General features: G+C 35.7%; 1 long non-coding RNA gene and 2 pseudogenes across 3 annotated transcripts; 2 read left to right on the top strand and 1 right to left on the bottom strand.

The window, feature by feature from the left end:
• Positions 1-7,427: 7,427 nt before the first annotated feature.
• Positions 7,428-8,629, bottom strand: LOC309657907 (mortality factor 4-like protein 1 pseudogene; annotated as a pseudogene). Its single transcript has one exon. The product of its transcript is annotated as a mortality factor 4-like protein 1 pseudogene (transcript).
• A 32,637-nt stretch (positions 8,630-41,266) lies between these two features.
• Positions 41,267-47,564, top strand: LOC309657910 (zinc finger CCHC domain-containing protein 17 pseudogene; annotated as a pseudogene). The gene has a single exon. The product of its transcript is annotated as a zinc finger CCHC domain-containing protein 17 pseudogene (transcript).
• An 18,144-nt stretch (positions 47,565-65,708) lies between these two features.
• Positions 65,709-119,550, top strand: LOC309657944. Its single transcript, XR_014261982.1, has 2 exons — positions 65,709-98,603; positions 98,647-119,550. It is a non-coding gene; the product is annotated as an uncharacterized lncRNA (long non-coding RNA).
• Positions 119,551-144,179: the final 24,629 nt, after the last annotated feature.

Here is a 144,179-nt window from a genome sequence, read left to right as displayed (position 1 = left end):
AGAGCATAATTGATTTTAGAAAACAGATTGTTAGTGATTTCCGTTATAAGTCTTTTATTTGGGTTAAGTTGCACAAACGGAAAAAAAGTGTCTTAATAAGGATGTCTTTCATGGTTGTCTGCAACACTTACAGCTTACTACTTCTGTTGAGGGCAAGTGGCTGAGACTAGCCAGCTGCCTAAGAGAGAGATTTAACCAAAGATAGACAAGAGAGGGTGTGCAGCTTCATTTGTAACTTCATCCACTCCTGCTACTGTCCTAGAGGTTTTCAGAAATTGTTTAAGGGTTTATATTTCCCTGGAGGGGAGGAATTTACTTTTCATCAAAGTTCGTTTAGTAATTCATATTTCCTTTATGATCTACCTACAATGTCAGTTATAGCTTTTACTCAGTGTATCCTTTTTAAGATGGAAATTTAATTAGGTGTGCATTTGTGATGAGATGTTTAAATGACTTAGGAATATGTATTACCACATGCACCTGATATTTAATCAAAAGTATAAAAGAAGTAGAATTTAGAAACAGTAGTCTTAGCGCTAAGACTGAACATTACTTGTTTTTAGTTGAGCAAAGAATATTAAACTACTTATACTATGCTGTTATTTTGCCCTGGTGATTTAATCCTAAAAATATTTTACAAAAAATATAAATAGAAGCATATGTTAAGTGTGGGCAATTGGAACCATGTCACATCCTCTAAATAACCATGCATTGATGAATAATAAATCTTTTATGTTTATAATCTCTAAAAATGTAATTATATTTTGTTTAAACCAAGAAACAACTCTTTTGGCAATAGAATTTCTCTTTATTGAATCAAATGAGTTCATGTGCATAAAAGTGTGTTAAAAGCTATAAATTGCTAGACAAATGTTAGTTGTCACCATTACAAATGTTTAATAAGAATTTCCAGGGCTTCCCTGGTGGCGCAGTGGTTGAGAATCTGCCTGCTAATGCAGGGGAAACGGGCTCGAGCCCTGGTCTGGGAAGATCCCACATGCCGCGGAGCAACTGGGCCCGTGAGCCACAGTTACTGAGCCTGCGCGTCTGGAGGCTGTGCTCTGCAATAAGAGAGGCCGCGATAGTGAGAGGCCCGCGCACCGCGATGAAGAGTGGTCCCCGCTTGCCACAACTAGGGAAAGCCCTCACACAGAAATGAAGACCCAACACAGCCATAAATAAATAAGTAAGTAAGTAAGAATTTCCAAAGAGGGAATGAGTGTGACTCAGCAAAACAAATCCAGGGAGGAGTAGATTCAGAAGCTGGAGGGATTCTCTTGATATAGGATTTTAAGTACCATACTAGATTAGGGAAAAGAGAGTTTTTCATGGTGAATAATTACAAAACCTTGTTAAAAGGTTGAGCTAATAAATGACAAAAATTTTATGCAAACAAAAATCATTTTATGCTTGTGTGCCCCTTTATTAAACAAATAATTATTGAGCTTTTCTGTGTTGGACACTGTCCTAGGTAATAAGAAGAAAGATTTCTGCCATTGTTGTACTTGCATTCTGGTGAGGACAGAAGAACATGAACAATAAACATGATTAATAAGTCAGTTGTAATGCATATTAGAAAGTAAATGCTATGGACAGAATTGAAATTAGAAAAGCTAGAGAGGATTCGGAGCCTATGTGGGGGAAGGGGAGACATTTTCAGTATTAAATAGGCCCTGTTGAGAAGGTAAGTTTTGAGCAAAGACTCAAGAGGTGAGTTAGTAAGAGTCATCTGTGGCAAGAATATTGTAAGCAGAAGGAATAGCTAGAGAGAAGCCTACTGTGGGAGCATGTTAGAAACAGCCTATAATGAAGTGATCAGAGAACAGTGGAGAAGCAGGTAATTCAGAGAGCCAATGGAGGAGGGGAACAAATCACATAGGGTCTTATCAGCTACCACAACGACTTTGGATTTTATTCTGAGTGAGATTGGGTACCAGTGCAGAGTTTTGAGCAGAGGAGTGACTTGAGCTGAGCTGCATTCTAGCTTCTGTGTTGAGATTACACTGTAGGGGATAAGGTTAAAAATCCAGGCAATAAATGATAGAGGCTTGGATCGTGGTGAATGTGGTCAATAGTGGCCAGATTCTGAATATGTTCTGTAGAACCAACAAGATTTGCCAGCTTGTAGCATAGGGTGGGTGAGGAGTGTTTTCAGGTTGCTAGACAGTTCTTTGGAACCTATGCTGCTAATTTTGTTCTTGTTGTTGAGGCCTCCTGGCATCCTCTTTGGTTTGATGAGTCTTTGCGCCTGGTCATCCTGAGTTTCAAAGACTCATACTTGTCTGCTTGGTACCGATGCACCTTCCTTATGTACTGCTTTCCAGATTTCGGATGTCCAGATCCATTATTTGAATCCTTACATAGATCCAGCCCTCCATCATGCCCATTATTTGCCCTGATTCCTGTTCATCTTTCAGCCATTTTGGCCCGAGATCCTTATCCTGGAATCTGTTATTAGCTGCTACCTATGGTACAAGTGCTAACTATAGTTGCAATTATTACTAATTTATCAATTAAGCCACAATGAAGGGTTATTCAGGCTTTTTAAAAAAGGGAGTTTAGATCTTATGAATCCCTAGCCAAACAAGACCCTATGTTGGCATCACTTTAAACTGAATAAATTGTCCTTGCAGAATATATATACATTCAAGAAGGTTTTCAATATTTATGACATCTTTTCTCTTATATAGGACTAAAATGTCCACTTGGCTATGAAAATGATAATGAGTTAAAAACCTTAAATCAAAAGCATTTTGAAATTCAATTGTTTTGTAATTTAGTGGATAATTGAGATATATAACAGTTACAAGTGAAATAAAATTAGTAAGCTATTTATGAAAAATAGCTTTTGTGTAACAATGTCTTGTTACCATGAGGCAGAAGTTTTGGGTTTGCTCCGTTCACACAATTTACTGGTACAGTCTCATCTGAACTCCATTTGACCTCATCTTACTTGAAATGGACTGTATAGGAAAGCAGCAAAATACTTGCAAATAAACATCTCCTAAAATGCATTTTAACCTTGGATCTGGAAATCGATAAAAGAATACTTTTTTTCAGTACATTGATAACATGGAGAGAATTCCTTACAGCTGAAAATTATGGTATTTAAAGGTTTCAAGATGTCTTTCCAGGTTTTGAGTTGGCAGTGAGCCAGTGACTGAATGGCTATATTTTAAAAGCCCATCTTGCCTCCATTTCTCTGGGTTTTCTAATTTTTCACAGCTTCCTCCCAGAAAATATTTAATACGTTCTTTAAACTTCGTTCACTTTTCTGTTTCTCTAGATTTAAACTTTCCCTCAAAAAAAAAATCTTCAAGAAATAAGTAAAAGATATAACAAAATCCCTGCAAATCCTAGAGAACCTGACCATCCTTAAATGTATAAGCACAAACGTTTCGGCTTACTTCCTTATAAAACTTAAATAAATGTTTACGTAAGAATCTTAGTGTGGTATCATTATTTTCAGATCAGCTTCTAAACTGGTTTGTAACAAACATATTTTTGTGTGTGTGTGTGGCTTGCTAAGCAACCTTAGTGGTTTAAAGCGTCTGAGTTACATGTAATTTAAATACCTTTGAATTCTCCTTCCATAAACCATTGATTGACCACATAATGGGGGACTTCCAAACCCCATTCTTTTGGCCAGTACTCCATATCCTATTGTATGAACTGAAATGTGGCATATCCTCTCCAGTAGAGGGTTTCACTGGGTAACCACAGGAAAGACTCAATGTAAAACTTTGAGAATTTTATCAAGGATTTGTAACATTTCACAAAATTGCTCTTTTCATTGTTTGAATAATGCTCTTCCAGAATCAATGATTTTTTAAAATTTTACTGTCAGCCCTTGGAAAAGAAAAAAAAAAATACTTGATCTTTTGTTTCTTAGACTGCCCACGAATTTTAATGACTGTGGAAGAACTTGCCTCCTATGATCATTGGCAAATGAAATCTGTTTTAGAGGATATGTGTATGAACCTGCCTGTGGACCATTTATATGAAAGTTAATGAAGTCTATTAACTGGTCTTACGGCCTTAAACAAACAGAATCAAAAGTAACTGAAGAAGATTTAAAAGTGAGGAAAAGTGGAATAGTAAGAAGAACCAATAAAATCAGGTGCTTTGGAAATAGAGATCACCCTAATATACAGGAAATTTTAGATACAAAATAAAGAGAATGTAAATCCAAGAAACCTAGTACTTGTGTGTTGTGTTGGATTTAGTTTATATTTACAGATAGTTATCACACTCCTATCACACTCATTAGGTTAACGACCTAAGGGCTGGACTTGATGTCTTCTTGTTTTCACATGATTTCTTCCTTTGCTTATGAAAGCCCTCTCTCCTCATATATGCTAATTCATGCCCTCTTTTAATTTTGGCTTAAGTTTTTCCTTTTGACAAAATCTCCGCAAGCTATTAACTTCTGTAACAGCACATGCTTTATTAATGTGGCATAGCCCTGCATTTGTTGACCTATCCTCTTTAGTTATTGCATGTGTGTATAATTTAGCTGGTAGATCAAGTTCACTGGGGGCAGAAAGTATTTTTTCTTCCTATTCCTTTTATATAACCCAGTTCAATAACCTCCCCATAGTAGGAATATTCACCTGTGGTGCTTTGTTAGATAATTCAACCAGGCATATTATTTCTCAGTGGAATACTGTTGGCACTTTGGATATGATAGATCTTTGTTTTGTGGGACTTTGAGCCCTGTACTGCCATATTGCAAGATTTGTAACATCCTTGGCTTTAATACTCAATGCCAATAATCCCTGAAGTCATTTGACAATCCCTGATGCCACCTAGGGAGTTGTTACTGCCCCAGTAGAGATTCAGTTCCTTCTGATATATTTAGAACAGTTTGGAATTGTTTATTGATTGCTTTATTTGTCCATCTCCCACACTAAAATGAAAGTTCAAGAGCACAAGTACTGGTTCTTTCTGGGTCATCCATTGTATCCCCAGTGTTCACAAGCACACTGCCTGGCACGTTGTAAGGTGCTCAATAATTTATAGAATAAATGTGTGCCCAAGCCATGCCATTCCTATGAATCTTTGTGAACTATATTTTTGGCAGCAGATAATTGTAGCAACAATTTAATAAATAGTCTATTGATAGGCTGAGTTAAAACAGGATCCCCTAGTTCCAGATAGAGATTAGTTTACGTATTGACAGAATGTGGCTTTCATTAAATTTTACCACTAAACTTACTAGGAAAACTTGGAAAAGTCAGGTTCTTTTTATACCTGGTTTCCCTTACTATGTAATAAGATAATTAGTAACACTTGCCTTTTACTTGTGATAGTGACTGTTAGGCCAACAGTAATAATTTTTATCAAGACACCAGAAAGAGAAGCATTGTGTATGTAATAAAGAAAATCTTAGATAGTCAGTACCATTTAACAATGTTCACTTTTGCCATCTTTTGCTTTTGGAACAATGGAGACATCCATGTCACCTTCAATGATTCACCCAATTGAGTTCCCAGCTAGTTAAGGCCGGAGCTTACAGAGGAAAGATTATAAGCAGAATGTCTTATGATCACCAACCAAGTATAGTTGATGGTTATCAATCTTGCACATGTTACAGTTGGCCCTGATTTTTTTCTTTGTAATCAGTTTCTCCAATACCTAGAATCTATGCTGAGGAGTTAAATCAACATTATCCTTTGTCTTTATCACTTCTGTCACTTTGAAGCATAAGAAAGGTTTGTCCTATGGGTACTTTTCAAAGATTTATTCAAATATAAATCTTTCTTTTGATATTTTTCTGAAGCAGGACTCAAAAACTTGCCCAAGGTCAGAATTCATTCAAGATGCTTTGGTCTCTTTTCAAGCATTAGTTTAATTTCCACCAGTTGTGCAGATTCTAGGAGTAGTAGCTGTTTGAGTTTCCTGGTGGCTTGGCAGTGTTATTTGCAGTGTTTTATTGGGCATACTATTTTGCTGAAGGCTTAACAGGCTCATTTTCAGATTCTTAATCAAGAACAAGTTTAATGATTGAAGGTAAATATCTCCCAGATTAGAGGGCTTTAAAAAATTTATCAGCATTCCAAAATTTAACAAAAGGCTCTCTGATAATCTAATTAAAATCCTACTCTTTTTTTTTTTTAACATCTTTGTTGGAGTATAATTGCTTTACAATGGTGTGTTAGTTTCTGCTGGATAACAAAGTGAATCAGCTATACATATATCCCCATATCCCCTCCCTCTTGCGTCTCCCTCCCACCTTCCCTATCCTACCCCTCTAGGTGATCACAAAGCACTGAGCTGATCTCCCTGTGCTTGCGACTGCTTCCCATTAGCTAGCTATCTTACGTTTGGTAGTGTATATGTGTCCATGCTACTCTCCCACTTCGTCCCAGCTTACCCTTCCCCCTCCCCGTGTTCTCAAGTCCATTCTCTATGTCTGCGTCTTTATTCCTGTCCTGCCCATAGGTTCTTCAGAACCTTTTTTTTTTTTTTTTTTTAGATTCCATATATATGTGTTAGCATACGGTATTTGTTTTCCTCTTTCTGACTTACTTCACTCTGTATGACAGACTCTAGGTCCATCCACCTCACTACAAATAACTCAATTTTGTTTCTTTTTATGGCTGAGTAATATTCCATTGTATATATGTGCCACATCTTCTTTATCCATTCATCTGTCGACAGACACTTAGGTTGCTTCCATGTCCTGGCTATTGTAAGTAGAGCTACGATGAACATTGTGGTACATGACTCTTTTTGAATTATGGTTTTCTCAGGGTATATGCCCAGTAGTGGGATTGCTGGGTCATATGGTAGTTCTATTTTTAGTTTTTTAAGGGACCTCCATACTGTTCTCCATAGTGGCTTTATCAACTTACATTCCCACCAACAGTGCAAGAAGGTTCCCTTTTCTCCACACGCTCTCCAGCATTTATTGTTTGTAGATTTTGTTTTTGAAATTTAAAGAAAAAATTATTTGAAGATCTGAAAAACAATTTCTAAAAGATTGACTTTTCCAGAAAACCGTAGCTACACAATGCATTGCGTCTATCATGTTAAAACGTGCGTTAGACACAAATACAAAAACCATGAAACAAGCCACCATTCTTTGACAATCTGAGCAAAGATAAAATGCCTAAGGAACAACATGGATGACTTGCAAAGGATGGGCTCTTTACTGTAAGCACCATAAAAAAAAGGGGGGGAGCACAAAGGGACGAGTGTGTTCAGTTATACACACTGAATTGAACATTTGGCACTAAGAATCAGAGCATTTTGTCATATAGCATTAACACATATTATAAAAGTGCGTAGTGTCAAAGGAATAGAACCAGCAGCATTCAAAAGCAGCTTTGTCAACTAAGCAATAAAACTCTACAGTACGTCTCTCTGTTGTCCATCATTGAATACACTGGTAGCAACTTTGAAATGAAGAAAAAAAAAAAAAGAAAGAAAAAAGGAGCTGTAACCCCTTTTATTTTCTGTTTAAAATCAAACAGAAAACAAACATCACTTCTGTTATACACTAACATTTCCAAAGTACATCATTTGTACAAGAGAAGGACTAGGAAACAATGTGTTTACAGAGATCCAAACAAGAGTGAGTATAAGCGCCTCACACAGCTTTCCGATGGTACTCAGGAGGAGCCACTTCATAATCGTTGGCACTAAACAAAGTTGCAGAGTTCTTTGCCAGGTATTTTAGGAAATCATGAAGATAATTCAGTAATAAAGCAAGGCTCTTCTCATCCAGAGGTGTATAGGCCAACATTGCTCCAATACGTACAAATAATCTCAGTAGATGTGGCGCTCCATACACCTGAGACATGGGCGCATCAGGGTGATCTGCGAGGATTTCAGCATACTGTGGTCTCTCAAATTTGTAGAGAAGCTGAGTGCCCAACATTACATTGAAGTATTCCTTGATCCCTGCCACAACTTCATTAACAGCATACTCCTTATTATCTGTGTTTCCTCGAGATTTCTTGTAATTTGCATAATCCTCTAGAATGGAATCCACATTCTTCTTGGCAGGAAGATAAAAGAGCTGTTTTTGCCGGGTAATTAAGTCCCAGTCATCAGCAAGCCATGGTTTTAGTTCTTCAGGAATCTTTACCTTCAACTCTGTTCATGAATGTTTCCTCATTTTCAACAGTAGGATCTATGCGGGCCCTTTTCTTGCGAGGAGGCTGAGGTGTCTCACTGGTACTGCCACCATCTCCATTTCCAGGTGTTTTCTGTTTGTTCTTTTTTGTTTTCACTTCAACATTTTTCTGTTGCAGACCAGAAGTCTTCTTTCCAGGGGCAGCCCCTCTCATCTTCCCCTCTGCACACTGCTCCTGATTGGCCTTTTGAAGTTCTCGTTGTTGCTGCAAATTGGTGTCCACGTATTTGAGTACTCTGCTTTCTGGAACCCATTCATCCCAATTTTTATTCCAACCCCTGTAATGTATAAAGTATTTCACTTGTTTATCCTTTATGGCAACGTTTACACACTTTGCTTCATAAAGAAGAGGCCCATGGAAGCACAGCACTCTCTCACCCTCCTGGAATTTAGGCTTCGGGTCCTGCTTCGGTGCCATTTATAAGTGATTCGCCGCCGCCACTGCCTCCTCCTTCTCCCACCACCCCCAACTACCGCCCCCTACTCTCTGTTTGTAGATTTTTTTGATGATGGCCATTCTGACTGGTGTGAGGTGATATACCTCCTTGTAGTTTTGATTTGCATTTCTCTAATGATTAGAGATGTTGAGCAGCCTTTCATATGTTTGTTGGCCATCTGTATATCTTCTCTGGAGAAATGTCTATTTAGATCTTCTGCCCATTTTTGGATTGGGTTGTTTGTTTTTTTGATATTGAGCTGCATGATAAAATCCTACTTTTGATGCCAGACTATTTCAAGCCAGATACATGTTCAACCTCTTGTATCAAACCCTTATCCATTTAAGCTGTTTTTGACAATGCAGAAACAGAAGTTGGCCTGTATTAATAATATTCATGTTGTTCCCTGGACGAGGATGATCTACAGTGATCAGGTCTGCCTTCTTATTGATTTTTTTTTTAACATCTTTATTAGAGTATAATTGCTTTATAACGGTGTGTTAGTTTCTGCTTTATAACAAAGTGAATCAGCTATACATATACATATATCCCCATATCTCCTTGCTCTTGTGTCTCCCTCCCACCCTCCCTATCCCACCCCTCTAGGTGGTCACAAAGCACCAAGCTGATCTCCCTGTGCTATGTGGCTGCTTCCCACTAGCTATCTATTTTACATTTGGTAGTGTATATATGTCCATACCACTCTCTCACTTCATCCCAGCTTACCTTTCTCCCTCCCCGTGTCCTCAAGTCCATTCTTCATGTCCGTGTCTTTACTCCTGTCCTGCCCCTAGGTTCCTCAGAACAACTTTTTTTGTTTTTTTGTTTTTTTACATTCCATATATATGTGTTAGCATTTGGTATTTGTTTTTCTCTTTCTGACTTACTTCACTCTGTATGACAGACTGTAGGTCCATCCACCTCACTTCAAATAACTCAATTTCCTTTCTTTTTATGGCTGAGTAATATTCCATTGTATATATGTGCCACATCTTCTGTATCCATTCATCTGTCGACGGACACTTAGGTTGCTTCCATGTACTGGCTATTGTAAATAGAGCTGCAATGAACATTGTGGTACATGACTCTTTTTGAATTATGGTTTTCTCAGGGTATATGCCCAGTAGTGGGATTGCTGGGTCGTATGGTAGTTCTATTTTTAGTTTTTTAAGGAACCTTCATACTGGTCTCCATAGTGGCTGTATCCATTTACATTCTCACCAACAGTGCAAGAAGGTTCCCTTTTCTCCACACCCTCTCCAGCATTTATTGTTTGTAGATTTTTTGATGATGGCCTTTCTGACTGGTGTGAGGTGATACCTCATTGTAGTTTTGATTTGCATTTCTCTAATGATTAGTGATGTTGAGCATTCTTTCATGTGTTTGTTGGCAATCTGTGTATCTTCTTTGGAGAAATTATTTAGGTTTTCTGCCTATTTTTTGATTGGGCTGTTTGTTTTTTTGATATTGAGTTGCATGAGCTGCTTATAAATTTTGGAGGTTAATCCTTTGTCAGTTGCTTCATTTGCAAATATTTTCTCCCATTCTGAGGGTTGTCTCTTCATCTTGTTTATGGTTTCCTTTGCTGTGCAAAAGCTTTTAAGTTTCATTAGGTCCCATTTGTGTTTTTTTTGTTCTTATTTCCATTTCTCTAGGAGGTGGGTCAAAAAGGGTCTTGCTGTGGTTTATGTCATAGAGTGTTCTACCTATGTTTTCCTCTAAGAGTTTTATAGTGTCTGGCCTTACATTTAGCTCTTTAATCCATTTTGAGTTTATTCTTGTGTATGGTGTTAAGCAGTGTTCTAATTTCATTCTTTTACATGTAGCTGTCCAGTTTTCCCAGCACCACTTACTGAAGAGATTGTCTTTTCTCCATTGTATATTCTTGCCTCTTTTATCAAAAATAAGGTGTCCATATGTGCGTGGGTTTATCTCTGGGCTTTCTATCCTGTTCCGTTGATCTATATTTCTGTTTTTGTGCCAGTGCCATACTGTCTTGATTACTGTAGCTTTGTAGTATAGTCTGAAGCCTGGGAACCTGATTCCTCCAGCTCCATTCTTCTTTCTCAAGATTGCTTTGGCTATTCGGGGTCTTTTGGGTTTTCATACAAATTGTGAAATTTTTTATTCTAGTTCTGTGAAAAATGCCAGTGGTAGTTTGATAGGGATTGCATTGAATCTGTTGATTGCTTTGGGTAGTAGAGTCATTTTCACAATGTTGATTCTTTCAATCCAAGAACATCATATGTACCTCTCCATCTGTTTGTATCATCTTTAATTTCTTTCATCAGTGTCTTATAGTTTTCTGCATATAGGTCTTTTGTCTCCTTAGGTAGGTTTATTCCTAGGTATTTTATTCTTTTTGTTGCAATGGTAAATGGGAGTGTTTCCTTGATTTTCAGATTTTTCATCATTAGTGTATAGGAATGCAAGAGATTTCTGTGCATTAATTTTGTATCCTGCTACTTTACGAAATTCATTGATTAGCTCTAATTGTTTTCTGGTAACATCTTTAGGATTCTCTATATATAGTATCATGTCATCTGCAAACAGTGACAGCTTTACTTCTTCTTTTCCGATTTGGATTGCTTTTATTTCTTTTTCTTCTCTGATTGCTGTGGCTAAAACTTCCAAAACTATGTTGAATAATAGTGGTGAGCATGGACAACCTTGTCTTGTTCCTGATCTTAGAGGAAAGGGTTTCAGTTTTTAATCATTGAGAATGATGTTGGCTGTGGGTTTGTCATATATGGCCTTTGTTATGTTAAGGTAAGTTCCCTCTATTCTTATTGATTTTTAAAGGGAGATTATATTAGTATTTTCTAGTCATTAAGGGGCTATTTCTGTCATTCTGAAGTAGAGAGTCCATTGGCTGTGTAATATACCTATGTGTGCGGAAGAGACAAAATCGTTTTCATCAGCAAATCAGAATCAGCTACTTTACATCATAGTAAAGGCCTTTCAATTTCTGTTAGATTTGCACCTAAAATGGTAATTAAGTTTAGGAACCCATATTGTAAAGGAATTTGGTTTAGCTTAGAACTATGGAATATTGGTGGATAATTAAACACATACAGAAAACCCCACACTGTTCATGGGAGTTTTTATATAAACTGGGGGCAAAATCATTTTTTCTTAGTTCTGAAAATAATTTGGACTTCTTAAGTGAGCCTTGTTTACCCAAATGTGTACCTTAACCTGTTAGTAACTAACTGTTGTTTCAGAACTGACCTAAATATTGAATTCTAACAATGAGATTTTTATGACATCAACCAACAAGACATATCTCAATGATGGTTAAATGCAGACTCCAGAAGTACAATTTGTTAGGCAATCCATGTTATTTATTTTCATTTCTATTGCTCCCCAGAAAGTTTTGTTAGTGTTTTCTTGCCCTTCATACCTTTCCAGGGTACTTGGTGGCAGCATTGAAAGTGGGTTTGGCTGTGAGACGTCAGCGTAAGTTGTGGCAGGAATTTCGGACCTTGTCTGTGTAGATTTATGTGCTTCCAATTATCAATGTGTGGGAGTTTTGTCAAAAAACCTGGGCTTGTGGTTCCTTTTGTTCTTCACTGTCTGTTGTGGTTTAACTTTAAATGGGATGCAAATGTGACTTATAGTGCATGGCATGGTGCAATTAGAGAAGATTGGACTTTACAAGGCAATGCAAACTTGAGCAGGGAAGGACTGCACGTGAGTAACATGCTCTTGTGGGTGACGAAGGAACAATCCAGCACGGCTTATGGTGAGACTGGAGAGTAAATACGTGAAAGTTTGCGCTGCATAAAGAAGGTGGCATCCTTCCCTGTGGTCTGGGGGAGCAGAACTAATGCCATCTCTTAAACATTTTAAAGGAGCTGTTAAGTGTAGCATACCCATGCTGTTAAGAAAAAACATACCCAATAACAATTTTGCCCATTGGGCAGAACCGTATGCCCTGAGTCTATCAGAGACCTAAAGAAGTTCATTTATCACCATTCCAGATAGTCACATGATTGCAATATTTGTGCTAGCACTTTTTGATGTCATGTTCTGAAGGACTTTTAAAGTTCTGAGCAGAAGTCCATGTTGTATGATTAACAAATTTTGCAGGCGGAGCATCCTTAAAGAAGAGATTCCAGTAGATTCAAGTTTGCCAATTCAAAGTTCCTACAGGTACTTAATGACATGAAATCAAATTATTGAAGCATAATTCATTCAGTCACCCATCAAAACTGTCTTGAACACTTTCCATAAGCCAGAAAATAAGTATACATTAATGGCAAAAAATGAAAACAATTAGCATATTTTTAATTTATAAAGCGACATAGACCTGAAAAGAACTGGGTTTTAGTCTTTGCTCTTATACTTTTGTAAGCCTTGTTTTGACAATGCAGATATGTTGTAACTTCCAGTATTTGAAAACACATTCAGCACATTTTAAATAGCTGTTTATTTGAACACTTTTAAAAAATACGTTTAGGGTAACAATTTTTAAACTGTAAAGTGAGGAAATTGGATTAGTATTGGCTATTGGGGAAATAGTTGGGTTTCACATCCCACTACTGCCACTTAATCTTTGTGGGAGTCTTAAAAAATTTCTCTAATTTTCTTTGTCCATCTTCAAAGTAGCACTACTTTGTAGGGCTGTTGTATTGATATTAATGCATGGGAACTGCTTAGAAAAGTGACTGCCACAAAGATGAACCTTATGCCATTGCCCCTCCCCACTGCTAAGTTAGTCTGGTGCTGGATCCCCAGTGACTAAATGTTGCAGTTCCCAACATTCGAGGTCTGGATCTGGAGATTCTAAGACTATTCAAACTGAGAGAGGGCCTTGATCATTTCTCAAGAATGAGAAGGGAGCATTTAATTTTTGGTTCATTGTTAGTGTAAGGACATGGGTCCTGCTCCATTGGATTCAGCATGCAGCAAGCCAACACCTATCTGGAGGCTTTCTGTCATTTAGAAACAGCAGGAGCAGACCTAAGGGAAGAGGGAACAAGAATAAGGGAATTGAGGAACAGCAGGGGAAAAACAATTTTCAGAAAAGCGCAAAATCTAACATAGGTAAATCGTTTTTGTAGGCACCAAGCACTAAAGGGTCAAGATATCTGACAGTTGTCCAGGGAGAAGTGAGGCGAGAGTGGAACAAATCACTCTGCCATAGTGGCAGGGATGGAGACCATGGGAGTGTGGTGGGGAGGGCATGTCCCTGAGTGAGGAAGAGGAAGTGCCAAAAGAAAACTTCATCTATTTTCACACTTTGTCTCTGGTCCCATCCTTCCTAGAGATTTTTCTCAGTTTTGTTGTTTTTTCCTTTCCCTTGTTTGGAGAAATGAGGCAGGGGAGGGGCAGCCTTAGTGAGCTGATTCTCTGAGGCAAAGAAGGGGCCAGGTTGGGGACTCGGTTGAGTTTTAGGTTACCTGTGCTAGCACCTGTGCTTAGTTCACTGGGCACCCCAGAGATGGATTGGCAGGCAGAGGAGTTGAATGCAAGTGTTCCCTGTCCATCTGGCTTCTGCCTCTGAGTCTGCCGCTTTACCTTGGTGCAAAAGGCAGCCATTTATCCAACTTCATTAAAATCCTCTCATACCAAGTCCTGGTTGGTTTCAGGAGACTTTTACTAAAGTTTCATATTTGACGGTAGGAGTGTGGGGTGCATTGTTGAGGTGAGCAGTGTGCATATTTGGGGGGTAGTTCACAAGAAGATATCACAGAGAATTACATGTGATCTCATTGTATTAGTGAGGGTTCTCCAGGGAAAAGAACCAATAGGATGGAGATATATGTATAAAAGGAGATTTAGAATGAGGAATTGGCTCATGCAGTTATGGAGGCTGAGAAGTATTATGATCAGCCCTCTGGAAACTGGAAAGCTGGTGGTATACTTCAGTCTGAGTCTGAAGGCTTGAGAACCAGGGGAGTCAATGATGTAAATCCCAATCCAAGGGCAAGTGAAATGAGGTGAGATGTCCTAGCCCAATCCATGAGGCAGGGAAAGGAACAAATTATTCCTTCCTCTACATTTCATTCTATTCCGGCCCTCAGTGGATTGGATGACTCCCAACCACACTGGGGAGGGCAGTCTACCAAGACCACTGTTCCAAATGCTAATTTCATCCAGAAACACCCAGAAACAAGGTTTAATCTGGGCACATGTGGCTCACTTAAATCGATGTATAAAATGAATCACACTCATCTTAATTGGTTCTTTTTTCATGTATTTTTCTCTCATTCTTCTCCTCTCGCACTTAGAATGTACATTAAACTCCTAGTATTATTGCATGGTCATTTACCCACCATCTTTTGATATTTTATTGAATTACATCTACCAAGTAAATACTGAATTTATTGGTTAGTTATTGAATTGTTTCTACCATATAAATATTTAGTTCTTGAAAAAGTATTTTTTTAGTATCCTTATTGGAGTATAATTGCTTTAGAATGTTGTGTTAGTTTCTGTTGTACAACAAAGTGAATCAGCTATAAGTATACATATATCCCCATATCCCCTCCCTCTTGAGCCTCCCTCCCATCCTCCCTGTCCCACCCCTCTAGGTCGTCACAAAGCATCGAGCTGAACTTGTGCTATACAGCAGCTTCCCACTAGCCATCGATTTTACATTTGGTAGTGTATCTAAGTCAGTGCTACTCTCTCATTTCGTCCCAGCTTCCCCTTCCCACCCCCCTGCCTCCATGTCCTCAAGTCCATTCTCTACATCTGCATCTTTATTCCTGCCTTGCCTCTAGGTTCATCAGTACCGTTTTTTCAGATTCCATATATGTGCGTTAGCATACGGTATTTGTTTTTCTCTTTCTTACTTCACTCTGTATGACAGACTCTAGGTCCATCCACCTCACTACAAATAACTCAGTTTCATTTCTTTTTATGGCTGAGTAATATTCCATTGTATATATGTGCCACATCTTCTTTATCCATTCATCTGTCGATGGACACTTATGTTGCTTCCATGTCCTGGCTATTGTAAATAGAGCTGCAATGAACACTGTGGTACATGACTCTTTTTGAATTATGGTTTTCTCAGGGTATATGCCCAGTAGTGGGATTGCTGGGTCATATGGTAGTTCTATTTTTAGTTTTTTAAGGAACATCCATACTGTTCTCCATAGTGGCTGTATCCATTTACATTCCCACCAACAGTGCAGAAGGGTTCCCTTTTTTCCACACCCTCTCCAGCATTTATTGTTTGTAGATTTTTTGATGATGGCCATTCTGACAGGTGTGAGGTGATACCTCATTGTGGTTTTGATTTGCATTTCTCTAATGATTAGTGATGCTGAGCATCTTTTCATGTGTTTGTTGGCCATCTGTATGTCTTCTTTGGAGAAATGTCTATTTAGGTCTTCTGCCCACTTTCAGATTGGGTTTTTTTTTTTTTGTGATATTGAGCTGCATGAGCTGCTTGTATATTTTGGAGATTAATCCTTTGTTAATTGTTTCATTTGCAAATATTTTCTCCGATTCTGAGGGTTGTCTTTTCGTCTTGTTTATGGTTTCCTTTGCTGGCTAAAGTTCTTTTAAGTAAAAATTTTTCTAGCCACTTACCTTTACAAAAAGATGGTGTATCTTTTAACATACATATCACACAGAACGTATTTCAGATTAGTGACTATTTGGCCGTAATCATAAGTTAAATTCAACTCCTATAAAATCTACACTGAGTATAGGATGAATGATAAAAATGATTTAATAGTTGATTTCCTGATGGTGTTTTCTTAAATATTCTGTGATTAAATGCTAGTATAAAATGATAGAAATGTTAGTTTGTTTAAAAAGAAGATAATAAGTTGGTCTTTTACTGGCTATTATAATGAGATTTTATTTATTGGGGTAACATTGGTTTATAACTTTATACAAGTTTCATGTGTACAACATCATAATTCCACTTCTGTATGTACTACTAAAAGTCTAGTTTCCATTTGTTACCATACAGTTGACCTCTTTTACCCATTTTGCCTTCCCCCTTCCCTCCCTCCTTCCCCTCTGATAACCATTGATGTTTTCTGTATCTGTGTTTTTGCTCTTGTTTCTTCATTTACTTCTTTTATATTCCACATGTGAGTGAAATCATACAGTATTTGTTTTTCTCTGTCTGACTTGTTTCACTTAGCGTAGTACCCTTAAAATCCATCCATGTTGTAGCAAATGGCAATATTTCATCTTATGGTTGAGTAATATTCCAGTGTTTGTGTGTATATGTGTATACCACATCTTTATCCATTCATCCATCAATGGCCACTGAGGTTATTTCCATATCTTGGCTATTGTAAATAATGCTGTAATCAATATGGAGATGCTTTTTGAATTAGTGTTGTATTCTTTGGATACCCAGAAGTGGAATAGCTGGATCATTTGAAAGTTTCATTCTTAATTTTTTGAGGCATCTTCACATTGTTTTCCATAGTGGCTCCACTAATTTACATTCTCACCAAGCGTGTACAAGTGTTCCCTTTTCTCCACATCCTCTTCCACAAGTGTTATTTCTTATCTTTTTTGATAAGAGCAATTCTAACAGGTGTGAGGTGATAGCTCATCATGGTTTTGATTTGTATTTCCACGATGATTAGTGATGTTGAGCACCTTTCCATGTACCTGTTAGCCATCTGTAAGTCTTTGGAAAATTATCTATTCAGTTCCTCTGACCATTTTTAATCAGGTTTCTTTTTTGTTGTTGTTGTATGAATTCTTTATATATTTTGGATATTAACCCCTTATTGGATATGATTTGCAAATATCTTCTCCCATCCAGTAGGTTGTCTTTTTGTTTTGAGTTTCATTTGATGTGCAGAAGAGTTTTAGTTTGACATCGTTCCATTTGTTTATTTTGCATGTGGCTATCCAGTTTTCCCAATGCCTTTTACTGAAGGGACTTTTCATTCTCATTATATTGTTCTTGGCTTTTTTGTTGTAAATTAGTTTTCCATATATGAGTAGGTTTATTTCTGGACTCTCAATTCTGTTATACTGCTACGTGTATGTTTTCTGCCAATACCATGCTATTTTCGTTACTATAGCTCTGTACTATAATTCAAAATCAGAGACTGTGATACCTCCAGCTTTGTTTTTCTCAGGATTGTTTTGGCTATTTGGCGTCTTTTGTGGTTCCATATAAATTTTAGCATTTTTGTTCTATTTCTGTGAAAAATATTGTTGGGATTTTGGTACAAGATTGCATTGAATCTGTAGATTGCTTTAGGTAATGTGGATATTTTAAAAATATTAGTTCTTCCAATCCGTGAACACAGAATATCTTTCCGTTTCTTTGTGTCTTTAATTTCTTTCAGCAGTGTCTTACAGTTTTTAGTGTACATGTTTTTCACCTCCTTTGTTAGATTTATTTCCAGGTATTCTTTTTGTTGCAGTTGTAAATGGGATCGTTTTTCTTAGTTTCTCTTTCTTATAGGCCATTGTTAGTGTATAGAAACACAACAGATTTTTGCATATTTATTTTGTGCCCTGCAACTTTACTGTATATATTAGTTCCAATAGTTTTTTTGGTGGAGTCTTTAGAGTTCTTTCTATTTAAAATCATGTTATCTGCAAGAACGGACAGTTTTTCTTTGTTTTCAATTTGAATGCTTTTTCTTTTTCTTACCTAATTTCTCTGGCTAGGACTTCAATGCAATGTTTAATAAGAGTGGTGACAGTGGGCATCCTTATTTTGTTCCTCATCTTAGAACGATAGCTTTCAGTTTTTCGCCATTGAGTATGATGTTAGCTGAGGGTTTTTTCATATGTGGTCTTTTTTATGTTCAAGTATGTCCCTTCTATACCCATTTTTTTGAGAGTTTTTATCATAAATGGACGTGGAATATTGTCAAATGCTTTGTCCGCATTTATTGAGATGATCATATAATTTTTATCCTTTGTTAATGTGGTATATCACATTGATTTAGGGGTGTTGAACCATCTTTGCATCCTTGGAATGAATCTCGCTTGATCATGGTGTATAATCCTTTTAAAGTATTGTTGAATTCAGTTTGCTGATATTTTGTTGAGGATTTTTGCATTTATGTTCATCAGAGATACTGGCCTATAATTCCTTTTTTTGTTGTTGTTTTGTCCTTGCCTGGTTTTGGTGTTAGGATATATTATGGCATTCTAAAATGAGTTCAGAAGAGTTCCCTCATCTTCATTTTTTAGGAAGAATTTGAGAATAGGTATCAAATCTTCTTTGAATATTTGGTAGACCTTACCAGTGAAGCTGTCTGATCCTGGACTGTTGTTTTTTTGACAGGTTTCTATTAGAAACATCATTCTATTGATGTTTCAATCTCCTTACTAGTGATCAGTCTATTCAGATTTTCTGTTTATGATTCAGTCTTGGAAGGTTGTATGATTCTAAGAATTTATCCATTTCTTCTAGATTGTCCAATTTGTTGGTGTATAGCTGTTAATAGTCTCTTATAATCCTTTGCATTTCTGTTATATCTGTTACTTCTCCTCTTTCATTTTTGATTGTTTTATTTGTGTCTTCTCTCTCTTTTTCTTAGTCTAGGTAAAGGCTTGTCAATTTTGTTAAAATTTTCAAAGAACCAGTTCTTAGTTTCACTTATCTTTTCTGTTGTCTTTTTAGGCTCTTTCATTTATTTCTGCTCTGATTTTTATTATTTCCTTCCTTCCTTCTAACTTTGGGCTTTATTCTTCTTTTTCTTGTTCCTTTAGTTGTAAGGTTAGACTGAGGTTTTTCTTGTTTCTTGAGTTGGCCTGTGTAGCTATAAACTTCACTCTTGGTACTGCTTTTGCTGCATTCCGTAGGTTTTAGTATGTCATATTTTCATTTTCTTTTGTCTTCAGGTATTTTTGGATTTCTCCTTTGATTGCTTTTTACCCAATAGTTGTTCAGTAGCATGTTATTTAGTCTTCACATGTTTGTAATTTTTCCAGCTTTCTTGTAGTTGGTTTCTAGTTTTATACCCTTGTGATTAGAAAAGATGCTTGATATGATTTTGGTCTTAAACTTGAGACTTGTTTTGTGTCCCAAAATATGGTCTATCCTTGAGAATGTTCCATGTACACTTGAAGAATATGTATTCTACTGCTTTTGGATGGAATGTTCTTTAGATATCTATTGAGACTATCTGATCTAATGTTTCATTTAAGGCTCATTTTTGTTGTTGTTGACTTTGTCTGATCTATCCATTGATATAAGTGGGGTGTTAAAATCCCCTGCTATTATTGTCTTGCTGATGATTTCTCACTTTAGGTCTGTTAACAATTCCTTTATATATTTTGGTGTTCCCATGTTAGGTGCATATATATTAATAAATGTTATGTTGTCTTATTAATGGATTGTTCCCCTTATCATTAAATAATGCCCATCTTTGTCTCTTGTTACCTTTTTGGGGTTTGAAATCTGTTTTGTCTAGTAAGTATGGCTACACCCAATTTCTTTTGGCTGCCATTTGCCTGGAGTATCATCTTCCATCCCTTCACTTTGAGCCTGTGTTTTCTTTAGAGCTGAGATGAATCTCCTGGTGACAGCGTATAGTTGGGTCCTGTTTTTAATCCATCCAGCCACTCTGTCTTTTGATTGGTGAAATCAGTACACTTACATTTAGGGTGACTATTGATGTTTGAGGACTTAATGCTGCCGTTTTATATTTTGTTTTCTGATTGCTATATCATTTCTTTTTCCTTGTGTTTCTGTCTACCATTTTAGTTTTGTGGTTTTCTATGATTTTTTTCTCAGCTTCCTCTTTTGTGTTGCTGCTTTAGATTTTTGTTATTATCATGGGCTTTGTATGAAATGTCTCATAGATAAAATAGTCCTTTTTCTGCTGATAGCATCTTTTCTTCATTTGCCTTTACAGGTTCTCTTCTTTTCCCCTTCCCCCCCTCTATGTTTTTTTTTGTCACAATGTCTGTTTTTATGTTGTGAGTTTGTTATCGAATTAAAGTAGCTATAGTTATTCATAATGCTCCCCCACCATTTAAGTTATAATTGTTTGACAATCTATTCTGATACGGAGTTGGAATTTTCTGATTCTGTGTACTTATCGCCCTAGTCAAAGTTTTGTGTACTTTTGTTTTTTCATTTCAGGTAGAAGTGCTCCTTTGAACATTTCTTGTAAGGCAGGTCTAGTGGTGGTAATCTCCTTCAGCTTTGGTTTTCTGAGAAAGCCTTTATTTCTCCTTTATATCTAATGGATAACTTTGCTGGGTAGAACATTCTTGGCTGACAGCTTTTAACCTTTCAATATTATGAGTATGTCATTCACTCTCTCCTGGCCTATCAAGTTGATGCTGAGAAATCTGCTGATAGCCTAGTGGGGCTACCTTTGTAGGTTACTGTCTTTTTTCCCTAGCTGCCTTTAAAATTCTTTATCACTGAGTTTTGACAGTTTTAAAATAATGTGTCTTGGAGAAGGTTTTTTTGCTTTGGGATTATTAGGTGTTCTATTAGCTTTGTGGACTTGAATATCCAGTTCTTCCCTAGGTTAGAGAAGTTCTCAGCTATTATTTCTTTAAATAAGCTCTCTGTGTTTCCTTCTACCTCTCTTCTCCTCTGGGATACTTGTTATCCTTATGTTGCCTTATCTAATGGAGTCATATAGTTTTCATAGAGTTTCTTTATTTTTAAAACATCATAGTTCTCTCTCCTACTTGAATATTTTCTAGATTTCTATCTTTGAGCTTGGTAATTTTCTCTTCCATATATATAGTCTGCTCTATTTCCAGTGCTTTCTAATGCATCCTTCATTTATTGAGTTCTTAAGCTCCAGAATTCCATTTTGATTCTTTTTTAGAGTTTCAGTCTCTTTGGTGAAGTATTAGTTTTGTCCATTAATTTTATTCCTGAGCTCATTGAACTGCCTTTTTGAGTTTTCTTGTAGCTCATTGAGTTTCTTCGTGACAGTTATTTTGAATTCTCTATCAGCTATGTCACAATTTTCTGTGATTTTAAGTTTGATTTCTAGAGAACTGTCACTTTCTCTTTGTGATACCATATTACCGTAGCTTTTCATGGTGCTTGATGGGTTGTTTCTCTGCTAGGGCGTTTGAAGTAGTGAAAACCTTTCTTACTTAGGTAAAGCTTTGTTTACTTTGCTTCTCATAATTCAGCAGGTTGGTAATTAGAGGAATTTGTTTTATCAGTAGGTAGCACTACAGCATAATTTTCTGATTTCTCTTGTCTGAGCTGCCTCTGGCTATATTTGAGAATTGGCACTTTCCACCCTCCACCGCCTCTGCCAGAGGTGTTCCCAGTGTCTTCAGACTTGCTGGTGCTTTGCTGCTGCCAGTGTTGCTGTTGTAGAAGTGAGGAGGGAGAAGTTAGGGGAGGGTTGTGTGTGCCTCAGCTTCTGCTGCCCTGTTTCCTGTGGCTGTGGGTGCTGCTGAAGCCAGGAGACCAGAATCATGGCTGCTCTCTCCTCTATGTGTTCCAATTCACCTGCCTTCAGATGTACAGATGTGTGAATCACTCTGGTATCCTGGTATGCTGGGCAGAGGAACCTTTGAGTTCTGCATGTTTAACTAGGTGTGGATTGAAGAGGAGAGACAACGGGAGTGTTTCACACTGCCATTGTACTGACCTCACTCCCATAATGAAACTTTCAAAGGGTGACTTCCAACTTATGTGTTACTGACTGGGTGCTTTCCAATTATTAAAAAGTGATAGGCATTAGGAAAGGACACCAAAACTACAGAAATGAGCTATGATGAAACCAGAGTCACTGGAATGCAACCAAAAAGAAAAGATATGAACAAAAGTTTCATAAAAAAGCATTCCCAGAGATGATACTGTCCAACTGTTTTTTACAGGGAAAGCTGATAATTGAAGGTCGCACATAAAGAATACAACTAATTTTTCCTAATTTTTCTTCAGCTGGTTTTACTGTTTTTCTGATTTATATCTATTTTTCTTATTATAAAACAGGATGATCTTCTGATTATAAAAGAAGCTCATACTGATTTTACTGCATTTAGAAAACTTGGAAGGCTTTAAAGGAAACTATCAAAGTCTATAGTCATCTTACTGTGTCTGTTAGTTTTTGCTTTGTGAAAAAACAAATCCAAAATTTAATGGCTTAAAAAATCCCCATTTATTTAATTCATAATTCTGTGGGATGGCTGGTTATATTTCTGTTCTGGGCTGAAGTGGTCAGCTGGAAGTTTGGCGTGTGATGGCTGACCTTGGGTAACCTCATTCATATGTCTGGCAGTTGGCTGGCTGGTTGGTTTAGGGGGCCTTAGCTGGGATGGCTTGTCTCTGTTTCATGTGGCCTCCCACTTTCCTGCCACTATCCCAGGCTTCTTTACATGGCAGTCTCAGTGTTCCAGAAAGTAGCATGAGGGCAAAGTCCCACATGTGAGCACTTATTAAGCCTCTGCTTGTTTCACATTAGCCAATGCCTAATTGGCTAAAGGAAGTCTTGTGGCCAGGTTGGGAGTCAGATGAGATGATATTACTGAAGAGTAGTCAATTGGAAAGGCACTTACTGTGGCCAGTTTTACAAATAACATAAAAAGACATTTGGGTCATAATTTATATTCAGCATTGTGTCTTACAGTTTCCACTTAGGTAAGTTTTCATACTGTAATTTTTCTATTAAATATTCTTCAGAAATATTCTTAATGGTTGCATAATATTAAAATATGTGGTTGTACTATAATTTATGTACTTCCCTACTAAAAATGCTAGGTGACTTTTAATATTTCTCTATTCTAAAAAGAAAAAAACTCAATCTTTGATTTTTGGTGCATATTACTGGATTGATTTATATAAATAATCTTGAAGCTCTTGATAAAGATTGCCTATCTACTCGCCAGAAAAATTGAAGCAATTATATTATCGGGAGCAGTGTCTGAGAATATCAAATTTACTACCATTTCATGGACCCAGGCTTATATACAATTTGGAAATCTTTGTCAATTTGATAGGTAAAAAGGTATATATTCAAATTTATAATTTTTATTGTCTCAAACATTAAACATTTAAAAAATAAGGTAGCATTTTCTCTTGTAAGCCATTAGCTATTTTTTAGAAATGTTTAAATCGAAATAAAAATTTATATAAAAGATAAACTTGAGGTGGAAGATGTTTTAAATATGGTTTTATTTTTATAATAGAAAAACCACATACGTTGCCTTCAGTCTTTGCATCCTGTAATAGTAAGTGCAACTGTCAGAAATTTAAAAACGTTTATGCTCAAAAAACATATATTTTAAAAAAATAGAGATTGAAACTAGATGCCAAGATACTATGGTAACATAAAAATCTGAATCTTTAAAAATTTGTTTTAGAGGTCATCTAGAAGGAGAAAAGGTTCTTTTAGGTGTCAGACTCAAAATACCCACCTTTAAGCAAATACTTAGGAGAATATCAGAGTGACACAAAATTTATGTTTTGTGTGTGTGTGTTGGGGAAAAAAGCAGTAAATGTAATATTAACTTATTAACACTGCAAATCCTAGAATTTTGATTTTAATTGATTTTGTTACTTCATCGTGATCAAGTTTTAATAGAAGCATTAGATGTCATAGAATGTCATAAAAACAACTCCCCATATGCTGGATTCATATATTTTCCATCATAGGTTAGGTGATTAAAATTTCAAGCTTAATCTATACAATCTATGCAGTGTGAGAGTTTTGGTTGTTGTGAAGACCTTAACTTTTGCACTTCCTGACTTCTAAATAATTGCATAAAGTAGCTTTTCAAAATGTTTTTGAAGCGGAGCTTGAGAAGATGTTTTGAGGACAGGCATATAACAAAAGCAAAACAGAGGAGAGAAGCTATTGGAAGCACTACTGGATGCGCTTCTTGTTGGGGCTGATGATGTGGGGGAACAATTTAAACTCAAGTGACTTTGACTAATTTTTAGACCTAAAATGCCTAGATAGATGCTTATCCCTCATTAGCAGTTGGTAATTTTATAACACGTGACTTTTAATAGAAAAGGGCAGAAAGAAGACAAAGAAGATTTTGAATTGAATGAAGGAGAGGAGGTAATTTCATCAAGCTGTTGAAATACACTGATTGTGACTCTTGCAGTGAGAAAGGATGTATATTGTAGAAAATAAACCACTTGTGAGAATTTAGCAAGGAACAAAAAACCAATGGCAAAAGACTCACCTCCCACATCTAATATTTCTGCTATGGTCCCATAAAGGAAAACTAAAAGGACTTCAGCCTTAGGGTACATATGGCTTTACAGTGTATATTATATTTTCATTCCATGGTGTCTTTTACTTACTCAAAATTGTTTGCAAACATTTAATTCATGTGCTATAATTCAGGCCGTATGCCCCTGGAGATCATATGCTTTTCCCCACCTTCTGTTCTATAAATGTTACAGGTATTGTATTTTCTGGATATAACAATGTCACATTATTTCATTTTTTACTTTGAGGACCCAAAGTTGTTTAAGATGTGAATGTCACGTTTGGACAAGGAGAATCCAACTGGAATCTTTGGTCACACAATAGTGACTAAAATTGTGATCACTGCATTCTGAATATGTTCTTGTAAAGAAAATGATATAACTCCTTCAAATTATTTTTTTGAGTAAAATAATTCTGTTAGGAAACTTCAGTTTTACATTACTTTTTAACCTGATAAGGTTGGTTACTCAAATGTTCCTCAAACAAAGCAGCAAGTAACTCCCTCCCCACAACAATAACAAACAAGGAAAATGAGATATTCTCAATGCAAAAATATTTTTGAACATTTTTTTTCCCCATTAATATCTTATTTGTGTAATGGTGCTGAAAAGTATATATAGTAATAATGCTCTGAAGAGTGAGAATTATCCTTTCAAGGCAACTTAAGATAAAATTGGTGCTTCAGTAATCTTGACAACATACCACACAACTAAGGTCTAGAAAATATTACAGATTATAATGTGAACTTTGTTAAACTCTTAAAACATTATAGTGGCTTGGTGGAATCTTTGTTAATATTATTGCCCCCTCCCACTCCATGATCATTTAATGAAAAGAATTTAACTCGATTGTATCAGATACAATTAAGTTCTGCATTTAAGAGTAACCTCAAAGTGACTTGATCAAGCTAGAGAATTAGTTCTCTCTCAAGTAACAGAAAGCTGCGGATAGTTTAGAATTGGCATGACAGCTTATCAGAGTCTAAAGTCTCCTCCTATCTTTCTATCCGCCTTATTTAACATGTGAATTCCATTCCTGAGTTTGCTATAGTTTTAAGGAAGTCCATCTTTCACATAAGCTTTCTAGCTAGCCAACAGGAAGAAAGGTGGCTGGGCAAAAGTGGGATGTACCAGTTGTCAGTTGTCCTTTAAAGATGCTTCCCTAGAAAACCAAGGTAAACTTCTACTTACATATAATGGGCCAGAACTTAGTCACAAAGCCATCCTTCATTGCAAGTGAGGCTTAGAATATTACCACCCTGAATATACTTCATTTCTGTTAGTAATGAAAAAGTGAAGGGTAGATATTAGATAGGCAATGAGGCATCACTGCCTGATACATCTATTTTAAACTCATGGAAGAGAAGAACGTTTAGGTACAAACACATGACACATACTGTATTCTCTATATATTTGTTCCATGACAGATTGCAAAGATCATGCTAACACCAGCTTGAGTGTCTGCTTCTTTGTCTACCCACTCCTACCACTTACCTCTTTGCAAAACTTTCTCTTCCTAACTTCTATCACGCGATGGACACTGCTTACCTGAGCTCATGGGAGGACTATTCAGGAGCTCTTGGAAGTAAAGAAATGAAAGAGTTTGAGAATCTAGAATCTTTCCAATGTAAAATTTGACTTAACTGGATAAATGGAATATATACCAGGAAAGAAAAGTGGTAATGAGTACATCTTCCATGAGAACAACAGAGTAGGAGATGTGAGTAATATGGGAACACAAGGAAAGTGCTTCTCTGTGAATACCACTGAAGAACCTTGAAGATGAAAATGGAGAGTTTTAAAGAAACAAAAATTGGGGTGGAGGTAGAAGGGACTTTTTTTGAATTACAGTTACACGTGATATATTTTTATTTAAATCCATAACATATGCAGCTACCAAAATCATCAGCTTCAAGCAATACTTCTATCCAAACCTATTGAGATTCTCTGTTACCTATTGAGTTTCATCTATACCTAATAATATTTAAGTTCTTCCACCAAATATCTCCTCTCCATTTGAACTATATCCTTATTGCTTCAGAATATACTCCTGGACTTCAGTTGTCTTGAGCGTGTGTTGTTACCTCAAGGGTGCATGTTTTTTGTTTCTGATATATAAATGCTCTATTTAATGATCTACCTGGCAGAGGTTTTTTGTTTGTTTGTTTGTTTTTCTCTTTAAACAAAAGCACTTATGTGACTCTCTTAAATGTGCTCCAGCTAGGACTTCCTGCCATGCAGCAATGACAATGCAAATCTATATCTACTTTGACCCTTACCCATTCAGAGGGAGTTTTGCAGAACTCATGAAGGTCACAAAGTCACAGCCTTAATTTAAATCTTTTATCTACAATTCAAGTCCCTTATTATCTATTATACCCTTTGCAAGATGCTAAAGCAATCTCAATAGCCCTCTGCCACTCCAAGCAGGAATTAACCAGCCTTGTGCTAATCCTCTTCTGATTACTATTAACCTAGTTGCATAGAAAGTTCTGAATATAATATTAACACAAGAAACGGACATTGTACCTAGGTGACTGGGGATGGTGCAAGTGTAGGACAGTCTTTATCCTATTTTTACTTCATAGACTCTCAATTGAGTTCTTGGTTCATGTCACTTACATTTTTTAAGAAAATAGGTATTATTTAGTCTCCTTATTACCATATCTCTTTTCCTGCATTGTCTGGCTGATCTTTGAGTTTCTCTGAATTCTTTCACTTGACATATTCTGCTTCTAATAATCAACTCTGATAATATTCCACCGCCAGTGCATGGCTTCCCAGCTAGACTTTTTGTTTCCCTTATAGCTTGGTATAGCTGATTAGGTTCTGGTCCTTGGAATATGATTAGGAGTGAGGTTCTCTTAAAAGAAAGCAATTGACAGCACCTCCTTTTTTTTTCTTTCTTCCTGATGGCTGGGAAATGGAGACAACTGGAGTATTGAACCGAGAGTTGGAAGTTTGGTTTTGAGGATGCAATCCATCCTGCTAGCCCTGAACCATACATCTCTGGATTACTACATGAGAAACAGATTTGACCTTCTTTAGGTTACTTGTTTTGTTTGGGGAGTAGAAGGAAGAAAAGAGAAGTGACTCTCTTTGTCTTAGCAGCATTACCATATGCTAACTGATACACTGGTTTAATTTAAGTTCTAGTTGATCTGATTTCCCTTGGGCAAGTTACTTATTCTGTAAATTTGTTCAATTATAAAATAAGAATAACATGTCTTCAAGGGTAGTTGTGGGAATCAAATGCAATAATACATGAAGTTTAATAATTTTGGGAGAAAAAATTTAAACTCGTGGAATAAGTATAACACAAGCTAGATCTTCCTTCTTGTTCCTAAGAGCTGGATTTTTGAGTAACAAACCACAAATACTTCATTGTTTTCAGAATAAATGCTAAATAGACTTAAAAACATATAGAACTCACTATATAGTGCCGTAATAATGTTTTCAAGAAAGCATGATTAATATAAGTTGCTTGAAAACATGGTCTGGGTGGCCTAAATTTCAAAATGAGACTCTCAGACATAAGGCTTGGCAGTTTAGAGACCTGATTTCTGTATTTGATTTAGGGATAAATTTATCTTTTCCTGTCTTGATTTTCTCTTTAAGGTAGAATATCTCACAATATTTGTAGCTCAGTGAATAATAAACTGATAATTATGAGGGGCTTTAACTACACAAAGTTATTATCTATAATAACTCAAAAATTAGAATGCGTGTAAAACATCTTAGGATATTTTCTGTTCTCAAGATAATCATATTATAGATAGCCTCATCGTATAAGGAAAATTCATAGGGCAAATCATCTTTTTTTTTTAGTTCAGAGACCATCTCATTGACTATTGGGAGACACAATTTCACTTAGTGACATTTTTACTTGTGTGGTCTCTTTTCCTCAATGTTCTTCATTCCCATGTATTTTATTAATACTACCAAGTATGAAAGATTTTTTTTCCTACTTGAGTTTGTACAACTATTTTCATTATGCAAAGACGTTGTTCATGAAACAGAAAACAAGGAATTAGTTTAATCACATAAAATTATTTTCCCTTTGTATTCAAGACCTTTTATTTTTGCCTGTCCCCACCCCAATTATGCAATCTTAGTTCTCTATACTTCCCAGTACAAACCTCTTACTAAGATGATTTTAAAAATGTGGTTTTTTAAAGAGGCACCAAGTGTTACTGAGATATTATTTGAGTCAATTAATACACATACATATACAGCATATTAGAAGCACCACACAATCATATACCAAATCATCTACAAAGTTTTGACATTTTGGTGAATATTAATGCATATATTATACTGTGTCTCCTGCAGACCTTGGAATAAAACTTGTATTGCCATCTCTGTGCATATGTTTGAAGATTTTATAAATGTGTAATTTATTAGAGAAATCTTAGCCTTGGGTCTTTGCTTTTCTTTCAGACTTTTCTATTGTTATGGGTTAAATTGTGTCTCCTCAAACTCATATGTTGAAGTCCTAACCTCCAGTCAGAAAGTGACTTTATTTAGAGATAAGATCTTTACAGAGGTAATTCAAGTTAAAATGAGGTCATTGGGGTGGGCCCTAATCCAATATGACTGATGTTCTTAGAGAAAGGGAAAATTTGGACACAGACACTCAGAAAGATAATTGAAGAGACATAAGGAGAAGACGACTATCTATAAGCCAAAGAGAAAGGCCTGGAACATTACCTTTTCTCATAGCTCTTAGCAGGAACTAATCCTGCTGACACCTTGATTTTATACTTCTTGCCTCCAGAACTGAGACAATAAATTTCTGGTGTTTACGTTACCCATTCTAGTACTTTGTTACTGAAACCCTAGCAAAGTAATATATGAATGATCACAAAACACAGTCCTTATTTTATAAAGAAACATACATAAGATATTTCAGTCAATGACACCACCTTTCATTTAGTTGGCCAAGAAAAAACCTGGGAGCCATTCTTGATTTTTTTTTTTTTTTTTTTTACTCTTATCCAAACTATTACCAAATATTTCTCGAATGCCATTGTTTCTCTTCATTACTACTACTGGTAGGAAGTCTAAGCCACTACAATATATTATCTGGAATATTGAACTAGTCTACTAACTGATCTACTTGCTCCCATTCTTATCTACAATCCATTCCTTATTAACAGTTATATTTAACTAAATAGAACATGTAGATAATTTCATGTCTCTTCTCTACCTGGAACCCTTCTGTAGCTCATAGTGAAATCCAGACTTCTTAGCTGGTTCACCAGGCCCTGCATGGATGGTTTATGTCCTGTATTCCTTTTAAAACACGATTCTGCTTTGGGCCTAAGGGAGTACCCAACAATGCCCTTGTCTTCATGACTAGAAAACTAGACAGAATCTTTAACTGTTTTTAAGATACTGGGCAATATGCAGTGAGGGACTGAAATCTCTGAGAAGGGAAACAAATGAGCTGAGCACTATGATCATCTGGTTTTCTGTCTGGAGGGTCTTCCTGGGAATGGGGCTGAAACAGAGCATGGTACTGTTACCAAGAGATATCAGAGTTCCAGGCTACAGAGGCATTTAGAATTTGCAGAGTAGGGTACTGGGAATAAAGGAGCTTTGCTAAGAGGAAGCTCCAGAATTCTGTGTCGGGCAATCTGTGGGGGCTTTGGCTGAGGACTTACCTGTGCATGTACAGACTGAGACCCTGTGAAGCCAGGCAAAATGCCAACTGTTGGGAGGAAACAACCACGAGGGAGTAGTAAAAACAATGTATGGAGCTCACACAAGGCTGGATGATCAAGTTCAGACCAGACTTCACTCTGACTGAAGAGTAATCATTGAAAGCTCTCAGCATTTAGTAGCATCTTCAGAAAAACCATACATAAAGAGTAGAGCTAACATATCTCTAAAGTAAAATCTATACTAGACTCTCACTAACCAAGTTAAAATGCAAGCCTTGAAAGGATCAAACTGATGTGCAAGTAAATTGATAACCTCTTGGAACAAAACTCAGTACTTTGTTAAGGAACACAAAATATCCAGACACTCAACAATGTAGCATCCACGACATGAAATGACTACTAAAAATTCACTAGACATACGCAGAAAATTATGACTCCTGATCAGGATTAAAACCATTCAATAAAGATTGATTCAGTTGTAATGAGAGAGAATGAGAAGAAAAGATAAGGCTTTAGAAAAGTTATTATAAATTTCTTCAAGGATTTAAGGAAAAATATGAAAATGACAGAACAAATAGGAAATCTCAATAGAGAATTGGAATAAATATATATACACATATATACATATACGTATATATATAAAATACCAACTGATAATTATAGAACTTAAAACACAATATCTGAATTGAAATTTTCACTAGATTAAACATTGCAGAAGAAAACATTTAATGTGCAGGTGGGCAATAGAAACTGTTCAAAATGAGTGACAGGAAAAGTCTGAAAACAAATCTTAATGCCTCAGTGACCCACGGACAATATCAGTACATCTATCATATGTGTAATTGCAGCAACAGAAAATGAGGAGATAAATTGAAAAATTTTCAAGAAATAATAAACGTTTTCCATGTTTGGTGAAAACTATAAACTCACTAATCCAAGAAGCTCAGCAAGCCCCAAGTAGCATTGACACAAAGTGAAATACAAGAAACATCATAATCAAATTGCTGGAAATCAGTGACATAATCTTAAAAGCAGGCAGGGAAATAAGATGCACTGCACATAGTAGAACAACAATTAAAGATAACCACTGACATCTCATCAGGAACTATGCAAGCCAAAAGACAACAATGACTTTTCAAAGTCCTAACAGAAAAAACGTCAACCTAGAATTCTATATTCTGTAAAAATATTTTTCAAAAACAAGAGTGAAATAAGGACATAGTCACACACACAAAACCTCCAAGGATTTGTTTCTTGTAGGCCTGTGCTAAAAGAAATGTTAAAGGAAGTTCTTCTGGCAGAAGAAAAAATGATACCAGATGAAAATTTGTATTAGAAGAAGGAATAAAGGGTTCCAGAAATAGGTAATATGCAGACAATGAAATATTTTTTTCTAGTTACTAATTTATTTAAGAGACAATTGACTTTAATGCAAAACAATAACAATGTATTATAAGATTTACCATATGTGGAAAAAAATTATAAAAACATCACTACAAAGCATTGGGGGTTATAAATAGAAATATAAAGTTTACATATAGAATGATATAATTATGAAAATTTAAGATGCATATTGTGCATTTCAGCACAACCACTAAAAAAAACAAAACAGGACAGGTTAAAAGCCAATAGAGAACATAAAATGAAATGTAAAAATTATTCAATTTATCTAAAGGTAGGAAAGAAGGAAAAGGAATAAAGAGTAGATGGAACAATAAAAATCAAATTGCAAGATGGTATTACTTAATATAAATTACTACATTAAATGTTAATAATCTAGCCACTACTACTAAAAGACATTTTCAGTTTGGGAAAAAAACAAAACCTAATTATTTGCTATTTATAAGAGAAACACATTATGCATAAAACTTGGGTTAAAAGTAAAGGATAGAAAAACACATACCATGAAAACACTAATCATAAAAATGTGGGACTGGCTGTATTAATTCATCCAGAAGATATAACAACCCTAGATGTATATTTCCTTAATAACAGGGCTTCAAAATACACAAAGGGAAGACAAAACTGAAGGAATAAATAGAAAAGTTACAGTTGGATATTTCAACATTCTTCTTTAAGTAATTGATGGAGAAGTAGAAAGAATATAATTATAAAAACTTGAATAATACCATTAATATACTCAAACCAATCACCATAGAACACTATGGCCCCACAACTGCAGAATATACATTTTTTTCATGTATGCAAAACATTACCAATGAGTCTAAATTTGAAAGGATTGAAATTATATATAGTATGTTCTCTGACCACAATTATGTTGTTGAAAATTAATAACAAAAGATGTAGAGAATCCCTAAATATTTGGAAATTAAGCAGCATACTTCTAAATAACCCACTGATCAAAGAATAAATCATTAGGGAGCTCCTATCTAGACTGATCTAGATAAAAATAAAGGAAATAGAAATTACTATATCAGGAATAAGAGACATCACTCTAGAATCTACTAGCATAGTAGGTTAATAAGAAACATAATGAACAATTTTATATAAATACATTTGCTAACTTGGATGAAATGAATAAATTCCTTAAAAGATACAATAACCAAAACTGACATAATAAGAAACATCTGAATAGCCCTATATTTTAAAAGAAATTAACCTTAAGATTAAAAACCTTCCCACAAAGAAAACTCCAAACCCAAGATAGCTTCACTTATGAAGTCTATCAAACATTTAAGGGATAGTTAGCACAAAATTTTAAATATTTTTTCCCAAAAAAATGCTTTCACAATCTCCTACACTCAGTACATCACAGAACTTATTATTCTTCTATGTTGTTACTGTCTGTTTTCACATCTCTCATCTACTACCCTGAAGCTAACCTTTTAACTATGTATCATCAATAACCAGGATGATGTTTGGTACAGAATTTGTGCTAAATAAATATATGTTGATTTTTTTTTCAAGTAAACATGGGTTAAAATTAACTTTATACTCCCACCAGTAATATACAAAGATTCTGATGATTCCACAGCCTAACCAGCACTTTATGGTATCAGTCTTTTTGATTGTAGCTATTTCTGAGGGTGTGTAGTGGTATTTCATCATGGTTTTAACTTGCATTTCTTTCTGGCTAATAATGTTGAGCATTTTCATATGACCATATTGGCCAATTGTATATCTTCCCTTGTGAGATTCCTATTTAAGTCTTTTGCTCATTCTTTGACTTTAATGTGTGTGTGTGTGTGTGTGTGTGTGTGCATGTTATATTTTATCTGCTTTTTAAAATGCATGTTATATTTTATTTAAGGAGAGACAAAATACTCTAAAACCTGTAGACAAATGATTAAAAACAGGAATTTTGAAAATTTAGAATTGGATGTGATGAGATTGAATAGCTCAAGATAAACTGATTCTTCAGTTAGTGTGGACCAAACTAACAGCAATGGTAGGAATGAAATCACTATGCCAAAACAAGACAAAAGCAATACATAACAACTCCAAACCAATCAACAACCAACCAAGCCACCATTCCTTCCATTAAAAATAAGTATCATGCAAAAGTCAAAGGTAAGAAATTACAATGGTAGGTGACTTTCATTTCTGTGGCGTTCATTTTGTTGATTAAAAAAAATTCCTCACTATATTTTATGCAGCAAAATTTTGCAAAATAATTCTGAGGTCACTCGCTCTAAAACTGCAATTTTGATTGGACACAAAACAAAGTACAAAAATAGGTTTCCTACCTTCTTTGTAAATGGAACAGCTTACTAATATCAAGAATTTCTGGGCTTCCCTGGTGGCGCAGTGGTTGAGAATCTGCCTGCTAATGCAGGGGACACGGGTTCGAGCCCTGGTCCAGGAGGATCCCACATGCTGCGGAGCAACTAGGCCCGTGAGCCACAACTACTGAGACTGCGCGTCTGGAGCCTGTTGCTCCGCAACAGGAGAGGCCATGATAGTGAGAGGCCCGCGCACCACGATGAAGAGTGGCCCCCGCTTGCCACAACTAGAGAAAGCCCTCGCACAGAAACGAAGACCCAACACAGCCATAAATAAATAAATAATTAAATAATTAAAAAAAAATTCTGTAAAATATTTAAATATGGCAATGAAATATTTTAAAAACATTTTAAAAAATATTATAATTAATTTTATATTTATTTTAAATTATATTATAAAAATAATATTTTTTTAAAATAATTAAAAATAAGTCATATGTGGAAGAAGGACAGGCTATGAGGAGAGATCAACCTGTTAAACCCAAAGCTGACTTTGCCACGGGTATTTTAAATGTATAAACTTCTACATAAGTGTAATCATTACCATTGCATAATACATAGGATAATATAGTCAAAGAATCCAAAAATACACATCTATATTTGATGTATTGAAGAATGAAATTATCTGAAATATTAATGTCTGGCTACTGTCTTTCAAATTTGCATGGTATGAAATTTCCACAGAAACGAATGTGAAGACAATAAAATTCTTAGTGTTTAAGTTAAAAACATTCTTTACTGATGGTACAAAAGCAGTGACAAGGAGAACCACAGATATTGTGGGTTATAGAGAAATTGATTCCAAGTTTCATTTATGTTATGACAATATGAGCAGTTCATAGACTTACTCAAAAATTATTAAAAAACCTCAACCAATTAAAGTCTCTGGAAATGGTCCTATGGACATACAGCAAATGAAGTAACTTTATTCAAGAAAATCTACTAAAACTCAGAATACCGAATTTCTGGCATTTGAACCACAACCCATTTCCTCTGAATCTAGTGAGAGGAAACTCCACTCCAAGTGGGTGTGGCCAAGAACACAAGGCTCCCTTTTCCTCAGGCTCTCAGTTGAGGGCTACAGTGTATTCCTGGGAAGGGCAAGGCAAGGCAGGGCATCAGCATTTCTTAACCCATTCTCCAACCTGCTCTAGAGGCTAAGTTCATAGATAGCGCCACGAAGAGGTATGGTCTTTCTTCTTCCACATAGCCCCCACTCATGTGATAGAGGCAGAAGGTTGGGCACTGTAAAAAAAATTTGTATTAAAGCATAGTTGATTTACAATATTATATTAGTTTCAGGTATATGGCATAGTGATTCAGTATTTTTACAGACTATACTCCATTAAAGGTTATTACAAAATAATGACTATAATTTCCTGTGCTGTACAATATATCCTTGTTTCTTATCTATTTTATACATAGTATTGATAATGTGTACCTCTTAATCCCATACCCCTATCATGCCCCTCCCCCCTTCCCTCTCCCCTGTGATAACCACTAGTTTGTTTTCTATATCTGAGTCTGTTTCTGTTTTGCTATATACATTTGTTTGTTTTATTTTTTAGATTACACATATAAGTGATATTATACAGAATTTGTCTCTCTCTGACTTATTTCACTTAGCATAATAACCCTCCAAATCCATCCATGTTGTCGCAAATAGCAAAATTTTATTCTTTTTTTTATGGCTCAGTAATATTCCTCTGTGTGTGTGTGTGTGTGTGTGTGTGTGTTTATACACACACACGCACACCACATCTTCTGTATCCATTCATCTGTTGATGGACCCTTAGTCTGCTTTCATATCTTGGCTATTGTAAATAGTGCTGCTATGAACATTGGGGTACATATATCTTTTAGAATATAGTGTGTTTTTATATATATTTGGATCTGATTTGCTAATATTTTGTTGAGAATTTTTGAATCTATATTAATCAAAGATACTGGCCTGTAATTTTCTTTCTTTGTATTATCTTTGTCTGATTTTGGTATCAGGATAATGGTGGTTTTGTAGAATGAATTTGGGAGTATTTCATCCTCTTCAAATTTTTTGCAATAGTTTTAGAAGAATAGGTGTTAGCTCTCCTTTATATGTTTGGTAGAATTCTCCTGTGAAGCTGTTTGGTCCTGGACTTTTGTTTGCTGGGAGTTTTTAAAAAAATTATTATTACAAATTCAATTTTTCTATTAGTAATTGGTCTGTTCAGATTGTCTGTTTCTTCTTGATTCAGTCTTGGCAGGTTGTATGTTTCTAGAAATTTGTCCATTTCTTATAGGTTGTCCAGTTTGTTTGTACATAACTTTTTGTAGCATTCTCTAATGATTTTTTTTTGTATGTCTGTGGTAGTAGTTTTTATTTCTACTCTTTTTATTTCTTACTTTGTTTTTTGGGTCCTCTCTCTTTTCTCCTTGGTAAGCCTGGCTAAATATTTATCAATTTTATTTTCAAAAATGCAGCTCTTAGTTTCATTGATATTTTCTATTGTTATTTTTGCCTCTGTTTATTTCTTCTCTGATCTTTATTTTTTCCTTCCTTCTGCTGGGGCTTTGTTCTTCTTTTTTGAATTCCTTTAGATGGTAGATTAGGTTGTTTATGTGAGATTATTCTTGTTTTTTGAGAAAGACCTGTACTGCTATAAACTTCCCTCTTATAACTGTTTTTGCTGTATCCCATCAATTTTTGAAAATTGTGTTTCCATTTTCATTTGTGTCAAGTTTTTTTTGGATTTCCTCTTTGATTTTTTTCATTGACACATTGGTTCCTTAGTATCATGTTTGGTCTCCATATGTTTGTTCTTTTTCCATTTTTATTTCTGTAATTGATTTCTAGTTTCATACTCTTGTGGATGGAAAAAATGCTTAATATAATTTCTATCTTCTTAAATTTGTTGAGACTTGTTTTGTGGCCTAGCATGTGATCTGTCCTAGAGAATATTTCATGTGCACTTGAAAAGAATGTGTATTCTGCTGTTTTTAGATGGAATGTCCTGTAGATATCCATTAAGTCCAACTGGTCTATTGTGTCATTTAAAACCACTGTTGCCTTATTGATTTTCTGTCTGGATGTTTTGTCCATTGATGTAAGTGGAGTGCTAAAGTCCTTTACTATTATTGTATGATTTTCAATTTCTCCCTTCATGTCTGTTAATATTTGTTTTATATATTTAGGTGTTCTTGTATTGTGTGTATTTGTTAATGAGTATCATATCCTCCTCTTGTATTGATTCCTTTATTATTAAATAATGCCCTTCTTTTCTTTTGTTATAACCTTTGTTTCAAAGTCTACTTTGTCTGATATGAGTATTGCTATGCTCACTTTCTTGTCATTTCCTTTTGGATGAAATGTCTTTTTCCATCCCCTCACTTTGTCTCTGTGTCTCTTTAGCTCTGAAATGAGTCTCTTGTAAGCAGCATATAGATGGGTCTTGTATTTTATCCAATCAGCCAACCTATGTCTTTTGATTGGTGCATTTAGTCCATTGATGTTTAAAGTAATTACTGATAGGTATGTACTTACTGCCATGTTATTACTTGTTTTCCAGTTGTTCTTGAAGTTCTTCTCTGTTCATTTCTGTTTCTTCCCTTGTGGTTTGATGATTTTCTTTGGTCGTATGCTTATGTTTTTCTTTTTAGTTTTTTTTTTTTTTGTATCTATTGTAGGTTTTTGATTTGTGGTTACCATAGTGTTCATATATGTTGACCTATATCTTTTTGTTTTAAATTGGTTGTCATTTAAGTTCAGAGACATTCTAAAAGATTAACATTTTTTACCCTGCTCCCCACATTTTGTGTTTTTTATGTCATATTTTACACTTTCATGTTTATTTCTTAACTGTTTGTTGTAGTTATAGTTGCTTTGACAATTTTTTTTGACTTTTTATCTTTCTACTAACTTATTTAAATGGTTGATCCTCTGTTCTTACTATATATTTGCCTCTTCCAGTGAGGTTTTTCCTTTCCTGTAGATTCTTTCTTCTTTTTCACTTCAAGAAGCTCCTTTAACATTTCTTTTAGGGTAGGTTTATTATTGATGAACTCTTTCAGTTTTTGCTTGTCTGAGAAGTGCCTTTATCTCTCCTTCAATTCTAAGTGAATATCTTGCTGGGTAGAGCATCCTAGGTTTCAGGTTTTTCCCTTTCAGCCCTTTAAATATATCATGCTACTCTCTTCTGGCCTGCAAAGTTTCTGCAGAAAAGATAGCTTTAGGGGGTTCCCTTTTATATGACTTTTTCTCTTGTTGCCTTTAGAATTCTCTTTATTTTTTAATGTTTGCTATTTTAATTAAATGCCTTGGGTTCATCTTGTTTGGGACCATCTGCGCTTCCTGTAGCCGGATATCTGTTTCCTTCTTCAGGTTTGGAGAGTTTTCAGCCACAATTTCATAAAATACATTTTTGATGCTCTTCTCTCTTTTCTCCTTCTGGGACCCTGGCTAATGTAAATGTTGATATGCTTAATGTTATTCCAGATATGTCTAAAAGAAAAACTCACTTTGGATTAGAACAAATCTCAAATACTGAAATCAAAAACCATTCTTGCAAGGACAGTTTAATTAAATTGAGATCCAACTATATGCTATCTACAGGAGAAACACTTTAGCTTCAAAGATACAAACAGATTAAAAGTAAAAGGAAGGGAAAAAGATTTATCATGCAAACTGCAACCATAAGAAAAGTGCGCTGGCTACCTTAATATCAGACAAAATAGGCTTTAGTGTTAAAAATGTTCTAAAGTTGTGGTGGCAGTTCTACACATCTTGAATATACTAAAAAACATTGTACAGTTTATAAATGTATGGATTGTATTTTTACTAGTCGTATATGATCCCTCTAAATGCATTAGGATTATATTGAAAATATTCACCCAAAGCAAAATAATTTAAATACCACCATGAAGCTAAAAAGATGGCAACTGTCATCCACAGTCTAAAAGTTTTATATTCATCAAAACAACCCTATTATTTTACTCTTCTTTCTTCAGATGAAGAAACTAAGTGATTTTCCTGAGATCAGTTGATAATGAGAGACTTAGGACTAGCATCTTAGAATTTGGACTTGGTTTATTTATATACTTAATTTTGACTTGACTGTCTACTATATGTAAAAAAACTCTACTTGGAATTGAGGATTCAGTGGAAAATAAAAACAGAAATGGATCCTGTCTTCTTGGGTATTACAGTCCAGTGGGAATAAGGACAGTATTCTAATAACCAAACTGTGGTGAGTGTTATAAAGAGTGGACTGGCAGTGCTGTGATAGAGTGAAAGTAATTTGACAGCAGAGGGGAGTCATAGAAGGCTTTCTTGTGACAGTGGCAAGTGATCTGAGTTCTGATGGAAGACCAGGCACAGGTAGGGAGGGGTGGAGAGAGTATCTCATGGAGTAGAATAGCAGCAGATCTGTGGTTGAAGAGAGCAGAGTACACTTGACAAATAAAAAAGAGGCTTGTTTTGCTGGCCCATTGAGCTACCCAATAACTCAGAATGTAAGATTGTTTTTAAAATGCAAAATTTGGTTTCCTTGGATATGAATTTGTTATTATAATTTGTTATTTCTTTGTAAGTATTGCTTTTGGGTTTAAAGCTTTTGAAATAAATAATACTTGAATGATATCGTATCTTCTTTGAAATCCCACAGATTTAGTGTGGAATAGTTTTTATGAAAATCTTAGACAATATTTCCATTTGTTATGGGAGATTACTATATTATATAAAAAGCATCAATACAAAATCAGATATCCAAATTGTGAGAAAATTCTAGAGTTAGGCATTTTTATACTGCAAAATGGAGCAGCCCAAATTTTCATTCAGTCTTTGATGTTCTTACCAGCATCTTATTTTTTAATATACTTTATCTTTAGCTAGCAAATGTAGAGCAGCTAAAATACAACATTAAAGACTCAGTGGTGCATATCTGATTGAATAACCAATAAACAAAATACAGTGTTTCATTTTCCCTGAAACTGCAGGCCTTATTTTTGCAAAGACAGATCATGAAGGCAAAAAATAGGTCTATCCTGAGAATTTGACTGTTTAATTTCTTTTTCCTGAATTTCTCTACTATCCTGTATGTTTCCGTCATTTTCTCTACCAAAAGTAGGGTGAGTCTAATGAACAAATTGTGAAAGGACCTCTTCTGCATATTCTATCAATATGGAACTGATTTGAAATGAGGGAAAATATAGAAAGTTTGTAAATGGATTGCCTTATGTAGTCCATAAGCAGAAAAAACTAGACCTTTGTCTTTTGACATCTAACATGTAGACCAAGGTAGGAATATCCATGGCAGCATTGATCTATAGACCTATTTGTTGAGTCCACGACATGATTTAGAAGTTTTTAAATTAGTTAATCAACATTTGAAACTTAGGTGTTACTAATATAAAAGGTTTGTCTTCTTATAAAAATATCAGACAATTTGGTAGCACTGGGTCCACAGTAATTAATTGGAATGGCAATTGTGCCTTTTAAAAAGCAGTGAACTCTCTAGTTTGTCACCATCTCCATCTGGCCTTCTTCATTTATTTACATTATTTGCTAAGCATCTTTAGGCATTTGATTATTTTACCACCTGTATTACTGTTCTTTGTGTGCAAGAAAGTAGAACTGAACATGTTAAGAACTCTTAAGAAGATGATATTTTTACTCAACTTGCAAGCTAGCAAGTTAGACTTGCTGCAGTTTTACGAATGCTGGCAGAAGACACGAGACTCTTGGGTCAAAGACAGAGGACTTTATTAATAGCAGTAGCTACAGTATCAGCATTTTCTTTACCAATTCTGTGAACCCAAATTCCTACAGGGTGATTTGTGTATGATATTGAATAAAATTTGACCTACATACAGATTCTGTTTTCATGCATTCCAGATCAGGAACAAATCTTTATGGCTGAGAGAAATTTTAGAATTTTGAGTGGTTAGAATGTTGAGGACTAATTGAATGTAGATTTGTTATTAGATTAGTATTTTATTAGGTATATATATATCTATGTGAAATTTATATGTATATTTTTATCAAATTAAGGTGATTTTAAATTTTTAAATTTTGAGATAATTTTAGATTAATGGAAGAATTGCAAAAGTAATAGAGTTTCTGAAACTTTTCACCCAGCTTCACCTTATGTTAACATCTTATATAATCACAAGACTCTATCAAAGATAAGAAATAAACCATGGGGCTTCCCTGGTGGCGCAGTGGTTGAGAATCTGCCTGCCAATGCAGGGGACACGGGTTCGAGCCCTGGTCTGGGAAGATCCCACATGCCACGGAGCAACTAGGCTCGTGAGCCACAATTACTGAGCCTGCGCATCTGGAGCCTGTGCTCCGCAACAAGGGAGGCCGCGACAGTGAGAGGCCCACGCACCGCGATGAAGAGTGGCCCCCGCTTGCCACAACTAGAGAAAGCCCTCGCACAGAAACGAAGACCCAACACAGCCAAAAATAAATAAATAAAAATAAATAAATTTATAAAAAAAAAAAGAAATAAACCATGGTACGGTATTATTAGATAAACTACAAAATTTATTCAGATTTCACCAGATATTTCATTTATTTCTGTTTTTCTGGTTCAGGATCCAACCCAGTATCTCATATTGCAAATAGTTATCATGTTTCCCTAGTCTCCTCCAATGTGTAAGAGTTTCTCAGTCTTTCTTTGTATTTTATGGTCTTGACCCTTGTGAAGAGGATTGGTCACTATATTATAGAACATCTTTTCTTTTTTTCCTCCCCCTCCTCCCTCCCTCCCTCCCTTTCTTCCTTCCTTTCTTCCTTCTCTTTTTCTGCTTCTGGTATCAGGGTGATGCTGGCCTTGTAGAATAAGTTTGGGCTTATTTGGCTTTTTCCTCTGCAGTTTTTTGGAATAGTTTGAGAAAAAGTATTTAAATAAGTCATCACATAAATATAAATGAAAGGAAGAAACCCCTTGTGATCCAATGACAGATGCTGAAAATGCATTTAATAATCTTTAAGTTAACTAAATTTATTTAATTCCTAATTAAAACTCTTATTAACCTGGAAATAAACTCTTGATGAAACCCTAGATTCTCAACATTACATATTTTACTCAATAGTTACTTGCAGATGAATTAATGTTAGTTACAAGTTATTAAATATAAAAATTTAAATCACAAAAGTACCAGAAATATGTAGTGAGATATTTGTATAATTTGGGAAACATGATGTCAAAATTAATAACAAAAAAGTTTAAATGATTTTGACTATATGATAATTTAATTCTTTACCACCAAATATAAAGAAACAAAATACAGGTATTATCAAAGTAAGTTAACCACTACACCGAAAAAAAATGCTTGCAACATATATGGTAAGAATGTCCATTAATATAAAATGATTTCTTACAAACTAATGAACAAAAGATGAATTCAACAGCTGACTAGTAGAAATTCGTGAAAACATGTTTAACAGGAATGTAAAAGTGTCCAAATAAGTATGGAAATATGTTCAAATTAATAGAATTAATCTTCAAATTAGAGCCACATTTTTGTCCATCAGGGCATATAAGAAAACATTAATTTCAATGTATAGATTTAGTAACAGTGTAGGGAAGCCACTTTTATGCACTGAAGTGGGAATATTATTTGGTCTGACATTGAGTATATTTTGACAACTATCAAAACCTCTGAAACAACCTAACAAGTTCATTTCTAATTTCCCCCCAAGCAAACAATTGTACAAGTTTACCAAATTATATAAACAAGTACCTTTATTATAATGTCTTATTTATAATAACAAAAAGGGTGTGTGTATTGCTCTGTGAAACCACTTAAATACATATAGTATGAAGATTAGTAAAATAAACTATGTAAAATACCAGGTAACCATTAAACTATTTACTGATAGAAAGATACACAAGAAGTTAAGTGAAAATATCAGCTTATATCACTATATGCATATGTATGTGTATGTGTGTGTGTGTATATATGTATATGTATGTATATGTACATATATATATATATATATATATATATATATATAAACTCTTCTCTAAATTTAAACATCAAAACGTTAGCAGTAGTTTTCTCTGATGGTAGCATTATGAAAACTTTTCCATTTATTTTAAAGTTATTTAAAACAAGAGTTTATTTTTTAAAGTTAATTTTCTTAATTTTTACTGGTATGGTTGATTTACAATGTTGTGTTAGTTTCAGGTGTGCAGCAAAGTGAATCAGTTATACATATGCAAATATCCACTCTTTTTTTTTTTAAGATTCTTTTCCCATGTAGGCCATTACAGAGTATTGAATAGAGTTCCCTGTGCTATACAGCAGGTTATTATTAGTTATCTATTTATATATAGTAGTGTGTATATGTCAGTCCCAGTCTCCCAATTTATCCCTCCCTCCCCCCAATCCCCTCATAATCGTGTTTGTTTTCTACATCCATCACTCTACTTCTGTTTTGTAAATAAGTTCATTTGTATCCCCCCCTTTTTTTAGATTCCACATATAAGTGATATCATGTGATATTTGTCTTTCTGTGTCTAACTTACTTCACTCAGGATGACAATCTCTAGGTCTATCCATGTTGCTGCAAATGGCATTATTTTGTTCTTTTTTATGTCTGAGTAATATTCCATTGTATATATGTACTACATCTTCTTTGTCTAGTTCTCTGTTGATGGACATTTAGGTTGTTTCCATGACCTGGCTATTGTAAATAGTGCTGCAATGAACGTTGAGGTGCATGTATCTTTTTTTGAATTGTGGTTTTCTCTGGATATATGCCCAGGAGTGGGATTTCTGGGTCATATGGTACTTCTATTTTTAGTTTTTTAAGGAACGTCCATACTGTTCTCCACAGTGGCCATACCAGTTTACATTCCCACCAACAGTGTAGGAAGGTTCCCTTTTCTCCACAGCCTCTCCAGCATTTATTGTTTGTAGATTTTTGATGGTGGCCTTTCTGACCAGTGTGAGGTGATACCTCATTGTAGTTTTAATTTGTATTTCTCTAATAATTAGTGATGTTGAGAATCTTTTCACGTGCTTTGTGGCCATCTGTATGTCTTCTTTGGAGAAATGTCTATTTAGATCTTTCTCCAATTTTTGATTGGGTTATTTGTTGTTTTTGTTTTTTGATATTGAACTGCATGAGTGTTTGTATATTCTAGAGATTAATCCCTTGTTGGTTGCTTTGTTTGCAAATATTTTCTCCCATTTTGAGTGTTGTCTTTTTGTTTTGTTTATGGTTTCCTTTGCTGTACAAAAGCTTTTAAGTTTAATTACTTCCCATTTGTTTATTTTTGTTTTTATTTTCATTACTCTAGGAGGTGGATAAAAAAGCTCTTGCTGCGATTTATGTCAAAGAGTGTTCTGCCTAAGTTTTTCTCTAAGAGTTTTATAGTGTCTGGCCTTACATTTATGTCTTTAATCCACTTTGAGTTTATTTTTGTGTGTGGTGTTAGGGAGTGTTCTAATTTCATTCTTTTACATGTAGCTGTCCAGTTTTCCCAGCACCACTTCCTGATGAGACTGTCTTTTCTCCGTTGTATATTCTTGCCTCCTTTGTCATAGATTAGGTGACCATAGGTGTGTGGGTTTATCTCTGGGCTTTCTATCCTGTACCCGTGGTCTATATTTCTGTTTTTGTGCCAGTGCCATACCGTCTTGATTACTGTAGCTTTGTAGTATAGTCTGAAGTCAGGGAGCCTGATTCCTCCAGGTCCATTCTTCTTTCTCAAGATTGCTTTGGCTATTCAGGGTCTTTTGTGCTTCCATATAAAAATTGTAAATTTTTTTTTCTAATTCTGTGAAAAATGCTATTGGTAATTTGATAGGGATTGCATTGATTCTGTAGATTGCTTTGGGTAGTATAGTCATTTTCACAATATTGATTCTTCCAATCCAAGAACATGGTATATCTCTCCATCTGTTTGTGTCATCTTTGATTTCTTTCATCAGTATCTTATAGTTTTCTGGGTACAGGTGTTTTGCCTCCTTAGGTAGGTTTATTCCTAGGTATTTTATTCTTTTTGTTGAGATGGTAAATGAGATTGTTTCCTTAATTTCTCTTTCTGATCTTTTGTTGTTTATCTCCGTTTTAAATATTTTTTACTGTGGGCATAATTTTATTATACAATAAAATAACTATTTAAAAATAATTTTAATTTCTATCAACAGTTGACTAAGCCTTCTAAGCATGAGAATAATTTTTACACTATTGTTATTTTTATTGTAATGGATATATTTACAGTTGATCTCATTATTTGCTGTAGTCATATTTTATAAAAAGTGTTTGCAAACACTGAATTAATGAATACTCAGTCATTGCTCCTAGAAGAAATATGGGAGTAAGTTCCTGTGAGCTTCTGCTTGCAACATTTTCATCAAATAATCAATACATATCATTGTTTTATGTATGTTTCTATATAAAAATACCTAATTTTTTTAAACCATCTTTATTGGAGTATAATTGCTTTACAAAGGTATGTTAGTTTCTGCTTTATAACAAAGTGAGACAGCTATACATATACATATATCCCCATATCTCCTCCCTCTTGCATCTCCCTCCCACCCTCCCTATCCCACCCCTGTACGTGCTCACAAAGTACCAAGCAGATCTCCCTGTGCTATGCGGCTGCTTCCCACTAGCTATCTATTTTACATTTGGTAGTATATATTAGTCCATGCCACTCTCTCACTTCATCCCACCTTACCTTTCCCCCTCCCTGTGTCCTCAAGTCCATTCTCTACATCTGCATCTTTATCCCTGTCCTGTCCCTAATTTAATATATATTGTTATTTCATTAACATTGAACTCACTGGCTATAGAACTATAACTCATGTCTTTATGAAGCTTATTTAACACACTTATTTTCTCTGTAAGGCATATAACAGCCTTCTTGTGCTTAGGAGCACCAGACGACACTTCAGCACATGCTTGGAAGGCATTTTAAGAAGCAATATCAGGGTGTTTTGAGCAGTGCTGCAGCTGGGAGACCTGACGCTGACACCAAGACGCTTGAGTTAGCTTTAGCAGAAGAGAAATGGAGGAACCACAGAACATTAAGGATGAATTCAGGAAGACCCAAGACCATGGAGAACTTGCCTTCTCCCTACGCTATTTTCCAAGGAGAGGTTGCTATGGTGACAGACTATGGAGACTATCAAAATCCCAGGCTGTTGGGAGCAAGGTCTGGTCCATGGAGCTCACATGTCATCCTGTCACATGAATAAGCCCTCTGAGATAGTAGATGTTGGAGACAAAGTGTGGGTGAAGCTTAGTGGCTGAGAGATGAAAAATGATAGGATAAAAGTATTCTTCTCCATGAAAGTTGTCAACCAAGGGACTGGGAAGGACCTTGACCCCAACAGTGTTATCACTGAGCAAGAAGAGAGGTAGCCTTCCAGGATTACACTGGGCAGAAGATCACCCTTGAGGCTGTCCTGAACACTACCTGCAAGAAGTGTGGCTGTAAAGGCCACTTTGCAAAGGATTATTTCATGCAACCAGGTGGGACCAAGTACTCTCTGATACCTGATGAGGAAGAGGAGAAGGAAGAGGCAAAGTTAGCAGAGTTTGAAAAGCCTGACCCCATGAGAAATTCTTCTAGAAAAAGAAAGAAAAGAAAAAAAAAGAAACATATAGACAGGAAGTCATCTGACTCTGACAGCTCAGACTCTGAGAATGATACAGGCAAGAGGGCAAGGCATGCGTCAAAAGACAGCAAGGCAGCAAAGAAGAAGAAAAAGAAGACGAAGCACAAGAAGAAGTACAATGAGGGAGAGTGGAAAGAATAGAGGGGTTGGTTGAGAGAAGGAACCAGGAGGCTTGTGCCTTGAAGCCCTGGCTTCTGGAAAGACTCAGTAGTGAGAATATGGCCTCCCACACCATTGACTTCTCTCCCATGGGAGATGGCTTCCCTTCGTGACACAGACAGGTTTGGGAGATAGATATCAAAAGCATCTGCCTGAACGAGTTGTTTCCTTATCACTCCTGGTCCCTTTGCAAGTGACCCCTGCAGCTCACCCATTCATTCATCCAACTTCCTTCATTCAGCAGGAGTCCTATTACCCTCTCTAGCTGCCACTGCCAGAGCCAGATTCCTGTACAGGAGTCCAGGCTAGAGCCACAGGTACTGCTTTGGAGGTGAGTCTGGCTGTAGTTGCAGAACAGAGTGATTAGCCCTTCCCTGTTGGCCTGCCCTGGGCTGATTGGTGGGTGATCTCTGCTGCATCCAACACAGGGACAGAGGGAGACTGGCAGTAGGAGGGAGAACATGGGAAGAAGTGTTGCTCACTTTTTCCATTCCCCTTAACATGATTCTACTATGTTAGAAGTGACAGCCAGAAAACCATTGATTGCAGTGACTGAGCTTGTGTGTGACGTTCCTCCAGACCACTGAACCAGACAGCTCAAGCCAAGATCATTGCTTTATTTTCTTTTTACTACAGTGTTAGTCAGTTGGTTCCATTTTAGGTCTCTGCTTAAATTCCTGGCACACACACACAAAAAAAGTAATATCACCAACAAAAAGGACAAAAATGCAAAAAAGTTGTACTAAATAGACAATGAAAGAGATATTTGTTTACATTGCACCTAAAACGAGAAGGCAGAGTATTGTCTTGTTGACCTCAGCTGAGAATGTGATGTAGGATGCCTCAAATTTTTCACAGCTCTGTGTATGTCCACAAAGTACTACAAAAGCATCACAGGTATTGGTGTTGGGGTTTATAAGTACATTTTAGTGAGTAGGTGAATGTGCAGATATGGAATACCCAAATAATGAGAATAAGCTATACTATGAAAACTCCATGATACATCCTGTTATTCAGGTTCTTCTGGGGGCCTCAACAGCTAGCAAATTATAATCAGTGCAGTTGTTATCATATTAGTCTTACTTGTTCTAAGAGTCATAATAAGCTATCTTGTTTTTGGTATCCTTCTACTGCCCCAATCACTTTCCTAGGATTCATCATCTCTATCCTGTTACTAACACCTGGCTTTGTAGAGAATCTTATAATTTCTGGAAAAAAAATTCAAGTCTTTGCGATTGAAGCCTGGAAGTTATACTAAGCTTTCTTGTACACATGCGTACAATTGGAAGACAGTGTTAAGAATGCTTTTGAACCTCGCTTAAATTCTGAAGTGACACAGATTTTCCTTCCACTGCCCACAGCCTTCAGGATGGGGAAAAGACAAACAAAACAGTCCTTAAAGAAATTTGCTTTGAATGAGTTCCTGCTTTAGTAAGGTTTTTAGACGTGTTTTTTGAATAAAGCAATGTATATTTGCAAAAGCCTCTAATAGTTGGAAGTAGCCAAGAAAAGTTCCATGTAACACAAAGGGAATAGAACTAGGATGTACTTAAAACAGTTCATCTTCCTAAGGTGGCTCTCAGTTATAATTCCATATTGTGATATATGAAATGGAAATATTTTATTTGGTGAGAATTCATTCTTCTTTGAGGTTAATTATGAGAAGACCCCCAAATATCTTCTTTTCAAAATAATTTTTATTGTTCAGTGACTGCACTTAAGTGTAAATTAATTTGAAATACATCCTGCTTCAAGAACCATCAGATTTACTTGGCACATTTTGATCTAGTTTTGTGCCTCTCCATCATTTCTGCATCACAGCATTGAAATATCATCAGGTGTTTGTCTTAAGTTTTTCCATTCTCCTATTCTTTCTCATACGTTTGGAGTCATTTTTTTTTTTTTTTGGAGTCATTTTTATTAGTGGGATGTTAGGGTATACTCCAGAAAATGAAAGCTATTTTCACTACAAAACAAATGAATAGACAAACAGCCCTTGCAGAAAATGATATATGTATTATTTATTACACTTAGGATGCCTCCAGGATGAATATATGTGATTAGCAGAAAAATATGAAATCCAGTTCTTTGACCTTTATGAAATCGCTTTTGGATTTGCTTTAAAAATGTTCTTTATTCTTTAGTCATTAACCATGAAAGCCTTAGGAATGAGAAGGTCCTGTTATTCCTTGGACTAGAAGGGATCTGGGAGATGAGTGATAAATTATGTAGACTACCCAGGGACAGTCAATTTTTGAAATGTACTAAATAATGCCCTTGAGGAATGAATAAATTTGTGTCTTATCTGCTGAACTCGGTGTAGTTTTGTATTGGTTTCATATAGCTTTGGGAGGTGGGCAAGCTATCCCTTTTCCAATCTATAGAAGACATTAGTATCTGGTAAATGAGAAGAATAATCAGCATCTTATATAGTCATTCAAGATACTCAAACCTATTATTACTATTGGAAATTAAATGGCTAACCTAAAAAAAAGGAGTTTTATTTAATGGTATTGTAACTTTTTTAAGCCCACAGGAATACTTTTATTTAGAACATTGGTTGCTTGTTCCTTCTTGAGTGCTTGCTCAGATGAGTTGAAAAGGTTTTCCAAAGGACTGGGAACAGATCTTAATATCAGCTTCCAAGTCTTTTCTCGAATCTCTTAACAGGGTTACATACAAAGAATTAGGTATCCCTGGATCTCATTCATAGCCTTGCTTTACTTTACCAGCATTTGGGACGGGATCATATGAGATGCTGTCAACACTAGCATGACCAATATATCATTGTGGAATAGGCTTATGACCTTGGTAAGCTTTTCTTGGCAGCCCAACATTTTGAAATATCTGCCAGATTTCAGGTCTGCTGATGCTGCCAAATGTTTTCATTAGGTCACCATAGAACTCTGGTGCTGTTCTTTGTATTAAGAAGCAGAACTCACATTTGGAGTTATATACAGAAAGTTAGAGCTGGAAGTAGCCTTAGAAATTACCTAGTCTGGTCCTTATATTACCGATGAGGAAGCAGAGGTCCAGAGGAAGTGACTTGCCCAAGATCACGAAACATGTTAGTGGCAAAGCCAGCACTTAATAATCTGTTCCCTTGGGCTTCAGTTCCCTCTTACTAATGTCTGTTCCACTGTGTAAAGGTTGTTCAAGTTTGCCGAATAGATGGAAGCAAAAGTGGTGAGCAGGTGGAAATAGGCCAAGTAGTGAGGTATAACTATTCATTATTCTCATTTAGATCATGGATTTTAAATCTTTTTTTTGTTTGTTTGTTTTAGTATTTTTTTACAAGCCTTGGTTTACTTAAAGATCACTCTTCAGTAGTTTTTTCTGATTTTGTTGTTATTGAGGGACAGTGTAAATACAGCAAAATGCACAGATCTTAAGTATATATCTGAAATTTGTATAAATATATACATCCATGCATTCATCAGCCAAATCAAGATATGGAACACCCATCGCCACAGAAGGTTTCCTTGTGCCTCTTTGCAGTCAATCCACATCTTTTCCCCCACCAGAGGCCATCACTATTCTGATTTCTATCATCATAGATGTTTTTGCTTGTTTCCAGAATTCACATAAATGAAATCATACAGTATGTACTCTTTTGTTGCTGCTTTTGCTTGACAAAATATTTTGAGATTTTTCAAGTAGCAGTTGTATCAGTAGTTTTTTCCTTTTATTTTCTCCATAATATCCTTTGTGTAAATTACACCACCATTTGTTTATCCATTCTCCTGCTGATAAACATCTGTATTGTTTTCATTTTGGGCTTATTATGAATAAAGTTGCTGTGAATATTTTTGTATAGGGCTTATGACTGACATATACATTTATTGATCTTGGGAATATACCTAGGAATGGAATTGCTGAGTCATAACATAGGTGATGCTTAACTTTCTTAGACACTGCCACACAGTTTTCCAAAGTGGTTGTACCTTTTTAAACTCCCACCAACAATATATGAATGCTTCCATTGCTCCACATTTTTGCCCTAACTTGATATTGTTAGTCTTAATTTTGGAACTTCTGGTTGGTATGTAGCGAGATCTCACTGTGGTTTTGATTTGCATTTCCCTCATGACTAATGATGTTGGGTACCTTTTTATATGCTGATTGGCCATTCATTCATTTAGGTTTTTCTGTGAATGTCTATTCAAGGTTTTGCCCATTTTGAAAAATTGGGTTTGCCTTTTTTTTTTCTTTCCTACTTACAGAAGGGTGAGATTTACTGAGTGTGGGTTTGTCTTTTTGTTATTAATTTATAAGAGCTCTTTGACAAGTGTATCTATTATAAATATTTTCATCAGTGTCTAGTTTACCATTTCATTTTATTAATGATAATTTTTGATGAATAGTTTCAAGCTTGGATAAAATTAAATGTATCCTTTGTTCTTTCATGGTTACTATTACTTGTGTTCTAATGTATTTTTCTCTAAGATTTTTATATTTTTTATCTCCTATGTTTTTAAAATAAATTTTACAATATTAGCTCTTACATTAATTGCTTGACTCACTATCTGAATAGAATTCAATATTGCCACTTTCTTCTGAGCCCATGACCAGTAGAGAGAACAAAATGAAAAATTTTAGGTACAACTTCATGAATGTATAATGCATTGTAATATATTTGTTCTCTGATATATTGTATATACATCTATGCAGAAAGTCCTCTTTTCCTTACACTTCTTTCAAATAACTAAGTAACCAGTGAGAAAGGCCTATTATCCTCAGAGGTATGATTTGCTCCTCCCCATATCATGTAATGAAAGTGGCAGTCCTTATTCCTGAAGTTCTTAGAGGTCTATAATTTGATATTAAAGCTCATGTGGCCTTTCCTCTGTTCATTTCAAACTTATATTTGAATATGCTACTCTAGCTCATTTATGAAGTCTAATGGCTAGTATTTATTTTTGATAGCCGTACGTGGTGTTTCTCATTCCACATTTGCAAATGTGAATTTAATCTATTATAATTAGGCAAATTTCCCTGCTCTGTATTCAGGAGGGCACAGCAGCAAGAATGGCCTTGTGCTACTGCACAGTTTATCATCACTTCCATCTCTTTTCTGATGTCATCTAACACCTTTCTATTGACTTTATAAAGTGCAAATCAAATTGCACTATTATTTTCTGTGTCCATAATTGAACAACCAAATCTATTCCACTTGGATTACTCTCAAGTCTATGTATGAACTCACTGTGCCCAGACTACATTCTTAGACCTGCCGTCTAACCACAATAAGTATCCCATGATGCATTCTTCCAAACAACAAGCAAGCAAACCAATTACTCTTCCTTCTTACATTCCAGAGCCTCTCAACAGGATGATCTATTGTAACATCTATAACACATCTTTCTCGACTGACATATGCCTTTAGATATGCCTTAGATTTCATTGAAGTCTTTTAAAAGAAGACATGTATGGCTCCAGTCAACCTTTCCCTTTAATTTCTACTCAGTTCACTGTATATTGACAGTCATTAATAACATAATTTTCAAATGATGAAAATAAATGCTCATTATATACAACTTAGAATATAAAAAAGAAAATTTAAAATAAACATAATCCTACCCACCATTTGGAGACACCCACTGTGACTGTTTGATTGCAATTTGTTTAAATCTTTATTCTATAGGGTATTTACATTTACCTGAGAAAATTAGGAATTGGGTAAAATGAGGAAGAATTCCAGAATGAGGAAATAGAATAAAGCATACAAGAAGAAAAGCTTAGGATGTAAACAAAACAATGCCTTTTCAAATTTACTTGGAAATTAGAATGTATAAATGAAAGCTGTAGGTGATAAATTTTGCCATGTTGTTTGAGGACAGACTAAAGAGGGGTTTGAACAGCAAACAAGTCACTTCAGCCTCTACATGTTAGGGTTTAGGGAACAAAGCCAGTGGAGGGGATCAGCTGGAAGATGAGATAGTCATAGAATGGATTGAAGACATGCAGAGACTGGGGTCAATGAGACAGGAAACAGAACAATTTCAATTTCCAAGCACAGAGGTAATAAGGATTTTTGAAGTGGGAGAACGATGGAGGAGGAAAGATACAAGAGTTATTTCAGTTTACTGTTAGGGGAAGGAAGTGACGCCAAGAATTTGAATGTAGTTGTCTAGGTAGCAGAAAAAGGAAGTTAGGGAAAAAGAACATTTAAGGGGAGAATATTTAGTTTAGAAATGTGCTAGGGGAAGTGTTTGGGCTTGGTAGATGTGGCTGCAGTTCCAGCTTCATCACTTAAGAGCTGTATTGAGTACATTGGATAACCTCACCAAGTGTTTCTAAATTCACTCATCATATGTTAAAATGATGTTAATAGTACTTGTCTCAAAGAATTGTTCTGAGGATTATGACTTAGAATATATAAAAGTACTTAGTACTTTTGGGTATGAGGTGCAGTGGAATATTAGATAGTCGAGTAGATAGTTTTCTCTGTATTATTGGCATTTTACAAGAGGTCAGAACTGAGGTACAGGCAGTTCAATGAGCTGTTATTGTCCTATGCTTACATTATTTCACTCTGTTGGGCATTGAATTTCTCCCAACTTTAGCTATTGCAGATAAATTAAAGTGAATATCTTTGTATACATAGTATTTTCCTTCTCTTAATTTAACTTCTCATTTTCCTCAGTACTTACTAGAGGGAAAAAAACCCAAATGGCAGAGTATCTGGTCAAATTTATGGGGTTTCATTTCCTGAAAAATTAACATTTGATTTTCTTACACATTCCAGAATTGTGCGTAGGCTCTCACTATACTAGTTAGATGAAAAGCTGAAATCCTAAATGTTCATCTTCCAACTTTTTCCAGCCTGTGGTTTGTCTTTGGATCAGCAATAATTGCTGGGACAGCTATAATGGCTTCATTAATTTTTGTTTGTGTTCTGTGTTCTTTATGCAGTGATGGAAGAAACGCATCTCCTGTGTCAAAATCTAAATGTGCTTGTCTGAACTGAACAACTGCATTTGATATAAACATTCCTGATCGAAAAAGCAAAATGCACTAATGCATTTCCGCATAATCATCAGGGCAACAAAACTGACATTTAGCCGAAACCATTATACCAGTTTCAAAATCAGGAATATTTATATTTAAATTTATTTTTTAAGCTGCATTGTCAACAATTTTTGTATTATCAGATGTCAAAAATTTGCATTTTTCAATACTACATACATATTCACAACTGATAGCTAATCCAAAGAGCCAGTTAATTGTGCTTTATTAAATTGTAATTTCTAAAGGATAGTTAACATCTTAGAGATACTTTTTGAAGAATTTGTTCAGTCACTGTTGTATATGTATTTCAAATTACCTCTGCTTTCAACCTTATGTCCCATATTCCGGTTTTAAGACAACATTTCTAGTTTATGTCTTCACAGTTAAATCTGTCAGGGTTCTGGCATATATAAAATGCTTCATGAAGTTTGGTGGCATCTTTAGGCTAAGCCATGCCAGTCTACTCTATATTGTTCCACTTTAATAAATGTGCTGCCAGAGCTTGCTGAGTTGATTTTTAAAACATTTCGATGGCATGAACCAAATCTCCTCCTTCTAACTTTCTGCATCTTGTGCTCTGCATGGAGTGGGTTTCAGTTGAGGATGATAATGATGATAGTGGTGAATAATTTCACATTTATTAAAGTAGTATTTTATAAAGCACTCTATGAAAGTACTTTATTAATCTTATCTCCATAAGAACCTTAAGATGTTAGTACTATCATCTCTGCATTAGAGTTGAGAAAACAGAATTAAAGGAGTTAAAGAGCTTCCTCAACATCACCTATTTAGTAAGTGGTAGAGCTCAGACTAGAGCAAGGTCTGTGGTTCCAAACCCCTCTGAATAAACAACTTACTTTATTGTTTATCATAATATACTATATTATACCTATACTCAATTAACTGAATAGACATCATAAATATTCATGTATCATAAACATCATAAATATAATATACATACTATATGTATCATAAATATATTAACCGAAAACTAAGCTGTCCTCCAACAATCTACAAAAGATTAAAGCTTCCTGTAGAGTTCTGTTGCTTCTAGAAAACATTTTCATGCTCAGAGGCTAAGCAATAACATAACTTTGAGGACTTTTATAACATTCATTGTCAATTTCTTAGTCCATTATAATTGCTTTATATTTGAACAGTGGGTTAATTAAACACACACATTTATGTATACATGCCTCACAATGTCTTTTAACCTTGTCTTTGTAAAATTGAGTACATTTTAATTTGAAATTACAATTAACCCTTGAACAACATGGGTTTGAATTGCATGGGTTCACTTATACATAGATTTTTTTCAGTAAGTACCTACTACTGTACTACACAATCTGCACTTGGTTGAATCCATGGATGCACAGTCATGAATATGGAGGGCTGACTGTAGAGTTATTGGCAGATTTTCAGCTGTTGGGTGGATGGGCACACCTAACCCCTGCATTATTCAAGGATCAACTGTACATATTGTCCAGAATTTTATTAAAATATACAATAGTTATCAAAAATGTGATATTGTTAAAAAAATAAGTATTTGGTGTTATTTTCTCAGTGTTTATCAATTGTTTATTTTCAGACTTACAATAAAACTCTGTTCAAAATATATCCCTTGGGAACCTTCTAACTGCCTTATTATGTACTCCTTAAACTTAGAGCTTTCCTCTAGGTCTGTTAATATTTTCATTGTTCACAGCCTTACAAAATTTTAACTAGGATGTAACTGCTTTGCATATGGCCTAATCATTACAGTGTTCCCACCATAGACTACGGGAATTTAGGATCTGTTAAAGGGTTATTGAATGAGCCCCTCCTGTTAGAGTATTTATGACCCCAGCAGGTTAAACTGTGTCCCATTTCTGAGACATCAAAGAAGATTACAGAAATTAATTTTGTTATAAATCTATGAGAGTTTGCAGATGTGCTCTTCAATATCTATTTTCTGAATTGAATGACATGTTACTTAGTTATTTTTAAAGATTAACCTTAAGATTAGCAATTAGATATCAAAATTATTCTAGAAGTATACGTAAAACATATTGTACCTATACATCAGGATTTGACTATACTCACTTTTAAAGTCAACAAGCACTGCCTCTTGGACATATATACACTACCAAACATAAAATAGGTAGCTAGTGGGAAGCAGCCGCATAGCACAGGGAGATCAGCTCAGTACTTTGTGACCACCTGGAGGGATGGGAGGGAGGGAGACACAAGAGGGAAGAGATATGGGGACATATGTATATGTATAACTGATTCACTTTGTTATAAAGCAGAAACTAACACACCATTGTAAAGCAATTATACTCCAATAAAGATGTTAAAAAAACAAACAAACAAAAAAACACTGCCTCAGTAGACTAACCCAGTTTATATCTGTTTGGGTAAAAATTATGTATTTAAGTTTGGCAAATTTCTCTAAAATTATTCTGCATAAGTCATATGTTTATATGGACTTAAGCAGATTTTTATTTAAAGTATTTAATATTCCCCAACTCAAAGAGAAAACCGCAAGCCCATTAATATTTTTCAATGCAACTTTTGGGTCTTTTATTTGATCTCTATTTTGTATCATTGGAATGAATTGTATCAAGTGTTTCTTCCTTCTCCAGTCATCTTAGATTTATATAAAAAGGTGCTAGAAGACTTAAATTACAAATTGCAAATGTTTTCATGAACAACTCTTAGTTTTGTGGAGGTGGGTATATAATGGTAGTCTGAAAATTTTAGAGTAAGTTTTAGCTACTTCCCTACCACTCCCTCCCTGGTTTAAATAAAGTAAGTTTTAGACAAAAATCTGCAACATATACAGAAATTTATTAAGCTCACAGTTATTAGTAAGCAAGCAAAAAATAGTTTATACACCTTATTCCACAAGTTTGATGAAATCCTTGATTTCTGTCCTTTTGGAGCTCTGCCTACCATCTTGCATGACAGATTATTTGAGGGAGACACAATTGAGTTCTGACACTGAGAGCAAAAGTGCCCTGATACTGGTATGCTGAGAATAAAAGTTTAAAGGTGATGGCTTTCTCTATAAATAATGCACTAACCATATTTCACATTGGAACAAAGATTCACAAAATTTCATTTTTGTAAAAATATAATCAAATTTAAAACTTCATGTAGAATTTGGAGAAAGGAATTTTTAACACATAACCCCAATAATTTTCTTTACTTCCTCCTAATCCAAGCTTTTGTGATGTCTGTAAATTACACATAAATGTCTCATCATAGTATGGTGAGATATATATATATATATATATATATATATATATATATATATATATATGAAACTGTACATGAATATATATTAAATACCATATATTAACTAGTTTAAACTTTAAGCATGAGGCTAAACTTAGAAGAGAGAGGTCGGTGCTATATCACGTGGTATAGTGAGGCCTTGTGAGCAGGAAAAGCAAATCTATTGTAATAGGTGTTTATTCCATGATCATGAACCACCAAATGTCATCAAGTGGTAGGACACTTCTAGGAATAGTGCCATACCAAGGGTTCACATTGGTCTCTGTTGCTGGCAAGTTAGATCAACCTTGGTAAGTGGGAGTCATGGTCACTGGGCACATGTATAGCCTTCAGCTCTACCACTGAATAGCTGGTTCATGTGCTAATTGTATTAGCACTGGGTGGTTGTAGACAAAGGCTGGCCAACATCAAATGGTCAAGACATTTTGTCTACTAGTATACAGAGTGTATAGTGCCTCTTCCATGGTGAGTAGTTTCTGGTTGGCATTAATGTGTAATACAAAGATCTTTTCCCTTTGTGCCCATTTTTCAGATGTCGGTCCACATGCCTCTACGCCAGACCTTCTTACCTCTAATCTTCCAGGCTTTTTGCTTCTAGGTCCCTGACTTGCTGGCCAGGTCACTTGCTGCTGCCCACATGTCTATGTTTATTCTAACCCTACACTGTCTGATAGGGTAGCCACTAGTCCACATATCTAATTGCTGTTGAGCTCTTGAAATGTGACTGTCCAAACTGAGATGTACTGTAAGTGCAGAATACAGACCAGATGTAGAAAACTTATTATGAAAATAAACTATCTCACTAATTTAAAAATATTGATTATATGTTAAACAATAACATTTTAGATACATTGGGTTAAAGAAATCTTTTTTACATGTGGGTATAGAAAATTGAAAACTACATTTGTGGCTCACGTTAAATTTTTATTGGACAACACTGTTTTATGCATATAAAGGAGATGACCAGGTCCACCACCCAAATCTCTGTGTATTAGGATTTTTCCCTTGCCACTGTCCTTCAAAACCACTCCTGAGGGACTTCCCTGGTGGTGCATTGGTTAAGAATCTGCCTGCCAATGCAGAGGACACGGGTTTGAGACCTCGTCTGAAAAGATCCCACATGCTGCGAATCACCTAAGCCCGTGCGCCACAACTACTGAGCCTGCACTCTAGAGCCTGTGAGTAACAACTACTGAGCCCACGTGCCACAACTGCTGAAGCCCACACGCCTAGAGCCCGTGCTCTGCTACAAGAGAAGCCACCGCAATGAGAAACCCACGCACCGCAACAATGAGTAGCCCCCGCTCACGGCACCGAGAGAAAGCCCGCGCACAGCCATGAAGACCCAACACAGCCAAAAATAAATAAAAATTAAAAAACAAAAAACACCACTCCTGAGTGGGACTGTGATGCAGATTCTAATAATTTCTGGTTTTCACCTACTTACCAGACATATCTACCCGTAATCCAAGTTTAGTTTTCCTCATGCTCCTTAGGGTGATTTCATAGTAGTCCCCCTTAATCTGTCACTGTGAACTGAGACAAAGGCGTTGATGCAACTGTGATGGGTGACATGGGGTCTGAACTACCCTACTCTTGCAGGGTCCTGCTCATGCTTGGTCCTGGATGTACCATTTCTGTATTATGATGGAATATGCTTGGCCTGCCTGACTTTACGACTTGGTCCATAGGACAGTTCCAGATGCATGGTCACTTCTGTCTAAGTGTTCTAGCATTCCATTATTACCAGCGTCCAGTAGCATGCCAGAGGCTATTTTTCTAATAGTGTGTAACTCTCCACTGCAGATGTCACGGACCTCCTCCAAAACCCCAGGAGCTTACTTTGTCATTCTCTCACTGGGGCTTGCCATAAAATCCACACTAAATTTTTTTTCCATCACTGCTGCCTCCAGCACCATAGTGTCTGCTGGATAGTATTGGTCCAAGTGGCAGGGCTGCTTTCATTGTAGTCGGACTTTGTGCAGAGCTCCTTTCTGCTACAGACCCCACTCAAAGCTAGTAGTCCTCTATGATACCCGTATATGGGCTAGAGCAATATTTCTAAGTGTGGACTGTGCTGCCTCCAGGTCTTGTGCTTCCTTCTTCATGATAGGGAATGGAAGGTGAAGCAATTTTGTCTCTTACTTTGGAGGGGATATCATGGCATCCTTACACAGTGGAGCCCTAAAATATATTGAAATTACAGAGGCCTAAATCTCCACAGAATTTGTCCCTACTATCTGGAATACGTGTATCTCATTAAGGCCTCCAACATGCTAACAACCTCACTGATATAATGGATCAATATAATCTGTGGGATTGACATGCTGATGGATGTCTGTCTATAGGCTCCATATCTCTTTGGATAAAATTATGACAGAGGACAGTATAGGCCAAACTGTAAATAAATAGTCTTGTTAATTACCTACATATGGAAACTATTTCTAATCCCCCTTTTTTTAAAAATAAATTCATTTATTTATTTATTTGTTTCTTTATTTTTTGGCTGCATTGGGTTTTCGATATTGGGTCTTCATGGCTGCGCACAAGCTTTCTCTAGTTGCAGTGAGCAGGGGCTACTCCTCGTTGCGGTGCGCGGGCTTCTCATTGCAGTGGCTTCTCTTGTTGCAGAGCTCGGGCTCTAGGCACGCAGGCTTCAGTAGTTGTGGCACGTGGCCTCAGTAGTTGTGGCTCATGGGCTCCAGAGCGCAGGCTCAGTAGTTGTGGCACACGGGCTTAGCTGCTCCGCGACATGTGGGATCCTCCCGGACCAGGGCTCGAACCCGTGTGCCCTGCATTGGCAGGCGGATTCTCAACCACTGCGCCACCAGGGAAGTCCCATAATCCCCTTTCTTGATTTAGATAGAAAGAATGCATTCCTGATATCAGTGGCCACATACCATGTGTTGGGACCATATTAATTTGCCCTAGCAACAATACCATGTCTGCTTGGCAGCTGCAATCAGAACTAACTTCTACTTGGTTGAGCTTGCAGTAGCACAAAATCATTCTCCAGGATCTATCTTGTTTCTGCAGGGTCCAGACTGGTGAATTAAATGTGAATATTAAATGACAATTACTCTGCATCCTTTAGATATTTAAAGGTGGCATAAATCTTCACCATCTTCCCAGGTTGTGATACTGCTTTTGATTTACTCTTTAAGCTCAAGTATGTGCATGGGCACATTCAAAATCTTCTACTTGGCCTTATGCATAGTAATGACTCTCATCCCATAAGCTCAGGACCCAGTGTATTCTTGTACCTCAATCTCAAGTACATATTTGGGGTTTGGAGAAATACCCCTGGGTGGGTCTGTGAACCCCAGTAGACCCACTGAATATCAGACTTTGGCCAGGATCCTATTTATTTCCTAGCTCCCCAAAGCCCTCACTCTACCAGATGCAAAATAGTGACATTTTGGGTCTCCAGGTTTCAATGCCACCTTGGACCCTGTGCCAAATGTCTTCTAAATGTCAGGGTATTACCTTTTTCAGTGTACAATTGCACAGATAAATGGCTCTAGGTCCCCTTGAAGAAGAACTGGAAAAATCCATTAATGTTCACTTGTCATGGTGTTCTATGACCCTTTCTTTTGGGGATCTGGGGATTGGATCTTTTATCAGCGAATCCTGGGTTTGAAAACTAACTCAGGTCCAGAAATGGGGTAAGGAATTAAGAACTTTTATTGGGACAACTGCTCATTGGCTCTTGGGTTCTTTGGATTATATATACTTAGTTCCTTTGTTAATTACCCATCTAGTTTGCCCCTAGAATGCTGTATTCTATTAACTCTATTATTCTCTACAGGTAAGGCCCTCTTGGCTGCCACTCAGAGTTGTTGGTCCTTACCATAATTACAACCCACTGGCGGCTGGTAGTTAAGCCCACTTTACTTGACTGCTGTTGCTTTGGGGTGCTGGTTGCTTCATGGCTATCAGTGAGCCCAGTTCTGTGACAGCCTTCCCTACCATTAGCCCTGGCCTACAGAGAAGAGCCACCACTCAGTTTCTTAGTGATGTTGGTGCATTTCTCACCAGTGCATTCATGTGGCCTTACTGAATGGTGTGACCTCAGATTTATGGTTCCTCCTGTGGAATGTAATCCTTTGGTGAGTCTTTGGCCTTAAGAAACATGTCCACTCTAGCATGCTAATGTCGTTGATTCTTTTAATCCTGTTTACTGTCTGCCACAGTAATTCTGGCATTTCAACTTTTCCAGCATGGGCCATTGATTTTTTTCAGACTAGGAGACATCCTAGCAGAACATTTGTACCATCCCCTGAGGTTCTTACTATGGTGTTAAATCTTTTAATTGAGGAAACTACCACCATACCAATAAAATGTTCCTTATATAGTCTAATGTTCTGGCCCCCTTAATTTGGCAGGTCACCAGAAAAAATTCTCTGGCTTTCATAGTTGATTCTCAATTGTCTGTTTATTCCTCTCAGCTTTTCAAGATCAAGCCTTTAACTTAGTAACAATCATCTTAGTATTCTTGGATTTATCATTTCTTCCATGTATTTCTAACTCCTTCATTTCAGCAACTTGCCACTGAATTCCCCTCCGTAGGCAGGTCAACAATTGGATGGCCACCTCATGCAAGGGGTCAACAGACCATAATTTACTCTTGGGGCTGGAGTTCTCATATTAAGCAGATACTGAGTGAACTAGTCCACAAATTCCATTTTACCACCTGCTTTTCTGGATTACCTCTGGTGTGAACTGTCACAGTTTTGAGTTCTCCTGGAAGCAGACTCTGAGATGGAGTTAGGAATGGAAAAAGTTCCATTAAAATGCAAACTTAAATGATATTTAAAAATAACTTTGGCCAGTTTTGGTTGTTTTACTAGGGAGAGGGTCAAAAGAGCTCCTCACACCATCATTATCAAAGTGGATCTTCCCTAGAATTTATTTGCTGTAATCCCTTTACAAGTACAGCTTATATTTTCCATCTTTCATTGTTCATATATGGTTTATAGTTTTTAAAAAAGTGAGAATGAGAAAAAATATTTATCTTTGAACTCAAAAGTTAATGTTCTATATTGACTAAATATCATGACTTAGTATTTGCTCTATGGTACAAATAACTTATCATTTTTAAAATGTGAAAATGTTGAAAGTATTGCATGACTTGGTCCAAAACTTTTCCTTTTAGTGTAGTGGACATGCCTTTGGTGTTGAGAGGCATCAGACAAATAATTTTTTTTCTAGATATTTTCTAAGTTGAGTAAGACTAGTTCTGACCTATATTTCAAAATAAACATTCTGCTTTTGACAAAATCCAATTACCACCTTATTTTCTGAAGAGTTATTCCATAAATTATTAAATGTATTTAGTAATAAATATGGTAAAGCTTTCAGATATCTAAGAGAATTTTGTTATTTAATATTTTTCTTGCATAACTCATTTTTAATTTTTACCAGAAACAAAGTTTTGGAAAATAGCAGGAAGAAAATGCCAGTTTTCCTGAAACTGACCCTAGCCCTAAGCATTTACATACATAAAAGTGCCACAGTTTATGAAAATAGAAAATTCAGTCAATTTGCTTGGATTTCATCAAAACACTTTCTCCCCATTGATGCATTTGAATATTGAAGACACTAATTTTCACTTAAAATGTATTGAATGTACTTTGACTACAACTCACTGGAAAGCCAAAATTTAAACCATATGTTAATGAATAGGAATACAGATCACAGAAAGGATATTGCTCATAAGCCAAAATTCAGTGGCCATTCTTACTGCTCCTTTCTGTTTGCTAAATAGGTCTCCTGACTCCAAATATGTTGTAATTGCTTAATATATTTTGCCAGATGAAATGATCCAAATGAAAAATAACATATTATGTTTTGAAGACGAAGTGATGATGGTAGTCCTGTAATCCTCATTGTTTCATAGTTGCTTTGATTGTGTCTTGTCGGAAAATCTTATTTTTTTTAAGAGTAAGAACTATAGAATTACATAATTCTAATTAGCAATGTGAACTGATCATTTACTGGTCATACAACTTTGAACAAGATGCTTAAATTCTCTGAGCTTCAGTTTCCTCATCTATAAAATTGTGAAAATTCTATGTATTTGGCATAATTAAATGTAAGAAAATATATGAAACCTGGCACAATATCTGGCAATTTGTATGAACTCAAAGTTCATGTCTTCTCTCCTTCCAGTTAAGCATGGCAAAATAATCTTGTTTAAAATATCATTCGTTTTTTCCACATTAAAACTTCAGTAGTTTAGCAGTTGAATGTTAATTTTGGCAGATGCAATTATATGTGTGTGTGTGTGTTTCTGATTTAATAGCATAATGTGTTATGTTTTTCTAGAGAGTTATGGCAGGTAAGTGAACAAGAAAATCATATGAATGTGTACATTCTGTAAATAAAGGAAGAGTTTGAAAAATGTTCTGAGCAGTTGGCATCACCGGAATCTGTTGAGATGGAGACTTTCCTTCAGTTTTAATTTCTTCAACAAATATTAATTGCATACCTAGTGAATAGTAAGTCAAAGACCCAGTGGTGAAGAAACCAAACATGGTCCTTGCTCTAACGGAACTTACTGTAATAGTGAGAGAGATATTAACCAAATAGTCATAAAATTAAATATAAAATTGCAATTGTGAGAAGCACCATTAATGACAGATGACTGGTGCTTTGAGTGCATATAATAGAAGGTTTTGACATAGTTAGGAAGGTGAGGAAAGTGAGGAGCTGATGATTGAGCTGATAAATGACAACTCAGTAGGAGCTATTTACATAAATAGAGGTGGAAATGGAATCCTAATAGAACAACACGCACCAAGTCCTCAATGTGAGAGTCCATGCAACACATAAATGAGACCTAAAAGATACTAGTGTGGCCAAAGTATAGAGAGGAAGGAAAAGATGATGAAACTTTAGAAATAGTCATCCTCCTAGACTATGCAAAGAATGTTTATCCTTATTATAAGTGCAATAGGAAACAATTAAAATAATTGAAGCAAGGGAGCGGGTCAAGCATGAAGTAGATGACAATCAAATTACCATATTTTACAGATCACTCTGGATGGGTAAGAGTAGATTTATGTAAACCACTCAGCTCTCTCTCAGCAGAGCAGGAGTGGAGATGTCAGGGAAGATGAACTAGGTAGATGGCAATGGAGGGAGTGGGTGGAATAGAGAAAGTGATGGCAAGGAGAGAGATTTAGAAGGTAAAATCATCAGGCCTTTGTGATATGTAGGGTGAGAAAAAGGAATCAAGGATCACTTTTAGGTTTTTGAATGGGATAACATTTCATTTAATGTAGAATTTGTCATCTTTAAGGCTAATATGATATCTTGAATCATGACTTACTCTGTGGAGAAATTAATCATTGTTAGATCACGAGATTTCTGTATTAGTGATACATTTGATGTTTTTTTTTAGATAAGTATATTAGTATATTTTTCATTCTAAATTACTCTTTTCTAGTTCTGTCAGTATTAACCTGTTTAAATTTGGTAGTATTAGATAATTACTAAAGCTATTTTATTTCTTATAGTCTGTGAAATTATGGCTGTTTGGAAATGTGCTCAGCAAAACTGAAAGTTGTGTACCTGCACTATGTTGTTCATTAAAAAATTAAACATAATTTAAAAAGCAAAATCTTCATTGATGGCATCTCCTTCTCTGCCTTAATCCTAGAAAATTCAGCTTTCTAAAAAAAGGTGCATCTATTGCAAAAAAGTTCATATTTCTATGTATGGTGGTAATTTTATGATTTTGAGAGATTTTTCAGAACCCAGTCCAAGAGCATTTGCTATGGTCTCTGTTAAGTCAGTACTATTAGAAGAAAACCTAGAAGGTGGTCTGGTGATGGAATTAAGCAGCAGCATATGCTCTTCTAGAAAGAAAACACTGATAGGAAGAGTTAAAACTTTAATGCAAAGATCTGATTGTTGCAAATTCAGCTAATCAGAATGGCTAGGGAATTGGATATCTTGATACTGGCATTTTTTGATTAATTGAGGAAAAATGTTTTTTTAACTATTTGATGCTGTAAATCTTAATAAGATATAAAAATCTATTTTTTTGTCTTAATAAACAGAACACAATGACCTTGGATTGAAATTTCCTTGATCCTACAGGATCCAGGGTCATTTCTATAAACTTCAGTTATCATTGCATATCTTGATATTATTGTGGATGTGGAAGTCATAAAGACTTGATTCAAACCTACATTGACTTCAGAATATACACTGAAAGTTACATTAAAAAAAATAAAAAACAGACATAAGCTTGTTTTCTTGTCTCTCTGATTTGAATGGGGAAAGCAAAAAATGTGGCTAATTGAAGATTCTGTTTAGTTAAGTGAGACTTCTTTCTTATTTTCCCAGTTTTATTGAAATATAATGGATATATAACATTGTGTAAGTTTGAGGTGTACAACATGATGATTTGATACATGTAGATGTGCTGTATGCCTAATATTGGAAATGAGAAATCTCAATACAGAGATCCAGAAATTCCAATAACTAAATCATTTCTAATCATGTATGAGTGATTATTCATTATGCGAATAGCATCAGAAATGTTGATTCCATACTTTCATTCTTAGATTGGGATTGATCTATATGGTATAATAAAAATTTATTCAGTGAGCACAAGTTCAGGGCCCACTTCTAAGAACTGTGAAAGATTTGTGATTTTTTTTAAATTGATGCTACACCCAGCTTAGCTACTTCAAATCTAGTCAAATCACACTTAAAAAAAAAAAAATTTCTATTTTGAATGTCTGTTCCCACAGTCCTTTAAAATTAAAAGGAATCTCCCATGTTTGCTGTAACATATGGGTAGTCCCTCCATATTGTTTAACAATGGCTCACAGGCAGTAATAGTTTTATCTTTTAGATATCTTCCGATAGCTATTTGACATCAAAGGCTTACTTTTTCATAGATATGAATTAATTCATGAATTTGAAGTTTCTTAGCTACACATTCAACAAATATTTATTGGATGCCTGTTATATACCAAACATTGTTCTAGGTTAGTTGTGATCTATCATGCTTAAATATATTCTAATGTTAAATATTTGTTTAGTATGATATGTTATTGATATATATTTAGTAAATATTTAATATAATATTTAATACCTGGTATTTCTTTATATTTATACATATCCAGTATAAATAATATGTTAAGTATATATAAATGAAATGTAGATTTAAATCTATATATATGGTACATAGATACATTTCTGTAGCAGTAGGAAAATGGACTTTTGGCTGTTCAACTCAGGACTCATGAATTCCCTTGGTACTGTAAAGTATTTTGTTCTTATCCTCTCAAATAAAATCATGTCAACATTTGAGGTACAGACTGAAGAATTTGGAAGGTGGGGGCTAGTAAAGAGAAGGAGAAGATTATAAGAATTAGGGCTGTAAATTCTGGGGAAAACTATTTCTGTTTCAGGGGCTTTTTAGCCTCAAGGTTCAATGTATGAAACAACTCAAGGCAAGTTTCCTTTACATAGTACATGGGGGTTTAAAGGTAATTATGGATAATTCTATCAAATATGAACCAAGTATTTCACTACTTGGACATACTGCCGTTCTTGCAATATGCTACAGGATTAATAAGGCTAAATTCTAAGTGAATTTAGAACACCTGCCTGTAAAACATTAGTAGTTACTCTAGAATTAATTACAAATTAGCCTATAAATTTTTCACATATTATTACATTTTGTTTCCCTTGTACCAGCAATACATCTCATATTCAATTATTCTAAAAGAGTAACTAGTTTTCTCTAACTAAAATACTATTGATAGCCCATTTATACTATTTCATTCTTTAAGGAAATCTGATTTTTTCACAGGCAATTTATGTTCAGAAAATAGATAAACAATAAGAAAACAAAAATCTTGTATTGCTGGAGGCCAATGTTTTGTTTGCAGAAGTTCTTTTAATGTATGTAAGTGTTGGAATCATTTAAAATATTGTGTGACATGTATATACTATTTAATAACTTATTGAACATTTACTTCATTATTCTTTAAGATTAAATATATTAACTTCCTTTAACATTAACATGAAATTTTCTAAATTCACAATTTCTTCCAGAGTTTTAAAAGATATTAGCCTTCAAAATTCACAAAATTTTAAAATACATTCTACCCATATGCAACTAAGAAATTGCCAAACCAATATGTATATTTTTAACCATGTGGTGAGAAAACGTTGCCTTTGGCTGAAACTATTCTTGCCAGTTTTGAGGCCACAGAGTAAAGCTTTATGCTTACTAGCTGATAAAAATCAATTGAACTCGGGAGACTTAACAGGCCCTAAGCAATCCCTGGTGTTCCAGATCCACACCATAAAGATTATGAGGACTGCTACTTCTCCATGGTTTTACCATGTGTCATCTTAAGCAAGATGAAGAATTTGGTTCTTGTTTTCTTGTGGTTGTAAGAAACTATATGATGAGTTTCTTCCAACATAGTTAGTATTTGGGTGCTGTGATGGCTACCCAAGGTGAATGATTATAGGTAGCCTTGCCTGAGTCTCTTACACTGGCCTAGCCTGTGTGTTTTTCTCTCCCATCGCATGTGGCTATTCATCATGAATAGAATAAAGTCAGCACTAATTGTTTTGTTTGTGATGGTGAATTCTACCAAACCTTCCTTCTTTCTCTTCTGCCACATCTTTCTCACCATTGCACAAACTATACACACTATGTATATCCATTCAGACAAGCTATATAGATTACTCTGTAGTAACAAACACCCACATCTCGCAGCTTTAAACAACAAAAGTTATTCTTGCTCATGTTACGTGTCCATCATGGATGGACTGGAGATGCTGATCTGTGTTATTCTCACTCGGATCCTAGACCGAGAGAGTAAATCTCTGGAAGCTGGCCAGTTGGTGTGGCACAGCAAAGCAAGAGCATGGTGAATCATGTACTAGTTCATATATACACCCAGACTGCCATTTGCCACATTTCATTTGCTGAGGTAAGTCATATGGCCACACACAGCTGTAAGGAAGCAGACAATTGCAATCCTCCATGTTTCTGGAGGGAGAGACATAAGTATTTGGTGACCAGCACTAAAGACTACCTCAGTCCACCTTCACCCTCCGAACACCCTGCATGAAGGGATATAAATGTATGAAAGATTTGAAACTTAAAAATATCCTATGGTTTTACTCTATATGATAAGAATAACAAAGAATAATACACTGAAATAGCCATTTGTCTTTTTAATCAATAAAACAGCAATATCAGTTTCTCAAGTCATTCCAAGTATTCCATCATTTGGATGATATTCTGGAAGCTTTTGGAACTAAAAGGTAGATTATATTTACAATTAATTTGAGGGGTTAACATACAATAGCTTTTGGAGAGAAAATATGTGATATTTGGACCTGGATGACCCTCAGCCTGGAATGGGATAAACTGGTCTTGAAGCTGTGTCTTATTGTACTCCCTTCATGGAACTTTCCTTCAATAGTGTAACCTGTGGTTCTGTTGCTCTGGAGAAAGGTTTCCGTCTCTGAAGAATCAGTAATAGCTACACAAATAACCTTGACTTTGAGAAGGAAATTTTCCTGAATACTATGTGAAAGGGATCATTACAAGTACTTTTAGCATTTCTTTTGCTTAATGCTTTCTAATCAGCCCCATGGGAAGTAGATTTTGTTATGAGCTTTCCATTTGGTCCTTATTACGATGGACCACTCTGCATCATTTAACACTCTTGACCACTCCCACTGTCTTGAAACGTTGTCCCCTCATGGGTTCCATGATACTGTTCTTTCCTGTCTTGCTAGATACTCTTACTCAAGTTCTTTCATTTGCTTGTCTTCCTGTCCCCGCCGCATCAGTGTTAACATTTCACCCACTTTCCGTTGCTTCCCTTCACTTCCAAAATTTCCAAATCTTTTCCCCCCCTTCAATTGCCCCATGGCAGTGGCTTTACTTCAGACATTCAAGTTGCTCCCTGAGACTATAATTCACTTGCCTCCTAAGTCTCTCTGCTTTGAATCTCTGTCCATCTTGTTGTTCTGTCACTTTCCAGGGAGATCTTGTATAGGACAAGTGCAGACTACTAGTGTAATTATCAAAGTTGTTCTAAAAGTGACCCACTTTTACTTCCTAGTTTAACTTTCTGCTATACTCATCAAAGCCAAGTCTGCAATCATATAAATGTGTATCAGGTTCTTTCAAGGCTCCAAAGAATCAGCATGGAGCAGTGGAAAGGCACAGATTTTGGGGATCAGGTATATCTAGATTCAAATCCTGTATTTGACAATTATGAGCTACTTGACCTTGAACAAACTACCTAAACTCTCTGAACATCTGTTTTATCCTCTATTCAATGGGAATGATAGTCATGATTCACATAATTATTTTGAGTATTAGGGTTGATATATGTACAGTACTTATCACAGTAACTGGAGCATAGTAGAGTTTTCATAAGTGGTAGTTATCATCATTGTTATTGTATCTTCATATCCATATCAACAATGTTGCTTAGACATGACATTTCTAACCTTATTTACCGGGCAAATTCATATTCATACTTTAGAATTACACAGTTCTCAATGCCTCTTATCTTCAACTTGCCCTTCTTGAAAAATTACCTTGTTCCTTAGTACTTTACTCACTGGCACAATATGAATGGTTCTTGTATAGGTTATACTATTGACTGGATCAAGGGTGAACTAAAATCCAAAACAATACATCTTCAGATCGGCTAATGATTATGAAGTGGATTTGTGTGAAGGGTTCTGTCCAATACTCTGGTGGCTTCTAGGATCTGGACTAGAAAATATGGATAGGATTCTCTATCAGTAGTAAGTGGCCAATCTATAGTAAAAGAACTGAGAGTATGGAGATGGCCATGAAGCAGGAATACAAAGCAAAGTCCTCAGGCTACGAATCCCTTGGAAAAGGACAGAGAAGGTAGTTGGCATCTGGGCCTTTTTTGGTTCCAGGTGACTTTCTAGTTATCTTTGTAGTTAATGTGCTCTGTACCAAAAAAAAAAAAAAAAAAAAAATCTCTCAGGCTCAACACAGTACCGAGCCTCTGCTCCTTGCAACCAACTTGAAGGTGTGCCTCATATGTTACCTTTCAGAGTGCTCTTCTGACTCTTCCTAGGAGTAGCTTCTTTGGGGTCCCAGAATACTTTGTATATATATCCCTTATAGAACACATTCTAATAATCTCTATTATTTGTCCCAAAATAATGAGAATTTCCATCCTTCTTTATAGTTCTAGCACATAATCTATTCTCTGACATAGAGCAGGTGATGAATGAGTACTGATTTATGAGTAATAAATGAATGAATTCTTGCTTATTCTTCCTACGGAACTCAGAAAAGGACTGTCACAAGTTAAGTGACTTAAAAATAGTGCATCTATATTTTTAAATTGAATACTTTACCTTCTGTTCAGAATAAATGGCATTAGTTCACCTTGTTCAGGTTAAGAGAGAGAGGTAGAAAAGTACAGTCACAAAGCTTTTCTTTACCTTCCTTTCTAACCTGAAATCAACATGGGCATTATGTAATGCACTCCTGCTACATTCTGTGAAAGTGGAGAATTGTGAACTGTGCTGAAGCAAGAGTAAAACTTTGGTTAAGTGAATTATATAATTAAATTCTGCATCCTAACACTCCATGAATTTATAGGGTCTATTGTGTAATTAGTTTACAAAAGAAAGAGCATTGGAGTTATTTACGACAGATGTTCACCTAACTTAAAACAGGAAGAGTATATTTACTTCTATGTAGTTATTACAATATAATTAAAACCATAAAACCATCTTATCTGAATTTCAGAGCCCAAGCATATTTTTTCTTTTTTTGGCCTTATTGACTACATTACTCTTTACTGATCATGCAAAGATCATAGGAGAGGGCCACAGGTTGGCCACTGTCGGCTTGCCAGATATTTTAGTAAGGTTTTATTTTATCTTTTGCTCCACTTTTCAGTGGATGATGAGATAAATCTCTGAAAAGTTGTATGTATGTTGACAGAAACACACGTGGAATATGGCTGATGACAAAAATCATTTTTGTGCCTATGTTCTGGGAGTGGTTGAGAAGGAGAAAGCACATGTTCAATCAGCATGTGCTAAAAGAAGACCTGAGTTTTATGTATGGGCAGTTAGTGTGTAAACCACTGCTATCATCTTCCAGACAATGAAGAAGCAGGCATATGACTGTCCTCTGATCTTCAGATTGCCTGTATATGATTTTATATACACTTTAAAAATGTGGATGTGGGAGAATTCACAGTGTGACTTTACCTTGTATCCTGCTGGATAGAGATGGTCTTAGGCTGCCCACCCTCCATGGTAAATCTGCTGGAGGGAAAGTTCTTGCAGGAAATAGTAGTTGGACTTTTAAAAAAACATGAACTATCTCTTTATTCAAGGCCTGAGGAAATATGCCCAGATGTCAAATGTCTGCTTCAATCAATTCAGCTCATTCCACCCATAATCATTTGCTTGTTATAGGAGATTTCCCACTCCTCCATAATGGCTCACTTGGATCAGGGCAGTATTATTCAGGGATTTGACAACATGTGCAAACTCTTTTTGAATTAATTTTCAAAGTCTTTTGTGACTGGTGTCAATTTGGCAACAGTGTTCTTTCATATTCATAGGCTCAAGGTCTAGGGTTTGGGGGTTGTTAATTTTAAGAATTTCCTCTTCAACAACTCCCTTTTGCCTTCCAGAAGACAGAAGTACTGTGAGCATCAGAATATTAGAGTTAAAATAGGGAGGGAGACATAGAGTTTGAGGTTATAAGGTTGACTTTTTGACTCTGAAAAGAATTTTTAATAGTAACATAGTTTGAGAGTAAGGCTGAAGCTTAGAATCTGCCTCATTCAAGGTCTCCAAATGGTCACAGAAAGAAACTTTTCACCTGTAAATGTGGCACTTATTATAGAATGTATCATTTATACTCCGAAGATCACTTTACAGCTGCATTATACAAAAAAGATAAATTAGTTAAAATGGAAACAAAATATTGGCTAAGGTTTTAAAATTTCTTCTAAAAATAATTTATGTATAAAAACTGAACTACAGAAGACAAAAAATGTTTCACAGCTTAATTTTGCTCACTGTTACCCTGAACACATCATGAAACATCCTCAAGTCCACAGCACTGGTTGGGCACATATATAAGAAAGCTAAAGAAAACAACCCTTTCTAACCAAAGACTGGGGTTGTTACTAGTGGCCTTGTGAAACTCTGTCACCCAGTGTCCCCAGGAGTCTTGCCTTTTTTAGTGGAGCCTGTAACTAACTTTAAAACTTGTCCGAATAGAAAGAATGGCCAGCAAGATGGTACATCAGGTAGTGTATCTTTTCCACATTGGCATTTAATTTTATTGACCAGTTCATTTCAGGTACTTTCAGAGAGATCACTTATTTTATGTTGTGATCAGTAAATAACTCTTAAGATCCTCTCCTGTTTTTAAAAAAATGTAATATTTAGAATGAAAAGACTTACACATTTTGTTATGTAGCGTATCAAACTAGTATCCAGACATATTTGTGGGAATTTGCGATCCAAGTTTGGGCTCTAAAATTTCACTTCTGTTCTAGATGCATCTTTAACAAACTGATTCATTTAGTACAATTTGTAATTTTCTGTGTTAACAATTATTAAATCCTATCAATTTCACAGTGAAAGGAAGTTATTTCTTAGGATCCTATTATCAAAGGAAAAAGTAACCATTTTCAATGACAGTTAACCTTATTTGCAGCATTATTATAAATTCCTTTACACTCTTTCTGGTTTTTGTAACGTATTTTGGCTAACTGCTTTGTGCTTTCCAAGGCAAATGAGAATTTGGTTAGAAGAACTTCCATTAGCATATGATAATTTTTTAATTTAAAAGACAGAGTTAAAAAAATTTAATTGGGGTAATAGCCATAGGGATACCATTTTGCTATTATGTTGGTGTTGCCTAAGCAAACATGCACAATTGTTTCCTGGCAAAATGTTGTCTATAATCATGTAGATTTTATTGTAATGTCTTATTAGTTTTTCATTTTCTTTGATGTAATAAGAGTCAAGGCCAAACATAGCTCTATAAAATTAAGTTTTATTGTCTTCATGTTTGTTAGGTCAAAATTCCTTTCCTGGGAGGGAGGGAGACGCAAGAGAGAAGAGACATGGGGATACGTGTATATGTATAACTGATTCACTTTGCTGTACACCTGAAACTAACACAACACTGTAAATCAATTATACTCCAATAAAAATTTTAAAAAAAATTCCTTTCCTTAACATTGCTTAAATACAATTAGGTTTTTGAGGTTTAAATTCCTTTCTTTAATAGGAATGGTAATGGAGTTTATGTTTTTCCAAATGAAAGATATAGCAGTGGTGATGATCCACACTTAAAACCATCCAAATTAATTACAGATTTTGCTAATAACTCCTAATTTCTTTAACAGTAAACCTATATTTTAATTGAAACTCTGAAGTTTCCAGATAAAATATTTGTCATATGAAATACATGTGAAGGGCTCTGGTTTCTAAACATTGATATTGCTAGACTGGTTATAGATGAAAAGCCTAGTTTCTATTTCTGGTCTTTCTTACTGGTTTGGTTTCCCTGATTTCTCACTGTCATCATATTTCTATAGGATATTTAATCTATAGTGAACATACTCAAGACAGATTTGGGTCAGTGGCAATCTTGATTTCTAGGAAAGGTTTGTTTGTATTAAGAAATGGTGTGCTTACATGCTAGAGTCACACCGTTTAAAAAAATATTTTAAAAAGTATTTACTTAATTAAATGTTTTTTATGCTTTTATAATGGGCTAGGCACTGCCTAGGTGATAGGGATACATGGATAAATTTTCTAAAGTTTTCTGACTTTAAGGAAAGCACAGTGTGACACAGACATGTAAAACACAAATTGTAATACCCAAGCATGAAGGGATGCAATAGATACATAAATTTGCCTTTTTTTTTGTGGTAAAACTGATTGAATATTGATAATATTATGTGAGCCAGCCAAATACAAAATAATAAAACAACACAGAAGAAGGTGAGAGAAAGTTGCATGAGGAAATTGATGAAGTTTCAGAGAGAATGTATTATTATTATGATTATTATTTTTTTAACATCTTTATTGGAGTATAGTTGCTTTATAATGGTGTGTTAGTTTCTGCTTTATAGCAAAGTGAATCAGCTATACATATACATATATCCCCATATCTCCTCCCTCTTGCGTCTCCCTCCCATCCTCCCTATACCACCCCTCTAGGTGGTCACAAAGTGCTGAGCTGACCTCCCTGTGCTATGTGGCTGCTTCCCAGTAGCTATCTATTTTACATTTGGTAGTATATATAAGTCCATGACACTCTCTCAGTTTGTCCCAGCTTACCCTTCCCCCTCCCCGTGTCCTCAAGTCCATTCTCTACGTCTGCGTCTTTATTCCTGTCCTGCCCCTAGGTTCTTCAGAACCATTTTTTTTTTTTTTTAGATTCCATATATATGTGTTAGCATATGGTATTTGTTTTTCTCTTTCTGACTTACTTCACTTTGTATGACAGACTCTACCACCTCACTACAAATAACTCAATTTCATTTCTTTTTATGGCTGAGTAATATTCCATTGTATATATGTGCCACATCTTTATCCATTCATCTGCTGATGGACACTTAGTTTGCTTCCATGTACTGGCTATTGTAAATAGAGCTGCACTGAACATTGTGGTGCATGACTCTTTTTGAATTATGGTTTTCTTGGGGTATATGCCCAGTAGTGGGATTGCTGGGTCGTATGGTAGTTCTATTTCTAGTTTTTTAAGGAACCTCCATACTGTTCTCCATAATGGCTGTATCAATTTACATTCCTACCAACAGTGCAAGAGGGTTCCCTTTTCTCCAAACCCTCTCCAACATTTATTGTTTGTAGATTTTTTGATGATGGCCATTCTGACTGGTGTGAGGTGATACCTCATTGTAGTTTTGATTTGCATTTCTCTAATGATTAGTGATGTTGAGCATCCTTTCATGTGTTTGTTGGCAATCTGCATATCTCCTTTGGAGAAATGTCTCTTTAGGTCTTCTGCCCACTTTTGGAATGGGTTGTTTGTTTTTTTAATATTGAGCTGCAAGAGCTGCTTGTAAATTTTGGAGATTAATCCTTTGTCAGATGCTTCATTTACAAATATTTTCTCCCATTCTGAGGGTTGTCTTTTCATCTTGTTATGGTTTCCTTTGCTGTGCAAAAGCTTTGAAGTTTCATTAGGTCCCATTTGTTTATTTTTGTTTTTATTTCCATTTCTCTTGGAGGTGGGTCAAAAAGGGTCTTGCTGTGATTTATATCATAGAGTGTTCTGCTTATGTTTTCCTCTAAGAGTTTTATAGTGTCTGGCCTTACATTTAGGTCTTTAATCCATTTTGAGTTTATTTTTGTGTATTGTGTAGGGAGGGTTCTAATTTCATTCTTTTCCATGTAGCTATCCAGTTTTCCCAGCACCACTTATTGAAGAGGCTGTCTTTTCTCCATTGTATACTCTTGCCTCCTTTATCAAAATTAAGGTGACCATATGTGCATGGGTTTATCTCTGGCCTTTCTATCCTGTTCCATTGATCTATATTTCTGTTTTTGTGCCAGTACCATGCTGTCTTGATTACTGTAGCTTTGTAGTATAGTCTGAAGTCTGGGAGCCTGATTCCTCCAGCTCTGTTTTTCTTTCTCAAGATTGCTTTGGCTTTTCAGGGTCTTTTGTGTTTCCATACAAATTGTGAAATTTTTTGTTCTAGTTCTGTGAAAAATGCCATTGGTAGTTTGATAGGGATTGCATTGAATCTGTAGATTGCTTTGAGTAGTATAGTCATTTTCACACTGTTGATTCTTCCAATCCAAAAACATGGTGTATCTCTCCATCTCGTTGTATCATCTTTAATTTCTTTCATCAGTGTCTTATAGTTTTCTGCATACAGGTCTTTTGTCTCCTTAGGCAGGTTTATTCCTAGGTATTTTATTCTTTTTGTTGCAGTGGTAAATGGGAGTGTTTCCTTGATTTTCAGATTTTTCGTCATTAGTGTATAGGAATGCAAGAGATTTCTGTGCATTAATTTTGTATCCTGCTACTTTACCAAATTCATTGATGAGCTCTAGTAGTTTTCTGGTAGCATCTTTAGGATTCTCTATGTATAGTATCATGTCATCTGCAAACAGTGACAGCTTTACTTCTTCTTTTCCAATTTGGATTCCTTTTATTTCTTTTTCTTCTCTGATTGCTGTGGCTAAATCTTCCAAAACTATGTTGAATAACAGTGGTAAGAGTGGACAACCTTGTCTTGTTCCTGAGAGAATGTATTATTTAAGCAGTTATCTGTGTGACACTTTTTCCACTGTTCTCAACTAAGATTAGTCTATTCTTACAGAAGTACCACTTTACTTTATTAATTGTACTTTTATGTTTTAATACCTGCTAAAGAAAATTCATCAAACCTCTTTTTAAAATAAATGATTCATGGTTAGTCTTGTTCAGTATCCTTTCAGAAGAATTTTAGAATTATTTTATTAAGTTCAGCCTCTTCCCAATCCCTCAAAATTGAGATTTTGTTTAGAATAGATTGTTATAATTTTGTTTATTTAAAAAAGTCACCTCTTTTATTCAGTACGCCATTTAAGAACACTGCATATTTCCCTTCTTAAAGGTTTTGTAGAATTTTTTTTGTTTCTCTCACTAAGTAGGCTTATTTCTAACTATTTTATACACTTGGTTTCCTATAGCCCATTTGGTCCTGTTCAAAACGTCTATAAGACATTTGGTCCAAAAGACATGTGGTCCACACCAAAAGGTCCTTGAAACTTGGTCCTATCTAAAATGTCCATGAGCATATTTGGTCCATGCCAAATGGTTTTAGACAGGACCAAATATCAAGGACCTTATGGTGTGGGCCAAATGTCTCCATGGATGTCTGGGCAGGACCAAATGGTCCTGCAAATATCAAGGACCTTTTGGTGTGGACAGATTGTCTTATGGACCAAATTTCTTATGGTTGTTTTGTATAGGACCAAATATCAAGGACCTTTTGGTATGGACCAAATGTATGCTAACCGTTTGGTTTAAAGTATAAAATGAGTCCTTTCCCATGTATTATCTATTGTCATTGCCGATAAATAAACTTTCATTTTTTTCAAGGTATTTATGTTATATCCAGCCATTTTGTTGAGTCTCTTACTGATTGTAATAGATTTTGAGCAGATTTTCCTTGCCTTTCTAGGATACAAATATATTAATTTAGATAATGATAAACATCCTTTATTTTAATATTTACATCTCATGTATGTCTAGTGTTTTATTACATTGGCCATATATCCCAGACCGATAGTAAATAAATTATTTCTTAAAATTTTTTTGAGGGATCTGGCATTAGGGAGTTTGTTATGTTATCTGGAAAGGGTCTAGAATACAGATATTCTGTTTCTCATTAAATATGATTTGATTAAACTGAAACTGAGGATATGTTCTTTCCATATCTCATGTGAATATGTGATTATATCTTATTTATTAGGCTATGAGCTGAGGGAGTACCAACAGATGAGGGCCAATAATTTTTTTATATAAAAACTTTGATTTAACTAAAGAATTTTTTAAAAATAAAAGATTTACTTACATGACTCAATATGGATAATAAAAACACTTTGCATCTATACATCTTTTCCAGATTTAAAGGAGCTTTCCTACACACAGCCTCATTTAATTGCCAGAACAATTCTGACGAATAGGAAGAATGTTATGTTTATTACATAGATGAAAACTCAAGTTCAGGGAGGTTAGCGATGAAAAAAGACTGTATAACTTATTTGGACATTTCAATTCCAATTTAATTATTCCATCACATGGCTAAAGTCATGTGGCCACAGGTGATAGCCCTTGGAAAAATTGCAGTCTTTCTTTTATCAATCTTTTATCAATTTTCCTTCTATACATTTTATTAACTAAACTTAATATTTGAAATAGGTTGTAGATCTTTAAGGCATACGTATATCAGGTATATTTAGTTGTCAAATGCTTATCGAGCCCTTAAATTTTGCCATGTCCCAGAGGCATAGAGAAGCATTAGACTTCTAATGGCCTTAGAACTTATAGTCTAATGAAGAAGTCAAACATGTAAAGAAATGATTATAGTAAAATTAGGTAAGTGGAAAAAGGAATTTGGGAAAGACTATACCTAGAGACTCAGAAAGACTTCAGAGAGGAGTTGATTTTTAACACAGTCTTGAAGGAGCGATAAGAAGTTTCCATATGGAGAAAAAAGGGAGAGGCACATTATTGAAATGTGAAATAGAATGTGAGTCAGTGTGGAGCAATGGCTATAGACCAGGGAGAGCTATTGTCAGTTATGGAAGGATTCAAATTCTTCAGGCCTTTTATATGTAGTTAATAAGCTTGAATTTTATCCTGATACTGATAACAAGTCAAGAAAGTTTTTGAATAAGGAAAACACAGGATCTCTTTTGCATGTGTGAAAGATAACCCTGGTATGAGATACATATTGGGTGGGTGAGAGTGATGTGGAGAGAAGACAGAGCTCTTAGGAGACTGCTGCAATAAACCTTAAGTAGAGACAATGAGATTTTGAACATAAAGATAGTAGCGAAAGCATATTTAGACTACATTTGTAAGGTAAAATTGTGATTTATGGATACAGAAGAGAATGAAGGTTATGCTGATGTTTCCAGCCATTGAGTAGGTGGTTTTCTCCTTAACTGAGCTACGAAAAAGGTGAATTCTTGGTGTTAGCAGAGCCAGGAAATAAACGAAGAGTAAGTGATTTGCAGCAAAAAAATAAGGTCTTCATTCTGTGACAGAGTTTGAAAAGAAGCTTCATAGAGAGTTGGAAATATGTTTAGAATTCAGTAAACCTGGGCTGGGGATACAGAAACTATAATAATGGTGAGCAAATACATGAAAAGCAAACCAAGCGTGGAATCCTTGCTAACACAGATAGCAAAAAGGAAAATGAAGAATGAAGAGCAAACAAAAGGTAGTGAGAAAGAATGGATTAAGAAATAGGAAGGAAAAAAGAGAGAGTGGAGTCATTGTAACCACAGGAGGAGAGAGTTTCAAGAAGGGAGAAATTTGGTATAATTCAACATTTATTTCTGGTAAAAAATGTCTTAGCAAACTTGGAAGTAAAGATTAGAATGAAGCTTTTGTAACATAATAGTGATATCTGTATCAAACCAAGAGTGACCAAAATTCATGCTCAAGAAAATATTTGAGTTAATCCTCTAAATCATTAATCATAGGAAGGTGCCTCATGTGCTGAATTATCTAAAAACAACTTGGCAGCTACCCCAACTCCCTTCTGAGGTCGCTTTTGCACATTGCCAAGGAGAAGTCAGGAACTACAAATCCCTGAACACCTTTTCCACATGGGTCTGCATTAGAAAATGCAAATGGGAAGCACTCAGGTGAGATTTAGAGGGTAGAAAGTAAGGAAAGACTATTTTTCCCTGGAGGAAATTGCAATCACAGACATATAAAAAGAAAAAAATGTCAATAAATGTTTTTGGATGAAAAGACAATATCATAAAGACATAAAATCATCAGAATAGAAGTTATGTAAAAAAATTTCTTAGGTATATTTGGGGGTGAGGGAAAGATAATTTAATAAAGTGAAGCTAATGTGGAAAAATAAATTGGTAAAAGTAGTCAACAAAGAATAAGAAGAAAAATGAGAGAAAACTCACTGTATGAGATGACAATGAATACTTAGAGAAATACTTATTGTTTTACAACAGGGTAGTATTTGTCAAAAAATGGAATATAATAAAGTGCTCTCAAACAGACTCAGATATACTTAATAGATTATAGTGTTAAAATGGTGGAATTCCAAATTAGTGGAGCAGGGATAATTATTCTCTAAATAGTGTTGGGGTCGTTTGGACACCAAATAAAATTAGGTGAAATCTTTCCTTCAGAGCATATACCAAAATAATTGGACATGAATTTAAGAACTGAATATAAAACACAAAACAATAAAATGATGGGAAGATAATCTAAATTTTTAAAAATATTGGAGGTAGAAGGCCCTTCTAGGCATAAAAGCAAAAAATAACAGCTATTGTTTATTTAGCAATTTTTTTGTTCCAAACATTGTGTCAAGTTATCCACATGTAAAACTTACTTAATCCTCACAAGAATCCTACAGAATAATAGTAATAGTTGTAATATTAGTACTGTAAACAAAATGAAACTTTACATGACAACCAGTGGATAATTTGTAATATATGTGGAAAAGGGATAATATATTTAATAAATAAACAGCACTTTCAAGTTAGTGAGAAGTAAATGAACTCATCATTAGTAAAATGGGCAAAGAATATAAACCGACAATTCTAAAAAGTAGAAATTCAAGTGGCCAATGATCACACAGAAACCTGTCCAGTTGCACATGGTAGAACCTGTTTTGGTTGTCTTCATTCCTTTCATTAAACTCTCCTAAGAGTTCCCTCCCAAATGCCCTTGCAGCAGTGTTTGAACAATGTATAGTCAACTGGACCAGTGATGGGTGGGTATCTATCTAAAGTGATCAAGGTCCTTCAACTACTAATTTACATTTAGGATATTTAGAGGTGCTTACCTAAAACTTTCAAAATAGTTTCAGAATAGAGCTTAAATAAATAATCAGTGTTATACATTAGAATATGTTTAAAATGGAAGTAATGGAAAATTACCTTAAATGTTTAAAAATAGGTCATTTCTTTAAAAAATTATGGTATATGATTATGATATAATAGAATTCTATGGAGACTTTAAAACTCCTATTTTGGAATAGGGACCAAAAATCCAATGCCTCTGTGGATCAGGCAGGATATACATATGAATGGAATAATTTTAATACAAGCATATATGCATATATTCAGTGAGCTGTGGGGACCATGGTCAGCTAGAATGTTCATGTCCTTATCTAGAGGGCAAGTGGCTATTCAGTTGCAGCCATTTTTGCCTACCAAGGATGCAGACTGACTGTTGCCTGATCTTTTGATTTTCCAAGAAATGAAAATTTCTTAAATGTGAAAATTTCTAAATTTAAATTATTAGCTCAATTTAAAAATAAGAGATTTTTGGCAAACAAATCCAAATGGTATGCTAAATTCATCAGAGGTCAATAGTTTGTAATTTCTGTTTAGAAAAATATTCACTTCCCTAGTTGTGTGTTCATTATGCTTACTATTTGTTCTTAAGTTTGAGAAATCTGGTTAAAATAGGTATCAGGAGGGAGTTCTCCTAAATCAGAAATAAGGCCAGCATGTCTGTTCACTCTAATGTTCTGAAGATTCTAGACAAAGTAATATCTAAAACTAAAGCAATAAGTAAAGAGAAACATAAATAAGCCATAAATATTGAGAGTATTCTTAGTTTTTACAGATGTTGTAACCCAGCAATTCCAGTTTTAAGAGTTATTCTTGAAGATATAGTGGGTAATTTGCAAAAAAGGGTGTTAATTCAGCTATATTTAACTAGAAAAAGTAGAAACAATCTAAGTATATAACCATGATTCGTGGGTTGAACAAATTTGGCACGTTCCTACATGAGATTTGCTACGTTAAAATATAGATGTGTGTGCATGTATTTCAACACGAATAAATATAACTAACATTTTATAGTGAAATTCTTTAAAAATAGAATACGCATTGAGCTTTTAAATTGCTTTTCTCTAGTGGTGGGATTTGATTTTTCTTTTTCTGATTTATTTTTTACAGTGAGCACATATTCTCCGTATAGTCAAACACTAATACTTTACATTTTATTTTTAAATCACGTTTTATTAATTTAATAGAATATAGATTTAATGAAATAGATTTGATTTTACTGAAGAATGAGTCTCCCACCTATTTAGTAAGCCATAATAAATCAAACCACTAAGAATTTTTTTGAAGAAAGCTGTGCTCAAGAGTGTCAAATAACCCAGAGTAGTCAGGAAAGATAACTACTGAGGAGTGTTTGTAGGATTTGGTCATTAGTAGGTCATTCATTGCGACCCTTATAACTCTGCATTAAAAAGGGGGAGATTTGTTTCGTTTCTAAAATCAAAGAGATGTCATTTTTCCCTTGTCCAGAGAAACTTGTTCAGTTTTCATGTTGCTTGATAACGTAAAGAAAAGTTGCTGGGAATTGTTTATGTCGGTTAGCCTAAATTATATTTAATAAACATCTAATCAGACTTTGAAAGCATTTATTATATACAGTCATTTTATAGGAGATATTGAATATTGTCCATAAATTAGTAATAATGATCACAAAGCATGTTAAAATTAAATATCTTAAAATACTCACTAATGCATTCCTTCATGTATTCATTCAACAAATATTAAATGGCTGCTGTGTGCCAGGTGTTGTTTAGGTGTTGTGGATATTATGTACTCCTGCAACCTATATTCTAGTATGGGAAAGACAGACAGTAAACAAAAGAGTAAAACATATAGTCAGGCTAATGGTGATAGTGCTCTCAGGAAAAATAAATCCTAGAAGGGCAGGCTGTTCAGGGATGGGGCTGGGGTTGAACTGTTAAACAGGGCAGTCCTGGTCTGTCACACTGAAAAGGGGCCTTTGTACAAAGCCTTCACAGAAGTAAGGGAATGAGTTATTCTGAATCTGCAGGAAGAGTGATACTGGAGAACAGCAAGGGCCGACCTTTGTGAAGATTCTAGTTTTCCTCTTGATGCCACAGGAAGTCACTGGAGGATTTTAAGCAGAATAGTAGTTGACACCTCTGACTAAGGTTTGAAAAGGCTCACTCATACTGCCCTGTTAAGAACAGAGTTTACAGAAGCATGCAGGTCACCTTTCATTGCCCCTCCATATCCATTCTCTGCCCTTCCCTGCCCTGTGTCCCTAGGGCTACCTTGCCTTCTGCTTCCAAATGTATGTGTGCAGAGGGAGGTGTTTGCAGTAGATCTGTAAGAGGGTGAGAGAGGTTTGGGTATTTTTCTCTTCGGCTGCCCTCCCTGCCAAGTAATGGTTTTTGGTAGTATCTAAAATAAGCCACTGCTCATGTGATTTAAAATATTAAGTAACTATCATAGGTTTGTAAAGACTTAATGATGGTTAGTGTTTGGTTATATGTAGGTCCAGTATCTCTTGGTATTATTTGTAATCAAAATTTTAAGTGCACTTTTTAAAAGCTGCCTCTCAATCCATTTCTTCTTTTATAAAGCTGCATGCCAGTGGCCATGGAACAGGTTCTATTTCTGCTGGAGTTTCTTTAGTTAGATATCTTCTTGATCATACCCTTAATGGCAGCAGAGGAAAGCCAGTCCTCTGCCCTTGCCATTTTGGGAGGTCTGCACAGCAGTACGCCATGGCACTCCACCCACGTTTTTACCCATAAGAAAAATATACACAAATAATAAGAAACAGCTGCTGCTTTCCTACACTGGGGCAGTGACAAATTTAGCCCATAACTCCTGCTCATGGACCTTGTGTTCCACACTAAAACTTGGGAAAAAACTCTGTTGGTGGATCCAGTTGAGTATGTTCATTTCCCTTTTTACTATAGGGGAAAAGCAGTATTTTCCCTCTTTGGGCAAATTTCTCTTGCAGCTTGAATTTACTGGTGGCCTTTAAAAAAGACCAGTTCCACAGTTAACATTTCTTCTCCTCATCTGGGCTCAGTTATCATTCAGGTTCATTTTTTTTTTTTTTTCCAAATTGGTTTTCTCATTCTTGGTCTGCGGCTGACTTCCCTTTGGGAGGCTGGCGATACCGCCCAGTAACTGGAATGAATGCCTGATTAAAGATTGCAGCTAATGACGTTTGGGATGGACATGATGTTGTTATGCTTTCATGTCTCTTTTTTTTTCTTCTAATAGTTTCTTATTAGTTAAAACCTTAACTAATGCATGTGAGTTTCTTGGAAATATTAAAACATTTCTTTTTATCTACTATACTTTAATGCCAGATTGTGTGTAGACTAGTGACCCAGAAAAGCCATTTACTGATATATGGCGTGTAATTTAGCCAAACTGGTTTGATTACATTGCTGGGTATGATTTAGGCCCATGGAAGAGTCAACCAGCAATTTGATTGAAGCCACACTCTGCCTTGTCCTCCAAAGATCAGAACAGAAGACTTAATTAGCCTGGTTGATTAAGCAAAAATCCAGTTTTCTTTTGGTTACCTGGAAGACTGTATATCACAGGAGTCAATATGGACTTGAACATTGTTTTTTTAAAAAAAGAATAACAATCATAGGAACATAGCTACATCTTCTTTTCTATTTTTTCAATTAGCTTTATAATGACACAGCATATATTTTTGATCCAGTGGTAGAGACTGCTCCTAAGTTATTTTGGGGGTCAAAATGAATCTTAATTCCTTTGAGTCATGGTCTATTCACTCCTAGCTACTTTAGGCACCCATTTTGGAAAAGGGTTTGTAATTTTTGTCCTTGGCTGGGGCATTGGAAGGCATCTTTCAGAGATTAAAAAGTGGACTTGAATAAATTGGAGTTCATGTTATTGATATCTTTGGGAGAATAATCTTTTCTACTAACATCTATTTGCCAAAGAGTTGAAATGATAGTCTAGATTATGAAAATGTCTTTTAACAAAATAATTAGATAAATGCTATTCATTTTACGTTGGAAGACATGGTATAGAGAAACTTTTAGAGGAATTACTCTACTGTATACCACTTCTTCCTCCTACTCTTACTGGATTGACTTTATCTCCTTGGGCTCCTTAGGAGTGACCTCTGCCAGCTCAATACTAACAACTCTTTTTAAACTTTCCTGTTCATATCTTCACTGGAGACATTGCTGAAGTGTGATCTTTTTCTTCACTGCTTATTAAGAAAATAACCAGATTATTTTTCACACAATGTGGAACAGGAGAAATTGTACTGTTACCTTTTAGTTGGTCCTTTATTCTGATGTCCTAATTCTAAAGTCTTTATTTTTGTTAAAAGAAGAATCTTTTCTATTTGCAGGGACTTTTTGAGCTTCTTTACTTGGACTTTTTTGTTTGATTTGGTTTGTTTTTTGATTAGAGGAGAGAACAAGAAGAGGGGAAATATGATCATCTCTGTGTTAACTTTTTCCTGACAATGTCCATGTTTTAATAGATGAACCCCAGAATACTCTAAAAGATAACATATCTGGTTTGTGCTCTCACAGAAAGGAAAAAAAAGAAGGAAATGTCAGATGTGTTAGGATATATTCTACAAATTTTGTGGGTATTATCTTTAATGCCATGTTATTAAGTTATTAGGATGTATTGGGATGTAGTATAAATAGCCCTGGGCTTGAAATCCAGAAGACCTGTGTTGTGGTCCGAGTTTTGCTACTCATAACCTAAGCTAATCATCTTGCCTCTTTGCAAATTAAAATGACAGCAGAAAAGATGAGTTACTCTCCCAAAGAGATTACTAAAATCTACCCTGGTTTATTGTAGACTTGAACTTGATTGAATCTAGCTACTCTCACCTTATTTAATCGGGGAACCACACCAAATAACATCCTATAGAACAAGAGATCTTCACAAAGCAATTTAGAAAATACTGCAATAGATGGTCACTCTGTTTAGCTTTAACATTTATTATTCCATGATTTTCTATAACAACTAAAGTCAGAAACTATATTGTTTCAGTTTGGGTGCCTTTCCTGATTATAGATCTTTTCTAAATGGATGTAGGAAAAGGGATTTCAGGAATGGAACTTCGGCTAGCAAAGATGGGAAGAGTTGGTATCCTTCCATTTATCTAGCTCTGTGTCCTGAATCTTAAAGATGTTAAATAATATTGTTGCCAATTAGAGAATTGCTTTCAAATGAGAGGAATTAAACCTTAACATTACCTGGTTTAAACAACCACTGGTTGGTCTTTTTATGGAAGAAGAGAACAAAGGAGTTTTAACTTATCTTAGAACTCTTCTTGAATGTTATTCTAGCACATTTTTTATATTTAACTAAACCCCAAACTACCAAAATTTTTAGAGGTCTCTGTGCTTCTTTCTTAGCATTTGCTTACTCTGGGAACATAGATTTTATAGGATGGCTTTTCTTTTTGATCCATGTTAAAGCAATCATGAAAAGTGAGCCATCATAAAAACTGTTTTTTCAAAGCAGATGATGTGACTGGTCTCATAAAGGTGAGTGGGTGGAGGAAGGAGCTAAATAATACTGACCATAATTCAGTTAGCTTTGTAATCAAGACTAAATGGAGATCAAAAAGGAGGAAATGGGGATTTAGTCTTCACACAAATAAAATGTTTCAAAAGCAAGAGACAACTGAATGAAATTGAATAGGCTACAGAGAAAGCGTAAGGAAATGATAGGAGTGGAGACGGATGGAAGAAAGAATAATTCTAAGAAATAAATTACTTAGGGGGATGTACTTGCTGTTTAAGTGGAACTTCAGAAAAACTCGAGTATTAATGCGTGTAGTAGCACCCAAGAAGTTTAGTAAGAAATTAAAATGGTTCAAAAAAGAAAACAACTGAGAACTTGTGAATGTCCTTTTTCTCTACTTTTTACCCCTCTCCTATACTCCCTATACCTAACTATTGAACAATTCTAAGTTCAGTTTGTAGTACTTGCATCTCATTGGGTCTAAATGAATAATTAGACACCTTAGTCAACTATGATTTTCTGAATATAATTTTCAGTACTATTCAATTTCACAGGTAAATTAGTTATGTAAATATGACAATGCTTCACCATCAGTTTTAATTTTTCTTTTTCTTTTTTTGCCTCTGGCAAAACTTTCAAGCAATTCTTAAGGAAATATAACAAAAAAGAGTCTCCTCCAACAGTACTATAGCACCCATTGTATTTTTGTTTTTCCCAACAATAGAATTGAAAGAATTTTACATTGAACACTTATGTGCTTAAAACATAGTCTACAATTAACATTTTACTATACTCTCTTTTTTTTTTAACATCTTTATTGGAGTATAATTGCTTTACAATGGTGTGTTCGTTTCTGCTTTATAACAAAGTGAATCAGCTATACATGTACATATATCCCCATATCTCCTCCCTCTTGCGTCTCCCTCCCACCCTCCCTATCCCACCCCTCTAGGTGGTCACAAAGCACGGAGCTGATCTCCCTGTGCTATGTGGCTGCTTCCCACTAGCTATCTATTTTACATTTGGTAGTGTATATATGTCCATGCCAGTCTCTCACTTTGTCCCAGCTTACCCTTTCCCCTCCCTGTGTCCTCAAGTCCATTCTCTACGACTGCGTCTTTATTCCTGTCCTGCCCCTAGGTTCTTCAGAACCATTTTTTTTTTTTAATATTCCATATATGTGTGTTAGCATATGGTATTTGTTTTTCTCTTTCTAACTTACTTCACTCTGTATGACAGACCCTAGGTCCATGCACCTCACTACAAATAACTCAATTTCATTTCTTTTTATGGCTGAGTAATATTCCATTGTATATATGTGCCACATCTTCTTTATCCATTCATCTGTCGACAGACACTTAGGTTGCTTCCATGTCCTGGCTATTGTAGATAGTGCTGCAATGAACATTGGGGTGAGTGTGAGTTTTTGAATTATGGTTTTCTCAGGGTATATGCCCAGTAGTGGGATTGCTGGGTCGTATTGTAGTTCTATTTTTAGTTTTTTAAGGAACCTCCATACTGTTCTCCATTTTGCTATACTTTCTTAAACACTTATATATCCATCTCTCCTATTAATCTAACTTAATTTGGATGCATTTCAAAGCAAATTGCAGATATATTTCCTCTTAAATATTTTAGCATACTTAACTAATTTTGATACTCATTAGTATCAGATTATTAGCATTGTACTTGACTACTTTTTACCTTTGATGAATAATTTATATACAGTGAAATACAGTTATTAGTGTATATATGCTGGATTTTTACAAATGCATGTACATATGTAATCCAAATTCATTTCCAGCCACAGAACATTATCATCAGCCAGAAAGTTTCTTCATGATTCTTTCCAGTCTTACTTGCTTCATAGAGGCAAACGCTGACCCTCCTTTTGTCATTATAGTTTTGTCATTCTAGAATTTCATGTAAATGGAATCACGCAGAATGTTGTCATTTATGTTTGGCTCTTTTTCTCCTTCCGTCAGCATAATATATTTAATTTGAGCCATGTTTGGTACATCACTTGTTTCCTTTTACTGATCTGAGTGCTTGGTATATTACTGTTTGTTTATCCATTTACTTATTGGTGAACACTTAGCTTTTTCATGTTTTTAGTCATCATCAATAAAGCTTCTATATTTTAATATTTTGGGGGACTTACGTTTTTACTTCTCTTGGATAAATACCTAGGACTTTTACTGTTAGGTCATAGAGTATGTATATGTTTAGTTTTGTAAGAAATTGTCATAGCTTTTCCAAAATGGTTGTACATTTTACAATGCCACCAAAAATATAAGAATTCCAGGTGCTTTGATGACAACACCTGATATTACATCCTTTAGTTTTAGTCTTTCTGGTAAGTGTATAGTGGTATTTTGATTTTAATTGACATTTTCCTAATAGCTAATGATTTTGAGCAGTTTTTCATGGACTTCTTGGCCACTCTTTCATGTTATTTTGGGTTATTTGTCTGTTTATTATTGAGTTGGAAGAGTTATTTATGCTGTATATCAGTGTTTTGTCAGATATATGTTTTGCAAGTATTTTCTCCCACTCCATGGCTCACCCATTTATTTCCTTAACAATATCTTTTGATGAGTAGTGATTTTTGAATATGATAAAGTCAAATTTCTTGTTTTTTAAAATGGTTATTATTTTCTGTGACCTGTCTAGGAAACTTGTGGGCCAAGCCCCTTTCACAAAGAGAGTCTCTTATGTTTCTTTCTAAAAGCTTTATGGTTTTAGCTTTTATGTTTGGGTCTAGGATCCACATTAAATTAATCTTTGCGTGGGGTGAGGTGGGGCCCCCATTATATTTAACATGTTCCTATTGACTTAGGCTCATAATTTATTATCTTGTACTGTATTGTGTGGTAAAATTCTCATTGTCTACTGTTTCTTCCTCAATGATATAATGTGTTTTCTCCAACAGTAAATATCTCCTTTCAGTTTATGGGTTGTGATCTCCTGTGATTTGGGAGATCAGATGGTCATGCTTGGGATAATTATTTATTCATGCCACAAACATTTATTGAGTATACACACTGCAATGTATTGTGACAATTGCTATAAATAGGAAAAGGAATAAGACCCTGTGCTTGCCTCGATAGGAAAATGTTTAGTGAGGACACATATAAGTAAATAGGCAATTGTAATAGAACAATCTCTATTTAAAGATGATAAGATATGCAAAGAACTGTGAGGGCACAAACAAAGAACACCTAATGCAGAGTTTAGAATCAGGAGATTTCCTATAATAGGTGATTTCAGTGCTTTGACAAGAAGAATAAATAAGAAGATTTAAGTGGGCAACAAGGGGTTATCAAGACTCCTGCTCTCAAAACCTTATTGATGAGTAAGCAAAATGAGATAAATGTACATATCTACAGTAGAGACAAAGATATAAACTTTTGAGAATTTGAGATTTCAGGATGGAAAAAAATGTCTCCCACAGTACACAGGTGTGTATGTGGAGAACTTTATGGGGGAGGTAGCATTTGAGCTGGGTCACGGTGTTGTTTTAGAGATTAAATGAATTAATAAATACACAGTGCTTAGGATGGTACCTGACATGTTGTAAGTGTTGGTAATAATCATTGTATTATTATTATTGAAGTATATATATAGGACTTGAATATTTACACTGAGGAAAAACATTTTAAATGTTTTCTCATGACAAATATTTTAAACTGTTCATAAGGTTTATGGAGTGAACACTGAGCTTGGAATTCAAGAAATATTTAGGAATTGGAAAATAATTCATTTTGACTGGAAGAGACTAGGTTTCAGTAATGTTGGAAAGGTCGTATGGGTACAACAAACGGAGAGCTTTGGAAAGCAGGGTGAGCATTTGGATTTTACTTTGGTCATGATGGGAGCCATTGTGGATTACTTGTCTTTTTTTTTTTTTTTTTTTGGGTCCACAGAGGGAAGAGCAAAAAACTACACACATCCTTGTGTAGAATTTAGACTTAGGGAATGGTAGGAGCCAGAGAAACAGAGACATAAGGAGTGATCACATGGATAGAAGAAGAACCAGGATGGTTACTGTCCGGAAGGGATTGTTGGCCAACAATCCTGATACCACTGAGTGATTGAGAAAGATGAAAACTAAAAAAAAAAAAAAAAATTAGAGTTAGCAGTTTGCCTATACTTTAATGACTGTTGAAAGAGCAGTTTAAGCAGAGTGATGGAGCTGGGGATCAGATTTCAAGGGATTAACAGTGGTTTAGGAGTGGAAACTAAACACCGCAAGTATAGTTTATTTGGAAAAAGTTAGATGGTAAAAATAAAATTAAAGAGGGAGATGTGATAATAGCTTGAAAGAGTAGCAGAACTGAGCTTAGAATGTTAAGGCATGACAGTATTTGTAGATTGAGTCAGGAGAGAGAGAAGAGAGAAAGAGTGAGTGCCCATGAGTGAGGAGATTGTATTGAAAATAGAGGAAGGATTTTTTTTTTTTTTCTGGGGAAAATGTCCAGAGGAGACAGGAAGAAAAGAGAACAAAGGCATAAGTGTAAGCATCGCCATTGGAGAGACGTTTTATTCTCTGACAGGAGGAAGGAAGAAAACACAGGAAATGAAGACAAGATAATGATATAAAAAAATGTGAAAGGGAAGAGATTTGAAGATATTCATATAGACAGCTTATCAGAAAGTTGGAGGCAAGTCCATCCAGAGGGCAAAGATATACAGATAGAATTTAGAGCTGAGGAGATGGAAATTGCTTTGAAATGAATTCTGTGGTAAATGTATTAGGGAAGTTTATTAGTTTTCTATTGCTGGGTAACAATTACCACAAATGAGGAAGAGGGCTCTTAGCAGAAACCAAATCGACCTGTACTTTGACCTTCGATTTCCCAGCCTTCAGAACTGAGAAAATAGGTTTCTGTTGTTTAAGCCACCTAGTCTTTGTTTTGGTAACCCAAACAGACTAATAGAATGGGAGTCTGATTTCTCACTATGGGAGAAGCGGGTCATAAATATGAAAAGAAAAAAAAAAAAAAAACCTGGAATTAATCCTATGTTGTTAGACTGGAATTGGAAATATTGGTATGAACTCATGTTTTTACTGTATCTATATATCTATATCTATATAAATAGGTGGATAGAAACACAGATGTAAATTTATATGAACATTTTTACATATATCCCTTAGTTATGTCCACTGAGAAGTGAAATCCAAACAGTAATGTGCATAACTAGCACACAGAGCTTAGTTTCTAAATATAATTCTCAACTCTAAGGAACTAGGGCTCCTTGGAGAACACCTGGTTTCAGGACTGAAGCAAGCAAAGTACAAGATGAGCAGAGAAAATCTTATTGGGTTGGCCAAAAGTTTCCTTCGGTTTTTAAAGTAAAAATAAAAGACACATTTTTCATTTTCACCAAGAACTTTATTGAACAATGTATTCAACATTTTGTTCCCCTACCTACTGCCATTTTTTTCAGGCAGCTTCATAATTCCATCTTCCCAAAATTTTTTATCTTTTTGAGCAAAGAACTGTTCTAGGTGCCTTTTACAGTCTTCCAGGGAATTGAAATTTTTTCCATTAAGAGAATTTTGTAAAGATCAAAATAAATGGAAATCTGAAGGTGCAATGTCTGGCAAATGCGGCTGATGAATCAGAACTTCCCAGCCAAGATGTAATAGTTTTTGCCTGGTCATCAAATAAACATGCAGTCTTGCGTTATCCTGATGGAAGATTATGCATTTTCTGTTGACTAATTCCAGACGCTTTTTTTCGAGTGCTGCTTTCAGTTGATCTAAATGGAAGCAGTACTTGTTGGAATTAATCATTTGGTTTTCCGGAAAAAGCTCATAATAGGGGACTCCCTTCCAATCCCACCATATACACAACATCACCTTCTTTGGATGAAGACTGGCCTTTGGTGTGGTTGGTGGCGGTTCATTTCGCTTGCGCCATATCTCTTCCATTCTACATTATTTTACAGTATCCACTTTTCATCGCCTGTCACAATTTGTTTTAAAAACATAAGGTTTTCGTTACGTTTAAGTAGAGAATCACATGCGGAAATACGGTCAAGAGGGTTTTTTTCGCTTATGTGGAACCCAAACACCAAACTGATTAACATAACCAAGCTGGTGCAAATGATTTTCAGTGCTTGATGTGGATATGTTGAACATGTCGGCTGTCTCCTGCGTGGTATAATGTTGATTGTTTTCAATTAATGTCTCGATTTGATCACTGTCAACTTCACCTGGTCTACCCAACCCTGGAGCACCGTCCAGCGATAAATCTCCAGCACGAAACTTCGCAAACCACTTTTGACATGTTTGATCAGTCACAGCACCTTCTCCATACACTGTACACATCTTTTTGTGTGTTTCAATTGCGTTTTTACCTTTCTTGAGATAATAAAGCATACTATGCCAAAAATGTTGCTTTTTTTCTTCCATCTTCAATATTAAAATGGCTACACAAAAATTCACCAATTTTGATGTTTTTTTTTTAAATGCATGCTGATATGACAACTATCACAATACAATCTAACAAAATTGTTTCTAATGAAGTTAAAGACAACTAAGTGCTACTGGAGCCATCTTACGGAAAAAAACAAACGAACTTTTTGGCCAACCCAATATTATTCTAGAAAATGAGGAAGTGCTCAGAAATTGATGTAGATAGAAGCAGCTTGAAGAGGCCCCATTAGCCAAATATTGGAATGATTTGAGCATCAAAATAATGATAGTAATGGATTATGATCCATTGAATAAAATAGAAAGCCATTTGTTCATATGGGTATAAACAAATGCATAACTAAATGGAGAGAAGAGGAAGCTGTTTGTTACACTAGAATGCAAGCTAATATATGTAGATGGAATGATAGAATTACGAATCATGTGGTAACCATCATACTAATAATTCAGTCACAAAACATCAATGGATGCTAAAACTAGTGAGTGAAAAGTTGAAGAGGAATGTAATATTGACCTAGTCTCAAAGATTTGTTAATTACAAAGGGGAAAAAAAAATTTAGAGTGGAGAAACTTGGAACTTTATCCAGTGATAAAAGTTAACACCACAAGTAATAGGACAAATTGAAATTGTGTACCATCTGGTAGAATATAAGAATACAGCACCACTTCTGTGATTTTCCTGCCCAAAATGTGTAACCTGAATCTAATTAGTAGGAAACATCAAACACCTAAATTTAGGGACATTCTACAAAATAATTGGCTTGAATTTTTGAAAGTATCAAGTTCATGAGTGCTTAGGAGAGTCTGAGGAACTGTTTCAGATTAAAAGAGAAAAAAAAGACATTGCAAATGTAATTGTGGCCCTGGGTTGTATAATTTTGTTACAAAGAACATTACTGGGATAACTGGTAAGATCTTAATGGGGTATGTGGATTGTATAATAGCAATGTATCAAAGCTAATTTCCTGATTTTAATGGTTGTATTGTGTTCATATAGGCAAATCCTCTGTTTGTAGGAATTGCACAGAAAGTATTCTGGGGTTGTGCAGAATGATGTCTCCAACTGATGCTCAAATCATTCAGAAAAAAAATTAATTCACTGTAGCTACAAATTTTCTGTTAAAATTTTTAAATATTTCAAAAAAAAAAAAAACCCACTCCAGGCATATGCTGTTTACAGGAGACATGCTTAAAACGTAATGAATGAATGCATGTAGTGGGATAGAGAAAATTTTACAGGGAAACTGCTAATAAAAAATCTGATATAGCTATATTTGTTGTATAAAATAGACTTGGGGGAAAATCTTATTAGGGATAATGTAGACCATAATGTAATGGTAAAAAGCAACATTCACAAGGAATACATAATAATTCTGAAGGTATAGATGCCTAACAACATAACTATCAAGTACAAGTTAATAGTATTACAATTAGAAACTTATACTTCCCCACTTATAGTGAATTTTTTAACACACACTTCTCAGTGTTTGATAGATAAAAAGACAATTAATAAAGATATAGAAGATTTGAACTACACAATTAGCTAATTTTAAATAATAGATATTTACAGAAGTCTGAACTTTCAAATTAGAGGATATACATTATTTCATGGAAACTTTACAAAAATTGACCCTTTTAGGCTGCAAAATGGGCTCAAACACAAAAATATTATAAAAAATCATGTTTTCTACCAATGCTATATATAAAATGGAATCAATAACCAGACCAATAATATATAATATCCAATAAGCACAGTTGTAAACAGTTCACCTTTCAGGGGATACTTAGAAGGGAACAACAATATCAAAACTTACAGGATGTAAGTAAAAGTGCTTACAGAGTAATTTATAGCCTCAAAAATCACTTGTTAAGAAGAAAAATTCAAAATTTAAGAGCTGTTCTTGAATTTAAGAACTAAGAGAAAAATCTGAGTCAACCCAAATATATCAAAATAAGAAAACTATAGACAATTTTAGTGAAATGAAAAGTACGAAAATAATAGAATAATCAAGAGATAGTGCTTTACATATATTGATAAATTATACTTGCTATAGCAAGAATGATGAAGGAAAAAAAACCCCTAAATAGGCATTGTTAAGAGTGAAAAGGGGAAAGTTCCACAGACACAGAGAGACTGAACAAACAATAAGTGAATTCTGTTGAAAACCTTAGTGAAAATTTTACTAAAATGGAAAATTTTCTAGACAAATATAATTTAACAAATACAATTTACCTGTAAGACCATTAGAGTGATCAAAGGAGTAGTTTTAAAATCTGTCATCAAAATATATCACAGCCAGGGAGTTTTAACACAAAGTGCTTTAGACATATACAGGTCAGATAGTTCCCATCTCCATTCTGGAAACTGGAAAGGCAGGGGATGCGCCCTACATCATTTTATGTGGCTGTATTGGAAGCTTCCTCAGGAGACACTCCTCCATATCTCTCTTTCTGAGTATCTCTTTCTCTTTCTCCCTCCTTCTCCACCTTTCTGTTAATTTCTAATCCATCTCATATGATCATGAATTCCCATTTTAAAATGACCTGGCAATTTACATTTCAATTCAGCAATATTTATTGAGTAATTTACTATGTCCCAGGTCCTGTTAGAGTGTTTCCCTTATTTAAAAAAATCCTTTATAAACTATGTTAGTTTAAGAGAAGATTTGCTTTGAGCATTTTTGAAAGATAATGAACAATTATTATGTTCCTTTTTTATGCTAAGTTTCATGCTTGTTACTTTACACATCTTTTTATCTATACTTGTAACAATCGTATGTAATAGATAATAACAGATAGGAAAGCTGAGACTTTGATAATTAAGTAGAGGTAAATCCATGATGCAAACTCTCTAAACCTCTCTAAAACTGAACCCTTAACTTCAAAGTACACACACTTTTCAGAAACCCAAATACTATCAGGGCAAATAACTCCTGAATATGATTCTCACAGACATTTTTTTTCTGAGTTGCAGACCCACAGCAGCTGCATAGGCACCTCCAACTCAACGTATTTCAAGCTAAACATCTTATATTCTACACCTGCTCACCCCTAACCTCCCTGAAGCCCCTTAGAGTTTGACCTCTCGGCAATCTCCCTTTTCCTCTTTTCAATGAATAGCTACCTAAGCTGTCAATCAGGGAGACCTCCTTGACCTTCTCTCCATCACCATATCCACTCTGCTCACACCCAATTGTCCATTGAATTATATTGGCTTCCTTCATAAATCTTGGATCCTTCCATTTTTCTCAAGACTAGCTGTCACTACCTGGTCAAGCAAGTTTATTCTTCTCATCAGTGTGTTCTTGGCTATTGTCATGTTCTCACTTATTTCCAACTCTGCTTTTCCTCTGTTCCTATATTCTCTCCACAGCAGCTAGAGTGGTCTCCATATTTTTAGTATTATATCTCTTGTTACATGTTTCTTGCTTAAAATCCTTCTGTGGCTCCTCATTTTCAGAATAAAGCCTATGATCCTTAGCCTGACATGCAAAGCCACCCATCTGTAATCTCATTCCTCTTTTGTTCCTCCCCCTCTATACTACTTGTTCTAAATTACTATTAATTTCTTGAGCAGCTGCACCCACATTTCCAAACCTTTGTGTCTGCCTCTAGCTCAACCATCTACTTTAGGAACTCCTTGTAAGTTTTTTCTTAAGGTTCTGGGAATACATAAACAATAGCAATTCTCATATGCCTTATAATGATCCATCTTCCCACCTGCATAAGACCAGGAGCTCCTTTAGTGAAGATCCTATGTCTTATTTATTTTTGTATCTCCAGGATTCAGAATAATTCCTGGCACATAAAAAGAGAAAACCAATGTGTTGTTGTGAAGCACTTTAATACGGAATATTTTTTGTGTACCTGATTTACTTATAGGACTTTCGGCTCTAGGAAAATCACTTATTTTCAAAAGTGAATCTCCTATCCTAGGAAAGGAGATTTGATATAAAATGAGAAAAACTACCGTCGTTTACCTTGTTTTGAGAAATAGCTGAGAACAGAATAAAGGCCGAGGAAAAAGAAATATATTGGACATTCACTTTAATATCAAGAAAGAATGGAATTTTTATAGAATGAGTCTGGCAATACCCCACCTAGGAAAGTATGAAGTAGTAGAAAGGGGGCAAAAGCAGTTCATATGACATGAATTAAACCCTCTGGGCCTCATGTGAAGCTGGGTGTAATTCTCATCAGTAACATAGGAATGAAATGGCTGCCCATCTAGGTTTACAAGCCTGCGAAGAGGCTTGGATGAGAAAAACTATATGAGACCATTTTGTAAAGTACACAATGCTATCAAATATAAGATCTAAGACCATTGCAGTAAAAGATAACCCACTTTATGGAGCCTTCCTGAACACCCATCAGGAGCATGGCATCACTGGGTTAGAGCTTCTCATTGTGTGTTGCCTACATCTCTCCCTGCTACAGTGTTAGTTACCCAAGCATAGGGCCATGCCTTATAGCTTTGTATCTCCAGTGCCCAGTATAGTATCTGGGATATAGCGATTGCTCCATATATATTTGCTGACTGATTTATCAAAAGGTTGTTTGTAACCCGTGTTCTTTACTATGAGGTGATTGAAGAACATTCATGATAAGTCATTTTTATAGATAGACTTGGGCATACTTTTAGTATTGGGGCATGATTTTGATATTTGGTATTATTACAGACATTTTGACTGTTTTAATAAATTAACAACGTTTCAGAGAACTGTAAGAGGAGGAAGAGAAATAACAGTTACAGGTTAGTGACATTTGTGAAAGAACCATAAAATTATTACAAAGAATCCCTATCTTTTTCTACCTTCAGAACCTGATTTTTTATTTTAACTTTGACCATCACTTTATTCCTCCTAAAAATGATGTGGAGCATTCTTCTTTTTCAACTTTTTATTTTGGGAAAATTTTATATTTACAGAAAAGTTGCAAAGATAATACAGAGGGCTTTCATGTATCTTTCACTCTATATCACGCTTCCCTTAATGTTACCATGTGACATAACCCGTTTATTTTTTATTTTTCCTTTCTTTAAAACTTTTATTGGAGTATAGATGATTTGCAATGCTGTGTTAGTGTACGGCTAAGTGAATCAGTTATACATATACATATATCCACTCTTTTTTAGATTCTTTTCCCATATAGGTCATTACAGAGTATTGAATAAAGTTCCCTGTGCTATCATGACCATTTATTTTTCATTTAAAATGAAGTAGAAGGTAATTTGAGCAACTGTTTGGTGGGACTGTCTGAAGAATTATGTGATACTCATTGGAGATTATAGAAGAGAACATTTTAGTTGCAGTGCCAGAATTAGGAATCACTGAGTCAGTCATAGATAATTACAGTCATGTAGAAACTACTGAACTTAGAACTTTGGCTCTGTAGAAAAATAACATAAGTCTGAGCGTAACCTCTGTAGATATGTTAATTGATTTGAAGTGTTCTTATAAAAATGGCCACAAAAGACATTATTCTCTGGAAAAAACAAATTTGCATAATTCTATTCATTGTAGATTAGAAAAGGGTTGAAACAATTCTATATACATAAAATTAAAGAAGATCATGATTAAAATAAAAATGTTGAAATATATGGCCATATTATAGGAAACTCTATAAGTTCACATAGTGGCTAATTGTAAGAGTATTCACTTTATTTCAGCTGAGTATATGTAGATTTATACTTACATTATGGCCAAGTTAATTTCCTTGAAATATAATTGTTTGGATTTATTGTAAACTTAACTATTACTTGGGGTTCTTTGCAATGAGTAATGGAAAAACAATAAATTATCCAAGCAAGAATTAGTACTTATAAGTAGTCTTTCATAGTATGTAAAGACAGTAAAATATGTTTGATATGGAATAAATACATAAGGCTATGTAAACAGGTTATGTTTGATATGGAATAAATACATAAGGCTATGTAAACAGGTTTTTGCTGGGTTTTTTTAACCTTTTAATATATGCCATATATATATATATATATTTCCCTTTGCTACATTCTTGCTGTATTATACAAGGCATAATATTACCTGTGAACCTAATACTCAAATATTTTAGGTTAGGCTGCTTTTGGAGTCAAGACATAATTTAATGAAGAAGACCTGGTGAACACATTCAAGTTCCATGACACTTTTCTCTTCCTTCTGGTACACTTAAAAAATATAAAGATGTCAAATAATTCACTCAGTGAACTAAAGTTATCAAGTGAATGTAAGTATGTCACAGGCCTGAGAGCAGCATCAGTGGAGTTCTGTGCCAAGATATCCATCTACTACTCTAGGGAGTGCCGCTGCTTGCCCTGGATTCACTGTATGATCTTGAGCAAGTCACCTCACATTTTTGAACCTCAGTCAACCCATTTGGAGAATTAGGTAAAAGCTAAGCCTTAGTGAGAAACAGATGCTACATCTGAGATGAGTTTTCTTATGTAAACAAGTAATTCCAAAGTTTAATTCCAAAGAAAGTCGCTGTGTGGATGACCATGATACATCTGAGGTAGACAATTAGGCTAAGGCTTGTGGAATAAATATGTTTTTGGATAGAAATTACAGCACTGTAATATTACATCTGGGTTCTTAAAATTATTTTTATCTAATTTTTATTCCATCCTACTCTGTTTTTAGACATATACTGTTGTGATTTTTCATAAAAGTTATTTAATGCTTTTGGAGCTTTTCTTATATAGTAAATTATACTTCTAACAGGTCAATTAAGTTGTCAAGGTAGGGGGAAATATAACTCAAAATAGTCCAGTTATTACCTAGTGAAAGTCAATGAAAGTTAAGACCTCTTCTTTTGGGATAAAAGTTAACAATCAAGGGATTTAAAGACATGTGGTTTTAAAGACAACAGTTTGCATTTTGGTTTAGTTCCCAGTAGATTACTTGTCACTTTGGTAAATTCTTACATTCTAAAACACTTTGCTGAAAAAGAGATAGATAATTTAATAAATTGAAAAGAATTCCTCAAAGGAAAGAAAAACTCTCTTGAGAAATACTAGTCTAAATTTCTCTCCTCTACAACTGCTACTTCTGCTGATTGAAATAGCTATGAACATCAAAGTAAGATCTGTGGTTCCAAAAACTCTCCAAGCTTGCCATAACTCTAAACTTATATTTCCTGTGTTGACTTCACGTATTGCTGTCATCGGTGCACATTTCAAAGCTTCAGGTTAAATGTGCTGTGGTTTCCCGTTGCATAACTTTTTGTATTTTAAAGTGGGAATAAGTAACATGTGAATCAGCAAGCTCATGGACACTGTTGGAACTCCATCGGCTAGTTTATGACTCTCTGGTTTGTTTTTTGGCAGATGGTGTTCTTGCCTTTGACATTAGCTAAGGGAGCAGTAGCTTGGCCTTTAAGTGGAAAACAATCCAGGAATTTCAGAAGAGGGGAGCTAAGCAACAAGAGGCCTGGAGCTATTATCTTCTGAAGAGACATGAAAAGCACTCCTGCCCCTGTGATTTTCTCTGTTGCTCACAGAACTCTTTTGACTTCAGTGTGAGAAGAATATATCTGCGGTAGAATTTGACCCTGAGTTTCTTTAGTAACTATGTTAAGTCCAATTGAATGAGATGCAAAATAACTAGAGTATAATCACTCATGGAAGACCAAGAATGTGATGGGCATAAATCTAAAAAAATGGGGGGCAGATGGGGAAAACCTAAGTTTAGATTTAATATCTAGAGAAAATATCTAGCAGAAATATCCAATTCACTAAATATCTTGGGAAGAAGGCTAGATGACAGTAGCAAAAGGTCTATTATTTTGACATTAAAAAGTTTTGAATGAGCTCTCATCATGAATAATCTTATTACTGGTCTCCTTTGGAAAAGTTGAATTACAAATATTTTCCATTCTAAATTTCTTATATGAGTGGTGTGACATCTAGATGCAAAAAGTAATAATTCTTTATCCATCATGTTCTTCATATATGTAATATATGTATATTCTTCATATATAATATGTATATATTCATACATGTAATTCTTCACATATATGTTTATATATAATACCTGCAAATACACATGCATATCTTTCCAAGCATTTGCCAAAGAATATTATTTTGATGTATACAAAAGGAGAGTAGCTTTTGTTCCATAAAAGACAAATTTCTTTTTCTAGGAATTGGAACTCTGACTTCCTCACATTCTGGAGCTGGAAGTGAGATTGATGAACATAAAGTAGGACACACATGTGGGAGCTCTTATGAATTGGAGCTATATGGGAATAATTAGTTCTATTATTCATCTGGCACAAATTTCAGATTCTACCACTGTTTTGTGTCTTGTAGCATGTTTAAAGAATAAGGGTGTTATAAAAGTAAGAAAAGTTGGGGAGCATGAATTGATGTGCTAACCTTGGATCTGAAAGTTGATAAGAAGTGAATCAATGGTATTGAATATCCATTATTCAACCTCAGTGAATAAAATTGCTCTTCTGAAGCCACCTTCAGTGGGATTGATTTTTATAATTGATCAGGATGAAAGGTCCAAAGGGTCCAAAATGTTTGCAGAAGGTATGATTCATAAAGATTGATCATGCATAAAGTTTTACGAAAATAAACCTTCGGACAATGTCTTTTCAGCTGCCTCCTACTTTAAGATACTCTGAAAAGAACAAAACAACAATCTAAATTTCTACCAGAATCTTTGGCAGACTCTTAAGATAGTTTCATATAAGATTTTGAAACATTCTGCCTCAGTTACATATCCATTTTTGAGGAAAATTTTTCTGCCTACACACAGCTCTGAAGTCAATATTTGGTATGTATGTTATTTATGCTCTGATGTTCAGAGTGTATACAAAACTGAGTTATAAACTAGAATACATTTTAATTTGATAAAATGCCAGTCACAAAGGTTTTGTTGATTTTAAAATCATCAATGAGTTTAATCTGTTAAATGTGACTGAAAAATTCTTTTTCTTTTTGTTGTGGTGTACAATTCCCAAAAAGCTTTGTATTTTCAAGTTTTAATATTTTTAACATTGATTTTTCATATTTAGAGATTTTTCTCTGAAGAATTCAAAGATCTTTGATTAGCATCTAATTCAACAATTTGTAAGGCAGGGAATTTCAAGAGAAAACATATGGAATAATCTCTAGGTCAGATTATTCCAGACAGAGAAAGACAAATATCATATGATATTGCTTACATGTGGAATCTAAAAAAAGGGTACAAATGAACTTATCTACAAAACAGAAATAGAGTTACAGATGTAGAAGACAAACTTATAGTTACCAGGGGGTAAAGAGGGGTGGAGGGATAAATTGGGAGATTGGGATTGACATATACACACTACTATATATAAAATAGATAACTAATAAGGATCTACTGTATAGCACAGGGAACTCTATTCAGTACTCTGTAATGGCCTATATGAGAAAAGAATCTAAAAAAGAGTGGATATATGTATATGTATAACTGATTCACTTTGCTGTACACCTGAAACTAACTCAACATTGTAAATAAACTATACTCCAATAAAAATAAAAATAAAAGAAATACGGGAGGATAAGCCAAGTGAATTCTCCTTTAAGAAAAATGGAATCTTTTTTTTTTTTTAACATCTTTATTGGAGTATAATTGCTTTACAATGGTGTGTTAGTTTCCACTTTATAACAAAGTGAATCAGCTATAAATATACGTATATCCCCATATTTTTTCCCTCTTGCATCTCCCTATCCCACCCCTCTAGGTGGTCACAAAGCACCGAGCTGATCTCCCTGTGCTATGCGGCTGCTTCCCACTAGCTATCGATTTTACATTTGGTAGTGTATATATGTCCATGCCAGTCTCTCACTTTGTCCCAGCTTACCCTTCCCCCTCCCTGTGTCCTCAAGTCCATTCTCTAGTAAGTCTGCGTCTTTATTCCCGTCCTGCCCCTAGGTTCTTCAGAACCACTTGTTTTTTTTTTTTTAGTTTCCATATATATGCGTTAGCATACGATATTTGTTAGAAAAATGGAATCTTTTAAAATCAACGCCTTACTCTCACTTTTCTTCTTTCCCAATATTAATAGTGATCATCTCTGTGCTTTCTGGAATTAAAAAAAGTAGGAAAAGTGTTTTCTTTGATTAATAACTGTTCCACCTTGGGGCTTCCCTGGTGGTGCAGTGGTTGAGGGTCCACCTGCCAATGCAGGGGACACGGGTTCGATCCCTGGTCCAGGAGGATCCCATATGCTGCAGAGCAACTAAGCCCATGCGCCACAACTATTGAACCTGTGCTCTAGAGCCCGTGCACCACAACTACTGAGCCAGCAAGCTGCAACTACTGAAGCTCGTGCACCTAGAGCCTGTGTTCCGCAACAAGAGAAGCCACCGCAATGAAAAGTGGGCACACCCCCGGGCTCGTGGTAGCTAGAGGGAGCCCGCGTGCAGCAACGAAGACCCAACATAGCCAAAAATAAATAAATAAAATAAATAAATTAAAAAAAAGAAAAACTGTTCCACTTGGGCACTAAATTGAGATGGATTCTTTTACTTCCATTCAGTGACTCAATGAGTACTTCCTGTGTCTTTGAGGGAGGCTAGGAGCATGAGGTGATTGACAATTTAACTGGTTTGGATAATTTCATGATTCTTTCTATTTCCTTTCTACTTTTTTCACACAACTTTTCAAGAACATCAGTTACGGAAAAAGGATTAGGTTGTTCTATATCACTGTACCTACTCAGCAATCCTGAGGACGTCCAGCACTTTTCTTCTTTATCCTCTTTGTGAAGGACATCAGTTGTATTTGCTTGTACAGAATCTAGCCACCTCCTTTTGGTAACACCTCTGATTTTCATTTGAGGGATCACCTTTCTCCCATCCTTAGTCCATGTGGTTTAGGTGGATTAGTTTCTCCACTTGGATCCAAAGGTGGCTACATGACCCAGATTTGCTCATAAGAACATTCTATTCCTCTGACCACAATGATATCCAAATCAGGCTACCCATACTCAGTCCTGGGACTCCCGTGGGAAGCACTGATTTTTTAAAAAAAAGTTCTTTCAACCAGATTTGCTGAGCTGTAGGAAGATGCTCTTGCAAAAGGAAAAATTACCAGACAATGAGGGCAACCCAGAGGAAAGTAGAGCTACATGTAGAGGGACATTTACTGATAATATCATTTCAATACCCGTATCCAACTCTGCCTGAAGATAACTATGCTGGACGTTTTAGTTGTAAACAGTTCCCTTCAATCATTTTATTTATCTTAATTCACTTTGAATTGAGTTTCTGTCATTAGGAGCAAAATAATTCTTCTCCGCATTACATTCCAAAAGCACTAGTGTTTAGTATCATATAAACAAAATACCAATATAATGCTCATCTGTGATGTAGTTCAAAACTTTCTAAAATCTGTAATGTGTGGGTGCTGGAGAATGTCATCTTCATAATCAATCTCTCCATTTTGTTTTGAATTTAAAATACAGATTATTACAGAATCATAGAATTTTCAAGCTTGGGAAAACTTCAGAGACTGTTTCATCTAACCCTTTCATATTATGTGGCAGCCTGCTGCTACTTAGAAAGTATTGGAGTGTAATGAGAAGCTATACAGCGGAATATGAAGAGTATATATCCAATGCACACCCACTTTGTTACTTGTTAGCAGGGTAGTCTTGAACAAGTTACTTAAACTCTTGTAAGTTTCTTTAACTATTGTTCTGAAGATGTCTGGCTCATAATTGATATTAAATGTGATATCATTGGTTTTGCTTTTTTAGAAATGTTAAATTTTAACATTTAATGTTACTATTTAATGCTTACTATTACCACTATATTTTAACAGTGCTACTAATATTATTATTATTAATGTCAATGGTTTTTGCTGACAATGTTACTATTATTGCCCAGGAGCATAGCTAACTACCAATACCCTTGCTTTGAACACAAGGCATAAAACATGTCAACTTGGGCTTTCTTTATATTCTGCTACTTTAACTAGAAGAGGAGGAACATACACAAATCTGAATCTATTTATTTATTTGTTTATTTATTAAATGGCAAGATAAACTAAACCTAAAATAATGGCTATCTATAGGCATGGGAGAAAAGTGTGGAGGGACAGAAATATAAGCTATACTTTTCTGAATACATCTTTTTAAAAATTTTTCATTTTATATTGGAGTATAGTTGATTTACAATGTTGTGTTAGTTTCAAGTGTACAGCAAAGTGACTTAGTTATACATATATCCATTCTTTTTCAGATTCTTTTCCCATATATGTTATTACAGAATATTGAGTAGAGTTCCCTGTGCTATACAGTAGGTCCTTGTTGATTATCTATTTTATATATAGTAGTGTGTGTGTGTTAATCCCAAACTCCTAATTTATCCTCCTGCAACCTTTCCCTTTTGGTAACCATAAGTTTGTTTTCGAAGTCTGTGAGTCTGTTTCTGTTCTGTAAATAAGTTCATTTCTATCATCTTTTTAGATTCCACATATAAGTGATATCATATGATATTTGTGTTTCTCTGTCTGACTTACTTCACTTAGTACGATAATCTCTAGGTCCATCCGTGTTGCTGCATATGGCATTATTTCATTTTTTTTTATGGTTGAGTAATATTCTGTTGTATATATATGCCACATCTTCTTTATCCATTTATCTGTTGATGGACATTTAGGTTGCTTCCATGTCTTGGCTATTCTAAATAGTGCTGCTATGAACATTGGGGTGCATGTATCTTTTTGAATTATGTTTTTCTCTTGAATACATCATGTTTCGTAGATTTCTTGGAACTACGTAAATGTTACATTATTATTAAACAAAATTAAATGAAAATTAATTCTTGAAAATTGAAGGCATAGTAAAATTAATGAACTTTACTCTGTATCAAGTTGGGCATAACCGCATAGAGTAGAACATCTTCATGGGTCTTAAAAACATATAATTTGATTGCACATATCTAGTATAATGTGAACAAAAAGAATTGCAAAATTCTTTTTTCAGTAATCGCATTGTGTTATTTGTAGAAATTATGCCTCACCACAAAATGTTTAGTAACAAACAAATACAAGACAAAATAATATTTATTTAGCTCACAAGTCTGCAGAGTTGAGCTTATATGTTCTGGCCTTATGAGTATGTAATCACTTTTCGGTTGGATAGATGGTTCTGCTGTCCTTGGTGAGCTCAAGGTGAGGGTTAGCTGGCTGTTGACTAATCTAGAATGGCTTGGCAGAGGCAGATAACAGAGTCAATGTGGCTCCATTGGCCCCTGGTAGCTCCTGCAGGCTAGCCCAGGCATGTTCTTGAGGCATCACAGAAGTGCACGAAGGAAAGCAGACACATACAAGAATTTTTTCTAGCCTCTTTTTGTTTCATGGTTGCTGAAATTCTGTTGGTCACTGAAAATCATTAGGTGGGTCCAGAGTAAGAATGAAAAAAGTTTAAACAGCAAAGTGTGTAGATATAAGAGGTTGGTGAATAATTGGGGCTATCAGTGGCAGCCATCTACTCTAGTAGTATTGTTCTGAGATTGTTGTGTATGTGATCTAGAATAAAATAAAGGAGTTATTATGTGGATGTTTATGGAATCTAGGGGTTTTAGCATGTGAGAAAGAAGAAATAACTATAATAACAAAGAGATTAATTAAAACTCTACTATCTTGAGTTTGAATTAAAAGTATCACTATAAAGTTGTATTTTAGCTTGAAAACAAATATGAAACCTAGCTTCACCAACTGAAAAAAATCTAGAAAGAATGACCAACTCTGTAGCAATAAGCACCACTATCATCCATACTCTGGTCTCTAAATAACATTTCCCAGTAAAATAAAACAGGATTCCTTGGATAGACGGCTGATTTCCAGGAAATGTATAAGTTAAGCCTAGAGCATCTTGTTATGTCAAACAGCAAGAAAGTTATCAAAGACTACTAAGCTCACATCAAAAGGAGACCGTTTGAAGATGTGTCCTGGTCAAAGCTGGAAATTTTTGAGCATGAATAATAATGATTCCAAACATCGAATATGCTTAAATCCATAAGGTCACATTAATACCAAAATATATTTCAGTCTTCAATTTAATATCATGCCAGGAAACCAATTCATTATTTTAAAAACTGGTAAATAAAATGAGGGAACTAACTAGTTAATGAGGAAAAGTTTCTAGAATATTTTGAAGCAATAAATGAAGAAAGGAATATCAAATTACAGTATCAACATTTTGTAACCTCTAATGAAATGAGGTCTAGGGAATGAACATCGGTGGCTGCTAGCGCAAAGAGTGACAAACAGAAATTATGTGCCACCTGATAGAAGTACAAAACAGCACGCATTAAGTGTTCTTGACCACCCCCCCAAATCAAACCTAAATATGATCAAGACTGTAGACTTCGGACTTCCCTGGTGGCCCAGTGGTTAAGATTCCGTGCTCCCAATGAAGGGGGCTGGGGTTCGATCCCTGGTGGGGGAACTAGATTCCACATGCCGCAGCTAAAGATCCTGCACGCCGCAGTGAAGATCCCGCGTGCTGCAACTAAGAGCCGGTGCAGCCAAATACATAAATAAATATTAAAAAAAAAAAAAAAAAGACTCTAGACTTAACTGCCAATTTATAGGAAACAAAAGGACAGAGAAGAATATGAGAAAACACCACAGGAGTGCAATCAGTAAAATCTACCCTGGAGATACTACAGGACCAAGAAGCTGTTTTCTTCAACAAATACATTAGAAGGAAAACAGAAGCAAGAGAAAGAAAGAACATCTAAGTTAAAGAGATTTAAGAGACATATCCACCAGTTAAGCTCTATGGACCTTATTGAGAAGCAGATTTGAATAACCTATAAAAAGTTATGAGAAAATCATAAATTTGAACACCTATGAGATATTTGCTGATTTGAAGGGATTATTGTTAATTTTTTAAAGTGGGGTAATTGTATCATGGTTATTTTTTTTTAAGACCTTATGTTTTAGAGATACATACTGTATAGAATGATATGTCAAAGAATTTCCTTCAAAATAATCCAGCGTTGGGGGAATGATACAGGATGTGGTTTGAACATGATTGGCTGTGAGTTGACAATTGTTGAATTTGGGCAATGGATACATAGGGGTTCATTATACTATTTTTTGATTCTTGTTATACATTTAAATTTTTCCTTATGAAAAGATTTTTAAAAACCTATTCCATTATAATATCTTCCAAAGGTGTAGGAATCTGCAGTAGTTAAAAATGTTCTGCTCATGATTGAGAGTTTGAGCTGTGCATCAGACTGCCTAGGCTTGAATTCTGTTTCCTTCACTTACCTGAGAGACCTTGCACAAGTTCTCTAAACTTTCAGTGCCTCAATTTACTTATCTGTAAAATGAGAGTGTTAGTGTGTACCTAATAGGGTTGTTATAGGAATTATGAATTAAAATATGTAAAATGATTAGCATAGTGTGAGGCACATATTAACCACTCAGCACTTTTTATTTTTAATTGATACATTATCATAAATATGTGCATGTGAATACACTGATAAAGGGCTGAAGGATTTACTCCAAACTTGGAACACCGGTTACCTCTGAAGGAAGGAGTAGGAGTAGAGAGAGAAGAAAGAGCAGACTTATTCTTTTAATTCTATGTACTTAGTCACAATAATGAAAATTTTGTAGAACTACATGCAGTAATTTTAAGACTGCTAAGTATCCTCATTACAAAAAAATTTCCTAAATAATTACAGTTAAACATTTTAGTTGGGCACCTTGCCTGGTACCCAGACACTTTTCAAAACTCAGCAGTGAATAACACATTGTGCTCACCTTCAAGGAGCCTAAAATTTAATAGAAGAATAAGATAAGTACAAAACATAACTTAAGTGCAGGCTAGAATGTGAAGTATATCCTAAAACAATTTACAAACACAGCAACATCAGGATTTAGAATGTGGTGGGGGACCAAACTCTACTTTAAATAAAAACCAATGCAGTTTATGCAAAAAGCTTAGTGTGCTAAAACAGTATTAAGGCAGAGAAACAACTGGGGTGTAAGAGAGCATGAGAAATAATAGGAATTCATTTCATGAGTGATAGGGTGGGTTGCCATCACCTTATTTTCAATACACAAATCACCACTATCTTAGTATGAATTCATCTGAGTAAAAATTAATGTTGGCTTGTCTTGGATCTCACTAAGGGAAACTACTACTAAATAGGTCCTATGGAGAGGGTGCCCTGGCATGAGCCCCAATACCAATACAGTGGGAGATTTCACTACATTTATACTACTCACCACAACTTACTGATAGGGAGTGAAGTTTTCTGAACCAACTGTAGCTGTTGGTATTATCACATTTAAATTAAAAGCAACAAGGGTCTATTTCCACCAGTACAAATTCCAGCTTGTAGAACTGGGCAAATGTATAAATTCTTGCCTGCTGTATGCCCAGTAGGGAAATGACATAACCCCTGGTTGCTGGTCCTGCCCAGTGCCTCTGGGGAGGCTCATTAATCCTTTGGAGACTGATTCAGCATCTTAAAACGTAGTCATGATAATAGTTCCTACCTCATTAGGATTGATGTGCAGGTTACAGAATAAAATCTGTGTGAAGAGTTAAACCTAGTGGAAAGCATACATAAAGTGTTTAATAATTGTCAGCAATAGTGTTTAATGCCTGACTCTGCTCACTGGAATAGGAGTCCCTTGAGGACAGGGATAGTTTCACATATACTGCCATGTCCACTGTACCCAGCTCCATGAGGATATGAATTGAGTACTTATTTCCATATACTGTTCTAAAGAGTACCATTGCCCCAAGAACTCATACACTCACTTATGGAGGAATCTACATGCAGAAACTCCATTTACTCCAGGAAGAACTGGGCCCTGGGAATTATGTTGTTTCCTCTTCCTGCATAAAAACATTGTAGGATTCAGCTGAAAAAACACGTTCCTCTGTTCACTGGAGACTTGGCTAAAAGGGTTTCTGCTGCATTTATCTGGGAGATTGAAAGTAAGGGAAAGCTAACATACATCAAGGAACTATTTTCCCTGAAGGGTAATAAGGTAAAGTAAAAGAATCATGCTAAATATATGCTTGTCTTTCTCATAAAAAGCTTTGTCTTTGAGGAATATTCTGAAAGGAACGGACCACTGTGAGCAGGTCAGCCTGGGGTTTATCCATTTCCTAAGCAACTATCTCATTTTAGATAAAAGGCAGGGGTTTTCCTTAGAAACATAAAGTGTCAGGCATTAACAGGGTTTTTATTATTTATTTTCTGAGCTTCATTATGGTTGATGATGTCTCATTTTTTCCATTATAAACCCCTTCTTCTTGAGGGGCTGTAACTCCTCCAATAAAAGGAATGGCTTCAGGCAAACACTGGAAGCATTTGCTCTCAGCTTAGGAGGACCTTTGTTTTTCCAGGTCTTGAAAATAAAAATCCATTAAATTTTTTTTAAATTATAGGAGTGTTAAAGTGAAAAAAAGAACCCAGGAATTACTGCTTTCATATGTCTCTTTACTACCTGAGCTCAGAATTTTTGTTTTTTAAACAGCAATTTTGCAGCCTCCTCTGATTATATTAACAGCCCCTCCTTAATTATCTGAGATAATTCAGTAATGCCCATCTGTTTCCTGTCCACTGGCTTCTTCAGAGATGCTTGCTGGAGACAGTTTGGTGAGTAATTTGTACTGAGTCATTTCTCTTTCCATGATAGATGATCCAGTGTTTCCCAGAAGAAAGCACTCCATTCAGTATGTGGTCAGCTCCCTTCAGCGAAACATCACAGTGAGCTGCCAACCTGAGGGCAGTGAGCTGATAGCGGGCTATGTCACCCTGAAGATGGCCACACACCAAAACACCTTTAACATGTCTCTCCCTATGTTGCTACCAGAAAAGTGCTGATCTGGAGATTGTCATGGACTGCTGGATTGTGGGCCAAAGATAAGTGCAGGGTAAAGATGAGGTCCTAGGGACACATTTCGGAGAGTCACTAGAAGCCCAAGGTCTACTCATGGCACGAGTGAGAGACCCTGGGTATGCCCCAGTATGGTGGTCCTGGGTCCTAGGATGTGGCTGGGGGTGACCTCTGTAGCTGAGTTATGCCTAAGGGACCCCAGCATCTTTAATACTTTTTCTTCCCCCTTTGCTCTCCAGTCCAGTACTATCTCATAATGAATATTTTTAAAATAAGATTTCAGGTAGTTCATTGCCTCTGGAATATACACACAGACAGTAATACATTAAATTCCTCTAGCTACTTCTGTCCAAAACATAGCTGAAAAGAGAGGATATCTCCTTTAGAATGTGCTGCAGTTTTCTGGAAAGATTACTTTTAGGAATAGATTAGAGGCAGAATATAAAGCAGTGACAATAAATACAGTGTTGTGAAAATTGTTTTTTCATATAGAAAAACAAATTAGATTCCTAAGTCACACCATACAAAGGAAGCTATAGGTAGATTAAAGATCTATTTTTTTTTTAAATTAAAAGTTTTAGAACCAAATACAGGAGAGGATTTCTTATAGAAGATACAAAACTCCCAAACCATAATGTAAAAATAGTCAAATTTGACTATACCCAAAAGAACAAATTCTAAATAACCATAGACCTAATAAACCAAGTTATTTTAAATACATATAGCCAGCAAGATAGTATTACTTATGATATATAACTACGTCCTACAAATCAACATAAAAAAACAACTGAAAAATATGAAAAGGATATAATAGGCAATCCATAGAACAATCAATAAACTTAGAAACTAATGTACTACTTGACAAATAATCAGAGAATGTATATAAAAATAAAAGAGAGATACCATTCTACAACTATTAGATTGTCAAAAATTAAAATTCTTATATTACCAAATGTCACTTAGGATGTGGAGAAATGAAAACTTTCATATGCTACTAATTGGCCAAAAACCACTTGGAGAGATTTTAACATATTTAGTAAGCTGAAAATGTACATATCCTTTAAAATGAACAAATTTCCCTTCTGAACATATGCTCTTGAGAAACTCTTGCACCTGTGTATAAGGAAATGTGCACGTGACTGTTTATTGAACAATGCTTGTAGTGGTGAACAACTGGAATCAACCTAAATGTTCATTATATTTAAAAAATTTATTCAGGTTGATATTTAGTTTATTTCTTGTAACTATTGTAGAGTATGCCACAGTATGCCTATACCTCAATTAATTAATTCTTTTCCCAGTTAATTTATCCAGTGGAGAAGGAGGAAGGAGAATAGAATCAAGATCCTAGGAACGACTATTGTTTCACCATTGTTTGTTAAAAATAAAATATTTGAGAAAAGTATGCAATAATATTAAGATCTGATAGAACTGGATAATGGGGAGGTGGGAGGAGAGACTTCGTAATGGCTTTCCATTCCTAAAATCGTAGTCATCCAGTATTATTCAAAATGTACCTTCTTCTCAGAAGTCTGTCTAACCCATTTAACTATGACTCTGGCTAGACTTTGTATCCCTTAAAACTTTCCATTTATATATCAATTTGCAAGTACTGTATCAATTGGGACTTGGTGATTTGTTGATTTCTAAGTCTTTTATTCAAAGAATAACAGAGCAAGAAAGACCTACTCTTTACTGTTGTTATAATAATGAGGAGACTGAGACCTAGAATATATTTATGCATGTGTGCTTGGTCACCAAACTAGATAACATTTTTCAAAATAGGGAAATTGCTATTTTTAAATATATTGTAGGTTTATCATGCTTTTCACAAAGTGCTGTGCGCGTCAAGCAGCAAAATGGTTGACTAGACAACTAGAGGACCAATTCCGAGAGACAAAGTCTTGGGTGGTGGGAGTGCAGAGTGCAGAAGGCTAGAATAGGAAAAGTCCTAGTCAGGAGCGATGCCATAGGATTGGGAAAGGGGGATAGACATATGAAGAAAGAAGAGTCATGAAATGGAACTGTGAACTGAGGCTTAAGGTATTTTAGGAGAATCAGATGGGGGAACATGTAAAGGAGACTTTCTCAAACATTAGTCAGGTCTGCATTTTCTGCCATTCATTCAACCCTGGATTAACCATTCAGCAAAGTAAGGAGGTGTAGCAAGGAAAGGGTAGTACACAAGTTTCTCTCCACCCCAGCTACCTTTTCTTTAACTATTTCACTGCCTTCCTTGACTTTAGTCCAATTTTGGGGGGTTATTGCCATGTTTTGCTTTAATCTGTATTATTAAACATTTTCTTTGTCATGATGAGTGACTTAAGTTTAAAAGTTTGGTTTGAAGCTGTTGTCAGATATCACATTTTTTTCCATCTCATAGCTTGAGACTTTCACTTATATCCAGTATAAACATAGCTGGTGAGTCTGGCTAGCATTCAACTCACCAGCTGATTTGTGTAAATGATCTTTAAGCTCTTTATTTTGAGCAATGGAAGGACTGAGGGGGCACCATTGTTGGACTAGGCTGAGGGCATCAGTTGGTCTTAATCCAGCCTTTCATTCATTAATTCATCTCATTTGTCTTGAAAACTACCGTGTACCAGGCAACTGTTCTGGCATCGGAAATGCATGTTGAAAAAGACTCAGTCCTGCTGCCTTCCAAGTTTATAATAGCCTATGGGCCAGGCTGATAAGTAAAGAGTGCTTAGTCAGTACTCTCAGTCATGAATCAGACTGTGCGGTAGTGACACTGATCCAAATGTCTTCTTTCTACCAGACAGAGCTGATGTTACAGCAAACCAGAAAGTGAAACTTTTTTTAAAAAATTTATTTAATTAATTTATTTTTGGCTGCACTGGGTCTTCGTTGCTGTGTGCAGGCTTTCTCTAGTTGCGGCGAGCGGGGACTACTCTTGGTTGCAGTGCACGGGCTTCTCATTATGGTGGTTTCTCTTGTTGCAGAGTACAGGCTCTAGGTGTGTGGGCTTCAGTAGTTGTGGTATGCGGGCTCAGCAGTTGTGGCTCGCAGGCTTTAGAGCGCAGGCTCAGTAGTTGTGGCACACGGGCTTAGCTGCTCTGTGGCATGTGGGATCTTCCCAGACCAGGGCTCGAACCCGTGTCCCCTGCACTGGCAGGCGGATTCTCAGCCACTGTGCCACCAGGGAAACCCCCAGAAAGTGAAACTTAATTTTTTTTTTTTTTTGAGGAAAAACAAAGCCTACAATACACACTAAGCCACAATTATTTACAAACATATACAATTTAACTTTTCTATTTGGAGCAGCAATTCTCAAACCATAATTGTCTAATTCTATCCTCTGTCATGTATGCATCCTCCTTGCAACCAAAGGTAATTATGTCTAAGTACATGAACCTAAAATTTGTATTAGGAGTGCCTAAAAGCACTCTGGAAGTGCTGAAACCACAGTACAAGAAAGAATGAGCACAATGCCAGTGTGGGTTTTTGGGCATAAACACTAAGATCAGAATAGTAATGTGAATCAGTAGCTGTAGCCAAGATCTGTTATAATTTGCTACAGTTGATGGAAGTCCGTTAATCCTTATTCAATCTTACTGTTTAAAAGAATAGTTCAGAATTTCCTTCAAAGCTAGATTTAGGTTATGGGGGAGAAGACAAGGTATATTTTGGGGGTTCCTGGGAAATCAACACCATTTTTATATTTAAATATAAACCCTTCATCCAAATACACAAAGGCTAGGGATGTAATAAAAGGTCAGTCTCACATTTTAAATCGTCCCCAAATATTTTTCATTTACTGTAAGAAGTCAAGGTAAGTATGATCCTTACAGAGTGAGGAGCGGAGCTCAGAGATGTTCCATGGCTTGGCCAAGATTACACAGCTGTTTAGTGATAGAGTAAGGAATGAGCCTTAAGATGTTTTTCAGATGTGCCTAAAGAAGACCATGTCAGTTGCCTCCTTAGGTAGGTTTATTCCTAGGTATCTTATTTTATTTTATTTTTTGCAGTGGTAAATGAGATTGTTTCCTTAATTTCTCTTTCTGATCTTTTGTTGTTAGCGTATAGGAATGCAAGAGATTTCTGTGTATTAATTTTGTATCCTGCGACTTTACTAAATTCATTTATTAGCTCTAGCAGTTTTCTGGTGGCATCTTTAGGATTTTCTATGTATAGTATCATGTCATCTGCAAACAGTGACAGTTTTACTTCTTTTTTGCCAGTTTGGATTCCTTTTATTTCTTTTTTATGATTGCCATGGCTAGGACTTCCAAAACTATGTTGAATAATAGTGGCAAGACTAGGCACTCTTGTCTTCTTGATTTTAGAGGAAATGCTTTTGGTTTTTCACCATTGAGAATAATGTTTGCTGTGGGTTTGTCATATATAGCCTTTATTATGTTGAGGTAGGTTCCCTCTATGCCCACTTTCTAGAGAGTTTTTATCATAAATGGGTATTGAATTTGGTCAGAAGATTTTTCTGCATTTATTGAGATGATCATATGGTTTTTATTTTTCAATTTGTTAATATGGTGTATCAAATTGATTGATTTGCATATATTGATGAATCTTTGCCTCCCTGGGATAAATCCCACTTGATCGTGGTGTTTGGTCCTTTTAAGGAAGCAAAAGACCTATACGAAGAAAACTATAAGATACTGATGAAAGAAATCAAAGCTGACACAAACATATGGAGAGATATACCATGTTCTTGGATTGGAAGAATCAATATTGTGAAAATGACTGTACTACCCAAAGCAATCTACAGATTCAATGCCAATCAAATTACCAATGCCATTTTCACAGGACTAGAACAAAAACGTTTACAATTTGTATGGAAACACAAAAGACCTCAAATAGCAAAAGCAGTCTTGAGAAAAAAAAAAAATGGAGCTGGAGGAATCAGGCTCCCTGACTTGAGACTATACTACAGGGTTACAGTAATCAAGACACTATGGTACAGGCACAAAAACAGAAATATAGATCAATGGGACAGGATGGAAAGCCCAGAGGTAAACCCACGCACGTATGGTCACCTAATCTGTGACAAAAGAGGCCAGAATATACAATGGAGCAAAGACAGCCTCTTCAAGTGGTGCTGGGAAAACTGGACAGCTACATATAAAAGAATGAAATTAAAACACTCCCTAACACCATACACAAAAATAAACTCAAAATGGATTAAAGACATAAATGTAAGGCCAGACACCATAAAACTCTTAGAGGAAAACATAGGCAGAACACTCTTTGACATAAATCGCACCAAGATCTTTTTTAACCCACATCCTAGAGTAATGAGAATAAAAACAAAAATAAACCAGTGGGACCTAATGAAACTTAAAAGCTTCTGCACAGCAAAGGAAACCATAAACAAGATGAAAAGACAACCCTCAGAATGGGAGAAAATATTTGCAAATGAAGCAACTGACAAAGGATTAATCTCCAAGATACACAAACAGCACATGCAGCTCAAAATCAAAAAAGCAAACAACCCAATCCAAAAATGGGCAGAAGACCTAAATAGACATTTCTCCAAAGAAGATATACAGATTGTCAACAAACACATGAAAGGATGCTCAGCATCACTAATCATTAGAGAAATGCAAATCAAAACTGCAATGAGGTATCACCTCACACTGGTCAGAATGGCCATCATCAAAAAATCTACAAACAATAAATGCTGGAGAGGATGTGGAGAAAAGGGAACACTCTTGCACTGTTGGTGGGAATGTAAATTGATACAGCCACTATAGAGAACAATATGGTGGTTCTTTAAAAAACTAAGAACTACCATATGACCCAGCAATCCCACTATGGGCATATACCCAGAGAAAACCATAATTCAAAAAGAGTCATGTACCACAATGATCATTGTGGCACTATTTACAGTAGCCAGGACATGGAAACAACCTAAATGCCCATCGACAGATGAATGGATAAAGAAGATGTGGTACATATATACAATGGAATATTACTCAGCCATAAAAAGGAACAAAATTGGGTCATTTGTAGAGACTTGGATGGACCTAGAGACTACCATACAGAGTGAAGTAAGTCAGAAAGAGAAAAACAAATATCATATATTAAAGCATACATGTAGAGTCTGAAAAAATTGGTATAGAGGATCTTATTTGCAAAGCAGAAATAGAGATACAGATGTAGAGAACAAACATATGGTTACCAAGGGGTAAGGGGGTGTGGGATGAATTGGGAGATTGGAATTGACATTTATACACTATTGATGCTATGTTTGAAATAGATAGCTAATGAGAACCTACTGTATAGCACAGGGAACTATACTCAATGCTCTGTGTGACCTAATGGGAAGAAATCCGGAAAAGAGGGGATATATGTATACGTATAGCTGATTCAGTTTGCTGTACAGTAGAAACTGCTGATTCAGTTTGCTGTACAGTAGAAACTAACATAACATTGTAAAGCAACTATACTCCAATAAAATTAAAAAAAAAAAAAGGACCATGTCAGGAAACCTAAGGCCAAGAAGCATATCATCTCTGGGCTATTCATACCTTAGTATCAGCCAGAGACCAGTCATGAAAGTACGACCAACAGCAAGAAATTTGATGTAGAAAATGTAATACAGAAAATTATCTACAGGTAAGAAGAGCAACTCAGGAAATTTGAGACAACTCCAAGGTAGGCAGCTTCAGGAATCCACCATTACTCACAGGGGTGGAGGGGATTTAGGAGGAGAGCTGAGGCCATGTGATAGGAATGAGAACTTTGCAGGAGGGGCCCTTTCATGGGGCCCTGAAAACAGGACTACTGAAAATGCTCCTGGGAGACAGAGTTGGGGAAATACCTTGGATTCTCCCTCCAGTAGCCTATAAGATGAGCTCAGTGGGAAGCCAATTTGCAAGAAGGTCTAGGAAACATAATGGGTGTCTATCCCCCTTGGAAAACAGAGCAGTGCATGAAGAGGATGAGGAATGGGTCTGAGGAAAATGATCAGCATGCCTTTTTCAATGGGATATCTATGTTTTTAAAATGTGTGTTTTGCATCTTAGGGATGTTTTATTTGAAGAAGGGATTCTATATTCAAGAAAGTAAGAGTTTAAAATTCACTACATTTGACCAACTCACTTTTAAGAGAACACTCTACATCTTTAGCATTTCTACATACAAAGTACTTTTGGTTGTGTTCCCTCTTAGAACACTGAAAATTGTTTCTATTTTAACATGAAGAAACTGAAGCTTAGCTTAGAGTAATTAAGAGACTTCACCCATAAGTCATGGCCAAAAGGCTCAACAGCTATGACCAGAAATATGAGTCTTGGACTTCAAATTTGGGTGTCATCATTCCCAAATTCTGTGCTAAGGCATTGCGGGGTGCTATAGAAGATGTATAGGGACATAACTAAATATTTTAAAATTTCAAGGGAAATACAGTAAACTATTTTGGACCCTACATGAGTTAACAGTCTGAACATTAGATTGTTATGTTCCATTGGTTCATGTCATATTTTTGTGAAGCTAGGTTTTCTGCGATAAAAAGCAAGGACCATGTGAAAATCATTTCAGAACACAAAATGAAGGTTGCAGTGTCCCACTGACTCTAAGGTTTGAGAAATTGTGCTGTGCTCAGCAGTCACTGAATTGTTGGGATGTAAGTACTGAAAAATTGTTTGGACCTAACTGTTTAATAAATAGAACTATTAATGTTTCTTTTGGTTAGGCTGTGCTGTGAAAAACTTACAGACCTTAAGAACAGTGTAAACTGAGAACTGATTTCTGCTCTAGGGACATTATCTCATAAGGACCCAAAAGCAATAACATGAAGATATTGAGATTGTGGTTGGGGAGTTTTGGGGTGAGAAGAACCTTGGACTTTTATTCTAGAATCCTACACCCTGTGGCCACCACCTTTGTTTGCTTTAATCTGAGGAGTAAACATGGGCTACAGCTGAGTTTAGCGATTTGAAAGCCAAGGTCATCCTTACAAAGAAAACTGCATCTTTAGACTGCTCTTAACCTGCCCCTCAGAGTGTAAAACCTGGAAGATAACTCGCTGGATTATCAAAGTTCCAAAGACCACATGCAAGACCAGCATGGCACATCATCCCTCACGCCTTCTATCAGTTCCTGCTCTTATCTCAACCTGTCTTTGCCATGTGCTCACTTGGGAAGCTTAATTGTGGCAGTAAGGTTGCCAACTCTTTGTCATTCAGATGTTAGTTTTTTTTCTTCTTCCAGAATGTAATTCTTGAAACAATTTTTATTTCTTGAACACTTCCTCCTTATCTCTGTAAAGACCTCTAAAATGTGCCTTATAATGAAGATTACACCTGACGATAAATTCTCCAAGAAGCACAGACATCTTAAAAGATCAAAGAAAATGGGGATTGAAATTTGTAAGTGATGTTATTTTAAACAAAAATGAGTGAAACTGACATCTTGTGACATTATAGAGTGCTATGATATTTTGTACTTTGGGAACTAGAGAAACAAAAGATGGGAGGGAGAAATCAGAAAGAAATAAAGTTCAATATTCTATAAACGTATTAAACAGTTCTCTTGCTTATTAGGATGGAACTAGAGTGAGTAAAAAGCAACAAAAAGACTCACTTTAAATTTTAAAAATGTACATTACAAGTGCTGTGACTTCTTAGTGTGCAAAAGTTCTAAGCCATGGTTATGAATCAAAATCACACGAGGAACTTTACAAAAAATGCCGATGTCAGGGCTCTGTGTCAGACCTGCTAAATCCTCTGGCCTAGGGCTCTTGAATCTCTGACTGACTGATTGATTTAGTGATTGACAGCAGTTTATTAGTCACCTGTACTCACAGCCCGGAGGAAGACACCACATGCCAGGCATTGCCAGTCAGGAGTTGCACTCGGGAACAGTGAACAAGCAGGAGCTGTGGGAGGGAGGCTGTATCGGATCCAAAGGGTGGAATGCTTATTTCCCACAGGAGGATATTACTGGCTTGTTTGAATAATTCTGTGGGCTGGCAGGGAACTAAAGCCTGAGTGAATCCCTGTTTTTTTTTTTTTTTTTTTTTTTTAAATTATTTATTTATTTATTTATGGCTGTGTTGGGTCTTCGTTTCTGTGTGAGGGCTTTCTCTAGTTGCGGCAAGTGGGGGCCACTCTTCATCGCGGTGCGCAGGCCTCTCACTATCGTGGCCTCTCCCGTTGCGGAGCACAGGCTCCAGACGCGCAAGCTCAGCAATTGTGGCTCACGGGCCTAGTCGCTCCGCGGCATGTGGGATCCTCCCAGACCAGGGCTCGAACCCGTGTCCCCTGCACTGGCAGGCAGACTCTCAACCACTGTGCCACCAGGGAAGCCCTGAATCCCTGTTTTTAAAAAAAACAATTGGTGTGCAGACATTTAATTAAGAGATTATTGAATTAGATGCACTTTGGTGTAGAACTACAGACTAGCAGCATCGATATCACCTGGGAACTTACTAGAAGTGCACAGTATTAGGACCCACTCTGGACCTACTACATCAGAATCTATAGTTCAAGATTCCCAGTGATTTGTAAATATTAAAGTTCCTAAAGCTCTGGTCTATGGGAGACAAATATCAGACTGGGATCAGGGGACTTGTATACCATGGCTGTGTCACGTACCAGCTTATATAAATCATTTATCCTCTGTGAGTCTATTTCTCCAGCTAAAGGAACAGATACACCTACCCGACTTACACCAGGACTGTTGTAAGGCTACGAAATGGAATATGGAAAATATGTGGAAGTACTTCAAAAGATTAAAAGTGCACTGTTTATATAAACTGGTGCTCTCATGTGGTCAATAGAACCACAGATTTATAGAGCTACTTGGCTCTTCAGTTTATTCCACCTTTATATTTTGAGCCACATCCTTGATTACTACATGGTTAAGCCCCACTCACATTTTTTTCAGCCTCCTACTAAAACTGCCCAAGGGTAGCGTTAACTTTTTTCTCATAATTTTCAAGTCATAGGAACGTAAGAAATACAAGTAAAAAGATAGCTCAGTAGAATCTGTAGAGTGCCTGGTAATATGCTGTATTCATTAATGTAACTTCATATCTGGGACTTTACAAATTCAGGATTTCAGTAAAGCCACCTTGGCATTATGAATCCTATAGTCCCTCTTGTCATGGATAATTAACGTTTGATTCATGGTTTCTTGATTCATGGGTCATCTTCTTGTGATAAGCTGCTCTGTGCCATTAGGTGAATTTGGTAATGGAGCTCTGTCACTGTGTCTATGTGAATAAAAACTAGAAGGGTGTAATTCTTAAAACTTGCCTGGGCTCTCTTCTCCAACCTCTTTTACTCCATTTGTGATGCCTGATGCTCCTTGGGAGCCAAACTTTACCCCCAGCTCCTTCTCTACCTGCCAACCACCTCCTACACCCCAACCTCCTCCTACCCATGCCCCCAACACATACCTGTAAGATGTCCTTCTAGATGAGGCTGAGCACTACCTAAATACAAGCCGGGATTTATCTCTAACTCCATTCCTCAGTTCTGACTCTCTAGCCAGCTATAACCCCAAGACTTTCTTCTGCCTCAGCTCTGTCTGTGTGTGGATGAGAGTATCTCTCTTCATGTACTTGCTGTTCTGCAGTATATTTCTCAGTAGCTGCTGTGCTGGATGTAAACGCCAATGAAATTCTTTTTGCCTCTTCCCCTACACTCTTGTTGTGTTTTTTTTTTTTTTTTTCATTTTCCCCACCTGAAGTTTTATAGTATGTTCATTGTTCCATGTAACTTCAGCTTATCCAAGTTGCTGTTTCTCCTCACTTTCAGCTCATTCCCTTCTAAGTTTTTTTTCATTCTACTGGGCTCAATTACCATTTTTGTCACAAAGGGCAGACCATAGGCTAATAAAGTATTTGACCTCAACATTCATTTGTTTCTCACCCTCATTTCTTGGGTGCTGGGAGTCACTATTTAATTTCATCAAGGGGCACGGTCATTCTGGCAGTAAACATCCTTCAGTGTAACAAGAAAGTCAGTCCTGGGAGAATAAAACCAATCATGATATTTCCTTTGAAGATTTCTTGTCAAAAAAGAAGTAGGACCAATGAGTCAGTTATCTAAGAGGACTGAGAAACTGCAAAAATGCTTTTTGTTTATACCTCCTTATGGTCTCTGTTACACGTAGGGTACACATATGGCATTTCTAGCAGAGGTTTCATTTATATATGTACAAACTCAGATTGCGGTTTACAAATCTTACTTTTAGTTGTCTAGCCACAGCACTGTCAGCTTACAATTCAAATGGTGACAACTGATTGTTTCTATCATTTGAATTTAATTTTTGTTTTGCAAAATGTCATGAGGTCCCTCTTATACATCCTATTCTGTGTCTTCTTAGTGTTTAGAGGGGGTTTGGAGTGTTTAGAGGAATTAGGAAATCCAAGCAGCAATTATGATAAGTTTCAATTATTGAAAGATTTAAGAGAAGTGAAATTAAGATAAATGAATAAAAGGCAGGTACATGTCCTAGAATTCCACATTGTTTTGGTCACTTGCATTTGGCCTTTATTTAAAGAATGAGTAGTTTTTGTGCAGTATCCCCAGAAACATTTAAATACTAAAAATGCGCCAACTAGTCATGCTGTGAAATTTTTACTGTTTATGACCTTGCAGTCCAACTTTCATGTGTATGGAGATTCTTTCTTGTATTGTGTGTTTTTTTTTATTTCTTTACTGGCCTAGATTGTTGTAGCTCATCTCAATAATCTTTGTCTCCTGTATTCACACTCTGGTATAGTCCCCTCCCATGTTAAATAGAGGTAATTTTTGTAAGCTATAGAATATTGTGGAAATGATGGAATGTAACTTCTGAAGCTAAGTGATAAAAGACATCGGGGCTTCCTTTTGCTTTCTTATATGACTTGCTTTGGGGAAAGCCAGCTGCTATGTCATAAGTACACTCAAGAAGCCCTATGGATAAACCCATGTGTCAAAAACCTGAGGCTTTCTGCCAATAACCAGTGAGGAACTGAGACCTCTTGCCAGTAGGCATAAGAGTGAACCATCTTGGAACGCTAGCTCCAGCTGAGTGTTCAGGTGACCGCAGCCCTGGCTGACTTATTACCTGTAGTCTCAGGGGAGAACCTGAGCCAGAATCACTTAGTGAAGCCACCCCTAAATTCCTAACCCACAAAAGTGTAAGAAAGTAAGTGTCTGTTGTTTTAAGCAGCCAAGTTTTAAAGTAATTTGTTAGATTGCAATATATAACTAATGTGTAAATACTCTGTCATCAATGGAAAGATCTGAGATCTGAATGATATTAAACAAATACAATGCCCAAATCAACCTGCTAAAGAAATTAGAATTACTCATGTTTAGTTTATTTATATTTTTATGTCTCAAATAAAATAAATATTCCTTCATTTTATATTTGAAGTTAATGTAAGTTAAAAAATAGAGTGACAATGCTACAACATTGAATAGGGGAGAAATTTTAAAATCATAAATACAGAGACTTATTTGAAGGCTTTAAAAATAGAAATAGTTATTCTAACTCTAAATAATTAGAAATTAATAATCTCTGTTAAGGTTGGCAATTTTTGAGATCTATTAAAGAAACTATAGTAACATAATTAAGTGCCACTTGCCAATATTTTCCAGTTGTGTGTAAAGTTAACTGAACATATAAAGCATATTTTCTCCTGCTGTTGACTTTTTATTGTCCTGAGCCTGTAGTAAACATAAGTCTGCTATGCTTAAGGGTATCATTTTGTGCAGGAAACCACAATAAGGTCTGGGAATAATTGCCACAAAAACTAAGATTAAAAGATAAAGCTAACAAAAATCTTTTGACGTTTCTATCAAAGTCTGTTCTCTAGAAGAAAAATTCTAATTATTTCTTAAATGATAAAATCAATGTTAGAGGAAATGCTATACATTTCATTTTGTTGTATAGTCAAGCAACTTTTCTACTTCTATATTTGTTCTTTAGGTAGAAAAAATTTAAATAGAGTATTAAATCTTTTTTCAGCTAAACTATTTAATTTTAAAATTAAGTAGCCACAAATAACATACGCTAATGCATATATATATGGAATCTAAAACAACGGTACTGATGAACCTAGTGGCAGGGCAGGAATAAAGATGCAGACGAAGAGAACAGACTTGAGGACATGGGGGGGAAGGGGAAGCTGGGATGAAGTGAGAGACTGGCATGGACATATATACACTACTAAATGTAAAATAGATAGTTTGTGGGAAGCTGTTGCAAAGCACAGGGAGCTCAGCTCCGTGCTTTGTGAACACCTAGAGGGGTGGGATAGGGAGGGTGGCAAGGAGGCTCAAGAGGGAGGGGATATGGGGATATATGTATACGTATAGCTGATTCACTTTGTTATACAGCAGAAACTAACACAACATTGTAAAGCAGTTATACTTTACAATGAGGGAGGGGATATGGGGAGGGGATAGAGGGAGGGGATATGGGGATATATGAGGGAGGGGATATGGGGATATATGTATACGTATAGCTGATTCACTTTGTTATACAGCAGAAACTAACACAACATTGTAAAGCAGTTATACTCCAATAAAGATGTAAAAAAACCAAAAACAAACAAAAAAAAACAAAAAAAAACAAAATACACACACACACACAAAATGAAGTAGCCATATCTATGACAGAAAGCATTTAAAATGTTTGGTTTTCTTAAGTTTTAAATATTTCTACATGTCCCCCAGCCCTCTCATGAAATCAATCTGCCTGAGTAACCTTATTTCATTCCTCTTGATGACATTATGGGAAGTAACAAAACTCTGGACCAAATGGTCTGTTGTTATTATGGGAAGATTCTGATAGTTCCTTGGAGTGCCACATAGTGGCTATAAAAGCAGTTTTGGAATGGTTTTCATGATCCTATACCTCCCTAAATTGAGGTCCATGGGGGTCAAGAGATAGCATATAAAGTCCAAGAGTTCTTATATCCTTTTGCATTTTATTTTGGAGTGCTGAAATTGTGAGGATTTTTGTAATGTACCTAAAAGGGGCCTGTAGTCATCAATTTTAACTCAGCTGTGCTGGAGATCTTTGAGGAATTATGCCATGCTCTTTGCTCCATCTGTATCTTGAGTCCAGTGTTGCCCCCCAGTCAAAGCTGAGAAAGTACTCTTCCCACACTCTTGTGCAGAACTTGCACCACTCATCCTACAAGACCTATCTTGGAATAGTGCACAAAAACGCTGTCGACACTTTCATCTGGAGGGCTTACTAGAGAGATCCCAGAGAAGCAAGACCCAAGGACAAGCTTCTGTGGCTAGTTCCTTGTCAGAAAACCTATCCTGAATATGGCAAAACATGCTAATGTGAGAGAAATAAGAATGAAGAGAGTCTTATTTCACAATAAAAACAAGACACCATTCTTTCTCCCCAAATATTTATTGGGCATGTTACAGATGTGCAGCTCATGCCACATGCAGGGAAGACATTTTAAGACTTATTTTAAGGAGATGTTTCAACTCTCTGAGCTAACACAGACATTAATGGTAAATAAGAATGCAGAATATTAAGGCATTTTTTGTTTGTTTTTTCCAGAGGAGCCCTCAGCCTTTACTGTGAAATTATTACTAGGCAGATATTATGCTGTTCATATGCAAAGTCAATGACAAAGCTCCAAATCATTGGGAGGCTTTGATCCATGTAGTTTTAATTTCAACATATGAATTCATAGTTATTGGAATAGGACTGAAATTAAATGATGTCTTGATCAACATCTTGAAAATTCACTTTTCTTTTTCTGACTTTGCACAGAACAACGTTAATGTTGAATAGAGAAACAGCAAACAGCAACTTCAGCTGGTTGAAATTCAAAGCTCTGTTTTCCACAGACACATAAAATTAGTTGAGAGTAGCCAACATTCTGACCTGTACTGCAGTCTGGGTGTGCTCTGTTGGCTTCTGTTACTACATCCCGTCTGCAAACCAGGTGCACAAAACATCACCAAGAAGTCTGGTTGCTGATAGTTAATGGAAGTTATGTGGTGAATGAAATTCAAAGCAGTAGCAATATATTTTGCTAGAGAGTGTTAGAAAAGTTTTCGTGACGCTAGCAAAATGACAGCAAATGACAGCTTCTAATCTCAGTGAATGAGGATATTCTGACACTAATTAAAATTCAATGTTTAATCATCAATTCTTACTTAAAGAAAAGAGGAGAGAAAAAAGATTTTTATGTGGTGGATAATATGTTCCCTATAAAGCAAATAAGGCAAAGCTACTTATTTTGATGAACTGTGAAAAATAATGGCTCACTAAATATTGTACTGTGCTTAAGGGCTAAATTTAAGGCTATATCACATTTCCCCTCTCAAAAATGTGTGCCCTCTGGATAAGCTTAACTCATGATTGGTGCTGGAATCTAGACTTTATCTTCTCCCATATTTGACGTTATTTTATATGGGTGCAGTCATGATTTGAATGATGTTTAATGATGGAGGTGTAACTGCTTACTCGGAAAAAATGGAAAGAAGCATTGGGAGTAATAGATTATAGATAATCTTACGATTTATGCTGAATAACCATGAGTATATCATTTTTTCTTTCATAAAAAGGTAAATATGCTATAAATTAATGAGAATTTTGGAGGATTTATAAAGCATATGTTTATACAGGCATTCTAAAGCCTTTTTTATAATAGATGTGTCAAAGAAAATTGAGGGATAATGATCCCATTAATGCAAGGAAGTTATCCTATTTGCATCCAAAGTCAAATTGCTAAACAGGAAATAAAAGCCAAAGCAAGGCAAAAGAAAAGCAATAAGAAAACTTTCATACCTATTAGAAAACTAATGTGGAGTCAAATTTATAGCTGTTTAGAGAAGAATCATTTAATCAATTAACAAGTGCTTATCAGTAACTACGAGGTCTTCAACACTGAACCAGACTAAGATACTATGCTTCGTAACAGAATCATCTGGGCAGTTTGTAATTGCGGATGGTGGTAGGTCACCATAATCTTGTTGTTAACCCAGTTTGAGGTTCATTGTTCCGGGGGAGTTATCCTAAAGAAGACACCTGAGTCTTTCTGCAGAGGGGAAGGAGATTACTATATAGTATAGGAGACTGGATATTTGTACCAAAAAAAAGAAAAAAGAAAAACAACAAGTAATTGATGACAACTTGTAGTTTTCCTCTAACTATAAATGTTACCTCCTATTTTTTGCATTGGAGCAGTAAGTGGATGTTTAAATTTAGTCAATCAGTAAGAAATGATATATCATGTACCTAGACCAGTGATGTTTAATTTTTTCTTGGTGGTAGGCCCCTTTTGAATCTGATGGATATTTGAAACTTTTGCAAAAATACCATATTTTAACTTACTGTATTGTATAATTAAAAAATTAATCAAACTATACACCTTCAAATTATGATACATATAACCAAAATAATAGAAATACCTACTTATACACATGTCTTCTTAGGGAAAGTGGAGGCATAGTTCTTTGGTTTCATTGATGGAGGATAATTGAAACCAAAAATATGGATGAAATCATCATTGGGAAGTATTTAGAACAAGAAGAGGAAGGAAGAAAAGGAACACTGAAAGACACAGTTAGGAGGGAGTGGAGGAATAGGAGCCCATGAAGGCAAGTAAGAAGGAATAGCCAAAGAGAAAGGAGAGATGCCAGAAAAGTATTATGAGAGTGATGGAAGGGTATATTGTTGAGGACAGAGTGACCAGTATTGCTAAGTGCTATTGAGGTCAGGTAAGATAAAGAAGGCAATGATGTAGTTTAAGAGGAACAAGAGTGAGGTCCTCAGGACTTGAGGTAATGGATCTATGAGACTACAGCTTGTGATTTTCTTATATGGATTTTGAAGTTCTCTGGGATAATAACAGGGCTTAGTCTGGAATAGGTGACTGATCCAGGAGCCCTTTGTCCCATGTGAGTGAGGTTCTGAGTGGTGGTAGATTGGTTCTGATATGCAGGTTCAAGGCCTGAGGTGCCACAACCATGGTCTCAGATTTAAGGATGCTCATCATTTAAAAAATGCTGCTAAAAGAATATGTTATGTAAAATAAGAATAAATAGTCATGTTATCTGTTATCAGGTGATCTTGAGTAGTGACATCATTTAGAAATGTTTTAAGATCTAAATATCTAAGGAAGTGGCTGTTAACACTGGCTGTACATACAATCACTTGGGGTAGTAAAAACCAAATTCCTGGCAACAACCCAGTCCAGCTGAACTTTTAAAAGCCTCTTCTGGTTTCAGCCCTGACACATAAACAGCTTGGAATTCATTATTCCTGAACTTACAATGAGGAAAAATCTGAACAAACTAAAAATCAGTGACTTTTGTTGAAACTATCAGAAGAATGAAGTCACAAGGAAAATCACCTTCCCCAAATGTGGACAGAGAAATGAATCCAGAGAGTTACAGTCAAACAGAGTGAACTAAAAAATATACATGTAAGCATATACTATTCAAAATGCAGAAAACCAAAAGCAAAGAGAACATCTTGAGAGAAGTCAGAGGGAATAAAACACCTTAAATATAGATTGGCAGGATAAGAATTACAGCAGTCTTCTTATCAGAAACCATGCCAGCAAGAAGAAAGTGGGATGAAATATTTAAAGTGTTAAAAGAAAAAAACTCATCAACCTAGAATTCTATAACCAGCAAAATTATCCTTCAAAGAGACCTTCAAGATGGTGGAAGAGTAAGATGTGGAGATCACCTTCCTCCCCACAAATACATCAGAAATACATCTACATGTGGAACAACTCCTATAGAACACCTTCTGAATGCTGACAGAAGACCTCGGATCTCCCAAAAGGCAAGAAAATCCCCACGTACCTGGGTAGAGCAAAAGAAAAAAAAGAAAAAAGAAAAAACAGAGACAAAAGAATAGGGACAGGACCTGCACCACTGGGAGGGAGATGTGAAGGAGGAAAAGTTTCCACACACTAGGAAGCCCCTTCACGTGGAGACGAAGGGTGGTGGGGGAGAAGCTTTGGAGCCACGGAGGAGAGTGCAGCGACAGGGGTGCAGAGGTCAAAGTGGAGAGATTCCCGCACAGAGGATTGGTGCCAACCAGCACTCACCAGCCTGAGAGGCTTGTCTGCTCATCTGCCTGGGCGGGTGGGGGCTGGGAGCTGAGGCTCGGGCATTGGAGGTCAGATCTCAGGGAGAGGACTGGGGTTGGCTGTGTGAACACAGCCTGAAGGGGGCTAGTGTGCCACAGCTAGCTGGGAAGGAGTCCAGGAAAAAGTCTGGACCTGCCTAAGAGGCAAGAGACCATTGTTTCGGGGTGCATGAGGAGAGGGGATTCAGAGCACTGCCTAAACGAGCTCCAGAGATGGGCGCGAGCTGTGGCTATCAGCGTGGACACCAGAGACGGGCATGAGATGCTAAGGCTGCTGCTGCCACCACCAAGAAGCCTGTGTGCAAGCACAGGTCACTATCCACACCTCCCCTCCCGGAGCCTGTGCAGCCTGCCACTGCCAGGGTCCCGTGAGCCAGGGACAACTTCCCTGGGAGAACATACAGCGTGCCTCAGGCTGCTGCAATGTCACACTGGCCGCTGCCGCCACAGGCTTGCCCCGCATTCCGTACCCCTCCCTCTCCTGCCGTGAGTGAGCAGGAGCCCCCGAGTCAGCTGCTCCTTTAACTCCGTCCTGTCTGAGAGAAGAAAACACACCCTCAGGCGACCTACACACAGAGGCGGGGCCAAATCCAAAGCTGAACCCAGGAGCTGTGTGAACAAAGAAGTGAAAGGGAAATCTCTCCCAGCAGCCTCAGGAGCAGCAGATTAAATCTCCACAATCAACTTGATGTACCCTGCATCTGTGGAATACCTAGATAGACAATGAATCATCCCAAAATTGAGGCAGTGGACTTTGGGAGCAATGATATATATATATATTTTTTTTTCCTTTTTCTCTTTTTGTGAGTGTGTATGTGTATGCTTCTTTGTGTGATTTTGTCTGTATAGCTTTGCTTTTACCATTTGTCCTAGGGTCTGTCTGTCTGTCCGTTTTTTTTTTTTTTTTTTTAGTATAGTTTTTAGCACTTGTTAGCATTGGTGGATTTGTTTTTTGGCTTGGTTGCTCTCTTCTTTCTTTCTTTTTTTTTCTTCTTTTCTATTTTTTTTATTACTTTTTAATTGTTTTTTTTATTTTTAATATTTTTTAAAATTTCAATAACTTTATTTTATTTTATTTTTTCTTTCTTTCTTTCTTTCTTTTTTTTCTCCCTTTTCTTCTGAGCTGTGTGGCATGCAGGGTCTTGGTGCGCCAGTCAGGTGTCAGGCCTGTGCCTCTGAGGTGGGAGAACCGAGTTCAAGACTTTGGTCCACCAGAGACCTCCCAGCTCCATGTAATATCAGATGGTGAAAGCTCTCCCAGAGATGTCCATCTCAAGGCTAAGACCCAGCTCCATTCAACAACCAGCAAGCTACAGTGCTGGACACCCTATGCCAAACAACTGGCAAGACAGGAACACAACCCCACCCATTAGCAGAGAGGCTGCCTAAAATCATAATAAGGTCACAGACACCCCAAAAACACCACCAGACACAGTCCTGCCCACCAGAAAGACAAGAGTCAGCCTCATCCATCACAACACAGGCACCAGTCCCCTCCACCAGGAAGCCTACACAACCCACTTAACCAACCTTAGCCACTGGGGCAGACACCAAAAACAATGGGAACTACGAACCTGCAGCCTGTGAAAAGGAGATCCCAAAAACAGTAAGTTAAGCAAAATGAGAAGACAGAGAAACACACAGCAGATGAAGGAGCAAGGTAAAACCCCACCAGACCAAACAAATGAAGAGGAAATAGGAAATCCACGTGAAAAAGAATTCAGAGTAATGATAGTAAAGATGATCCAAAATCTTGGAAATAGAATGGAGAAAACACAGGAAAGGTTTAACAAGGACCTAGAAGAAGTAAGGAGCAAACAAACAATGATAAACAACACAATAAATGAAATTAAAAATTCTCTAGAAGGAATCAATAGCATAATAGCTGAGGCAGAAGAATGGATAAGTGACCTGGCAGATAAAATAGTGGAAATAACTACTGCAGAGCAGAATAAAACAAAAAAAAGAATGAAAGGAATTGAGGACAGTTTCAGAGACCTGTGACACAACATTAAGTGCACCAACATTCGAATTATAGGGGTCCCAGAAGAAGAAGAGAAAAAGAAAGGGACTGAGAAAATATTTGAAGAGACTAAAGTTGAAAACTTCCCTAATATGGGAAAGGAAATAGTCAATCAAGTCCAGGAATCACAGAGTCCCATACAGGATAAATCCAAGGAGAAACATGCCAAGACACATATTAATCAAACTATCAAAAATTAAATACAAAGAAAAAATATTAAAAGCAACAACAGAAAAACAACAAATAACATAAAAGGGAATCCCCTTAAGGTTAACAGCTGATCTTTCAGGAGAAACTCTGCAAGCCAGAAGGGAGAGACAGGACATATTTAAAGTGATGAAAGGGAAGAACCTACAACCAAGATTACTCTACCCAGCAAGGGTCTCATTCAGATTCAACAGAGAAATTAAAACCTTTACAGACAAGCAAAAGCTAAGAGAATTCAGCACCACCAAGCCAGCTTTACAACAAATGCTAAAGGAACTTCTCTAGGCAGGAAACACAAGAGAAGGAAAAGACCTACAATAACAAACCCCAAACAATTAAGAAAATGGTAATAGGAACATACATATCGATAATTACCTTAAATGTAAATGGATTAAATGCTCCAACCAAAAGACATAGACTGCCTGAATCAATACAGAAGCAAGACCCGTATACTATATGGGTATATGTATATAGTATGACTATACTACCCAAAGCAATCTACAAATTCAATGCAATCCCTATCAAACTACCAATGCCATTTTTCACAGAACCAGAACAAAAAATTTCACAATTTATATGGAAACTCAAAAGACCCCGAACAGCTAAAGCAATCTTGAGAAAGAAAAACGGAGCTGGAAGAATCAGGCTCCCAACTTCAGACTATACTACAAAGCTACACTAACCAAGACAGTATGGTACTGGCACAAAAACAGAAATATAGATCAATGGAACAGGATAGAAAACCCAGAGATAAACCCACGCACATATGGTCACCTTCTTTTTGATAAAGGAGGCAAAATATACAATGGAGAAAAGACAGCCTCTTCAATAAGTGGTGCTGGGAAAATTGGACAACTACATATAAAAGAATGAAATTAGAACCCTCCCTACACCATACACAAAAATAAACTCAAAATGGATTAAAAACCTAAATGTAAGGCCAGACACTGTAAAACTCTTAGAGGAAAACATAGGCAGAGCACTCTATGACATAAATCACAGCAAGATCCTTTTTGAACCACCTCCTAGAGAAATGGAAATAAAAACAAAAATAAACAAATGAGACCTAATGAAACTTAAAAGCTTTTGCACAGCAAAGGAAACCATAAGCAAGACGAAAAGACAACCCTCAGAATGGGGGAAAATATTTGTAAATGAAGCAACTGACAAAGGATTAATCTCCAAAATTTACAAGCAGCTCATGCAGCTCAATATCAAAAAAACAAACAACCCAATCAAAAAATAGGCAGAAGACCTAAATAGACATTTCTCCAAAGAAGATATACAGATTGCCAACAAACACATGAAAGAATGCTCAACATCATTAATCATTAGAGAAATGCAAATCAAAAGTACAATGAGGTATCACCTCACATCATTCAGAATGGCCACCATCAAAAAATCTACAAACAATAAATGCTGGAGAGGGTGTGGAGGAAAGGGAACCCTCTTGCACTGTTGGTGGGAATGTAAATTGATACAGCCACTATGGAGAACAGTATGAAGGTTCTTTAAAAAACTAAAAATAGAACTACCATATGACCCAGCAATCCCACTATGGGTATATACCCTGAGAAAACCGTAATTCAAAAGAGTCATGTACCACAATGTTCATTGCAGCTCTATTTACAATAGCCAGGATATGGAAGCAACCTAAGTGTCCACTGACAGATTATTGGATAAAGAAGATGTGGCACATATATACAATGGAATATTACTCAGCCATAAAAAGAAACAAAATTGAGTTATTTGTAGTGAGGTGGATGGACCTAGAGTCTGTCATACAGAGTGAAGTAAGTTAGAAAGAGAAAAACAAATACTGTATGCTAACACATATATATGGAATCTAAAAAGAAAAAAAAGTAGTTCTGAGGAACCTAGGGGCAGGACAGGAATAAAGATGCAGATGTAGAGAATGGACTTGAGGACATGGGGAATGGGCAGTGTAAGCTGGGATGAAGTGAGAGAGTGGCATGGACTTATATATACTACCAAATGTAAAAGAATTAGCTAGTGGGAAGCAGCCGCATAGCACAGGGAGATCAGTTCCGTGCTTTGTGACCACCTAGAGGGGTGGGATATGGAGGGTGGGAGGGAGATGCAAGAGGGAGGAGATATGTGGATATATGTGTATGTATAGCTGATTCACTTTGTTATAAAGCAGAAACTAACACACCATTGTAAAGCAATTATACTCCAATAAAGATGTTAAAAATATTTTTTAAAAATTTATACTATTATGTATAAAATAAATAAATAAAATAAGCTACAAGAATATACTGTATAACACAGGGAATATAACCAATATTTTATAATTATTATAAATGGAATATAACTTTTACAAATTTTGAATCACTATGTTATACACCTGTAACTTACAGAATAGTGTGTATCAAATATATCTCAAAAAAACAAATTTGTGTATATATTTGTGTGACTATATATTATGTTCATAAATTAATATGCATATATAATATAAAAAGTATTATCCTTCAGTAGTGAGGGAAAAATGAAAGCCCCTTTAGTGTCTCAAATTCACAGCCAAGTTTGTGAACAACTGGTTTAGGTAAAGTTTGGTTTGATGGCAAGAATATATGGAAGGATTCTTATAAAAAGCTTTAGTCAACAATGTTTTCCTTAAATTTGTCCACAGTCCTCTCTACTGTTGACAACTAAAGAAGATTCTGGCCTTGTGAACTCAGTTTTTTCCCTTCCCCTGCCTTTTAGGAGCTACCTACATAGCAGAAAGAGAAAGAGAAGGTAGAATAGAAGGCTGATCAAGACTTAGAGCATTTCTCTTTATTTTTTTCTTTCTCTCACATTTCCTTCCTTCCTCTTTCGCCCCTCCCTCACTCCTTCCCTCTCTCCCTCCTTCTTTCTTTCCTTCTTTCATTCTTTTTCTTTCTTTCTTCCTTCCTTTCTTTCTTCCTTTTTTTCTTTCTTTCTTTTTTCTTTCTTTCTTTCCTTCCTTCTCCCTTCCTCCCTCCTTCCCTCCCTTCCTCCCTCCCTCCCTCCCTCCCTTCCTTCCTTCCTTCCTTCCTTTCTTTCGTAGAAACTAGCATGAAAGTAGTAGCTGTATATGAGGAAAACTTATGGGCAAGAAAGGAGTTTTCAAATAAGTGTTGCTGTGAAGTACGGTAAGTCCCATACATATGAACCTTCAAGTTGCAAACTTTCAAAGGTGCTAACATGTGTTCACATGTCCAATCACATAAGTTAGTTCTATTTTAGGAGGCACTGTTAGTTTTTGAGGCACAAGACCCGAATATAGAATGGTACACGAAGGTTGGAGCAGCACGTGTTCAGAATGCAATCCAGTGCTACCATGTCATCTATGATGAGAAATAAAGAGCTACTACCCAGACATCACTGGATCATTTTTTCAAGAGGGTAGATAGAATTGAATACAATAAGGAACCAGAACCTGTGCCATCAACATCAGGAAGGAGTGAAATTTCAGCTTGCCCTCTGTCTCCTATTGCTGATGATCCTTCAGCTCTACCATCTCCCACCTCCTCTCCCTCCTCCAGTCAGTAACTCTTCTTGCCTGTTCACTCGATGCCACCCGCTGTATGCCAGCTGTTGTACTGTACTATTGTACTTTTCACAGTAGTGTACTGTAAGATTAAAAACGTTTTCTTTATTTTTGTGTTTGTTTTTTATGTATTATTTGTGTGAAAAGTATTATGAACCTATTACAGTACAGTACTATATAGGTGATTGTGTTAGTTGGGTACCTAGGCTAACTTTGTTGGACTTACGAACAAATTGGACTTATGAACATGCTCTTGGAATGGAACTCATTTGTATGAAGGGGACTTACTGTATATCCACTTAATGGTGTTCAAATGATTTAAGACATAAGTTGAGTTACCTTTTACTTATTGCTCTGTATTCTATCTCTGCTGTAACACTGGACCAGTGGGTTATGGCTCAGTAATTTTATGGTAAAGATATATCTCACAGTAATTCTCACAAGATTTTTTCCTAGTTTGTTGAAACCACCACATGCTCATGAAGATTGCCATAATCATGCAGTTGATGTGGATGAAAGTTTTGAGTGTGAATTGTGATAGGTTCAGGGCTGCCTCTCCTTGGTTTGGCAAGGCCATGGCAAAAACATCTCTTGGAAGGGGCTGCTTCACACCACTTAACATATCATCTGCATCATATTTATTGCCATAATAATTTGACCACAGGAATGTCAATAGATTGCTCAAAGTATTTCTAGAAAATTGAACAATTTTGAAAAAATATTTATCTCATAAGATGGATTATATTGTCATTCTATCTGCATCCAGTTGTACAAGTTTATCTAAAAGCTAAAAATGTGCCTTGAACTTCAAAGGGTCAAAAATAGAAGAATTTCAGCAACTAGTCAAGCATTGTTTCTTTTCTTTCCCTCATTTGCTTGTTTTGATTTTACTTATTTAATGGATGACTTGTAGGATTATGGAATGCATTGGCCTTGTTTACCTTCAGAGTTTTAAACTTATGTGGTCTTCTATTTGCTTCTCTTTTGTGGGAGGGGTTGGAGAGACAAAAAGACTGAGCTCATTCCTGATGATAAAGCTTCTTTTTTGACTTTTTCATTGCTTTAACCATAGAAACAGAAGCCCTAAACAGGAAGCCGAAGCCCTAAGCGAGAGCAGGCTGAGGAGTTGGGTCTCTTAGCAGGAGTGATAACAGTGCTAGGGTGAATCATATTGTCGTCATTGAGCCCTTAATCCAGATGGAAATTCTTTTTCTCATCACTCAGTGTAAGGGGTTGGAGAAATCTGGGAAATTTGGTCATTTGCTCATTTCCTCTGCATAGGATTAAATCATGTTATTGAGATAACAAGTAAACCTTCTAAAAGTGCATAGACACACATACACACATCACCTTATTTAATCTTTAAAAACTGTTAAATTATATAATTGATATAAACCAAAGAATATATATGTAAAGTAGGTTAATTATGTAGCATAATAAAAAGTGCTCAGGTATGAAATCAAAGTCAATGAAGGCTCATGTATTCCTCTCCTATCACAATCCCTCACTCCTCCTACAACCACTATCCTGAATATTATCACTACCTTGCTATAAAAAGTAATTTTTCTACCATGTATGAATTCCTAAGCCAGTTGAGCTTTATAAAAAATAGTGTTATCATATATTGTCTTCTAGGGCTTGTTTATTCTATCAATATTGTATTTCTACAATTTATTTGTGGCTTTGTGTGTAGCCATAAATTCATTCTATATTGTTCTACAGAGTGAGTATAGCATAATTTATTCATTTACCTGTGGATGCTGAAGGGCATTTCAGTTTCTGTTGTTTTGCAGTTATAAATAATATTGCTTCTCTGAAGATTCCCGTACATATTTTCTGGAATATATATATGTATTCTGGTGCTCATGTGCAAACATTTCTCTGGGAGTGAAATCACTGTTTTAAGACATTAAAAGTTCCACTTTACAAGGTAGTGCCTAATTATTTTCCCAAAATGCCATAACAAATTTGCTTTCCCATGGATAGTATGTATGAGTTCCTATTGATCCATCCTCATTGCACTCTAGTACTTGATAATATTCGACTTCTTAGTTCTTGCCAATGTAGTGGATATAAAATGGTGTCGCGTAGTTTTATTTTAAATTTATGTGATTATTACTGAGAATGTACATTTTCTTTTTTTGTATATTTACATTTATATTCACTATTGTGGGGAATGTCTGTTTTATTTTTGATGATTTTCTTTTTTTTTTTAATTTTTATTTATTTATTTATTTATTTTTGGCTGTGTTGGGTCTTCGTTTCTGTGCGCGGGCTTTCTCTAGTTGCAGCGAGCGGGGGCCACTCTTCAACGCAGTGCGCGGGCCTCTCACTATCGCGGCCTCTCTTGTTGCGGAGCACAGGCTTCAGTCGCACAGGCTCAGTAGTTGTGGCTCACGGGCCTAGTTGCTCCGCGGCATGTGGGATCCTCCCAGACCAGGGCTCGAACCCGTGTCCCCTGCATTGGCAGGCAGATTCTCAACCACTGCGCCACCAGGAAAGCCCTGATGATTTTCTTTTCTTTTCTTTTTTTAAGGTACAGACTAGCAGTAAATCTTTAATTTTGTTAACTTTTTTCTTTCTTTTTTTTTTAGCTCATTAGCAACAGTTTAAAGCATGAATGATTTCTTTTAAGTCCTTCCTATTTTTAAGGGCCATTTCTAATCAAAGTCAGTTTTCCAATCTCTGATTTTTTTTTCCAAAGTAATAAATCCCTTTAATGCATCTCCAATAAAAATTTTTTAAAAAAGGAGTCTACAGGCATTGTGACAAGATGGTTCTAAAATTCACTTGGAAGAATAAATAAGTGAAAACCCACGAAACAATATGGCATTTTACTTATGGGTAGATGTATATGAAGTTAAATTTTAAAACATGGACTGGAAGGTTCCATGTCCAATTCATGTTTGTGGTCACTTCTAAGCAGGGAGGAAGGGGAGTGGGCCAGGGACTTGGGATCAATCTCTTACATTTTTTTTTTTTCACACACACACACTGTAATTTATTTTTACAAGAGATAAATAGACTGACACCAAGCATTGTACATGGATGACCACAACAAAAGCAACAATGATTGCAATGACCAAACATGAAACACACTCATACTATGTCATAATATTGACATTCAGTCCAGTAATCCTCCACTGTAACAGCTCCTTTACTTTGCAGTGAAAATTGATTTGTATATTCTTTGCCTCTTATTGGCCATTTTATCTTATCATTTTATAGTCTTTTATATATTATGGCTGTACTGTTTCTTTGTTAGTTTTGTGCTGCAAGTAACATGTCTCAATTTTACCTGTATCTTTTTTTTACTTTATGTCTTTTGACTAACAGAAATTCTTAATTTTAATGTAATCTTATTAATCGACCTACTTTCTTTGTTAGAATTTTTTTCATTGTATCTAATTTAATGCATTCTTTCCTACTCAAGGTCATGGGTATTCTACTATGGTTTCTTTAAATTTTAAAGTTTTCCTTTCATGTTAGTTTTTAACCTATTAGAAATTAATTTTTATAAATAGCACAAGTAAGAAATAAATTTTGGTTTTCCCATATGGTCTTATCATCAGTGGTCCTAGAACTTATTTTTTTTAAGGGCTCAATATTTCCTCAGGGAGTTATAATCCATTTCTGTCATTTGTCTCATATTCCCATATCCTTATATGTAGGAGTTTGTTTCTCTCCTCTCTATTTACGCTAGTCAATTTGTCTATCCTATGCCAACACCACACTGACTTAATTATTACAGTTTTTCAATAAACATTGATATTTCATGTGGCACAACATATCATATTTTTATCCTTCTTTAACAATGCTTTGATTATTCCTTTTTTGTGCACATAAACTTAGAATCAACTTGTCAAATTCTTTGTAAAGTCCTATTACAATTTAGACAAATAACTCCAAAAGTCAGTTTAAGCGGTGACAACTTTAAAACATTGAGGATTCTTACCCCAAAAGCTGGTTGTCACATAGCATTTCTGATACAGATGGTGTTGGTTTACATGAAATTGTTGACTTCAAATTATGTTTAGTGGAGTGGAATCAATTTAGATATTAAAAACCTATACCAGTGGGCTTCCCTGGTGGCGCAGTGGTTGAGAATCTGCCTCCAATGCAGGGGAGACGGGTTCAAGCCCTGGTCTAGGAGGATCCCACATGCCGCGGAGCAACTAGGCCCGTGAGCCACAACTACTGAGCCTGCGCAACTGGAGCCTGTGCTCCGCAACAAGAGAGGCCACGATAGTGAGAGGCCCGCGCACCGCGATGAAGAGTGGCCCCCGCTTGCCGCAACTAGAGAAAGCCCACACACAGAAACGAAGACCCAACACAGCCAAAAATAAAATAAATTAATTTTAAAAAAACCCAAAAAACCTATACCAAACATTCAAGGAAGAAATAATGTCAATTCTACACAAGCTCTTCCAGAACACAGAAGAGGAGTGTGAACACTTCTTGATTCATTTTATGAAATCAGAATTACCTTTTTAACAAAACCAAAGACCCTATAAGAAAAGAAAACCATAGACTGATATTTCTCATGAACATAGATGCAAAAATCCTCAACAACATATCAAATTAAATTCAACAACTTAAAAAAATATTATGACACCAAGATTGAGCGAGATTTATCCTGGGAATGCAAGGTTAGTTCAACATTGAAAATCATTGTTATCAATATATCAGTATACTAAAGAAGAAAATCCATATAATTGTGTTTATACAGAAGAAGTATTTGACAAAATTCAACAGCCATTTGTGTTAAAACCCTTGATAAAATAGGAATAATTTATTGTTTTCAACCCAATAGAGAATCAACCAAGAATATAGAGCTAACATAATACTTAATTGTGAAAGACTAAATTCTTTCCCTCTAAGATTGGGAAAGAGGAAAGTATGCTTACTCTCACCATCACTCTTATTTAACATCATACTGGAGGTCCTAATTGTGCAATAAGGCAAATAAAGAAGGAAGTAAAGTAAATAATAAATAAATATTGTACAGAATGGAGAGAAAGGAATAAAACTCTATTCATAGATGACATTATTGTCTGAGGAATCTACAAAGAATCAACAAGAAGGTGTTAGAACTAAAATGTGAGTTTAACAAGGCACCGGATACAAAGAATACAAAAATCAATTGTATTTGTACATACTAATAATGAACAATTTGAAATTGAACTGGAAACCTAGAAGAGTTTACCTAATGACTGGCCACTCATTAATTTAGTAAAGTTAACTTGTTTTTCCTTGTACACGATGTCATTAAGAAACTTGGTTAGGATTTGGCATGAATTTACATAGCCCCTCAAAGAAAATCACTTATTCACTGGGTTAGACTTCTCATGTTTCAACATACCCTCAGTTCTATTTCAAATCTCTGATGACACAGTGACAACTCAACAGTTGTTATATGTAACACAGATTGACAAGAACTATTATTTTCAACAATAGAAGGCAGTTGTCACATGGTCTAAGACCATCACTATTCTATGACTTTGAATTCCATGGCCAGTTTTACTCCCCAATTCTTTGTTTCAGAGAAGAATGACAAGTTAAATATATAAACCACTTAAAATATAAAATTTTGCCAGAAAGATAAAAGAATATGTAGCCTCCTGCTGCTCTGGCAAAATAATTTAAAAATGTACTTGAGCTGGAAGAAGGTGAGACTGACCTTGAAAGTTTGTATCAGATTGTTGTTACCCTCTGGAGTGGTAGCATCAGCTCAGAAACAGAAGGAAAGGATCCATAAAGTAAAGTCTAAGAACTTTATGTCAGCAATTGTTGGTATTCATGTCCTTGAATTCTGTTTACCCAAAGGAAAAACAACATCAAAAAGCACAGAAACATTTTGTGGGCAGCTTTTATAGTTCAAAACCAGTTTATTTGCTTTGGTGGCTAATTCTTTGTAAGCAAATTCTCATGTTTTTCCACCACAGTAGCCACACCATTGTTCAGAGAAGTACACTCTCTGTATTATAATATTAATAACTAAAAGTGAACAGTTACCACAAATGTGGAAAGGAGAAGAAGAAAAAAGTTTTAAAATGTATTACTTTTATATGAATGATGCCACTGGAAGAAGAATTTTATAAAATCAGAGGCAAGACTTAGTGCACATAAATAGCATCTATTAGTTTTTACAAGGTTGTTTTGAACTGACGATTTAAGTTTGGGGGTCTAGTTAGCAGACTGCATTATTAATAAGTTACAATCTGGTGATCCTGATTCAGATAAAACCAATAAAAATATATGTAAATTCTAACAGGATTTTACTGTTGAATTTAAGCATTTGAACCATCTTAGCAAATTTGAAGGAAAAAAACATCGCTTTGATATTATTTCTTCAGACTGAAGGCTCTTGTGTGGCCAAAGGGGATGTATTTAAATTTCCCGAAGTCTTGTAATAGCTATGGGAACATATTCCTATTGTTAATTTCACCTTCAGTAAAACACAATTTGAATCAGCTTGAGTTGTGCCTTAGATCTCCCATAACACAATAATAATTCTTCATTCCTTAAAACACAGAATATGAGGTTACTATATCAAATTATAAGGATTCATTGATCATGAGAAGAAATTTTAGGAAGTTAAGAACATCAAAGGGTATCTAAGCTTAGGTAATTATTTCTTTTACCTCATGCCAGAGGATATGCCAGGGGATAAGAGGAGGAGGGATAGCAAAGAGACTGATGGAAGAGGCAGCACAATATGGAGTAATCAGAATGATGGTATTTGGGTTCCAGAAATGCAAGTTGTAGAATAATGTAGTCAGCACCGTGACGTGTGGATCCCAGGAATACAAGTTCTTGCTTTGGGAAGATATTCTGCCTCTGTGAATACAGAATCCTCAGATGTAAAATTAAATATTGTAGAACCTAGCTTGCAAGATCATGGAAAGCAGTAGCATATTGCTTGATTCTAAGCTTGGAACACAGTAGGTCCCACATAATATCTGGCTTTTCCTCTTCCTGCAATAGCATTTATTATTCAGTGTGGCAATTATGTTTTAAGCATACTGAGGTCACTGAGAAATGAAGAGTGTCTCCATATTTATACTCTCAGTACCTTATCATAACCCTGGCAATAATGAAGTTGAAAAATATTAAATGAAAAAATTACAGAATTGTGTACAGGAAGATCATGAAGGGAAATATTTCAACCATAAGCATTAAAGGTTATCTAAACATCATTGGTGGGATTACAGTAGTAGTAGTGTTGGTAGGAAAAGAATCAGAAATGGTTTTCAAATGAGGTTTAGGATTTGCAAGCCAATGGAGTATGGTTGAGGACAGTTGTTTATTAATCACTAAAAATGTTCATCAGTTCTCAGTTAAGAGCTTGGTAAGAATCAAAGATGTGCTTGACTGCTTGGACCCTTGCTCCAAAAGCCTTTCTAAGCACTCTGTGTCAAACTAACTTTCCCTCTTTCACATGCTGCCACTTTCACAAGCAAGGTCATGATCAATGACTGTCCAGAACACAGAGTTTGTGTTGTACCAGGCACAGTCCTAGGCCCTGAGCAGAGAGCTGAATAAGACAGCCAAGGTCCCTGTTGCCTTGTCACTTACATTCTAGTTGGGGTCCTAACATTAGGCTGAGACCTGATTCACATTTTGTTCTCTGTTTCACATGTATAAATCTTGTTTCCATTCTTTCTCTTCCCAACAAGACTAATAGTTCCATGAAAATAGAAAATTGTCATATACTTCTTCCATAACATTAACACTTGCTAGGAACATGTGTAAAAGCAGAACAAAAACAAAAACTAGTAGCTGGGATAACACAGTAGATTCTAAATTTGCTGTTCTCAGTCCCATCACTCTATCTTTGTGTCACCTGGATAGATCAAGTTCAGGAAATAGAAATGGGTTATTTAGGCATATTCTTAAATAGGAGTGGTTGGAGAAACTCTTAATAGAGAAATGGTTAAAAATCAGACAAAATTACTTAGTGTCAAGTCCACAGTAGGTGTTCAATTGATACCTCTCCCAAAATAGTGGGTTGTCTTAATTATTGGTCATAGGTGGACTGTATTCACCTCATATCACAATGTGAGAGAGGTTACAAGAAAGATGGTATTTTAAAATTCTAACTAGTGAATGGAATTGATTCAGTGAAATTCCAAAACCTAAAGTGTCCTAATTATTCTACAAGCTACAAGCTATTGAATTTAGCTATATAGCTAAATTCTTTTTTCCCTGGGATCCATAGGTCCAAGTTATGAGGGAATGACTCACAGCTGAGAGATTTTCAAATTCATTTTACAGGCTACTCATCTATGGTAAGAATGTTATCCAATACAAAAACAAAACCAAAAACACAAAATTATTTACTAATCACCAAAGTTACTTGGTAACTTGAAATAATAAAATTCATGAAATTCTTGACAGAATTAAAACACGGAAGCATAATTTAAAAAATCTTAAAAATCCAAGAAATATTTAAAAGTAATTAAATTACTTCAATGGAAATTATAATATTATATAACACACAGAAGATTAGGTTTTGCTCAGCCAATAAGATTTGCTTCCTTATGTGTGTATGTGTGTGTAAATTGCTATAATTTACACATACAAGGAATATCAAATGAAGTAATGAAACACTTTCTATAACAAGATGTATTGACATAATATGTAGAAGTACAAAGAATATTGTTCCTTCTTCAATATCTGTATCCCTATTTTCAGATATGAAATAAAATTAATAACTAATTCCATATCTAGCTTTAACTGGTAATGTTCAATAATTTTGGTTGAAATACAAAATATTGAAAATTTTGAAAAAAAAGGCATTTCTTATAGGATGCTAGAATCGGACTAAAAAGATTGCTTCGCTAGATTAAATATAATGAAGATATCAAATGGGTTAGTATTTTGAAAAGAGGATATAAGGATGGTCAGTTTGAAGAAACACATCAGCACCTCATATTAAGTACTCAGGGCAAGAGAGAGCTGTATCCTTTGTCTCTGTTTTCTTTCAATGCCCCTTTACTCATGGGATAATACACTGTTTCCAAAATAAGTTATTCACCATGGAAGAAACTCTAGAGGTTAAAGGTGAACCTTGTTGTTCCTGGAACAGGATTGAAACCCTAGTTTTGACCCTTTGCATAGAATGGCTATTGTCTGCAAGGCAACCCCAATAATTACTTGAAGTTACAGGAAACGTCCTCTCCAAGAGTAGGCAGGTGATGAAGTACCAAGAGGTTTCCCAGCCCACCTCATGGTCTAGGGGAAGAATTTGAATTTGGGGAGTAGGAGGATGGAAGTGAAACAGATTTCTGCCTCTGTTGTACAGAGATGATGTTTCCTTTATGTCTAGAAAAATGTTTAGAGAATAAAGTTGAAATGGTATATACAAACAACACTTTCAAATTGCATATTTCTAACATTAAATTCTATAGAGGCAGATGTGTAATAATGCCTAACTGTATTTTGAGGGGGAAGCAAATGAAAACCAAAACAAATGGCTCACCAAGTAAATTGCTTTGGTTTCATAAGGGCAGCCTTATTTGTACGTAAGGAATGATATGGTCATATCTGGATAAGTAAAAATATTTAAACTGGTGCTAGCATTTCTACTGACTCAATTCTTTTATTTTTTTTTTCTGGAAATTACTATTTATTTTCACTACTTTCATTGAAATGGTGAATTAAACACATTTTCTTCTTTATTTAAACCATGTATATTAAATATGGTGAAAAAAACACAAATGGGATTTATTCAAATAGTGAATATATATTTATGAAAACAGTCTTCTAGACTATATATATATAATTT

Source organism: Balaenoptera physalus (assembly GCF_965194825.1).
Source record: "Balaenoptera physalus genome assembly, chromosome: 3".
NCBI lineage: Eukaryota > Metazoa > Chordata > Mammalia > Artiodactyla > Balaenopteridae > Balaenoptera > Balaenoptera physalus.
Note: the sequence above shows the minus strand (reverse complement) of the source record. Positions and strands in the feature narration are given on the sequence as shown.